This window comes from Pristiophorus japonicus, unplaced genomic scaffold (assembly GCF_044704955.1).
Source record: "Pristiophorus japonicus isolate sPriJap1 unplaced genomic scaffold, sPriJap1.hap1 HAP1_SCAFFOLD_769, whole genome shotgun sequence".
NCBI lineage: Eukaryota > Metazoa > Chordata > Chondrichthyes > Pristiophoridae > Pristiophorus > Pristiophorus japonicus.
Window position 1 is genome coordinate 68,604 of NW_027254686.1, and position 141,641 is coordinate 210,244.

General features: G+C 50.9%; 1 protein-coding gene across 8 annotated transcripts; it reads left to right on the forward strand.

The window, feature by feature from the left end:
• Positions 1-10,856: 10,856 nt before the first annotated feature.
• Positions 10,857-116,009, forward strand: LOC139256795 (RAC-beta serine/threonine-protein kinase). Of its 8 annotated transcripts, none has more exons than XM_070874298.1 (16): positions 10,857-10,995; positions 14,517-14,664; positions 52,647-52,719; positions 75,552-75,720; positions 77,870-77,998; positions 80,780-80,891; positions 83,041-83,194; positions 87,438-87,569; positions 89,687-89,752; positions 93,719-93,787; positions 96,530-96,652; positions 99,817-99,945; positions 108,085-108,299; positions 110,428-110,515; positions 112,194-112,296; positions 114,952-116,009. In XM_070874298.1, exons 4-16 carry the CDS (start codon positions 75,675-75,677, stop codon positions 115,029-115,031), a joined length of 1,446 nt encoding a protein of 481 aa, XP_070730399.1. In that variant the 5' UTR covers positions 10,857-10,995; positions 14,517-14,664; positions 52,647-52,719; positions 75,552-75,674; the 3' UTR covers positions 115,032-116,009. The 8 variants fall into 8 exon arrangements, with proteins under 8 accessions (XP_070730399.1, XP_070730400.1, XP_070730404.1 ...); XM_070874299.1 differs by having other exon boundaries at positions 52,647-52,715; XM_070874303.1 differs by lacking the exon at positions 52,647-52,719.
• Positions 116,010-141,641: the final 25,632 nt, after the last annotated feature.

Below are 141,641 nucleotides of genomic sequence, written 5' to 3' on the forward strand. Positions count from 1 at the left end.
GCAAAGAACAAAAAGGGCCATTGTACAGCAAAATTCTAAAAGGACAAAGGGTGGTAAAAAAACAAGCCTGAAGGCTTTGTGTCTTAATGCAAGGAGTATCTGCAATAAGGTGGATGAATTAACTGTGCAAATAGATGTTAACAAATATGATGTGATTGGAATTACGGAGACGTGGCTCCAGGATGATCAGGGCTGGGAACTCAACATCCAGGGGTATTCAACATTCAGGAAAGATAGAATAAAAGGAAAAGGAGGTGGGGTAGCATTGCTGGTTAAGGAGGAAATTAAGGCAATAGTTCGGAAGGACATTAGCTTGGATGATGTGGAATCTATATGGGTAGAGCTGCAGAACACCAAAGGGCAAAAAACGTTAGTGGGAGTTGTGTACAGACCTCCAAACAGTAGCAGTGATGTTGGGGAGGGCATCAAACATGAAATTAGGGGTGCGTGCAATAAAGGTGCAGCAGTTATAATGGGTGACTTTAATATGCACATAGATTGGGTTAACCAAACTGGAAGCAATACGGTGGAGGAGGATTTCCTGGAAAGCATAAGGGATGGTTTTCTAGACCAATATGTCGAGGAACCAACTAGGGGGGAGGCCATCTTAGACTGGGTGTTGTGTAATGAGAGAGGATTAATTAGCAATCTCTTCCTTGGGGAAGAGTGACCATAATATGGTGGAATTCTGCATTAGGATGGAGAATGAAACAGTTAATTCAGAGACCATGGTCCAGAACTTAAAGAAGGGTAACTTTGAAGGTATGAGGCGTGAATTGGCTAGGATAGATTGGCGAATGATACTTAAGGGGTTGACTGTGGATGGGCAATGGCAGACATTTAGAGACCGCATGGATGAACTACAACAATTGTACATTCCTGTCTGGCGTAAAAATAAAAAAGGGAAGGTGGCTCAACCGTGGCTATCAAGGGAAATCAGGGATAGTATTAAAGCCAAGGAAGTGGCATACAAATTGGCCAGAAATAGCAGCGAACCCGGGGACTGGGAGAGATTTAGAACTCAGCAAAGGAGGACAAAGAGTTTGATTAGGGCAGGGAAAATGGAGTACGAGAAGAGGCTTGCAGGGAACATTAAGACGGATTGCAAAAGTTTCTATAGATATGTAAAGAGAAAAAGGTTAGTAAAGACAAACGTAGGTGCCCTGCAGTCAGAATCAGGGCAAGTCATAACGGGGAACAAAGAAATGGCAGACCAATTGAGCAAGTACTTTGGTTCGGTATTCACTAAGGAGGACACAAACAACCTTCCGGATATAAAAGGGGGCGGAGGGTCTAGTAAGGAGGGGGAACTGAGGGAAATCCTTATTAGTCGGGAAATTGTGTTGGGGAAATTGATGGGATTGAAGGCCGATAAATCCCCAGGGCCTGATGGACTGCATCCCAGAGTACTTAAGGAGGTGGCCTTGGAAATAGTGGATGCATTGACAGTCATTTTCCAACATTCCATTGACTCTGGATCAGTTCCTATGGAGTAAAGGGTAGCCAATGTAACCCCACTTTTTAAAAAAGGAGGGAGAGAGATAACAGGGAATTATAGACTGGTCAGCCTGACATCGGTAGTGGGTAAAATGATGGAATCAATTATTAAGGATGTCATAGCAGTGCATTTGGAAAGAGGTGACATGATAGGTCCAAGTCAGCATGGATTTGTGAAAGGGAAATCATGCTTGACAAATCTTCTGGAATTTTTTGAGGATGTTTCCAGTAGAGTGGACAAGGGAGAACCAGTTGATGTGGTATATTTGAACTTTCAGAAGGCTTTCGACAAGGTCCCACACAAGAGATTAATGTGCAAAGTTAAAGCACATGGGATTGGGGGTAGTGTGCTGACATGGATTGAGAACTGGTTGTCAGACAGGAAGCAAAGAGTAGGAGTAAATGGGGACTTTTCAGAATGGCAGGCAGTGACTAGTTGGGTACCGCAAGGTTCTGTGCTGGGGCCCCAGCTGTTTACACTGTACATTAATGATTTAGATGAGGGGATTAAATGTAGTATCTCCAAATTTGCGGATGACACTAAGTTGGGTGGCAGTGTGAGCTGCGAGGAGGATGCTATGAGGCTGCAGAGCGACTTGGATAGGTTAGGTGAGTGGGCAAATGCATGGCAGATGAAGTATAATGTGGATAAATGTGAGGTTATCCACTTTGGTGGTAAAAACAGAGAGACAGACTATTATCTGAATGGTGACAGATTAGGAAAAGGGGAGGTGCAAAGAGACCTGGGTGTCATGGTACATCAGTCATTGAAGGTTGGCAGGCGGTTAAGAAAGCAAATGGCATGTTGGCCTTCATAGCGAGGGGATTTGAGTACAGGGGCAGGGAGGTGTTGCTACAATTGTACAGGGCCTTGGTGAGGCCACACCTGGAGTATTGTGTACAGTTTTGGTCGCCTAACCTGAGGAAGGACATTCTTGCTATTGAGGAAGTGCAGCGAAGGTTCACCAGACTGATTCCCGGGATTGCGGGACTGACCTATCAAGAAAGACTGGATCAACTGGGCTTGTATTCACTGGAATTCAGAAGAATGAGAGGGGACCTCATAGAAACGTTTAAAATTCTGACGGGGTTAGACAGTTTAGATGCAGGAAGAATGTTCCCAATGTTGGGGAAGTCCAGAACCAGGGGACAAAGTCTAAGGATAAGGGGTAAGCCATTTAGGACTGAGATGAGGAGGAATTTCTTCACCCAGAGAGTGGTGAACCTGTGGAATTCTCTACCACAGAAAGTTGTTGAGGCCAATTCACTAAATATATTCAAAAAGGAGTTAGATGAAGTCCTTACTACTAGGGGGATCAAGGGGTATGGTGAGAAAGCAGGAATGGGGTACTGAAGTTGCATGTTCAGCCATGAACTCATTGAATGGCGGTGCAGGCTAGAAGGGCCGAATGGCCTACTCCTGCACCTATTTTCTATGTTTCTATGTTTATTGTGAATTTTAAGCCACTAGTTGATCTAACAATACTTTATATTCATGGGGCACCTTTTAATATATTTATATTCCCTCTCGGTGATTGTGGAGGCAGTTCAGAGAAGGTTCACTAGGTTGATTCCGGGGATGAGGGGGTTGACTTATGAGGAAAGGTTGAATAGGTTGGGCCTCTACTCATTGGAATTCAGAAGAATGAGAGGTGATCTTATAGAAACGTATAAGATTATGAGGGGATTTGACAAGGTGGATGCAGAGAGGATGTTTCCACTGATGGGGGAGACTAGAACTAGGGGGCATAATCTTAGAATAAGGGGCCGCCCATTTAAAACTGAGATGAGGAGAAATTTCTTCTCTCAATGGGTTGTGAATCTGTGGAATTCGCTGCCTCAGAGAGCTGTGGAAGCTGGGACATTGAATAAATTTAAGACAGAAATAGACGATAAGCGGGTAATGGGCTTTGGGGAGCGGGCGGGGAAGTGGAGCTGAGTCCATGATCCGATCAGCCATGATCTTATTCAATGGCAGAGCATGCTCGAGGGGCCTTACGGCCTACTCCTGCTCCTATTCTTATGTTCTTATGTGATTGGGGCCCAGGAGAGGCGTGAGTTCGGGGCCCAGAAGAGGCGAGGGCCCAGGGGCAGCACGGGCCCAGCCCACACTGCGATATGTGTACGCACTCGGTCCGTGCAGCAGAGCTGGTCTCCAGTCGTCCTGGTTAACCTTTGCCACTGGACCAAGACCTAGCTCTGTCGAGCCCCGTGTGGTGGCTGGTGTGCAACGGTCACCCCACGTTAAAAAAATCCACGCACAGGGCATCTTCCACCCTTCAGGATGTAGTTCGGGATCCGGAATATTAGGTCCTTCATTGGAACACCTAGGAACTTTTTGGCGTAGAAGCAAGTCATCCTCGACTCGAGGGACTGCCTATGATTGATGAGATAAAAGCATAAAATTCCAGAGAGATATTAATAGATTAAATGACCGGGCAAAACGGTGTCAAATGGATTTCAATGTAGACAAATGTGAGGTCAACCACTTTGGACCTAAAAAGGATAAAACAGGGTACTTTCTAAATGGTAAAAATCTAAAAACAGCGGATGTCCAAAGAGACTTGGGGTCCAGGTACATAGATCATTAAAGTGTCATGAACAGGTACTGAAAATAATCCAAAAGACGCACAGAATGCTGGCCTTTATATCTGGAGGACTGTAATACAAGGGGGTAGAAGTTATGCTGCAGCTGTACAAAGCCCTGGTTAGACCCCACCTGGAGCACTGTGAGCCGTTCTGGGCCCCACACCTGAGGGAGGATATATTGACCTTGGAGGGAGTGCAGTGTGGGTTTACCAGAATGTTACCCGGACTGCAAAGGTTAAGTTATGAGGAGAGATTACATAAACTCGGGTTGTATTCTCCCAAAATTTAGATGGTTTAGGGGTGATCTGATTGAAGTTTTCAGGATATTAAGGGGAACAGATAGGGTAGATAGAGAGAGACTATTCCCGCAGGTTGGGGATTCTCGGACTCGGGGCAGAGTCTGAAAATGAGAGCCAGACCTTTCAGGAGTGAAACTGGGAAACACTTCTTCACACAAAGGGTGGTGGAAGTTTGGAACTCTCTTCCACAAACGGCAATTGATGCTCGGTCAATTGTTCATTTTAAATCGGAGATTGATAGCGTTTTGTTAGCCAAAGCTATTAAAGGATATGAGACAAAGGTGGGTATACGGAGTTAGGTCACAGATCAGCCACGATCGCATTGAAAGGCGGAACAGGCTCGAGGGGCTGAATGGCCTCCTACTGTTCCTAGTCTTTTGTTATGGAAGGGTTGCCTGGTTATGGGATGGTTACCTAGTTATGGGATGGTTGCCTGGTTGCAGGATGGTTGCCTGGATATGGGATGGTTGCCTGGTTGTGAGATGGTTGCCTGGTTTATGCGATGGTTGCCTGGTTGTGGGATGGTTGCCTGGTTTATGCGATGGTTGCCTGGTTGTGGGATGGTTACCTGGTTATGATATGGTTGCCTGGTTGTGTGATGGTTGCCTGGTTTATGGGATGGTTGCCTGGATATGGGATGGTTGCCTGGTTGTGTGACGGTTGCCTGGTTTATGGGATGGTTGCCTGGATATGGGATGGTTGCCTGGTTGTGAGATGGTTGCCTGGTTATGGGATGGTTACCTGGTTATGGGATGGTTGCCATCTTTAAAAAAGGGAACAAGTCCGACTGTGGCAACTACAGAGGAATCTCCCTGCTATCAGCCACTGGGATAGTTATCGCCAAAGTCCTCCTCAATCGTCTTCTCCCCGTGGCCGAGCAGCTCCTCCCAGAGTCGCAATGCGGATTTCATCCCCTACGGTGCACAACGGACATGATCTTTGCAGCGCGACAGCTGCAGGAAAAATGCCGGGAGCAGCACCAGCCCTTATACATGGCCTTCTTCGATCTTACAAAGGCCTTTGACACCGTCCCCCTCCGTTTCGGATGTCTCCAAAAGTTCGTCAACATCCTCTGCCTGCTCCACGACGACATGCAGGCCGTGATTCTTACCAATGGATCCATTACAGACCCAATCCACGTCTGAACTGGGGTCGCACAGGGCTGCGTCATCGCCCCAACCCTCTTCTCAATCTTCCTCGCTGCCATGCTTCACCTCACAGTCGACAAGCTCCCCGCTGGAGTGGAACTAAACTACAGAACCAGTGGGAAGCTGTTCAACTTGTGCCGTCTCCAGGCCAGGTCCAAGACCACCCCAACCTCTGTCGTCAAGCTACAGTACGCGGACAACGCCTGTGTCTGCGTACATACAGAGGCTGAACTCCAGGACATAGTCAACATATTTCCTGAGACGTATGAAAGCATGGGCCTTATGCTAAACATCCATAAGACAAAGGTCCTCCACCAGCCTGTCCTCGCCGCACAGCACTGCCCCCCCAGTCATCAAGATCCACGGCACACCCCAGACAATGTGGACCATTTCCCATACCTCAGGAGCCTTTTATCAACAAAAGCAGACATTGATGATGAGATTCAACACCGCCTCCAGTGCACCAGTGCAGTCTTCAGTCGCCTGAGAAAAAGAGTGTTTAAAGACCAGGCCCTCAAATCTGCCACCAAGCTCATGGTCTACAGGGCTGTAGTAATACCCGCCCTCCTGTATAGCCCAGAGACATGGACCGTGTAGAGTAGACACCTCAAGTCGCTGGAGAAATACCACCAATGATGCCTCAGCAAGATCCTACAAATCCCCTGGGAGGACAGACGCACCAACGTTAGCGTCCTCGACCAGGCCAACCTCCCCAGCGTCGAAGCACTGACCACACTCGACCAGCTCCGCTGGGCAGGCCACACTGTCCACATGCCAGACACGAGACTCCTAAAGCAAGCGCTCTACTCGGAACTCCTTCACGGCAAACGGGCCAGAGATGGGGAGAGGAAATGTTACAGGGACACCCTCAAAGCCTCCCTGATAAAATGCAACATCCCCACCGACACCTGGGAGTCCCTGGCCAAAGACCGCCCTAAGTGGAGGAAGTGCATCCGGGAGGGCGCTGAGCACCTCGAGTCTCATCGCCGAGAGCATGCAGAAATCAAGCGCAGGCAGCGGAAGGAGCGTGCGGCAAACCAGTCCCACCCTCCCCTTCCCTCAACCACTGTCTGTCCCACCTGTGACAGGGACTGTGGCTCTCGTATTGGTCTGTTCAGCCACCTAAGGACTCATTTTAAGAGTGGAAGCAAGTCTTCCTCGATTCCGAGGGACTGCCTATGATGATGATGATGAGGTTGCCTGGATATGGGATGGTTGCCTGGTTATAGGATGGTTGCCTGGTTACAGGATGGTTGTCTGGTTTATGGGATGGTTGCCTGGATATGGGATGGTTGCCTGGTTGTGGGATGGTTGCCTGGTTATAGGATGGTTGCCTGGTTACAGGATGGTTGTCTGGTTTATGGGATGGTTGCCTGGATATGGGATGCTTGCCTGGTTGTGGGATGGTTGCCTGGTTATGGGATGGTTGCCATCTTTAAAAAAGGGGACAAGTCCGACTGTGGCAACTACAGAGGAATCTCCCTGCTATCAGCCACTGGGATAGTTATCGTTAAAGTCCTCCTCAATCGTCTTCTCCCTGTGGCCAAGCAGCTCCTCCCGGAGTCACAGTGCGGGGCACAACGGACATGATCTTTGCAGCGTGACAGCTGCAGGAAAAATGCCGGGAGCAGCACCAGCCCTTATGGACTTCTTCAGGCCTTTGACATTGTCAACCGCGAGGGTCTATGGAACGTCCTCCTCCGTTTCAGATGCCCCCAAAAGTTCGTCGACATCCTCCGCCTGCTCCACGACGACATGCAGGCCGTGATCCTTATCAACGGATCCATTACAGACCCAATCCACGTCCGGACCGGGGTAAAACAGGGCTCCGTCATCGCTCCAACCCTCTTCTCAATCTTCCTCGCTGCCATGCTCCACCTCACAGTCGACAAGCTCCCCGCTGGAGTGGAACTAAACTACAGAACCAGTGGGAAGCTGTTCAACCTTCGCCGTCTCCAGGCCAGGTCCAAGACCACCCCAACCTCTGTCGTCGAGCTACAGTACGCGGACGACGCCTGCATCTGCGCACATACAGAGGCTGCACTCCAGGACATAGTCAACGTATTTACTGAGACATACGAAAGCATGGGCCTTACGCTAAACATCCATAAGACAAAGATCCTCTACCAGCCTGTCCTCACCACACAGCACTGCCCCCAAGTCATCAAGATCCACGGCGCGGCCCTGGACAACGTGGACCATTTCCTATACCTCGGGAGCCTTTTATCAACAAAAGCAGACATTGATGAGGAGATTCAACACCGCCTCCAATGCACCAGCGCAGCCTTTGGCCGCCTGAGGAAAAGGCTGTTCGTAGACAGGCCCTCAAATCTACCAAGCTCATGGTCTACAGGGCTGTAGTAATACCTGCCCTCCTGGCTCAGAGACATGGACCATGTACAGTAGACACTTCAAGTCGCTGGAGAAATACCGCCAACGATGCCTCCGCAAGATCCTACAAATCCCTTGGGAGGACAGACACACCAACATTAGCGTCCTCGTCCAGGCCAACATCCCCAGCATTGTAGCACTGACCACACTTGATCAACTCCGCTGGGCAGGCCAATTATCCGTATGCCAGACACGTGATTCCCAAAGCAAGCGCTCTACTCGGAACTCCTTCATGGCAAACGAGCCAAAGGTGGGCAGAGGAAACGTTACAAGGACACCCTCAAAGGCTCCCTGATAAAGTGCAACATCCCCTCCGACACCTGGGAATCCCTGGTCAAAGACTGCCCTAAGTGGAGGAAGTGCATCTGGGAGGGCGCTGAGCATCTCGAGAGCATGCAGAGACCAAGCGCAGGCAGTGGAAGGAGCGTGCAGCAAACCTAACCTACCCACTCTTTCCCTCAACGACTATTTGTCCCACCTGTGACAGAGACCGTAATTCCCGTATTGGACTGTTCAGCCATCTAAGGACTCATGTTAAGAGTGGAAGCAAATCTTCCTCGATTCCGAGGGACTGCCTATGATGATGATGTTGATGAGGTTACCTGGTTATGGGATGGTTGCCTGGTTATGGGATGGTTGCCTGGTTATAGGATCGTTGCCTGGTTACGGGATGGTTGCCTGGTTATGGGATGGTTGCCTGGTTATAGGCAACGTCCTCCTCCATTTTGGGTGCCCCCAAAAGTTTGTCAACATCCTTCGCCTGCTCCACGACGACATGCAGGCCGTGATCCTTACCAGCTGATCCGTTACAAACCAATTCCACGTCTGAACCGGGGTCACACAGGGCTGCGTCATCGCCCCAACCCTCTTCTCAATCTTCCTCGCTGCCATGCTCCACCTCACAGTCAACAAGCTCACCGCTGGAGTGGAACTAAACTATAGAACCAGTGGGAAGCTGTTCAACCTGCGCCGTCTCCAGGCCAGTTCCAAGATCACCCAAACCTCTGTCGTTGAACTGTAGTACACGTACGACGCCTGCGTCTGCGCACATTCGGAGACTGAACTTCAGGATATAGTCGATGTATTCACTGAGGCATATGAAAGCATGGGCCTTACGCTTAATATCCGAAAGACAAAGGTCCTCCACCAGCCTGTCCCCGCCGCACAGCACTGCCCTCCAGTCATCAAGATTCATGGCGCGGTCCTCGACAACGTGGACCATTTCCCATACCTCGGGAGCCTCCTATCAGCAAAGGCAGACATTGATGCGGAGATTCAACATCACCTCCAGTGCGCCAATGCAGCCTTTGGCCGCCTGAGGAAAAGAGTGTTCGAAGACCAGGCCCTCAAATCTGCCACCAAGCTCATGGTCTACAGGGCTGTAGTAATACCCACCCTCCTGTATGGATCAGAGGCATGGACCATGTACAGAAGACACCTCAAGTCACTGGAGATATATCACCAACGATGTCTCCGCAAGTTCCTGCAAATCCCCTGGGAGATAGATGCACCAACATCAGTGTCCTCACCCAGGCCAACATCCCCAGCATTAAAGCACTGACCACACTCGATCAGCTTCGGTGGGCAGGCCACTTTGTTCGCATGCCAGACACGAGACTCCCTAAACAATTGCTCTACGCGGAGCTCCTTCGTGGACAGCGGAAACGTTACAAGGACACCATCAAAGCCTCCCTGGCAAAGTGCAACATCCCCACTGATGCCTGGGAGACCCTGGCCGAAGACCGCCAGAGGTGGAGAAAGTGCATCCGGGAGGGCGCTGAGCACCTCGAGTCTCAATGCTGCGAGCGTGAAGAGATCAGGCGCAGGCAGCGGAAGGAGCGTGCGGTAAATCAGGGCCACCCCACTTCCCCTGACAAATATCTGTCCCACCTGTGACAGGGTCTGTGGCTCTCGTATCGGACTGTTCAGCCACCAAAGAACTCACTTTAAGAGTGGAAGCAAGTCTTCCTCGATTTCGAGGGGCTGCCTACGATGATGATAGGATGGTTGCGTGGTTACGGGATGGTTGCCTGGTTATGGGATGGTTGCCTGGTTATGGGATGGTTACCTGGTTTATGGGATGGTTGCCTGGTTTATGGGATGGTTGCCTGGTTTATGGGATGGTTACCTGGTTTATGGGATGGTTGCCTGGTTTATGGGATGGTTGCCTGGTTATGGGATGGTTGCCTGGTTTATGGGATGGTTACCTGGTTATGAGATGGTTACCTGGTTTATGGGATGGTAGCCTGGTTTATGGGATGGTTACCTGGTTTATGGGATGGTTGCCTGGTTTATGGGATGGTTGCCTGGTTATGGGATGGTTGCCTGGTTTATGGGATGGTTGCCTGGTTATGGGATGGTAGCCTGGTTTATGGGATGGTTGCCTGGTTTATGGGATGGTTACCTGGTTTATGGGATGGTTGCCTGGTTATGGGATGGTTGCCTGGTTTATGGGATGGTTACCTGGTTTATGGGATGGTTGCCTGGTTATGGGATGGTTGCCTGGTTTATGGGATGGTTGCCTGGTTTATGGGATGGTTACCTGGTTATGGGATGGTTGCCTGGTTTATGGGATGGTTGCCTGGTTAGCCACATTTTAAGACCTCAGCTTTCCCTGTTGCTGCTGAGTTGCTTGAGTTTCCCCGTTTTTCTATTGGCTGCTTTCTCCCGGCCGCTGATTGGATGCTGCGTCCCCGCCGTGGATTGGCTGCTGGTTTCCCCCGGCCTGCTGATGGGATGCTTTGCCGCCGCCCGCTGATTGGTTGTTTTTCCCCCCCCCACCCACCGCCTCCGCTGATTGGGCGCCGCGGATTCACGGTGGTGTCACGCGCGCTGATTGGCTGGCCGGCGGCGGCTCGCGCGCGGGTGTGAGCGGGGGGGGCGGGGGGGGTGGCTCTACCCGCCATGCCGCGCGCCGAGGCTGCCCGGATCACTTCCGGCCGTTCGCAGAGCTGCTTCCTGGAGCCGGGCCCAGCGCTCGGAGACAACCGCGGGAGGCGGAGAGAGACAAGCCGCCCCCGGGACTGAGCGGGGCCCGCGGCACCCGGCACCCACACACGGCCCGGCACCAGGTGAGGCCCGCGCGCGGGGTCTGCCAGCGCAGCCACCGGGGATCCGAGCGGCCCCCGGGCCTGCTGCAGGGACACAGGCTTCGCCCCCTCGCCCCCCGGCACATTCCACCCCCGCACTGTGGGGCAGCTCCCCCACACACCCTTATTGGCAATGGCGGTCTGCCCCCTTTTTATGGGGAGTAATATTTGCCCCCTTTTTATGGACGAAGAGAAATTTCCCCTCCTATGGGCAGTGGGATTTGCCCCCATTTTTACAGGGGATAGAGATCTACCTCCCTTATTATGGAGAGAGAAATTTGCCCCCCTTTTTATCGGGGGAGGGAGATTTGTCCCCCCTTTTTATCGGGGGAGGGAGATTTGTTCCCCTTTTTATCGGGGAGGGAGATTTGTCCCCCCTTTTATCGGGGAGGGAGATTTGTCCCCCCTTTTATCGGGGAGGGAGATTTGCCCCCCTTTTATCGGGGGAGGGAGATTTGTCCCCCTCTTTATCGGGGGAAGGAGATTTGTCCCCCTCTTTATCGGGGGGGAGATTTGTCCCCCCTTTTATCGGGGAGGGAGATTTGCCCCCCCTTTTATCGGGGGAGGGAGATTTGTCCCCCTCTTTATCGGGGGAAGGAGATTTGTCCCCCTCTTTATCGGGGGAGGGAGATTTGGCCCCCTTTTTATCGGGGGAGGGAGATTTGGCCCCCTTTTTATCGGGGGAGGGAGATTTGTCCCCTTTTTTATCGGGGGAAGGAGATTTGTCCCCCTTTTTATCGGGGGAAGGAGATTTGTCCCCCTTTTTATCGGGGGAGGGAGTTTTGGCCCCCTTTTTATCGGGGGAGGGAGTTTTGGCCCCCTTTTTATCGGGGAAGGGAGATTTGGCCCCCTTTTTATCGGGGGAGGGAGATTTGGCCCCCTTTTTATCGGGGGAGGGAGTTTTGGCCCCCTTTTTATCGGAAGGGAGATTTGGCCCCCTTTTTATCGGGGGAGGGAGATTTGGCCCCCTTTTTATCGGGGGATATTGAATTTACCTCCCTTTTATGGGGAGATAAATTTGCCCCCCATTTTATGGGGTGGTGGGAGATTTGCCCCTTTTTATGGCAGAAAGGGAGATTTACCCCCACAAACTCATTGTGTCATCCCATTTCACAATAATAATCTTGCCTGGGAAATTTGGAATAAGATTTGCCTGTGTGGGCTAGGGTTACAGCCTAAGGCTGTGTGGGGTGCATGGTGGAGAGATCGGGGGTGGGAGAGAATGAGGTGAGGGCGTCTCGGCTGAGCTGAAGGGGCTGGCGCTTTTGTAAACTCTCGAGTTATTGGAATGAGATGAGATGAATGCTCTCAGACTGGCTATGGAGCCCGCGTGAATCCGCAGTTGACCTTTCTCGGGAGTGGTTCCACTTTTACATTGATATTTCCTCCAATAAGATTGGAGGTGTGGGTGGTGGGATGATGTCCGAGTGTGAGGCAGGTTTAAAAAAAAAGAAAGACTTGCATTTATATAGCGCCTTTCACGATCGTAGGATGTCCCAAAGTGCTTTGCAACCAGTGAAATACTTTTTTTGGAGTGTAGTCACTGTTGTAAGGTAGGAAACGCGGCAGTCAATTTGCGCACAGCAAGCTCCCACACACACACACCAATGTGATGATGACCAGATAATCTGTATTAGTGGTGTTGGTTGAGAGATTGAGTCTTGGCCAGGACACCAGGGATAACTCCCACTGCTCAACATCAACCGAAGGCAGGCTTAACATCTCATCCGAAAGACGGCACCTCCGACAGTGCGGCACTCCCTCAGCACTGCACTGGGAGTGTCAGCCTGGATTTTTGTGCTCAAGTCCCGGGTGTGGGACTTGAACCCACAACTGTCTGACTCAGTGTGCTACCCACTGAGTCACGGATCACTCAAACAGTGAACAACCTAAACAGGGGGGATTAGGATTGTTATGGGTTTATAGTGCTGAAGAGCTATGGGAGACCTCGTACTAAGAGCTCTTTTGAGGTTTGCTTGGATTACCTCGACCACCGCCCGAGCTCAAAGTTCTGGCTTCAGATGGAGCTGAAACTGATGGTGTTAAATAATCACTTGTGCTGCTGGGTCCATGGCTTTGTTACCTCCAGACTTGACTATTCCAGCGCACTCTTGGTCCCACATTCTACCCGACGCAAACTTGAGGTGATCTAAAACTCGGCTGTCCGTGTCCTAACTCGTACCAAGTCCCACTCACCCATCACCCCCTGTGCTCGCTGACTGACATTGGCTCCCGGTTAAGCAATGCCTCGATTTCAAAATTCTCATCCTTGTTTTCAAATCCATGGCCCTCGCCCTTCCCTATCTCTGTAATCTCCTCCGGCCCCACAACCCCCCGAGATGTCTGCGCTCCTCTAATTCTGCCCTCCTGAGCATCCCTGATTATAATTGCTCCACCATTGGTGGCCGTGCCTTCTGTTGCCTGGGCCCCAAGCTCTCAAACTCCCTGCCTAAACCTCTCCGCCTCTCTACCTCGCTCTCTTTTAAGATGCTCCTGAAAACCTACCTCTTTGACCAAGCTTTTGGTCACCTGCCCTAATTTCTCCTTATGTGGCTCGGTGTCAATTTTGGTTGATAAAACAGCGCCGTTCGACGTTTTACTATGTCATCATCATCGTCATCATCATAGGCAGTCCCTCGGAATCGAGGAAGACTTGCTTCCACTCTAAAAATGAGTCCTTAGGTGGCTTAACAGTCCAATACGAGAACCACCCTGTCACATGTGGGACAGATAGTCTTTGAGGGAAAGAGTGGGTGGGACTGGTTTGCCGCACGCTCCTTCCGCTGCCTGCGCTTGGTTTCTGCACGCTCTTGGTGACGAGACTCAAGGTGCTCAGCGCCCTCCCGGATGCACTTCTTCCACTTGGGGCGGTCTTTGGCCAGGGACTCCCAGGTGTCGGTGGGGATGTTGCACTTTATCAGGGAGGCTTTGAGGGTGTCCGTGTAATCTTTCCTCTGCCCACCTTTGGCTCATTTGCCGTGAAGGAGTTCCGAGTAGAGCGCTTGCTTTGGGAGTCTCGTGTCTGGCATGCGGACAATGTGGCCTACCCAGCGGAGCTGGTCGAGTGTGGTCAGTGCTTCAATGCTGGGCATGTTGGCCTGGTCGAGGATGCTAATGTTGGTGCGCCTGTCCTCGCAGGGAATTTGCAGGATAATACTACATTATAGGCGCTATATAAATACAAGTTGATCAGTTCCACTCCAGTGTGACTGATGATGGGGACGACAAAGTGCAGTAGCGACACTCGCTGCTCGACTTTCTAAAGGTGGCCGCAAGTGATTCCTGTTAGAGATGCTGTCGGAGAGTTGGCTGGTGCTGAACAAACGAGACAGTCCTGCTGTGCGGAACATCACTGCACAGCCTGCTTGGACAGGAGCGGAATTTGGCGATGCGCCGGTGATATCACTTTTTCCTCATTGGTTATGAGGGATCAGCTGACCCAAGTGTGGTCGGGGCTCTGCGGAGTTGCCGCTGTAATGAGAGTCTCCTATTTTTGTTTTGAGGAACCTGGATAACGGGCCAGAAGCCCATGGTGCATGATAGCAGCACGGAGTAAAGGAGACGAGATGAATCAGGAACTGATAGCTTGGTGACGCTAAGCTGGGATTTGAAAAACCTGAAGAGTGCTGGAGCAAAGCAGGACTGAGGGAGGTAAGGAGTTTCACCGTCTTGAGAATTGGAAGAAAGCCTGAGGTAGCATCGCAGGCGGTGTGAGGGAGAAGGACTGTATTGAGGGCAGTATATTTGCAACTTGGCTGAAAACGAGAGTTAGGCAGATTCTCCTATTACCCCCTCGACTGCCCTGTTTGGCGAACCCTTTTTCAAAGCTGCACAGATGATGCAGAGTTTGTGCCTGTAGTGAACAGTTAGGAGACAGATGAAGTCGCCTTTTCGTGCTGGAGCGGACCGAATCTCTCTCATTGCACGCACAGAACGGCACAAAGTCCCCAAGGGATGAGGCGTTCCCGGTGGGTCAGTTGTTGGTTTGCGGGGGGAGGGAGGAAGGAGGGGCAAGGTCTCAGTGGGGGTGGAGATGTCCTGCCGGGGATCTTCTGGACCAGTGAGGGAAAAGTAGAGAGCATTCTCTTCCAACTGTCCACTGCACTGTTTCATTTCTGAGGTGTTGAGGTGTCATTATCCCAAACAGAAAAGAAAGGAAGACTTGCATTTATATAGCGCCTTTCATGGCCTCCAAAGGTACAGCAGATGAAGTACTTTTCGAAGTGTAGTCGCTGTTGTAATGTAGGAAACGCGGCAGCCAATTTGCGCACAGCAAGCCAATATCCCTCAATCACCATAACAAAAACATGATCTGGGTCATTATCACATTGCTGTTTGTGGGAGCTTGCTGTGCGCAAATTGGCTGCCGTGTTTCCCACAATACTGTAGTGACCGCGCTCCAAAGGTACTTCATTGGGTGTGGAGCACTTTGAGACATCCAGTGGTCGTGAAGGGGGCTATATAAATCCAAGTCTGTATTTCTATTGAGCCGGTGAGGATCACAGTGATTGTGTTTGAGCCTGTGTTTGAACGGTGTCAGCAGAGCCTGGTCTCCAGTCGTCTCGGATCCCCTTGCCACTAGGCCAAGACCTTGCTCTGCTAAGCCTGTATGGTGGCCAGTGTGCAACGGCCACCACACGTTAAAAGAACTCACGCACAGGTCTCTTCCACCCTTCAACATGAAGTTTGGGACCTGGGAAGTCAAGACCCTCATGAGCAACTCATAGTCACCTGAGAACTCACTTTTGTAGTGGAAGCAAGTCTTCCTCGATTTCGAGGGACTGCCTATGATGATGTGCGCAAATCAGCTGCCGTGTTTCCTACATTACAACAGTGACTATACTCCAAAAGTACTTCATTGGCTGTAAAGCATTTTGAGGCGTCTGGTGGTCGTGAAAGGCGCTATATAAATGCAAGTCTTTCTTTGTATTGGTGGGAGGAGGATGGTGTAGGGTGCCTTTCTGAGCCTGAGTAAGGAGGTTTGCAACATTAACGAGGGGCCATCCCCCTGCGTCTAGTCGTAAAATGTCCTAGGGCGCTTCACGGGAGTGTTTTCAGACAAAATTTAACACTGAGCCACATAGAGCGACATTAGGATAGGTGGCTAAAACCTTGGTCAAAGAGGTAGGTTTAAAGCAGTGTCTTAAAGGAGAAGAGAGAGGCGGAGAGACTTGGGGAGGGAATTCCAGAGCTTAGGGCCCAAGCAGCTGAAGGCATGGCCGCTGATGGTGGAGCGATTAAAATCAGGGATGCTCAAGAGGCCAGAATTAGAGGAGTGCAGAGATCTCGGGGGGGGGGGGGGGGTGGGGGGGGGGGGGGGGGGTGGGGGGGGGGGGGGGGTGGGGGGGGGGGGGGGGGGGGGTGGGGGGGGGGGGGGGGGTGGGGGGGGGGGGGGGGGGGGGGTGGGGGCGTTGTGGGGCTGGAGGAGGTTGCAGAGATAGGGAGGGGGTGAGGCCATGGAGGGATTTGAAAACAAGGATGAGAATTTTATAATCGAGGCGTTGCTTAACCGGGAGCCAATGTCGGTCAGCGAGCACAGGGGGTGATGGGTGAGCGGGACTTGGTGCGAGTTAGGACACTGGCAGCCGAGTTTTGGATGAACTTAAGTTTATGTCAGGTGGGGGTTTGGAGGCCGGCCAGGAGTGGGTTCGAATAGTCGTGTCCAGAGGTAACGAGCGTGGATGAAGGTTTCAGCAGAAAATGGACTGAGGCAGTGGCAGAGACCAAAGATATTATACAAATAGGAACAGGAGGAGGCCATTCATCCTCTCGAGCCTGTCTGCCATTCAGTGAGATCATGGCTGATCTGTGACCTAACTCCATATTGCTCCATATCCTTTAATACCTTTGGTTAAAAAGCTATCGATCTCAGCTTTAAAATTAACAATTGACCTAGCATTAATTGCAGTTTGCGGAAGAGAGTTCCAAACTTCTACCGCCCTTTGTGTGTAGAAGTGTTTCCTAATTTCACTCTTGAAAGGTCTGGCTCTAATTTCTAGACTTTGCCCCTAGTCCTAGACTTGCCAACCAGCGGGAATAGTTTCTCTCTCTATCTACCTCATCAGTTCCCCTTAATACTGTGGTTAACTGTGAACAGGACTATAAGTGACTTTAGGACCGACAGAAGTCAGTAGATTGGGCAGATGGATGTCAGTCAAAGTTTAATATGCAGAAATTTGAGGTGATACATAATGGGAGGAAACACACACTAAATAGTAAAACTTTAGCGGTAGAGAATCAGAGAGACTTAGGGATTCAGGTAAGAACATCTTTAAAAGTGGAAGGGCAGGCGTATGAGATCCTGGAATGAGAGGGTTGTCCCACGAGAGATTGTGGAGATTGGGCCTATACTCTCTGGAGTTTAGAAGAGTGAGAGGTGATCTAATTGAAACACATAAAATTCTTACAGGGCTTGACAGGGTAGATGCAGGGAGGATGTTTCCCCCCGGGCTGGGGAGTCTAGAACCAGGGGTCACACTCTCAGGATAAGGGGTCGGCCATTTAGGACAGAGATGAGGAGAAACTTCTTCACTCAGAGGGTGGTGAATCTTTGGAGTTCTCTGCCCCAGGGGGCTGTGGAGGCTCAGTCGTTGAGTATATTCAAGACAGATGGATAGATTTTTTTTAACTCTCGAGGGATATGGGGTTCAGGCGGGAAAGTTGAGGTCGATGATCAGCCATGATCTTATTGAATGGCGGAGCAGGCTCGATGGGCTGAATGGCCTTCTCCTGCTCCTAATTCTTAAGTTATGGTCCTAGGTTTTATAAATAGAGTGCAAAGAGGTGATGCTAAATCTATACCAAGCATTGATTAGGTCACTTGGAATATTGTCTAGTTTTGGATTCCTTGCTTTAGGAAGGCTGTTGCGATCTTGGAGAGCGCGTGTTCGAGATTCACGGAGATGAACCCAGGGGTGGGAGTTACAAGGAGAGATAAGAGAAACTGGAGCTTTTCCATTGCAATCGAGAGCGTTAAGGCAAGGTCTGATCAAGGGGTTCCAAAACATGAGAGTTTTGATGAGTTTAATCGGGAAAACTATTTTCACTGATCAGTGAGTCGATAACTAGAGGCCATTCATTTCACCAAAAGAATGAATGGAGTGTTTAGGAGAATATTTTTGTGAATGACAGAGGGTTGTTGGGGCATAAGAACATGAGAATTAGGAGCAGGAGTCAGCCATTCGGCCCCTCGAGACTGCTCCATCATTCAATAAGATCATGGCTGATCTTTGACCTCAACTCCACTTTGAGGGATTCCCGATTCCCTTAATATCTAAAAATCTATCGATCTGAGTCTTGAATATGAGTTGAGCTTCCATAGCCCTCTGGGGTAGAGAATTCCAAAGATTCACCACCTTCTGAGTGAAGAAGTTTCTCCTCATCTCAGTCCTAAATGGCCGGCCCCTTATCCTGAGACTGTGACCCCTGGTTCTAGACTCCCCAGCCCGGGGGAAACATCCTCCCTGCATCTACCCTGTCAAGCCCTGTAAGAAATTTGTATTTTTCAATGAGATCACCTCGCATTCTTCTAAACTCCAGAGAATATTGGCCTAGTCTACTCAATCTCTCCTCATAGGACAATCCCCCCATCCCAGGAATCAGTCTGGTGAACCTTTGTTGCACTCCCTCAACGGCAAGTATATCCTTCCTTAGGTAAGGAGACCAAAACTGTGCACAATACTCCAGGTGTGGTTTCACCAGGGCCCGATATAATTGCAGTAAGATGGAAAGTCCCAGCAGAAACAGTGAGGGACACAGCATCCATCATAGCTTTTGAAAAGAAAGTGGATAAGTTTTGAAAAAGAAAGACTTTAAAGGGGAATGGGACTAAGTGGCTAGCTCACTCAGAGAGCTGGCCTAGGCATGGTGGACAGTGGCCTCCTTCTGTGCCATCATTGATGGCCGTGCCTTCAGCTACCTGGGACTGAAGCTCTGAAATTTCCTCCCTAACCTTCTCCGCCTCTACCTCTTTCCTCCTTGAAGATGCTCCTTAAAGCTTACCTCTTTGACCAAGATCATCTGGCCTAATTCCTCCTTGTGCGGCTCAGTGTCAAATTTTTAATCGCATAACACTGTTGTGAAGCGCCTTGGGACGTGTTACTTTACATTAAGGGCACTACGTCAATGCAGGTTGTTGTAAAACGAGTTGATTCCATAATGACCCAGCCGGCAGTATGTATGCAATTGAAGAAAATAATTTTCTTTTTAAAATAACCTCCGGTCTTCCTGTTTGAATTTTGGCAGTTCGATTTGGGTGACGTTACCTGTCCGTTGTGGATTTGCACGGTCGGGGGCAGATTATCTGACGCTCATTTATCCGTTTTGCATCCGAGCTACGTTGGCGTCCATTTTAAATCTCGTGCTTGTGGCATTGGCTACCCTGCACGTTCAAAATGGTGGCCCAAATCCAAGTGGGCGGTGGGAGTTCTTTAAATTTGCCGTTGGAGTGTGGGGGGGCGGGGTTGCGGGGTGAGTTCGACTTGCTTTCCATACAGGCCTCTGATGTTGGAGCCAGTCCTGTCGAGATAGAATGGATGAAGTGTTTACTGCACAGAAACTGGCCATTCGTTCCTCAAGTCTGTGCCAATGTTTCTCTCCAGTTGCGGCAGCTAAGATCATAGTAACAGGAGGAGGCCTATTCCGCCATGCAATCACATCCTGGCTGATCTGTGGGCCGCCTCGATCTGTGTGAGAACGGGCCAGCCCCACACTGTGCGATATGTGCGCGCACTAGGTCCGTGCAGCAGAGCAGGTCTCCAGTCGTCCTGGTTAACCCTTGTGTCAAACCCGTGTGGCGGCTGGTGTGCAACGGTCACCCCACGTTAAAATAATCCACGCACAGGCATCTTCCACCCCCTCAACTGGAGTTCAGGACTGGAACATCGGGTCCTTCATTGAAACATCCGTGAACTCTTGTGGAAGCAAGTCATCCTCGTTCGAGGGACCGCCTGTGATGATGGCTGGTCTGTATCTTAACTCCAGTTACCAGCCTTGGTCCCATATCCCTTAATACCCTTGCCTGACACAAATCTACCCATCTCAGTTTTGACATTTTCCCCTGAGCGGCTCTAATTTTAAGGTGATGGCCCCTTGTTCTGGACTCCCCCTCCCCCTACCAGAGGAAATAGTTTCTTTCTATCTACACTATCAAATTCTTTAATCAGAAGCTTCTCGATTAGATCACCCCTTAATCATCTATATATGAGCCTGGTCTATGCCACCTGCCCTCATAATTTAAACCCTTCATTTAGCCCTGGCATCATTTTGATGAATCTGCACTGCGCCCCCTCCGAGGGCAGTCTCTCATTCCTGAAGGTATGATGCCCAGAACAGAATGCAATGCTCCAGATGTGGTCTAACCAGAGCTTTATACAGCTGTGTCAGCCGTGGCTCAGTGGGTAGCTCGATCACCTCTGAGTCAGAAGGTTGTGGGTTCAAGTCCCACCCCAGGAACATGAGCACATATAAAATCTCACCATCGGCAGTCCCTCGGAATCGAGGAAGACTTGCTTCCACTCTAAACGCGAGTTCTCAGGCGACTGAACAGTTCAATACGGGAATTACAGTCTCTGTCACAGGTGGGACAGACAGTAGTTGAAGGTAAGGGTGAGTGGGACTGGTTTTCCGCATGCTCTTTCCGCTGCCTGCGTGCTCTCGGCAACGAGATATATAAAATCTAGGCTGTCGGAGGTACTGTCATGCGGATGAGATGTGAAACAGAGGGTCCCGTCTGCTCTCTCGGGTGGACGTAAAATATCCCACGGCACTATTTTGAAGAAGAGCAGGGGGAGTTATCCCCGGTGTCCTGGGGCCAATATTTATCCCTCAATCCACATAACAAAAACAGATCATCTGGTCATGATCACATGGCTGTCTGTGGGAGCTTGCTGTGCGCAAGTTGGCTGCCGCGTTTCCCACGTTCCAACAGTGAGTGCATGGCAAAAAAAAAAAGTAATGCTGAGGTCGTGAAAGGTGCTATATAAATGCAAGTCTCTTGTATCCAGCCCCAATGCTGGCGGGTGCAGTGTGGGCCTGCTCCCGTCGTCCCTCTGTGCGGCTCTGGCTGACATTTCAGTTTCCTTACGCGGAGGAAGGAGCGGGTCCTCGCGAGTCGCGCTCACGTTTTGGCTCGAAGGCCACAGGGGGGAAGGGGCGAGGGGCGAAGGCTACTTTTTTGCATTGCCGAGGTAACCGGGCGCGCAGCTGCCAAACTCCAGGGTGCTTTGCATTTTTGCAAAGTGCCGTGTCTGCATCTGGTGCACAATAGCCGGTCCAAAAGCTCCAAGTCGATGCACTGGGCCCTTTTTTTAATAAAAAACCCCCCCTTTTTCGACTTCAGTGTAACTAATTGCACCCAGTGCCCCCTCTGAGGGGAGGATATAATTACAGTTTACAAAGGCAGTTTTCATTATCGTTGTGGACACAGGCATTTATAATGGGGAATGTTGGAAATGTGAGCAGCTCTGTTCCATTTAGGCTGCCCAGCGCTCGAGGGGTTCTGCTTGGCGGGCTTTTAAATGGAACAAAGCGCATGCGCGGTATTTTGAATGGGCCACGCAGCCCGTTAAAGGGGCCACGCGCCCCCCCCCCCCCCCCAAAAAAAATTACAGGGAATGTTCGCGAGTGGAGTGTAGGATTTATAATATGGAGAATCTAGAGAAATTGGTGCTGAGCGAGCGGTATAACTCACTACTGCCAGCTCTGTGGGACTGTAAAACTACCGCTCTCCAATCAGTACTTGTGGTCCAGCCCCATCCTAACAGTAACTGGTTTATTGAGGTGGTCGTCATCGGATTGGCTCAGTGGGTTGCACTCTTGTGTCTCTGAGTCAGGAGGCTGTGGGTTCAAGCCTGGCTCCAGTACAGAGCACACAATCCAGGCTGACACTTGGGAGAGCTGCACTGTCGAGATGTTGATCCTTCTGGTGGCTCGGCTGGATATTAAAACTCCAATCCAATCGAAGTGAAGCGTTGAGCTCTCGTATTGTCTGGCCACCGTTCCGCCAAGCACAGATCACCGCTCATTCATCTCCCTGCGGCTGTGGGATCTTGCTGTGCACACAATGGCTGCGTCATTGGTGATGTGCGTGTCAGCCGTGGTTCAGTGGGCAGCACTCGGAGAGTCAAGAGGTTGTGGGTTCAAGTCCCACTCCAGAGACTTGAGCACATAATTCTAGGCTGGCACTCCCAGTGCATTGCTGAGGGAGCGCCGCACTGCCGGAGGTGCCGTCTTTCGGATGAGACGTTAAACCGAGTCCCCGTCTGCTCTCTTTCAAGTGAACAAAAAAGATCCCATGGCACTATTTCGAAGAAGAGCAGGGGAAGTTATCCCCGGTGTCCTGGAGCCAATATTTATCCCTCAATCAACATCACTAAAACAGATTATCTGGGTAATTATCACATTGCTGTTTGAGGGAGCTTGCTGTGCGCAAATTGGCTGCCACGTTTCCCACATTCAAAGAGTACTTTATTGGCTATAAAGCGATTTGGGACGTCCAGTGGTTGTGAGAAGCGCTATATAAATGCAAGTCTTTCATTCACATACATACCAGTGATTGTACATCACTCTATATCTATTATTTGGAACAGTTAACAGAGACAAGTCAAAGGGCTGTGTACATTCAAGGCCTTGCTTTGTTCCTGTCACATGAAGACCTTTGCTGCACTGATCCCATGGACACATCAGTTAATTTCACTATTCTCACACGGATTTCTGTCGAAGGTGACCACTTTTCAGTAAGCGGTGGGTGTGTAAGGTGTGAACTTTTGTACAATACACAACTTGAACTGTGAAAAAACACCCACCAGTACAATTATAGATCAGACCCAACGTAATGTGGAAGAGTGCATTTTGAGCTCTATAATGCGAGGGTAGGGTTCTGTTGGTAAAGGCCATTATTGGTGGGATAGATTTGAGGAGATTACTTAAGGGTACGTATCCATCCATAGGTGCTCCCTCGAAATGAGGATGACTTGCTTCCACACCAAAAAAAGGGATGAGTTCACAGGTGTTTCAATGAAGGACCTAATATTCCAGATCCCGAACTACATCCTGAAGGGTGGAAGATGCCTGTGCGTGGATTTTTTTTAACGTGGGGTGGCCGTTGCACACCAGCCACCACGTGGGCTTGACAGAGCGAGGTCTTGGTCCAGTGGCAAGGATTACCCAAGACTAACTGGAGACCAGCTCTGCTGCACGGACCTAGTGCACGCACATATCGCAGTGTGGGCTGGCCCGTGCTGCCCCTGGGCCCAAACGCTGCCCCCCCTAGGCCCCGATCACATCCCTCCACAGTCTCTCAAGGCTCCTTCGCCTCGACCTCGCCGCTCCTGCTGTATCTGCGCACGCTCCAATCACTATCCTGGACCTTGATGACGTCACTCTTCTCTGCCGTCGCAGCTCGCTCTGTACCTTGTAGTGGCGTGCCTCCACGCTGCTCCTAGGCCTCGGCTCGCCGCTCCTTTTATAGCCCCGACCCGCAGTTGGTGTTCTCACTTTAATAAAAGCATTGCCGGTACTCGAACCAAGGTACCCGTATCGGGCAAAGAGTGTATCTCACAACATTGTAGGCAAGTAAGATTTTTCCTTTGAAGGTGACACTAAACTGGTTGGTGGTGTGAGCTGTGAGGAGGATGCTAAGAAGCTGCAGGGTGACTTGGATAGGTTAGGTGAGTGGGCAAACACATGGCAGATGCAGTATAATGTGGATAAATGTGAGGCTATCCACTTTGAGGGCAAAAACACAAAGAATATTATCTGAATGGTGGCAGATTAGGAAAAGGGGAGGTGCAACGAGACCTGGGGTGTCATGGTTCATCAGTCATTGAAAGTTGGCATGCAGGTACAGCAGGTGGTGAAGAAGGCAAATGATATGTTGGCCTTCATAGCTAGGGGATTTGAGTATAGGAGCAGGGAGGTCTTACTGCAGTTGTACAGGGCCTTAGTGAGGCCTCACCTGGACTATTGTGTTCAGTTTTGGTCTCCTAATCTGAGGAAGGATGTTCTTGCTATTGAGGGAGTGCAGCAAAGGTTCACCAGACTGATTCCCGGATGGCAGGACTGACATATGAGGAGAGACTGGATCAACTGGGCTTTTATACACTGGAGTTTAGAAGGATGAGAGGGGATCTCATAGAAAGATATAAGATTCTGATGGGACTGGACAGGTTAGATGCGGGAAGAATGTTCCCGATGTTGGGGAAGTCCAGAACCAGGGGACACAGTTTTAGGATAAGGGCTGAGGCCATTTAAGACTGAGATGAGGAGAACATTTTTACCTCAGTGTTGTTAACCTGTGGAATTCTCTACCGCAGAGAGTTGTTGATGCCAGTTCATTGGATATATTCAAGAGGGAGTTAGATATGGCCCTTACGGCTAAAGGGATCAAGGGATATGGAGAGAAAGCAGGAAAGGGAGACTGAGGGAATGATCAGCCATGATCTTATTGAATGGTGGTGAAGGCTCGAAGGACCGAATGGCCTACACCTATTTTCTATGTTTCTATGTTAAGAGATTTACTAGTATGATTCCAGGGATGAGGGAATACAGTTACGTGGATAGACTGGAGAAGATGGGGTTGTTCTCCTTAGAGCAAAGAAGGTTAAGAGGAGATTTGATCGAGGTGTTCAAAATCATGAGGGGTTTAGACAGAGTAAATAAAGAGAATATGTTTCTAATGGCTGAAGAGTCGATAACCTGTGGACACAGATTTAAGGTGATTGACAAAAGAACCAGAGACGACATAAGGAAAGAATTATTTTACGCAGCGAGTGGTTAAGATTTGAAATTCTCCAGAGACCTGAGCACAAAAATCTAGGCTGACACCCCAGCGCAATACCAGGCAGTGCTGCACTGTCAGAGGTGCCGCCTTACATAGAATCGTTAAACCGAAGCCCCGCCTGCGCTCTCGGGTCGACTTAAAAGATACAGTGGCACTATTTTGAAGAAGTGCAGTGGTTCACACCGGTGTCCTGGTCAGTATTTACCCCATAGCCATCACTATAACACATTATCTGGGTCATTATCTCATTGCTGTTTGTGGGAGCTGGCTCTGTGCAAATTGGCTGCTGCGTTTCCTACATTACAACAGTGACTACACTCCAAAACTATTTCATTGCCTGTAGAAACACTTTCGGACATCCTGATGTCATGAAAGGCACTATGGAAATGCAAATCTTTCTTTATTTCGCTGGCCTCTAGGATCAGTTGCCTGTCTGACATCAAGTCTTTGAGCCAGGCCTTCCTCTGGCTCAATCTCCGGAGAGATTGGAGACGCTGGGATTGTTCACCTTGGAGCAGAGAAGATTAACAGGAGACCTAATGGGGGTATTAAAAAAATGGTGAGCGGTTTTGATAGAGCAAGGAGGGAGAAAGTGGCAAGTGGGTCAGTAACCAGAGGCCATTGATTTACAATAATCTGTATAAAAACTAGAGGGGATGTCATACCTCTCGAAGATCGGCTCCAGGGTGTGCCCGATGGTAGGTGGCAGAGGCCTGGCAGCCGATTGCTGCCCGCCTGGACACGGATGGCGTGCGGCGGGTGCCTTGTGATCAAGATTGGGAGAGGAGCAACTATTCTTTTTTAAAAAAAAAAAACAAGGGGAAGATGAAACATGAACTGGTTAAGCAGGTTGGTGCTACAACTGATTGAAGTTTGATGTCTTAAGATCTCCCCACGCTGTTTCAAAGAAGATATAAAATTCTTGGAAGGTTTGCTCCTTTTTCCCAGGGAATGTGCCAGGGGACGGTTTTAACGGTTCCCGGTCTCTGCCACCACGCGTTTTCCAGCAGCCTGTTTAATAATTTGTTTTATGCCCCAAGTACAGGGCGGTAGGGTCAAGCAACACGTCGTTCCCTCTCCCCCTGCCTTCAGTCAGCAGTATCGTGCTGTGTGTAATGGAGAGCTGATTACACCCTGTAATAGGTTCACTTGGCAGGGCATCCCTGTCTCCACTTTGGTGGTTTAACCTCTCCTCTCGCAGTGAGCCTCTGCCATGCCCTGCCCCTTTTAAAGGAAGAGAACGTGTGTTTCTATAGCGCCTTGCACGACCACCGGACGTCCCAAAGCGATTTACAGACAATAAAGTACTTTCTGGAAGTGCAGTCACTGTTGTAATGTAGGAAACGCACAGCAAGCAGCAATGTGATAATGACCAGATAATCTGTTTTATGTTGATTGAGGTATAAATATTGGCCCCAGGACACCGGGGGAATAACACGCCTGCTCTTCGAAATAGTGCCGTGGGATCTTTTACGTCCACTTGAGAGAGCAGACGGATTAGTGTCTCATCCAAAAGACGGTACCTCCAGTGCGGAACTCCCTCAGCACTGCACTGAGAGTGTCAGCCTAGATTATGTGCTCAAGCCTCTGGAGTGGGCTTGAACCCACGACCTTCTGACCCCGGCGAGGGATGGGTTCTGAGACGAGGTGCACACCGATGCACAGCTGCCGCCTTCACCATCACTTTGGCAGTGCCGAGCGCTCCTCGATTTGGTCCCCAGCATATCGGCGAAGCTATGTAACCACAGCAACAGCTGTTGCCATATGTGGGCTGCAACTCTGTGTGGTGAGCGAGATTTAATGTAATAATCGATGTAATCAGCAGTAACCCTTCGCAGACAGGCTGCAGAATCCAGAACTGCTGCAACGGAGACTGCTCGGGACCAAAGGAAACGTTGCTTTTCACCATTCTCTGTCACCTATGCAAGTTGTAAAAAGGTAAATATTAGAATATTTATCAACACCATATCTCCCTATGTGGCTCAGTGGGCAGCACTCTCGCCTCTGAGTCAGAAGTTTGTGGGTTCAAGTCTCACACCAGGGACTTGAGTACATAAATCCAGGCTGACACTCCCAATGCAGTGCTGAGGGATCGCTGCACTGTCAGGTGCCGTCTTTCGGATGAGACGTTAAACCAAGGCCCCGTCGGCTCTCAGGTGAACGTAAAAGATCCCATGGCATTATTTCGAAGAAGTGCATGGGAGTTATTCCCAGTGCCCTGACCCAAATTTATCCCTCGAGGCCTCAACCAACGTTATTTAACATTTAAAAAAATGATTATCTGGTCATTGCTGTTTGTGGGAGCTTGCTGTGCGCAAATTGGCTGCCGCATTTCCTACATTACAACAGTGACTACACTTCAAAAAGTATTTCGTTGGCTTTAAAACACTTTGGACTTTCGATGGTTGTGAAAGGCGTTTATATAAATAAAGTTTTGCTTGCTTTCTTTCAATAGATTGCCCATGCGGAGGAAGTTGAGGTGGCTTGGGGTTACAGGGTGAGAGTATTAGACCAGGGCGAGCAGAGTAATTCAGTCCCTATTTTAACGTTGTGAATTCTGTTACATTTTAGAATGGAAAGTTCCTATGTATACTTGTCACATTGTAAATACACCCTCCCACCTGGGATGGCGCTGCGCTCCTGTGCCATTTTCTCAGTGTATAACCTGCTCCCCCTATGGGGACTTCCCAGTGGTGGCAAAAACTCCAACAACAACTTGCATTTGTACAGCGCCTTTAGCATAGTAAATAATCCCAAGGTGCTTCACAGGGACATTATCGAGCAAAATCTGAAACCGAGCCACATCATGAGATATTGGGGTAGATGACCAAAAGCTTGGTCAAAGAGGTAGGTTTTAAGTAGGGTCTTGAAGGAGGAGAGAGAGGCGGCAAGGTTAAAGGAGGGAATCCCAGAGGTTAGATGCAGGAAGAATGTTCCCGATGTTGGGGAGAATCCAGAACCAGGGGTCACAGTCTAAGAATAAGGGGTAAGCCATTTAGGACCGAGATGAGGAGAAACTTCTTCACTCAGAGTTATTAACCTGTGGAAATCTCTTCCACAGAGAGTTGTTAATATATTCGTTAGATATATTCAAGAGGGAGTTGGATATGGCCCTTACGGCTAAAGGGATCAAAGGGTATGGATAGAAAGCAGGAAAAGGGGTACTGAGGTGAATGATCAGCCATGATCTTATTGAATGGCGGTACAGGCTCGAAGGCCCGAATTCCCTACTCCTGCACCTATTTTCTATGTTTCTATGTTTCTATGTTTCTATGTTTCTATGTTTCTATGTTTCTATGTTTCTATGTTTCTATGTTTCTATGTTTCTATGTTTCACAGGTTAAGGGATGGAATCCCAGAGGTTAAGGCCCCAGGTAACTGAAGGCATGGCCGCCATAGACGGAGCAATTAAATTCGCTGTTGCACAAGAGGCCAGAGTTGGGGGGGGGGGCGCAGAGATCTTGGAAGACTGTGGGGCTGAAGGAGGTTACAGAGATAGGGAGGAGCGAGGAGGAATTTGAAAACTAGGATGGGAATTTTAAAATCTGTTATTAAGGACACGGTGACAGGGCACTTAGAAAATAATAACGGGATTGGGCAGAGTCAACACGATTTATGAAAGGGAAATCATGTTTGACAAATCTGGTAGAGTTTTTTGAGATTGTAACTCGTAGAATAGATATGGGGAAACCAGTGGATGTGTATTTAGATTTGTAGAAGGCATTCGATAAGATGCCACACAAGAGGTTATTAACAAAATTAGGGCTCATGGGATTGGGGGTAATATACTAGCATGGATTGAGGATTGGTTAACGGACAGAGAGCAGGAATAAACGGGTTATTTTCGGGTTGCAGGCTGTAACTAGTGGGGTACCGCAAGGATCGGTGCTTAGGCTTCAGCTATTCACAATCTATATCAATGATTTGGATGAGGGGACCAAATGTAATATATCCAGATTTGCTGATGATACAAAGCTAGGTGGGAATGTAAGTTCTGAGGAGGATGCAAAGAGGCTTCAAAGGGATATAGACAGGCCAAGTGAGTGGGCAAGAACACTGCAAATGGAAAATAATGTGGAATCTACATTGGTAGGAAAAATAGAATAGCGGAGTATTTTTTAAACGGTGAGAGATTGGAAAATGTTGGTGTTCAGAGGGACCTGGGTATCCTTGTATACCAATCACTGAAAGTTAACATGCAGGTACAGCAAGTGATTAAGAAAGAAAATGATACGTTGGCCTTTATTACAAGAGGGTTTGAGTATGAGTAAAGACGTCTTAATGCAATTATATCGGGCCCTGGTGAGACCGCACCTGGAATATTGTGCACAGTTTTGGTCTTACCTAAGGAAGGATATACTTGCCATAGAAGGGAGTGCAACGAAGGTTCACCAGACTGATTCCTGGGATGGGGGGATTGTCCAATGAGAGATTGAGTAGACTTCGTGTTGGCAGGCTGTAACTAGTGGGGGTGCTGCAAAGATCGATGCTTGGGCCCCAGCTATTCACAATCTATATCAATGATTTGGATGAGGGGACCAAATGTAATATGTCCAAGTTTTCTAGAGTTTAGAAGAATGAGAGGTGATTTCATTGAAATGTACTAAATTCTTACAGGGCTTGACAGGGTAGATGCAGGGAGGATGTTTCCTCTGGCTGGGGAGTCTAGAACCAGGGGTCACAGTCTCAGAATAAGGGGTCGGCCATTTAGGACTGAGATGAGGAGAAACTTCTTCACTCAGTAACAGGCCTCTCTGGTATCTGGGACATTGGAACCGGTTCTGGGGGAGGTGGGACCAGTACAAACCGGACGATCTCCACCTGGGCAGGACTGGAACCAATGTCCTAGGGGGAGTGTTTGCTAGTGCTGTTGGGGAGAAGTTAAACTAATAGGGCAGGGGGATGGGAACCTATGCAGGGAAATAAAAAAGAGGCAGAAGCAAAATATGGAAAGGAGAACAGTAAAAGTGGAGGGCAGAGAAACCCAAGGCAAAAAACAGAAAGGGCCACATTACAGCAAAATTCTAAAGGGGCAAAGTGTGTTTAAAAAAACAAGCCTGAAGGCTCTGCCTCAATGCGAGGAGTATTCGGAATAAGGTGGATGAATTAACTGCGCAGATAGCAGTTAATGGATACGATGTGATTGGCATCAGGGAGACATGGCTCCAGGGGGACCAAGGCTGGGAACTCAACATCCAGGGGTATTCAGCATTTAGGAAGGATAGACAGAAAGGAAAAGGAGGCGGGGTGGTATTGCTGGTTAAAGATGAAATCAATGCAATTGTAAGGAAGGACATTAGCCTGGATGATGTGGAATCGGTATGGGTGGAGCTGCGGAATACCAAAGGGTTGAAAACGCTAGTGGGTGTTGTGTATAGACCACCAAATTGTAGTAGTGAGGTTGGGGACAGCATCAAACAAGAAATAATGGATGTGTGCAATAAAGGTACAGCAGTAATCATAGGCAACTTTAATCTACACATTGATTGGGCTAACCTAACTGGTAGCAATGCGGTGGAGGAGGATTTCCCAGAGTGTATTAGGGATGGTTTTCTAGATAAATATGTCGAGGAACCAACCAGGGAGCTGGCCATCCTAGACTGGGTGATGTGTAATGAGAAGGGACTAATTAGCAATCTTGTTGTGCAAGGCCCCTTGGGGAAAAGTGACCATAATATGGTAGAATTCCTTATTAAGATGGAGAGTGACAAAGTTAATTCGGAAACTAGGATCCTGAACTTAAGGAAAGGTAACTTCGACGGTATGAGGCGTGAATTGGCTAGAATCGACTGGCAAACGATACTAAAAGGGTTGACGGCGGATAAGCAATGGCAAACATTTAAAGATCACATGGATGAACTTCAGCAAATGTACATCCCTATCTGGAGTAAAAATAAAACTGGTAAGGTGGCTCAACCGTGACTAACAAAGGAAATTGAGGATAGTGTTAAAGCCAAGGAAGAAGCATATAAATTGGCTAGAAAAAGCAACAAACCTGAGGACTGGGAGAAATTTAGAATTCAACAGAGGAGGACTAAGGGATTTAAGTAAGAGGGGGAAAATAGAGTACGAGCAGAAGCTTGCAGGGAATATAAAAACTGACTGCAAAAGCTTCTATAAATATGTGAAGAGAAAAAGATTAGTAAAGACAAACCTAGGTCCCTTGCAGTCGGATTCAGGTGAAATTATAATGGGGAACAAAGAAATGGCAGACCAATTGAACCAATACTTCAGTTCTGTCCTCACGAAGGAAGATACAAATAACCTTCCGAAGGTACTAAGGGACAGTGGGTCAAGTGAGAAGGAGGAACTGAAGGATATCCTTATTAGGCGGAAAATTGTGTTGGGGAAATTGATGGGATTGAAGGCCGATAAATCCCCGGGGCCTGATAGTCTGCATCCCAGAGTGCTCAAGGAAGTGACCCTAGAAATAGTGGATGCATTGGTGATCATTTTCCAACAGTCTATCGAGTCTGGATCAGTTCCCATGGACTAGAGGGTAGCTAATGTAACACCACTTTTTAAAAAAGGAGGGAGAGAGAAAATGGGTAATTATAGACCAGTTAGCTTGACATCGGTGGTGGGGAACGTGTTGGAATCGATCATAAAGGACGAAATAGCAGCGCATTTGGAAAGTGGTGAAAGGATTGGACCAAGTCAGCATGGATTTATAAAAGGGAAATCATGCTTGACGAATCTTCTGGAATTTTTTGAGGATGTAACTAGCAGAGTGGACAAGGGAGAACCAGTGGATGTGGTGCATTTGGACTTTCAGAAGGCTTTTGACAAGGTCCCGCACAAGAGATTGTTGTACAAAGTCAAAGCACATGGTATTGGGGGTAATATACTGACGTGGATAGAGAACTGGTTGGCAGACAGGAAGCAGAGAGTCGGGATAAACGGGTCTTTTTCAGCCATGATCTTGTTGAATGGCGGTGCAGGCTCGAAGGGCCGAATGGCCTACTCCTGCACCTATTTTCTATGTTTCAGAGGGTGGTGAATCTTTGGAATTCTCTCCCCCAAAGGGCTGTGGAGGCTCAGTCGTTGAGTGTATTCAAGACAGAGATCGATAGATTTTTGAATATTAAGGGATATGGGGATCGGGTGAGAAAGTGGAGTTGAGGCCAAGATCAGATCAGCCATGATCTCACTGAATGGTGGAGCAGGCGCGAGGGGCCAAATGGCCACCTCCTGCTTCTAATGAGGCATTGCTTAACCAGGAGCCAATGGAGGAACAAGAGGGAGCTGGGTGATCCAGTGGGAAAAATGACAGCACTTGAACTCTTGAGATTTGCCTTCCATTCCAGTCCAGGCTGGTGATGCTAAATCGGAGAAGCCCACACAGTACACAGCCATTTTGTTGCAGGATCCTTTTTTAAGGTGAATTTCTGTGTTAACAATGAGAATGGAACCCTTTCTGCTCTGGGCATGCGGTGTCCTTGCTTAAAAAGTTGCAGGTCCCATGCAGCACAGCTGCCCCCCCTCCCCCGCCACCATCACCACCTGAGTCAAGTGATGAGTATGGCCAAATCCCTAGGGTGTAAGATCGCAGCTCAAAACGACCGCTGACTTAGCACTAAATTGGCGATCTGACTGCGCGACAGGCCAGCGTGTTGGAATTGGTCTAGTGGGGTGGGGGGGGGGGGGTTCGATGGCAGGGCGGGGAAAGGGATGACGGGCCGCTCTTGTGTTTGGACTGTAGTGTATTGATGGGACAGTGTAGAGGGAGCTTTACTCTGTAGCTAACCCCGTGCTGTACCTGCCCTGGGAGTGTTTGATGGGACAGTGTAGAGGGAGCTTTACTCTGTATCTAACCCCCTGTACCTGCCCTGGGAGTGTTTGATGGGACAGTGTAGCGGGAGCTTTACTCTGTATCTAACCCGTGCTGTACCTGCCCTGGGAGTGTTTGATGGGACAGTGTAGAGGGAGCTTTACTCTGTATCTAACCCGTGCTGTACCTGCCCCGGGAGTGTTTGATGGGACAGTGTAGAGGGAGCTTTACTCTGTATCTAACCCCCTGTACCTGCCCTGGGAGTGTTTGATGGGACAGTGTAGCGGGAGCTTTACTCTGTATCTAACCTGTGCTGTACCTGCCCTGGGAGTGTTTGATGGGACAGTGTAGAGGGAGCTTTACTCTGTATCTAACCCGTGCTGTACCTGCCCCGGGAGTGTTTGATGGGACAGTGTAGAGGGAGCTTTACTCTGTATCTAACCCCCTGTACCTGCCCTGGGAGTGTTTGATGGGACAGTGTAGAGGGAGCTTTACTCTGTATCTAACCCGTGCTGTACCTGCCCTGGGAGTGTTTGATGGGACAGTGTAGAGGGAGCTTTACTCTGTATCTAACCCGTGCTGTACCTGCCCTGGGAGTGTTTGATGGGACAGTGTAGAGGGAGCTTTACTCTGTATCTAACCCGTGCTGTACCTGCCCTGGGAGTGTTTGATGGGACAGTGTAGAGGGAACTTTACTCTGTATCTAACCCGTGCTGTACCTGCCCTGGGAGTGTTTGATGGGACAGTGTAGAGGGAGCTTTACTCTGTATCTAACCCCGTGCTGTACCTGCCCTGGGAGTGTGTGATGGGACAGTGTAGAGGGAACTTTACTCTGTATCTAACCCGTGCTGTACCTGCCCTGGGAGTGTTTGATGGGACAGTGTAGAGGGAACTTTACTCTGTATCTAACCCGTGCTGTACCTGCCCTGGGAGTGTTTGATGGGACAGTGTAGAGGGAGCTTTACTCTGTATCTAACCCCCTGTACCTGCCCTGGGAGTGTTTGATGGGACAGTGTAGAGGGAGCTTTACTCTGTATCTAACCCCGTGCTGTACCTGCCCTGGGAGTGTTTGATGGGACAGTGTAGAGGGAGCTTTACTCTGTATCTAACCCCGTGCTGTAATTGCCCTGGGAGTGTTTGATGGGACAGTGTAGAGGGAGCTTTACTCTGTATCTAACCCCCTGTACCTGCCCTGGGAGTGTTTGATGGGACAATGTAGAGGGAGCTTTACTCTGTATCTAACCCCGTGCTGTACCTGCCCTGGGAGTGTTTGATGGACAGTGTAGAGGGAGCTTTACTCTGTATCTAACCCCGTGCTGTACCTGCCCTGGGAGTGTTTTTCGACAGTAGCAGCCCCTGAGCCAAAATGGAAAGTGCTTTGTTTTTCACAAACCTCCTTCTCGTTGTGAGCACAAATAAATGTCTGTACTCCTTGTCTGTAAAACATTGAATTTGATGAAAAGAGAAGTGGAATGCGAGTATTCACATTCAGAGTGGTGGCCGGCACTGCTGAATGCAGAAGTGAGTGTTGCAAATAAGAGCAGCGAAAGGAAGTATACCAGTCATAGTAAGATTCCTAAGAGTGGAGGAACAGCAAGGTCTGGGACTGCAGATAGAGACCTTGAACGCTGGCAGTGCTCATAAAAGAGGATTCCCGGTTGTCCGCCTCGTGTAATTGAATGTAAAACAACAGAAGTGACGCTGAGTTAGTGCAAGACGTTGGTTAGACCACAGTCTGGGCACCTCATTATAGGAAGGATTGGAACCAAGGGAAGAGGCCAGTAAAGGGCTGTTATGAAGAAACAATCAAAAGGGTGGTTCTCTGTGTAACAGAGACAGTGAAACTTAAGATAAGAAATAGGAGCAGGAATCGGTCATTTGGCCCCTCGAACCTGCTCCGCCATTCAATAAGATCATGACTGATCTGATCTTGGGCTCAACTCCACTTCCCTGCCCGCTCCCCATAACCCTTGACTCTATACTAATCTACTGATCTTCTGGGATGCTGCAATGGAGGAACTTTAGGGCCATAAATGGACACTCAAGTTGGGCCGAATGACCGTCCTGTGTAATTATTGTGTGATCTTATAATCCTAGGAACAGGTGGAGGCCATTCAGCCCCTTGAGCCTTTTCTGCTACTCAATGAGATCACGGCTGATCCGCGACCTAACTCCATCCACCCGCTTTGGCTCCATTTCCTCTGATACCCTCGAGCAGCAAAAATCTATCGATCTCGCTTAAAATGATGAATCGAGATTTCGAAAGGACAATTGGTGAAAGATTGTTTCTTCTGGCTGCTAAATCAGTAGTGAGGAGGCACAGGCATGGGACAAACCAAGCGTTTTGGACACGCACTGCTGCACCACAAGTTGCTGTTGAGGCAGAGGCTGTAATATTTAAAGGGGAATTAGATCAGTATTTGGAAGGGGAGAATATAAAAGGATACAGGGAATGGGGAAAGTAAATGGGATTAAAGCAAACCGCTCCCGCTCCAGTATGGGTGCGATGGGTCGAATGGCCGCCTGCTCCTGCTGTGGTTCCATGAAGTCACGCCGCAGGGTTAGAAATTCTAGTCAAGTGGAGCGAGTTTTGTGTAATTGGACCGGTCGCAGTGGATGGCTGCAGTTGCTCCTGTCTCCACAAGCGTCCCTCATGCCCGCACTGAATACTACAGTATAAGCTGCACTGGTGTGAAAATGTTTGTTTAGCTGGCAGTGGGGGACATGTATGTGTGCGTCGGGGGGGGGGTTGTGGTGCGCGGGACGGGGGGGCTGCGCATTGTGACGCAGTTGTGTGTGTGTGTGTGTGTGTGTGTGTGTATATATATATATATATAGACATCACATCATTAGCGTCCAATTTTGGCAGGCTGGAACTCGCCTCAGCAGTTACGGTAACCATGTGACGTCTTGTAAATGTCGATGGTATCTGCTGTTTGTACAGTGTTTCCTCCCCACTGTCTATTACTGGAAAGCAACTGCACTGAGTGATGTGTTTGACGAGCTATATTCACTGCAAATCCCACACATAGACACACACACAGACACACATTTCTGCACTCTGACTGTGAGGAATATCTCTGTTGGTTTTAAATCCCCAGATATTCACAAGCCACAACATTCATTATTCACAGGAGGCCTGTGGAGAAACTGAAGGACAGCAGATAAGTTTAGGGACCTTACACTTGCAGAGTGCTTTTCCCATTCTTGGGATGTCCCAGAGCACTTCGTAGCCAATGAAAGCACTCTGGAAGTGGAGTCAAAGACGGCAGTCAATTTGCACACGGCAAGATCTCTGAACCAGCAGTGAGATGAATGACTTAATACTCTTGTGTTTGTTGGTATTGGTTGAGGGATAGATGTTGGCCAGACCACGAGGAGAACTCCCCTGCTTTGAATAGCCTTTTTATGTTCACTGAGCAAGCAGGCGGGGCCTCGGTTTATTGCCTCGTCCGAAAGACGCCACCCCTGTCAGTGCAACACGGCCTCCTACGCTCACTGTCGTGTCAGCCTAACTAATGCGCTCAAGGTCTGGCGTGGGGCTTGAACCCCCCCACTCCCCCTCCCCACCGGCCATCTGACTCGGAAGGTAGAGTGCAAAACTGACATGAGCAGACCACAGAATTTTTTTGCTGTTGCAAATACTGATCTGTTTAAAGATATGGAAGATGCAAGTCAGCTTTCTAGTATTGGCATTGCCTTGGAAAGCGAGTGAAGGAAGATTACGTGCAGCCAGTCAATGTGCCGCGATGTAAATTAGTGTGCGGGGACCTAGAGCAGGGGAGGCCTGTCTGGGAGACTTCGCTGAACGTGTACACCATCCCACGCTCAGACTAAGTAGCTGCTCTTTAAATGCACGTTTAGTTCCGAGTGTCTATTGACTGCACTGTGTTGGGATGGGACTTAACGGCAGGGCTCACAGCTAACAGAGTCTACTTAAACAGCAAACAGTCTACAGAGTCTATTTAAAGAGTCTCTGCGAACTACAGCAATCAGAACTCATGACATTGCAAAGGGGATGGTGTATAAAAGCAGGGAAGTCTTGCTACAACTGTACAGGGTATTGGTGAGGCCACACCTGGAATACTGCGTGCAGTTTTGGTTTCCATATTTATGAAAGGATATGCTTGCTTTGGAGACTGTTCAGAGCAGGTTCACTAGGTTGATTCCGGGGATGAGGGGGTTGACTTATGAGGAAAGGTTGAGTAGGTTGGGCCTCTACGCGTTGCAATTCAGAAGAATGAGAGGTGATTTTATTGAAATGTATAAGATTATACATTATATTATGAGATTATACATTAAGATTATGAGGGGGCTCAACAAGGTGGATGCAGAGAGGATGTTTCCACTGATGGGGGAGACTAGAACTAGAGGGCATGATCTTAGAATAAGGGGCCGCCCATTTAAAACTGAGGAGGAATTTCTTCTGAGGATTGTAAATCTGTGGAACTTGCTGCCTCAGAGAGCTGTGGTGGCTGGGACATTGAATATATTTAAGACTGAGATAGACAGTTTCTTAACCGATAAGGGGTTATGGGGAGCGGGTAGGGAAGTGGAGCTGAGTCCATGATCGGATCAGCCATGATCTTATTGCATGGCGGAGCAGGCTTGAGGGGCTGTATGGCCTACTCCTGCTATTTCTTATGTTCTTATGACCAAAACTACAGCGACCTCCTCCCGATAAAAGCAGGGTGATTTCTCCAGAAAAATGCGGTGAGTGAAGGGTAGTTATACAGTACAAATTATGTGCGACAAATCGATCCCAATCACTTGCAGCATTGGTTGATGGGGAAAAATATCACCTAATCATTGGCATTCTTCCCGGGAATAGTCGTGTCACTCCATGCAACCCATTTAGTTACTTGCACGATTGTTAAAGTTTACTGAAAATCGTGGCCGGTGGGGGGAGGGGGGGGGGTGGGGGAAGAGAATCATAAAATGATACAATACAGAAGGAGTTTATTTGGCCCATTGTACCTGAAGGAGCTGTTCCATTAGTCCCATTTGAAGGAGCTATCCCATTAGTCCCATTTCCCTGCTCTTTTCACACAGCCCTGCAAATTTTTCCTTTTCCGGTAGTTATCCAATTCCCTTTTGAAAGAGTCTGCTTCCACCACCCTTTCAGCCAGTACATCCCAGATCATCATAACTCAGAGTTTATAAACAAAAAGAAAAATCTTCATCTTCCCCCCCTCAGCTTTTTTTGCCAATTATTTTAAACCTGTGTCCTCTGGTTACCGGTACCTGTACAGCGTAGTCACTGTTGTAATGTCGGAAACGCAGCAGGCAATGTTGCGCATGGCAAGATCCCACAAGCGGCGCTGTTAACAACCGGGGTCATCTGTTTCTGGTTTGGTGGAGGGGTAAGTGTTGGTCGATAAGTTCCCCCGCACAGCCCTGTGGGTTACGGCACAGTGAGAGGCCAGTAGACACCGGGACTTCCCAGCACGTGTCGCTGCGGCACCATGGGGATCGTGCACCCGTTTGTGCTGACTCTGGGGGAGTGCTTTCAGCGTGCTGAGGCCAACTGTTTAACCAGCTGGAGAGTACACGGAAATGGCAACACAGAACGAGGCCGTTTGGCCCATCCGCTCCGTGCTGGTCTTTATCCTTCACCCGAGCAGCAGTCCTAATCCTATGCTCTCACCGTGTTCCCATATCTCTTTATTCCCCTTTCCTCCCACCGCCTGTCCAGTGTGCTCCTACACGCTGACGTGGCCTCCGGTTCAGTAGCTAACTCAGTGCATTCCACAATCTCGCAACCCTTTGTGTATATGAAAGAAAGTCTTGCATTTATACAGCGCCTTGCATGACCACCTGACGCCCCAAAGTGCTTTACAGCCAATGAAGTACAGTTGAAGTGTAGCCATGTAGCTCATGTCAGTAAATAATGAGGTAGGACTTAGTACATAAAAAAAAAATGACACCAGCAACTAAAGCAAATGATCTGATCATTATCTCATTGCTGTTTCGTGGGAGCTTGCTGTGCGCCTATTGACTGCTGTGTTTCCGACATTACAACTGTGACTACCCTCCAAAAAGTACTTCATTGATTATAAAGCGCTTTGGGAAGTCCTGAAGTCATGAAAGGCGCTATATAAATTCAAGCCTTCCTTTCACATTGATTGCGGGGGCGGGGAGATGTAGAAGAGCAGAGGGGTTTGAGGGTACGGGTTCACAAGGCATGAACAGCAGCACCTCAAGTGGATAAGACCGACCAAAGTTAACAGAACACTGGGATTTATGGCAGGCGGCATTGAATATAAAAGTTGAAGTACTGTGTGCTGTTTTGGGCTCCACATTAAAGGAAGGATGTTGAGGCAATAGAGAGGGTGCAGCGCACATTCACGGAGATGCAGTTTGGTGTGAGGAAATCAAGAAAGACTCGAATATTGAAGCTGTTTTTGCTAGGAGGAGGGTAAGGGGTGACGTGGAACAAAAGGAAAAAGTCTTGGATTTATATAGCGCCTTTCATGAGCACCGGACATCTCAAAGCGCTTTACAAAAATGAAGTAATTTTGGCGTGCAATCACTTTTGTAATGTGGGAAACGCGGCAGCCAATTTGCACACAAGCAAGCTCCCACACACACAGCAACGTGATGGTGACCAGATAAATGTTTAAACGCATTTAAAGTTATGAAAGGATGGAGCAGAGTAGATCGGATCAGACCGTTTACAGTGAGAGGTCCAGAACAAGGGACAGAAGATACAAATCTAAGAGATTTAGGGCAGAGAGCAGGAGAAACTTTTCTCCAGAGACTTGAACACAAAATCCAGGCTGATGCTCCCAGTGCAGTGCTGAGGGAGTGCTGCACTGTCAAAGGTGCCGTCTTTCGGATGAGACGTTAAACCGAGACCCCCGTCTACATTCCAAGGGCAAAGGCACTGTTTAAAATGCCAGTTCTTGTACATGTCCATCTTCATGTCTTGGTTATAATTCTCTTCTAAACGTTGTTGCTTACGTTGTTGTGAATACTTTGGAATTCAAAATTCTGAAGGGGAAACTATATGAAGTGGTTGGGACGAAAACTATATTCGCTGGTCGGTGAACGTGCATCAATTTAAGATCGTCACCAGAAATACGAAGCGAGTGGTAGGGAGAATTATTTTTAAGTAGAGGGTTGTTGGGACGTGCACCAAATAGTGGGAGCATAGCAGAATACATAACTTTTAAAAGAGAACGGGGATCAATAATTGACAAAGATGCATTTTAAAGATGCACGGGGCAAGAGCAGCGGAATGGGATTAGGTGGCGAGCTCTCTGAGCACAGGCACGACGGGCCGAATGGCCTCCTTAAAACACTAGTTAGGTCACAGCTGGAGTACTGCGTGCAGTTCTGGTCACCACATTGCAGGAAAGATGTGATTGCACAAGAGAGGGTGCAGAGGAGATTTACGAGGATGTTGCCTGGACTGGAGAATTTTAGCTATGAGGAAAGATTGGCTAGGTTGGGGTTGTTTCCTTTGGATCAGTGGAGGCTGAGGGGAGACCGTATTGAGGTGTCTAAAATGTCCCCACCCTGGGGGGTTGCCAAGGCTAATGTAGTATAATCCGGCGAATGTTTGGTGCGGAGGTGCGGCGAGTGTTTTGTGGCGGAGGAGCGCTGAGAGATCGTGGCGAATGTTTGTGGCGGAGGAGCGGCGAGAGATCGTGGCGGAGGTGCGGCAAATGAGGGTACGGGGCCCAGAAGAGGCGAGGGCCCAGGGGGCAGCACGGGCCCAGCCCACACTGTGCGATATGTGCGCGCACTAGGTCCGTGCAGCAGAGCTGGTCTCCAGTCGTCCTGGTTAACCCTTGTCACTGGACCAAGACCTAGCTCTGTCAAGCCCGTGTGGTGGCTGGTGTGCAACGGCCACCCCACGTTAAAAATAATTCATGCACAGGCATCTTCCACCCCCTCAATTGGAGTTCAGGATCTGGAATATTGGGTCCTTCATTGAAACTCGTGGAAGCAAGTCATCCTCGTTCGAGGGACCTCCTATGATGATGTATAAAATTATGAGGGCCTGGATAGTGTGGATAGGAAGGACCTATTTCCCTTAGCAGAGGGGGTCAACAACAATGGTGCATAGATTGAAAGTAATTGGTAGGAGGTTTAGAGGGGACTTAAGGGAAAAAAAATATCACCCAGAGGGTGGTGGGGGTCTGGAACTCACTGCGTAGAGGCAGAAACCCTCACCACATTTAAAAAGTACTTGGACGTGCACTTGAAGTGCCGTAACCTGCAGGGGTGTGGACCAAGAGCTGGAAAGTAGGCCGGATAGCTCTTTGGCGGCCAGACACGATGGGCCGAATGGCGGCCTCCTCTGCTGTAACGTTCTAACTATGATTCCTGAATCTCAACTGATTGGAGAAAGGAGCCAGGTTAGGAAATCGACCTGCCAACTGCCAAGATTTGGCAGCTGATCTTTGCGCTAAGCTTGACCTAGATGGAGTTTAAAGTTGGCGCTGTTGCGTTGTCTCGTGAGTCAGCACTCTGTGCCAGTCACTTGAGGCTGTTTGCCTATTCCTTTTTCTAAATATTTGCTCTGCTTTGTCCATCGCAGCAAAAGGCTTAATTTTTTGTTTTAAAGTGAGCTATTGAATTGGTTGCTTATGACTTTCGGTGTGTTCGGTAGAGTGGCTTGCCGCCGGTGTTCTCTGTTGGCTGCGATTTGGTCTGCGCGCCCTGTCTCTTAATGCGCGTTCCCTTTAAATGTCTGCGCATGCGCGGCATTCACAATGTAAAAGCTGTTGAGCGGCCTGCGTGGGACCTTTCAGATTACTGCGCAGCCAAGTGCGTGCACCTTAGCGGGAACATTGCTGCCACCTCCGTTTTGTCACGGTTAGTTTACAGGCACTTCTGCAACGGCCACCGACCCAGCTAACCAAGGCCAAAATGGCGTCTTTTCCCGGCCGGTGTCACGGCTTAAGTGCGGTCGGAGGTCAGCAGATTGTGTCGACCTGCGATTGCATAAAATTACACGGAGCGTACAGCACCGAAACAGGCTATGCGGCCTAGCTGATCCATGCAGCCTCTTCCTGTGCCTCTTTAACCTTGTCCCACTCACCATTGGCTCATGTATCTGACCAATAATTGATGGCTGGTCACTAACATTTGTATGAAGCAAGATTGGGAATCTTTTCTCCCAAGAATCCCAAGTGAAGGATTGGGAAGCTTAACGGATGACGATTCTCAATTGATTAGGTACGGACTAAATTGGGATTATAAATTGTTACATAACATAAGAAATAGGAGCAGGAGTCAGCCATACGGCCCCTCGAGCCTGCTCCGCCATTTAATAACACCATGGCTGATCATTGACCTCAACTCCACTTTCCCGCCCGATCCCCATATCTTGATTCCCCTAGCCTCCAAAAATCTATCGATCTCAGCCTTGTATGTGCTCTGAGACTCAGCATCCACAGCCATCTGGGGTAGAGAATTCCGAAGATTCACAACCCTCTGAGTGAAGAAATTCCTCCTTGTGTGACGGCAATCTGGGATTACCAAATGAGTGACTGGATGACGGAAAGTTTAGGATTCTAAATTATAACATGGCGACCATAACTGTACGTTACTCCCAAGCGTGGTCCAATCAAGGTTTGATACAGGTTTAGCTGAACTTCTCTACTTTGCAATTCTATTCCTCTCGAAATAAACCACCGTGCTTGGTTTGCTTTTGCTATTGCCTTATTGGTCTGCACCACAACTTTTAGTGATTTGTGTATTTGTACAGGGTAGTCTAAATCCCTTTGCTGCTCTACCCCATTTAGATTCTTATTTTCCAAGTAATACAGATATTGCCAAATTGTTGTCTTCTAACACGTTAAAGGAGCTATAATCAAAGAGCAAGTTATTATTTAAATGGTCAAAGGTTGCAAGGTGCTGCAGTACAGCGGGACCTGGGGGTACTTGTGCATGAAACACAAAAGGTTAGTATGCAGGTACAGCAAGTGATCAGGAAGGCCAATGGAATCTTGACCTTTATTGCAAAGGGGCTGGAATATAAAAGCAGGGAAGTCTTGCTACAGCTATACAGGGTATTGGTGAGGCCAAACCTGGAATATTGCATGCAGTTTTGATTTCCATATTTACGAAAGGATATACTTGCTTTGGAGGCAGTTCACTCGGTTGATTCCAGAGATGAGGGGGTTGACATGAGGAAAGGTTGAGTAGGTTGGGCCTCTACTCATTGGAATTCAGAAGAATGAGAGATGATCTTATCGAAACGTATAAGATTATGAGGGAGCTTGACAAGGTGGATGCAGAGCGGATGTTTCCACTGATGGGAGGAGACTAGAACTAGAGGGCATAATCTTAGAATAAGGGGCTGCCCATTTAAAACTGAGATGAGGAGGAATCTCAGTAAATCTGTGGAATTCTCTGCCTCAGAGAGCTGTGGAAGCTGGGACATTGAATAAATTTAAGATAGAAATAGACAGTTTCTTAAATGATAAGGGGATAAGGGGATAAGGGGTTATGGGGAGCAGGCAGGGAAGTGGAGCTGAGTCCATGATCGGATCAGCTATGATCTTATTAAATGGTAGAGCAGGCTCGAGGGGCCGTATGGTCTACTCCTGCTCCTATTTCTTATGTTCTTATATAAATACAAGTTGTTGTTGTTGTAATATGTGACCTCTTTATTTTTCATACCAAAATGTTGAAATTCATTTGCCAGTTTGAATGCCCATTCGGCATGTTTATTAATGTCATCTTGTAACTTGTTGCAAGTCCTCCTCAGTGTTGACTAACTCTCCTAATTTGGTGTCGTCCGTGTATTTAGAAATCGTGTTTTTGATTCCAAAGTTTAAATCATTGATCGAAATTGTGATCAGTGGTCCCAGCGCCGATCCTTGTGGCACACCGCTTCCCATCTTCTGCCACTCTCAATAGCTACCCGTTGCCGTTTACCGAACAGAACCTTGGAAATTATGAAAAGTTTTGATAGAGTAGACACACAGAGAGAGCATTTCTACTTGTGGGGAAGAGCAAAACAAGAGGCTGTCAATATAAGGTAGTCACCAGAAGCCAAATAAGAAATTCAGAAGAAACTTCTTTACCCAGAGAGTGGTGAGAATGTGGAACTCGCTACCACAGGGAGTGGTTGAGGCGAATAGCAGGGATGTATTTAAGCAGAAGCTAGATAAGCACATGAGGGGGAAAGGAATCGAAGGATATGCTGATAGATTTAGATGAGGAAGGACGGGAGAAGGCTCGAGTGGAGCATAAACGCCGGCATGGACTCGTTGGGCCGAATGGCCTGTTTCTGTGCTGTAAATACTATGTAATTCTATAAAAAAAAGAAAGACGTGCATTTATATAGTGCCTTTCATGACCACCGTACGTCTCAAAGCGCTTTACAACCAATGAAGTACTTTTGGAACGCAGTCACTGTTGTAATGTGGGAAACACGGCAGCCAATTTGCGCACAGCAAGCTCCCACAAACAGCAATGTGATAATGACCAGATGATCTGTTTTTTTGTTATGTTGATTGAGTGATAAATATTGGTCCCAGGACACCGGGGAGAATTCCCCCACTGTTCTTCGAAACAGTGCCCTGGGATCGTTTACGTCCACCTGAGAGAGCAGACGGGGCCTCGGTTTAGCGTCTCATCCGAAAGAGAATGATGCATTATTAGAAAATGATCATCTGTGTAAATTTAGAGAATCGCAGGCCTGGTTGGAGGAACCAAAAGCTGAAGTTCCGAGGCACACGGGGAGTCTGCCTGCCACCCCTTGTGGGACTTGGTGTCCACGGGTTGGTGGTCCTACCCCAGGAGATCCAGTACACATGCCCCCAAAAACTGTCCATGGGAAGTGTCAAATTCACAGTTCTTCATACAAACATGACACATCCCAATTCTTAACGCCATGTATTCTGATTGGTTTAAAGCAGATTAGCAAATGTAGCAACCACAGGCCAAGGAACTATGCAAGTCTTACTGCATAGCCTTGCATGTAAATAGAGAACAAGGGAGTGCATGATAAGGGAGAATATGAAGATTAGGAGAGCATCTCATCTCAAACATCTAGGTAAAGCCACCTGAAACCTGATGACTTCCATTGGAGTTGGGTCCTTACTCTGCTATTCCTGCTCGCTTTAGGCATTACTTTCCCCGCTTTGTTACCTTCTTTGATTCTTCTCTGATTGTAAATGAATTTAGAACCGTATTCTGAGGTACCTGCAGCTCTGAGCTGATAAAATAGGAGCAGGAGTCGGCCATTTGGCCCCTTGAACCTCTCTGCCATTCAATAAGATCATGGCTGATCTCTTGGCCTCAACTCCCCATAACCCTTCAACCCCTCCCCCCTATCGTTCAAAAATCTGTCTACCTCCACCTTAAATATATTCAATGACCCAGCCTCCACAGCTCTCTGAGGCAGAGAATTCCACAGAATTACAACCCTCAGAGAAGACATTTCTTCTCATCTCAGTTTTAAATGGGCGATCCCTTATTCTGAAACTATGCCCCCTTGTTCTAGATTCCGCCAAAATGGGACGTCCTCTCCACCTTTTGAGTGTCGCCGTCTTGCAAACCGCTCTAGGGCGTCTTAATCTATTTGATTCGCGGAATGCAAAAAAACTGACTTTGCATGAATGTAGATGAACTAATTATTTTGCTATTATCGTTGCTGCCACATGAGAAACGGCTCCGAGGGAGACTGGGATGTGTGTGTTGCTTACTTAGGGCGTCCTGCAGCGGGGTGCTGTACCACAGACTTGACGGCACAGCTTAAACTCAGTGGGCAGCACCCTCGCCTCTGAGTCAGAAGGTTGTGGGTTCAAGTCCCACTCCAGAGACTTGAGCACATAACTCCCAGTGCAGTGCTGAGGGAGCGTCGCACTGTCAGAGGTGCTGTCTTTTGGATGAGACGTTAAACCGAGGCCCAGTCTGCTCTCTCAGTTGGACGTAAAAGATCCCATAGCCCTATTTCAAAGAAGAGCAGGGGAGTTCTCCCCGGTTCCTGGGCCAATATTTATCCTCAGCCAACATAACAAAAAAAAAACACATTATCAGGGTCATTATCACAGTGCTGTTTTTGGGAGCTTGCTGTGCGCAAATTGCCTGCCGCATTACAACAGTGGCTGCACTTCAAAAAAAAGTACTTCATTGGCTGCAAAGCGCTTCAGGACACCATGAAGCCGTGAAAGGCGCTATATAAATGCAAATCTAGGTGGCCGAGGCCCTGCTCCGAGCCGCAGTGACCCGCGGTACGATCTAAATCCCGCCGCAGAATCTGTCCGTGCTTCTCCCCGAGGCGCTGCGGAATTCTACGTGTGGCTTTGTTACCTGTTTCCCCATTTCGGGGGGGGGGGGGGGGGAAATCCAACACACACTTCTGTTTGGAAACACAACCTCTCTTCGCTCCCGCTGTTTAAACATAAATATTGTCGAGTGCCTCGGCTGGGAGCTGCCGAGGGAGGAGTTAATCGGCCTGGCATTACAGTAAATAAAACCCAATGTATGAAAAATAGAGTTTAGCAGCTTCCTTTTCCAGGTGATTATTTTTTTCTGCCGCCGTGGTGTTCTCCACTCACCGCAGCGCTGTGGTCTTCTTGAAACGGTTGCAACGTCCCCTCTGGAACAGGAATCGTCGAACGGAGGTTTGCTTGCCCGCTGGGAAAGTTGTGCGTTCGTCGTGATCTGCTCCTGTGCAAGAGGGATGTTAGCTGGCCTGCCGCTCTCCCAACAGCAGGAACAGCCAAATCCCCCCCACCATGAACGCTGCACCTGTAGCTGTCGGGGGTCCTTTCTGCCCGACACGCTGCACCCCTTGCGGCCAAACCCCCTCAGCTGGTGCGTGGGAACTCCCAGCGTGTCGGGGCTTCGGCGTGTTCCTGCAGGTACTGTGGGGCGCTTCGCGGATTCTCAGCATGCTGCCCCTGCTGCCTTTTATATCACAGGTTCGGTTCAGTTGTTCTGTCAATTTGGGATTTGAAAAACAAATTTCAGGAGTGTTTAAATTAAAAGGCGGGAAAAATAGTGCATTTATAAAGCGCCCTCCACGCTCTCTCTACATCCCAAAGAGAGACTTGCATTTATATAGCGCCTTTCATGACCACCGGACGCCTCAAAGCGCTTTACAGCCAATGAGGTACTTTTGGAGTGTTGTCACTGTTGTAATGTGGGAAACGCGGCAGCCAATTTGCGCACAGCAAGCTCCCACACACAGCAATGTGATAATGACCAGATAATCTTTATGTTGATTGAAGGATAAATATTGGCTTACTGTGCGCAAATTGGCTGCTGCGTTTGCTGCATTACAACAGTGACTACACTTCATTGGCTGTAAAGCACTTTGGGATGTTCGGATGTCGTGAAAGGCGCTATATAAATGCAAGTCTTTTCTGTCTGGATAACGACATCTCAACACCGCAGAAACTAAACAATGCAGTAGACAGTTGGAAGGGAATCTTTTTTTTTCATGATGTTGATTGTGGTATAAATATTTGTTCCAGGACACCGGGGATAACTGCCCTGCTCTTCTTTGAAATAGTGCCATGGGATCTTTTATGTCTACTTGAGAGGGCAGACGGGGCCTCGGTTTAACGTCTCATCCGGAAGACGGCACCTCCGACAGTGCAGCACTCCCTCAGCACTGCCCTGGGAGTGTCAGCCTGGATTTTTGTGCTCAAGTCTCTTGGAGTGGGACTTGAACCCACAACCTTCTGACTCAGAGGCGAGGGTGCTGCCCACTGAGCCACAGCTGACAAAGCGCTTTATAGTCAATACTTTAGCTAACCAGCCAATTTGTACGCGGCAAGATCCCACAAACAGCAATGTGATAACCAGATAATCTGTTTTTAGTGATGTTGATTGAGGGCAATGTTTCCTGTAATTTTTTAGGGGCTTGTGCGGCCCCTTTAACGGGTTGCCTGGCCCGTTTAGAATGGCGCGCGTTTTTTCTATTTAAAAGCCGGGTACGCGGGAGCCCTGGAACGCTGCGTGGCCGTGCAGCTTAAAGGGAAACATTGGTTGAGGGATTAAATATTGGCCAGGACACCGAGGGGAAACTCCCCTGCGTGAGTAGTGTTGTGGGATCCTTTACGCCCGCCTGACAGGGCAGACGGTGGCTCGATTTCATGCGAAAAGCGGCGCCTCCAACAGTGCGGCACCCCCTCCGTACTGTTAGCCGAGATTTCTGTGCTCAAGTCTGACTCCGAGGCAAAGGTGCTACTCTCTGTGCTAAGGCTGAGCCCTAAGTTGTGTGTGCGTGCTGTAAAATCTAGATAGGTAGAATTGCAGTTGCCCGGTATCCGCGCCTGGTTTTCAGTGTTGGAGTCAATGTGGATCTGCTGGGTGGTGTTCCCCTCCACTGTTCCTTCACCATGCTCTGTAAATGATATGACGTGTACTGGATGCTAACCAATCCCGTGTGACGATGTACCCAGGGAGTAGAGTTGAATCCCTAACTATTTGGACCACGGTGCACAGACGCTATCTAGTTGTGCCTCCTGCACCAATTATTAAATAATACTTTTGTTTTTCTATCGTTGATGGTGAAACAGCATAATGTCCCATGATTCCGGAAGCAGAGGGTAGGGCTGGTTGGAACCGAGGGAATTTACCTGCTGTACAGGCCGGGAAGCTGGGAGACGCAACACTAAGGCACTACAACACCACCACAGGCGGAGGGCAGAATTATATGCAGGACCAGTTTCTAAATGTGAACATCTGATTTTAGACTAAATTTGAGACAAAAATGCAATGGGAAGTAGGGTTTTTGTAGACGGGGAAGTGTGTGCAGTAAGGTTTTTAATACTGTATAAATTAGCAACATGTAGCGACTGAATACAGCCGACAGCAGTTCCTGCTCACTGGTTTTTCAACTCAAATGGGTAAAGAGAACTTTATGGAGGGGTTGACAGGGTAGATGCAGGGAGGATATTTCCTCCGGCTGGAGAGTCTAGAACCAGGGGTCACAGTCTCCGGATAAGGGGTCGGCCGTTTAAGACTGAGATGAGGAAGAATTTCTTCACTTAGAGGTGGTGAATCTTTGGAATTCTCTGCCCCAGAGATCTGTGGATGCTGAGTCGTTGAGTATATTCAAGGCTGAGATCGATAGATTTTTGAACTCGAGGGGAATCGAGGGATTTGGGGATTAGGCGGGAAAGTGGAGTTGAGGTCAAAGGTCAGCCGTGATCTTACTGAATGGCGGAGCAGGCTCGAGGGGCTGTGTGGCTGACTCCTAATTCTTATGTTCTTTCATTTGTATAGCACCTCGTGTCCTCAGGACATCCCAAAGTGTTGCACAACCGATTAAATCTGTCCTTGTTATGTGAGCAAAGGTGGCGGCCATTTTATGCACAAGTTCCCACAAATGGAAAATGCTGTGAATGCCCGGTTGATCTGTTCTTGGTATCAAGTGTTAGCCCCACAAAGGTTGTACAGGGTTCGGTTCAGCCCGAGTAGCTGGGGAAGGGAACTTGAACTGTTGGAGCTGTGGTGTTTGCTGTTTGACCCGGCAGGTGATGCTTAGGATTTCTGAGTTTGCCCCCAGTGCACTTCGAGTGAAGCCATAAATCGAAGAAAGGAAAGAGAGACTTTCATTTAATTAGCGCCTTTCACGACCACCGGCTGTCCCAAAGTGCATTACAGCCAATGAAGTATTTTTTGAAGTGCCACTGTTGTAATGTAGGAAACGCGGCAGCCAATTTGCGCCCAGCCAGTTCCCACAAACCCAGACGATCTGTTTTTAGTGGTTTTGGTTGAGCGATAAATATTGACCAGGAAACCAGGGATAACTCCCCTGCTCTTCCTCGAAATAGTGGCCGTGGGATCTGTTACATCCCCCTGAGAGGGCAGACAGGACTTCGGTTTAACGTCCCATTCAAAAGACAGCACCTCCGACAGTAGCGGCGCTCCCTCAGCACTGCACTGGGGATGTCAGCCTAGATTTTTGTGCTCGTGTCTCTGGAGTGGGACTTGAACCCACAACTCGGAGGCGGGAGCGTTGCCCACTGAGCCACAACTCGAAAGTCACTTCCACGTGCGGACAGGGGAGGGAGCAGGGTAACTTGTCGGAGGCCGCCGATTGTGAGCGGGAGGTGGGGTTTGCTCTGTCTCTGCCCAGTGGATGTGGTGAAATTTGCCCGGGCAGTTCCTTTGCCAGTGGGTGATGGGCTTTGCCCTGTGCCGAGGTGGCAAAGCGCTGCAACCCAACAGGAAATGGGAGGTGGGCAGAAATTGTGAATCAGACAGAATTACTCTGAAAGGAAGCTCGGCATTCAGATAATAGAACGTGTGGGTACAAGATTACTGAGCCCTAAGTTGTGTGTGCGTGCTGTAAAATCTAGATAGGTAGAATTGCAGTTGTCCGGTATCCGCGCCTGGTTTTCAGTGTTGGAGTCAATGTGGATCTGCTGGGTGGTGTTCCCCTCCACTGTGCCTTCACCATGCTCTGTAAATGATATGACGTGTACTGGGTGTTAACCAATCCCGTGTGACGATGTACCCAGGGAGTAGAGTTGAATCCCTAACTATTTGGACCACGGTGCACAGACGCTATCTAGTTGTGCCTCCTACACCAATTATTAAATAATACTTTTGTTTTGCTATTGTTGATAGTGAAACAGCATAATGTCCCATGATTCCGGAAGCAGAGGGTAGGGCTGGTTGGAACCGAGGGAATGCTGATGTGACCCGGTTATCAGCAGTAAAGCCCTCGGTTTGGGGTGTAGCCCAGCAGACAGCAGCCTCCGAGGAATCCTGAGCTTTCGTCCGCCCAACGACTGGTGCAGAACTTCCAGGAATTTAATTCTAGGTTTCAAGGGTTTTTTGAAATTCATTCACAGGATGTGGGCGTCGCAGGCAAGACTGGCATTTATTGCCCATCCCTAATTGCCCTTGAGTAGACATTGGTGGTGAGCCGCCTTCTTGAACTGCAGTCCGTGTGGTGAAGGTGCTCCCACAGTGCTGTCTGGGAGGGAGTTCCAGGATTTTGACCCAGCGACGCTGAAGGAACGGCCGATTATATTTTGAATGTATCTATCTGCGCTCTCAGGTGGACGTACAAGATCCCGAGGCACTATTTCGAAGAAGAGCAGGGGAGTTCTCCCCGGTGACCTGGGCCAATATTTATCCCTCAACCAACGTAACTAAAAGAGATGATCTGGTAATGATCACATTGCTGTTTGTGGGAGCTTGCTGTGCGCAAATTGGCTGCCGTGTTTCCCCCATTACAACAGTGACTACACTCCAAAAGTACTTCATTGGCTGTAAAGTGCTTTGAGACGTTTAGTGGTCATGAAAGGCGCTTTAGAAATGCACGTCTTTTTCCTTCTATTTCCAAGTCAGGATGCTGTGACTAGGAGCTGATGGCGTTCCCATGCAACTTGTAGGTGGGAGAGGTCGCGGGTGTGGGAGGTGCTGCCGAAGAAGCCTTGGCGCGTTGCTACAGTGCATCTTGTAGACGGTGGTGAAGGGAGTGAATGTTGAAGGCAGTGGATGGGCTGCCACAGTGTTTATCCGTTTCTCGCTGCTTTCTTGGACCGAAGCTATTTGCCTAACTCCCGAGGAGAATTTGTCTCACGGGATATTTCCCTAACAAAGTAGGAAGAGCAGCAGTGAGCAGGCTGGGATGGTGCAGGCTGCTGTACGGGTTGGGGACGGCAGCGGGGTCGGGGTGAGAGGGAGGAAGCTGCGTCCCCTGCCCCCTCCCCCCTCACTGTGACACAGCCACTGTGCTTCCTCTCTCCCTCGGCTTATTTTGAGCAACTGTTCTGTGTAAACAGTTCTGCGAGCCACGTGACCCCATGTGGTGTACCTTTCTGTTTTGCTTGTGGGTTATGTACCGGACTTGGTGTCGAACCGTCTGCTCTTTTAGAAGAAACCTGCATTAACATCTAACCAGCCGTATGCTATTCTATTCCTGCCCAGGATTGCGTGCGTGCATGTGTGTGTGTGTGTTTTTTTTCTGTCCTTGGTCAATTTTGCTTCCCCGAGGCTGCTCGCTCCGACTCGCGCACCGGGGCTCCTCGCCCCGATTGGCCGCTCCTCTGCGTCGCGGCAGGCGGGCTCTTCGACTGTGAGGCAGCACTGCTGACCCCAAGCCTAATAGCTGCACGGTTGTGGCCTTTTCCAGCGAGGGTCAGTGGATAACGATCAGGGCCGAGGCCCGGTGTAGCTCTGGCTGCGATTGGCTGGAACTTGGCAACGGCTTGCTCTGTGGCTCAGCTGTTTAGTGGGTAAGCTCACTGAGCCACCAGGGGAGCCGAGACTGTTCCTACTCTTGTGTAGAGCTGAGCACTCTTCTAAGAATGCACAAACGATCGCCAATGTAACCAATGACATGCAACCCACTGGCAATCTGCCTAGTTTGAAATGCGCTTGAAGGAACTGAGTGCCATAAGTATAAAGGAAGACTTGCATTTAAATAGCGCCTTTCACGACCTTAGGATGTCCCAAAGCGCTTTACATCCAATGAAGTACTTTAGAAGTGTCATCGCTGTTGTAAAATAGTAAACAGCAAGCTCCCACAAACAGCAATGTAATAATGACCAGATAATCTGTTTGTGATGTTGATTGAGGGATAAATATTAGCCCCAGGACACCGGGGATAACTCCCCTGCTCTTCTTTGAAATAGTGGCCGTGGGATCTTTTACGTCCACCCGAGAGGGCAGACGGGGCCTCGGTTTAACGTCTCATCCGAAAGAAAATTATGCATTATTATAAAATGATCACCTGTGCACTGTGGGAGTCTCATTTATCCTGAGCTTCCCCAATGGTCGGGGGCAAATCGCCCGTCGAGGTACAAAGTGAGGCAGGCCAGATGCCCCGACTTCAGTCCCTTGTCCCTGCAGAGGTTGGGTTCACTGCTCGCAACGGCTACGATCGGGGTGCTGCGGTTAATCTCCCTATCTTTGCCCCCCTCGGAGAATTGCCCGGTGAGGACATTGTTGGTTTTGCCGAGTGGTGCCCCGCCCAGTCGAATAGCCTGTCGGCATTCGCTGCTCGTACTCGCACGCGGGCTGGAAGTGTTCGGCCCCTCGCGTTCCTCGAACTGTGTATCACACCTGGAGTCCGTGACTGCGGGGGAAAATTGGGAGCCGTAGTGATTTTCTAAATTGTTTTTCCTCCTCCTCCTCCTTTAGGTTTGTCGGCATCACCCAGAACTCCCCTCAAAGGGTTGGGCGAATGGTCCTGAGCTGGGCCCCGGGGAGGTAGGTGAGCACTCCTCTCTTTATTAATCCTTCTCTCAGTGGACTTGGTCAGGACTGGCGACTGCCCCCTGTGCCAGCCTCGGGGATATGTCTACATGTATCACGGACCCCGGTTTGTACCTCTCTCTCTCTCTCTCTCTCTCTCTCTCTCTCTCTCTCTCTCTCTCTCTCTCTCTCTCTCCCCATCCACCAGCGCATCCACGTATTAATAATTCTGTCTCCAGTGTGACCGTCCCATTTTTTTTCTGTGCCCACTCACCGTTTCATGCCATGGACTTGAGTCCAGTAGGAACCGGTGAGGCTGCTCAAGCAAACCGGTGACCCGATAGGTGGCCCTTCAACCCCTGTGTCCGAGCAGCACTCAACCCTCTCTCCCCCCCCCATCCCACCGTCTCCAAGAGGGGAAAGGGCCTTTATTGGCTTATGTTGGCAGCCCACTGTGTGGCAGTCTCCTGAACTTGTGGCGATGAAGAACAGGGAGGAAAACATGCTTAACACTGCGAGCTTCATGTCTAGGAGTGGTGTGGTTGTGGGGGGGGGGGGGGGAGGGGGCATGGAGGAATTGCTGAGGTTTCCTTGGGTATGGAGCAGTAATTTTCCTGGTACAGGATTCGAGAACGAGGGGACACCGGGATGTTATGGCCCCAGAATCACGGTAAAGGAACTGACTGGAGGTTTGAAGCATAGGTTAGAGGGGGCTAATGCCCTTGTGCCTGAAACATGATTGCACTGTCTCTTATCTGGGCCTTTAAGAGTTGGTGTGAAGAAATCTAAGCAAAATCTGTTTGTGCGTCATTTGCTGTGGTGTGATTTTTTTTTTTGCTGTTTGAAGCTTGCACTGTGCTCTCTAGAGGGGAGGAGAATGTTGTATCTGACAAATGTGACCACCCAGGTCGAAAAGGGAGAAGCTTGGCTAAATCGGGAATAGTAAAGAAAGACTTGCATCTATCTCTCTTTCTTGGGCAGTCCCCCGGAGTCGAGTACGACTTTGTTCCACACTGACATAAATAAGGTGACTCATGAGTCCAATGCGGGACCCACAGTCTCTGTCACAGGTGGGGCAGACGGTGGTTGGAGGAACGGGTGGGTGGGGAGCCAGGGTTGTCGCGCGCTCCTTCCGCTGTTTGTACTTGGCTTCCAAGTGTGCTCCCAGCGAAGAGGCTCAAGGTCTTCGCCACCATCCCGGCTGCTTCTCCTCCACTTTGAGCGGTCTTCAGCCAGGGATTCACGAGGGTCGGTGGGGTTGTTACATTTTTTCCAAGGAGGCTTGAAGATGTCCTTGAAGCATTTTCTCTGGCCTCTTGGGGCTCGTGACGCAGCTCGGAGCAGAGCGTTTATTTTGGGAGTCCAGTATCGGGCATGCGGACAATGTGGCCTGTCCATCGGAGCTGACCAAGCGTGGTGCATATATCTAGCGCCCTTCGCGACCTCGGGATGTCCCAAAGTTCCATACAGCCAGTGAACTGTCATCACTGTTGTATTAGAAAACATGACAGCCAATTTGTGCACAGCAAGCCCCCAAAAACAGCAATGTGATAATGACCAGATCATCTATTTTTTTTTTAAGTGATGTTGATTGAGGGATAAATATTGGCATATTGGCCTCAGGACACCAGGGATAACCCGCCCCCCCCCCCCCACCCAGTTATTCTAAATAGTGCCGTGGGATCTTTTATGCTCACCTGAGAGGGAAGTTGAGGCCTCGGTTTAAACTTAGCCGAAAGATGGCACCTCCGACAGTGCGGCGCTCCCTCAGCACTGCACTGGGAGTGTCAGCTTAGATTTTTGGGCTCAAGTTTCTGGAGAATTGAGGGGCAGAGTGGCCATTGTGTTAGCATGTTCTCTGATTCTGCATTGCCAGCAGCTGCAGTGCGATGAACTTTCTTTAAGCTATGGTGATGTGCCTTGATTGGTACCGGGAGGCAAAGAGCTTGAGGGATTTCAGCGTGGGAGGTGGTCTGGTTTAAGCATCTTTGACAGGGCTTCTCTCCCCTTTTGCCTTCTCCCTTCCCTCCTTGTCGGGGTGCTGTGCAATGGACAGTGCCCCTCGGCACCTTTCCAGAACGGCGAGCCCCGGCACTGAGCGCGCGACAGGCACTTTGGCTGTCGGAGGCGTCGCGGCCCAGTCTGATCCCGATCCCCGGCCTCGCCCAGCGTCCACACACTCGACCCGGATTGATGATGGGGGGGGGGGGGACACACACACCGGAGATCGGCGCGGATGTGAAATGGAGAATCAGCCCCGGACTCCTTCCTGAGGAAGTTCACTCTGTGAAGAAGTGGCCACAGGAGAGTATCCGAAGCAGGTGGTGAGCTTACCGAGTTCTGAATTTCTGAAAGCTTTCCGGCACTTCCTTAGGCAACAGCAGAGAAACTTCTCACAACACCTTTCTGAATCTTTCCCGGTCAACCTCCGAAGCCGAGCTGCTTATTGAATACTTTGTGGACTTTTGTTTTGCATTCGGTCGCAAAAGGAGACGACCGTTCGGCCCATCGTATCTGTGTTGCGGTTTAACAGTGAAAATGTGTTTTATTCTCGGGATGTGAGCAAGGCAACAGTGACTTATATTTGTGTAGCGCCGTTAATGTAGAAAAGCTGTGTGCTGGTGCAAGCCCGCTGGGCTGAATGGCCTCTTCCTCAACTGTGTAAGATTCTTTAAAAAAAGGTCCCTGGGGGCTTCACAGAAGTGTACATTGATGTCGAGCCAAAGGACATAATTGGAGAGACGATTAACAGTTCAGTCAACGAAGTGTGTTTTAAGGAGGGCCCAAAATGGAGGCGAGACGGGCGGAGAGGTTTAGAGAGGGAGTTCCAGAGTGCGAAGGGCTGAAGGCACGGCTGCCTTTGATGGAGCGAAAGCTCTGGAGGATGCACAAGCTGCCGGGGCTGGGGGCGGTTAGAGACGGGGAAGGGGCCCGGCCATGGTGGGATTCCAGGGCGAGAATTTTCAATTGGGAGGCAGTGGGGAACCGGTGGCCAATGTAGATCAGCGAGCACAAGGGGTGATGGGTTGGTGGACCTTAGTGTGGCAAAGGGTACAGGCGGCAGCGTTTTAGATGATCTTATGGAGGGTGGAGGATAAGAGGCCGGCCAGGGGAGCATTGGAATAGTTGAGTGTCAAGGTGACAATGACACGGATGAGGATTGCCGCAGCAGAACGGGGGATTGTTACAGAGGTGGAAGTAGGCGGGCTTTGCGACTGAGAAGGACGTAGGGGGGTCAGAAGCTCGGCTTGGAGATGAACAGGATTTCGAGGTTGCAAAACTGTCTGGTTCGAGCCGAGACAGTGGCCAGGGAGGGGGGGGGGGCTGGAATCGCTGGCGAGGGTGAGGGGTCTGTGGCGGGGCCAGAAGGCGATTGCTTCAGTCTTGCCCATGTTTGACTGGAGGGAATTGCGGCTCGTCGAGGCTGGGCAAGCAGGCGGCGAACGCGGAGGCAGTGGAGGGACAGCGGAGGAGGTGGAGAGGTAGAGCTGGGTGTCGCCTGTGTGCGTGTGGAAGCCGAGCCCATGTCTTCAGATGATGTCGCCAAGGGGCTGCATGTCCATGAGGAATAGGAACAGCTCAATGTCAGCTGTGGCTCAGCAGTTGGGCTTGACTTTGAGTCAGAAGGTTGTGGGTTCAAGTCCCACTCCAGGGACTTGAGCACATAAATCCAGGCCGACACTCTCAGTGCAGTGCTGAGGGAGCGCCGCACTGTCTGAGGTGCCGTCTCTCGGATGAGACGTTAAACCGAGGCCCCGTCTGCCCTCTCAGGTGGACATAAAAGATCCCATGGCCACTATCTCGAAGAAGAGCAGGGGAGTTATCCCCGGTATCCCAACCAATATTTATCCCTCAATCGACATAAATAAAACAGATCGTTATCACATTGCTGTGTGTGGGAGCTTGCTGTGCGCAAATTGGCTGCCGCGTTTCCCACATTACAACAGTGACCACGCTCCAAAAGTGTTGTATTGGCTGTAAAGCGCTTGGGGACATCCGGTGGTTGTGAAAGGCGCTATACAAGTGCAACTCTTTCTCTCTCGCTCTCTCTCTTTGCTCACTCTCAAGAATAGGCCCTTGGGAGGCTGCGAAGGTAACAGTGTGCGAGCAGGAAGAGAAGCCATTGCAGGAGATGCCCTGTTTCAATTGGATAGGGAAGATTGGAACAAAATCAGAGTAATGCCACTGAGCTGGGTAACGGAGGGAGAGATGTTGGAGGAGCAGGAGGTTGACCATGCCAATGGCTGAAGACAGGTCAAGGAGGGATAGTGTACCTTGGTCTCAGTCACACAGCATGTCGCTTGTGACTCTGATTTGGACTGTTTCAGTGCTGTAATGGGATGGAAAGCTTGATTGGATTGATTGGAAGATGGGCGCGAGAGGCAAAAACACGTTCCAAGAAGTTTGGAGAGCAACATTCATTGGCCCCCAGGCATTGAGTTAACCCTGTGATGTTGGACGAGTCATGTATGGGCTCGTCTGGGTAGGGGGTGACAGCCACATTGCCACTTAAGCAGTTTTCCACATTGTCGCGTAGATGCCAGTGTTGTAGCTTGGCAAGAGGCGTGGCTAGTTCTGGAGCACAAGTCTTCAGCACGACAGCCGGGATGTTGCCGGGGCCCATAGCCTTTGCTATATTCAGTGCGCTCAGCCATTTCTTGATATCACATGGAGTGAATCGAATTGGCTGAAGACTGGCTTCTCTGTGATGGTGGAGGCCGATAAGGATCATCCACTCGGCAGTTCTGGCCGAAGATGGTTGCAGACGCTTCAGCCTTGTCCCTTGCCCTTGTATGCTGGGCTCCGCCATCATTGAGGATGGGATATTCATGCAGCCTTCTCCTCCCGTTAGTTGTTTAATTGTCCACCACCATTCACGACTGGATGTGGTAGGACTGCAGAGCTTTGATCTGATCCGTTGATTGTGGGATCGCTTCGCTCTGTCTATAGCATGCTGCTTCCGCTGCTTAGCATGCATGCAGCCCTGTGTTGCAGCTTCCCCAGGCTGGCACCTCATGTTTAGGTACGCCTGGTGCTGCTCCTGGCATGCTCTTCTACACTCCTCATTGAACCAGGGTTGCTCCCCTGGCTTGATGGTGATGGTAACAGCAACAGCTCATCTGAAAGACGGCACCCCTGACAGTGCAGCACTCCCTCAGTACTGCACTGGGAGCGTCAGCCTGGATTCTTGTGCTTAAGTCTCTTGAGTGGGACTGAAACCCACAACCTCCTGAGGTGAGGGTGCTGCCCACTGATCCACGGCTGACAGCAGAGTAGGGAAATCCCCTTAATATACAAAAAGACCTTCGGTTTTGTGACTGGGTCAAACCACAGGATGAGAGGGTGTAATGTCTCCCTCCATGTTAATTTGCCTCGTCTCGCCATCAAATCTGGTCCCGTTGATTGTTGCGTTTCCGTGACTACGTGTTGCCATGCAACTGCTGCGCGCACACGCGCTGCATCGGTGCCTTCGTCTCGAGTCCCCGCGACCAAGGAGGGCCAAGGAGGTGATATACTTGCATTGGAGGCAGTTCAGAGAAGGTTCATAAGGTTGATTCCTGAGATGAAGGGGTTGTCTTATGAGAAAAGGTTGAGCAGGTTGGGCGCCTTTACTCATTGGCGTTTAGAAGAATGAGAGGTGATTTTACTGAAACATTTAAGATTCTGAGGGGGCTTGACAGAGTAGATGCAGAGAAGATGTTTCAGAATAAGGGGTCGGCCATCTAAAACGGAAATGAGGAGGAATTTCTTCTCTGAGGATTATGAATCTTTGGAACTCTCTGAGCTGTGGAGGCTGGGTCATTGAAGATATTTAAGGTGGAGATAGATTGACAAGGCAGTGAAGGGTTATGGATCGTGGGCAGGGAAGTGTTGTTGAGGCCAAGATCAAATCAGCCATGATCTTATTGAACGACGGAGCAGGCTTGAGGGGCCAAATGGCCGACTCCTGCTCCTATTTGTTATGTTCTTATGACACTGGGAAGTACACCCCTGCTTTTCTTAGAAATAATGTCATGGGATCTTTGAAGTCCACCTTAACTTTTCATCCGAAAGACGGCACCTCCGACAGGGTAGAGGCTGAGAGGTTATTTCCCCGGGCTGGAGAGTCTAGAACCAGGGGGCACAGTCTCAGGATAAGGGGTCGGCCATTTAAGACTGAGATGAGGAGGAATTTCTTCACTCGGGAGTTGAGAGTCTTTGGAATTCTCCACCCCAAAGAATGTTGAGTGTATTCGAGATTGAGATCCGTAAGTTTTTGGACTCTAGGGGAATCGAGGGATATGGGGATCGGGCGGGAAAGTGGAGTTGAGGTCGAAGATCAGTCATGGTATTGAATGGCAGAGCAGGCTCGAGGGGCCGAATGGCTGACTCCTACTTCTAATTATGTTCCCAGCACTGGGAGCATCAGCCTGGGTTACATGCTCAAGTGTGGGTATTGAACCCATGACCTTCTGCTAGTGAATGAGGTCGCACTTTTTGCCTGGGGGTGAGGGGAGGGAGGAGGCCACTTGTACCGTCTGTTGCCTCGACTGAAATTGGCCTCGGCCCTTCCGCAGGCCTACACCTCGTAGTAGGGCCTGTGATTTCAGGCCTGGCGATGCGAAGGCCAAGCGGGGAAAGACAAGACCCCCCCCCCCCCAGGCCGGCTGCATCGATTTATCTCTCCGCTCTGAGGTAAATATTTGAAGGCTGCAGCGGCGAGCTTGCTGCCTCATATTTGCTCTCCCACACACCCCCGTGCCCGAGCCAGTGTTTGCTCTGAGCGTCGCTTGTTTGCCTGGCCAGGGCTCCGGCTCCGAGCATGTGCAGTGGCCTCCGAGGCCCTGCTGCCGAGTCGAGCAGAGCATTGCGGGGAGAGGGGGTGGGGGGAGAGAGGAAGGAGAGGGCAACGGTTGCTCGGTTGCAGGTCAGTGCGCGGCTGGTTGGCGGGGGTGGGGGCGGGGGTGGGGGGGGAAGCGTAGCTTTGCAGTGAGTCTTGTATTCCAGATGTTGCCTACAGTCGGAGTATGTAGCGCCCCTTTCCGTCGTTGTCTGATTATAATTGCTCAACCATTGGAGGCTGTGCCTTCAGCTGTCTGGGCCCCAAGCTCGAGAACTCCCTGCCGCTACCTCTCGCTACCTCTCCCCCTTTAAGACGCTCCTTAAAACCTACCTCTTTAACCAAGCACCTGCCCTAATTTCGTCTTGTGTGGGTCGGCGTCAAATGTATTTGTTTTGTCTTCAAGCAACTCCTGTGAAGCGCCTAGGGATGTTTTACTACATTAAAGGCGCTATATAAATACAAGTTTACAAGTTGTTGTAGCCATACCCTCCCCCCTCCCCTCTTTCCCCCCCCCCCCCCCCTTGCCCCCAATTCAACCACCACCGCTTACATAGCTGATCATAGAATCATAGAAATTTACAGTACGGAAGGAGGCCATTTGCTGTGGGTAACTATTTTTTGCCAGTCACTGTTCCGACGAGCCAATATGAGCAGGTTTGGCACCGTGGTGCAGTTCAGGGCTCCTTTACCGTTCCGCTGTCATTGACGCGGTCACTTTTAATTCAGTGTCTGGTAGCTGAGAGAGACCCAAGTGGGCAGCGCTGCTCACTGCGCTCCAGGGTAACCCTGTGCTGCGTAAATAAGAGGGTGAGATAGATCGGGAGGGAGAGAGAGAAAGGCAGCTCTCTGGAGTGACCTGTTGTTCGGTTTCAAAACCAGGAAGTGGAGACTGAGCTTCAACTGTCCGCGCACACAGTCAGACACAGGGGCCCAGGTTGTGGCCAAGCAGAACCTCTCCCACCCACCCAGTCATGGTCAGGCAGGAAGGGTCCCCTCATCTCCTCCCCGGCCTTAGGCATAGATGGACAGCAATCGACCCCCCCCCCACCCCCCGCCATGGGTCATACAGAAGCAGCCCCTGCCTCAGCCAGAGATATACAGGTCCTTTCCCCATCCACAGCACCCCCTCCCCCCCCCCCCCGGCACAAATGCTCCGCATTGTCTCCTCTCTGAATCCTGAAATCAGCCCTTGTTGTCCCGTATCTCCCCTCTTTCCCTCCCCCCCACACACAACAACGTCATCCGAAACAAAAATAGAGAATGCTGGAAATCTCAACGGGTCAGGCAGCCTCTGTGGGGAGAAGCAGGAGTTTACGTTTCAGGTCGATGACCCTTCGTCAGAACTGATTTCCTGCATTCATTTCCGATTCCATCGTCCGCACGACCTTTCCTTTGACTTTAGACAAGACTGCTGGCTGTCTCCGATTCAGGAAATGGATCTGTTGTTGCTGGCTGCAGTCACTGCCTCAGTCCATCCTCTCCGAAAAGCATTGTACCTTCTCAAACAGTAAACGGGAACATTATTTGAATGGGGAGAAATTACAACATGCTGCGGTGCAGAGGGACCTGGGGGTCCTTGTGCATGAATCCCAAAAAGTTAGTTTGCAGGTGCAGCAGGTAATCAGGAAGGCAAATGGAATGTTGGCCTTCATTGCGAGAGGGATGGAGTACAAAAGCAGGGAGGTCCTGCTGCAACTGTACAGGGTATTGGTGAGGCCGCACCTGGAGTACTGCATGCAGTTTTGGTCACCTTACTTAAGGAAGGATATACTAGCTTTGGAGGGGGTACAGAGACGATTCACTCGGCTGATTCCGGAGATGAGGGGGTTACCTTATGATGATAGATTGAGTAGACTGGGTCTTTACTTGTTGAAGTTCAGAAGGATGAGGGGTGATCTTATAGAAACATTTAAAATAATGAAAGGGATAGACAAGACAGAGGCAGAGAGGTTGTTTCCACTGGTCGGGGAGACTAGAACTAGGGGGCACAGCCTCAAAATACGGGGGAGCCAATTTAAAACCGAGTTGAGAAGGAATTTCTTCTCCCTGTGGGTTGTGAATCTGTGGAATTCTCTGCCCAAGGAAGCAGTTGAGGCTAGCTCATTGAATGTATTCAAATCACAGATAAATAGATTTTTAACCAATAAGGGAATTAAGGGTTACGGGGAGCGGGCGGGTAAATGGAGCTGAGTCCACGGCCAGATCAGCCATGATCTTGTTGAATGGCGGAGCAGGCTCGAGGGGCTAGATGGCCTACTCCTGTTCCTAATTCTTATGTTCTTATGTTCAAACTCGACAATGAGTGAGGCACCTCTCCTCCCTTTGGCACTGGCGGTGTCATGGAGCTGGGCGGAATCCGTGAGTAGCACCCTTGCTTTGTAGCAATTTTGTCCCGTCCCCTTCCCCCCCCTCCCCCCTCCCCCCTCCCTTATCTTCGAGGCGTAGCAGCCCCATGCCTGGAGTACAGCCCGTCAATACAAACTGAGCCCAGCCCGATCCTGCCCCCCTCCCCCTCCCCCACAACACACAGACTCGAAATGAAGCCTGTGTCACCTAGTATTGCACTGTCGGGGGTCGGGGAGGGGGAGAGGGTGGTGTGAACGACAGAGATACGCGCTGAGGACTGCCCAGCAGCTCACTGGCCGCTTCGATCAATCTGCCTCTGTTCTCAGTCTGCAGAACGAGAGCAGCACAATCCTCGTGGGTAGTGGCAGGGTGGTGCTCGCTGCTGTTCGACCCTCCCGGTCTTGCGTGAGTAATCCTGTGTCCTGTCGGGGCTACTCCGCGCCCGAGTCCCCCCCGGCAGCGGCCCGCTACCAAAGCCTGACCATACCTGCCGCTCTACCGACCTTTGGCCGTTGTTCAGTGGGTCTGAGTCAGAAGGTTGTGGGTTCAAGTCCCACTCCAGAAACTTGAGCACATAAATCTATGCTGACACTCCCATTGCAATGCTGAGGGAGCGCCGCACTGTCAGATGAGACGTTAAACCGAGGCCCCGTCTGCTCTCTCAGGTGGACGTAAAAGATCCCACGGCACTATTTCGAAGAAGAGCAGGGGAGTTATCCCCGATGTCCTGGCCAATATTTATCCCTCAATCAACATAAAAAAAACAGATGATCTGGTCATTATCACATTGCTGTTTGTGGGAGCTTGCTGTGCGCAAGATGACTGCCGCGTTTCCCGCATTGGACCATTCCAAAAGTACTTCATTGGCTGTAAAGCGCTTTGAGATGTCCGGTGGTCGTGAAAGGCGCTATATAAATCCAAGTCTTTTTAATATCAAAAACATCTGGCTGTACGCTCCTGATTTTTTATTTCTGCTCAATTCCTATTTCTGCTTGTTCTTATTTAAAGGAGTTCTTTAATACTGCCCCTCGCACCGTTTGATAGGCTTATTCCTGATAATTTGTTTGTGATAAAGATCAGCCACGATCTAATTGAATGGCGGAACAGGCTCGAGGGGCTGAATGGCCTGTTCCTGTAGGGCTACTGATTTCCCCCTTTCTGTTTCAACTGATTTCAATGTTTATGTTCGCTATCACTCACTGTCCGATCAGGGAGAGAGGGTGCATGGAGTTGGAACCCAGCACTGAGAGTGAACTGGCAGGGGCCTGGCAGACAGTGTCGTCGTCATCATCATAGGCAGTCCCTCGGAATCGAGGAAGACTTGCTTCCACTCCTGAAGTGAGTTCTTTGGTGGCTGAACAGTCCAATGCGAGAGCCACAGTCCCTGTCACAGGTGGGACAGACAGTGGTAGAAGGAAAGGGAGGGTGGGACTGGTTTGCCGCACGCTTCTTCCGCTGCCTGCGCTTGATTTCTGCACGCTCTCGGCGTTGAGACTCGGAAGTGCTCAGCGCCCTCTCAAATGCAGCAGACAGTGTAACAAGGCAGTGATTACTGAGCCCAGCAGCGTGAACTGGCCTGGAAGTGTTGCCCAGTAAGGCTAACAAACCTACCCCCGAGCACGAAGGCGGAAGCAGGTCTGGTGCTGGCTGAGCTATCCCCCCCCCTGCGCCTCTCTCCTCCTTTACGATGCTCCTTAAAACCTACCTCTTCACCGAGCTTTTGGTCACCTCCTAATATCTCGGTGTCAAATTGTGTCTGATTAGGCTCCTTGGGAAGTTTTATTCCATTAAAGGCGCTACATAAATGCAAGTGAGGGTGGTTTAACATCAGTGGGGATAGGGTCACCAGGATTTTCAGTGACTGTACATCAGCTGGGCGTGTTGATTGACTCGCATGTTTGGGATTGGGACCTAGCACCCTGATAAAGTTGTAATTTTCTTATACGTGATCGCAGTTCTCTTTTTCGAAGTCTGATTTTAAAATGGACACTGCAGTGTGTCACAAGGACCCCCAAAACACCCCCCACATTCAAATTCCATAAGAAAAACAGCAAAGTGCTGGCAGCGCTCAGCAAGTTGGGCAGGGTCTGTCAGGGAAAGAAAAATCTGATAATTTCAGGCCCTTCGCTAGAATCTGATCCCGCTCACCCATCACCCCCTGTGCTCGCTGCCTCGTGTCCTAACTCGCACCCAGTCCCACTCACCCATCACCCCCCCGTGCTCGCTGCCTCGTGTCCTAACTCGCACCCAGTCCCGCTCACCCATCACCCCCTGTGCTCGCTGCCTCGTGTCCTAACTCGCACCCAGTCCCACTCACCCATCACCCCCCATGCTCGCTGCCTCGTGTCCTAACTCGCACCCAGTCCCACTCACCCATCACCCCCCGTGCTCGCTGCCTCGTGTCCTAACTCGCACCCAGTCCCACTCGCCCATCACCCCCTGTGCTCATTGCCCCACATTGGCTTTACGGTTAAGCAATGCCTCCATTTCAAAATTCTCAGCGTTATTTACAAATCCCTCCATGGCCTCGCCCGTTAATCTCCTCCAGCCCCCCAACCTCCTCCTCCCCCGCCCCCCCCCCCCCCCCCCCCTTCCCCCGCGCTCCTCTAATTCCGCCCTCCTGAGCATCCCTGATTGCTCAACCATTGGTGGCCATGCCTTCAGCTGCCTCGGCCCCAAGCTCTGGAATTCCTCCCTAATCAAGGGATATGGGGACAGTGCAGGAATGTGGAGTTGAGGTAGAAGATCAGCCGTGATCTTATTGAATGACGGAGCAGGCTCGAAGGACCGAATGTCGACTCCTGCTCCAAGTTCTTGCGTTATGTTCTAAACCTCTCTGCCTCTCTACCTCTTTCCTTCTTTAAGACGCTCTTTGAAACCCACCTCTTTGACCAAGCTTTTGGTCATCTGCCGTAGTATATGGCTCGGTGTCAAATTTATTTGTTCTGTCTCATGACACTCCTGTGAAGCACCTTGGGACAATGTACTACGTTCAAGGTGCTATATAAATACAAGTTGTTGATCATATTGCCGACGAGCTGCTTATAAGTCAGAGCAGAGCAAATGTAAAAACTCACCCACAAATAGCGAGAATGAGCTGTAAAGTGATTGGGTGGAGCGCAGGAGGTGTTTGGCTGCCGGAGGTGCCAATAGTGGGAGACAGAAAGGAGGCAGGATGGGAGAAATTAGTGGAATAATAAGGCGAGACGCGAGACTCAGAGAATGTGCGAATGGTTCAAACTGGTTAGGCCAGTTGGAGAGCGGGAGCGTGATGACCTGAGGGAGTGGTGCAGGCCCCAGGGCTCTAATCGAAGCAGCAGGTAAGTCCGCACCACGATAGCAACCAGGACACTCCATCCCAAAACGCGCCCGCTCTGGTCCCGGCCTGCAAGACCATCGGCAGGCTGGAGCCATTAGAGGCAGCAGCGTGTGGTGGTATACCACTGCAGGAGCAGCGCGTGCTGCTGCAGGAGGGCGACGGCTGACTGCAGTGTGGACAGGTACAGCAGGAGCGGCGAGGTCAGGGCAAAGGAGCGGCAAGAGTTGGTAGAGGGACGTGATCGGGGCCCAGGAGAGGCAAGAGTTTGGGCCCGGAAGAGGCGAGGGCCCAGGGGCAGTACGGGCCAGCCCACGCTGCTAGGTCTTGGTCCAGTGGCAAGGGTTAACCAAGACGACTGGAGACCAGCTCTGCTGCACGGACCTAGTGCACACATATATGCGCATTGGGTCCGTGCAGCAGAGCTGGTCTCCAGTCATCTTGGTTGACCCTTGCTACAGGACCAAGCCCGTGTGGTGGCTGGTGTGCAACGGCCATCCCATGTTAGAAAAATCCATGCACAGGCATCTTCCACCCTTCAGGATGTAGTTCGGGACCGGGAATATTAGGTCCTTCATTGAAACGCCTGTGAACTCATCCTGATGACTGGCGTGGAAGCAAGTCATCCTCGCTTCGAGGGACTGCCTATGATGGCTTTTCCAGATCCTGCTGTACGGGAGAAAGTCATGCTGTGTTAGCCTGTTGGGCTTGTTCTCCGCTGAGCAGAAAGGGTTAAGGGGGGGATTTAATGGAGGCATTCAAAACTAGTGAGGATTGTGTTAAGGTAAATAAAGAAAGACTTGGATTTATATAGCACCTTTCATGACCACCACACGTCTCAAAGCGCTTTACAGCCAATGTAGTACCTTGAGTGTAGTCACTGTTGTAATGTGAGAACGTGTCAGCCAATTTGCACATCGCAAGCTCCCACAAACAGCAATGTGATAATGAGCAGATAATCTGTTTTTGTGATGTTGAGAAGAAGAAACAGTTGCAGGCGGGCCAGTAACCAGAGGAGACTGATTTAAGATAATTGGCAAAAGAACCAGGGGCGAGATGAGTGTTTTTTTGAACGCAGCGAGTTGCTGTGATCTGGAACGCGATGTCTGAAAGGGCAGATTCAGTAACTTTCAAAAGGTAATTGGACAAATACTTCAAGGAAAATTTTGCAGAGTGAAAGAGCAGGGGGAGTGGGACTAATTGGATAGCTCTTTGGATAGTGTCAAGCCGTGGCTCAGTGGGCAGCACTCTCGCCTCTGAGTCAGAAGGTTGTGGGTTCAAGTCCCACTCCAGGGACTGGAGCACAAAAATCTGGGCTGACACTCCCAGTGCAGTGCTGAGGGAGTGCCGCACTGTCTGAGGTGCCATCTTTCGGATGAGTCAGTTAAACTCTCTGCTCTCGGGTGGATGTAAAAGATCCCATGCATTGCCCAAACACTGGATGTCCCAAAGCGTTTACAGCCAACGAAGTACTTTTGGAGTGTAGTCACTGTTGTAATGTGGTAAACGAGGCAGCCAATTTGCACACAGCAAGCTCCCACAAACAACGACTTGGAAACGACCAGATAATTTGTTTTTGTGATGTTGATTGAGGAATAAATACTGGCCCAGGACACCGGGGAGAACTCCCCTGCTCTTCTTCGAAATAGTGGCCGTGGGATCTTTTACGTCCACCTGAGAGAGAAGACGGGGCCTCGGTTTAATGTCTCATCTGAAAGACGGCACCTCCGACAGTGCAGCACTCCCTCAGCACTGCACTGGGAGTGTCAGCCTGGATTTACGTGCTCAGCGCCCTGGAGCGGGACTGGAACCCACGACCACCTGACTCCGAGGCGAGAGTGCTGCCCACTGAGCCACGGCTGACCGAACGTTTTCGTCTGGTATGTTTGGCTTTGGTTCTCCGAGCCTGGCGGTGGGTTGTGAGTTGTGAGGTGCAGCAGAGTGCCCGCTAGAACAGAGCAATTCATCATCTTTAGCGTTAGAATGCAGGATTAGCAGGGAGCAAGGCGGAAGGAAATGGGGATTTTTTTGTTGTTGAATATAACAACAAAGAAAAGTGACCGTTTGAAAAGAAATACGACTTCTATTGCGCGATTTTGGCTATTGGGCCCTTTAATTAGTTGCCGAGGATTTATGTCGATAACATTCGGCTGCGTGAACCGTGTTTGCGCGCACCGTGTTTGCGCGCACTGTGTTTGATAGTGCCTTCCGTGCAGTGCTTTATTTAGTCAGTTTTTGCAATGTTAATGTGTTAAATCCAGGAACTGCAAAGGATGTGGTGACTTGTTAGAAAATGAAAACACATTGCATTTCCTCTTTTTGAGTGTGCAGAGGGTTCGAGATTCGAGAGCGCTCGGCGGCTGCTCCTGTTGACAGCCCAGACAGTGTGCATGTTGATTTGTGACCTTTGTGTTGACGAATAATCCAGCTATTGTCAGCCGTGGCTCAGTGGGCAGCATTCTCGCCTCTGAGTCAGAAGGTCGTGGGTTCAAATCCCATTCTAGGAACTTGAGCACATAAATCTAGGCTGACACTCCCAGTGCAGTGCTGAGGGAGCGCCGCACTGTCGGAGGTGCCGTCTTTCGGATGAGGCGTTAAACCGAGGCCCCGTCTGCTCTCTCGGGTGGGCATAAAAGACCATGCGGCACTATTTTGAAGAAGAGCAGGGGAGTTAGCCCCGGTGTCCTGGGGCCAATATTTATCCCTCAATCAACATAAAAACAGATTATCTGGGTCATTATCACATTGCTGTTTGTGGGAGCTTGCTGTGCGCAATTTGGTTGCTGCGTTTCCCACATTACAACAGTGACTACACTCCAAAAGTATTTCGTTGGCTGTAAAGCACTTTGAGACATCCAGTGGTCATGAAGACTGCTATATAAATGCAAGTCTTTCTATTGAGCTGGTGAGGATCACAGTGATTGTGTTTGAGCCTGTGTTTGAACGGTGTCAGCAGAGCCTGGTCTCCAGTCGTCTCGGACCCCCTTGCCACTAGGCCAAGACCTTGCTCTGCTAAGCCTGTATGGTGGCCAGTGTGCAACGGCCACCCCACGTTAAAAGAACTCACGCACAGGCCTCTTCCACCCTTCAACATGAAGTTTGGGACCTGGAACGTCAGGACCCTCATGAGCAACTCATAGTCACCTGAGAACTCACTTTTGGAGTGGAAGCAAGTCTTCGAGGGACTGCCTATGATGTGTGTTTGGAACTGCTCCTTGCAGTCAGGACCTTCTGTTTTTAAAGGTGATAGTTCTCTTTTTAGGTGTCAGCTATAGCTCAGTGGGTAGCACTCTCTCCTTTTGAGTCAAGGTCGTAGGCTCAAGTCCCACTCCAGAGACTCGAGCCTATAATCCAGGCTGACACACCCAGTGCCAGTACCGAGGGAGTGCTGCATTGTCGGAGGTGCAGTCTTAAACAGATGCCCTGTGGACGGAAAAGATCCCATGCCACTATTTTGAAGGGAACCAGGGGAGTTCTCCCCGCTGACCTGAGCCAAACTCTCTCCCTCAAGCAACACCTGAAAACTAGACGGGTTGGTCATTATCACATTGCAGTTTCTGGGATCTTGCTATGCACCGATTGGCTGCCGTGTTTCCTCTATGCCAACAAATGATTACACTTCAAAAAGTACTGTAGGTGAACATGCTTTGGAACCTCTTGAGATCGTGAATGGCGCTATATACCTTGTCTGGTTGTGACTCGAAGTGATCGTTAATGGTCTCTTGTGAGGAGTAGACTGGGCTCTGACTAAGTACAAATCTGGAGGACTGTGTTTCTCTGTACGTTTCATTACTGGACTGAAAGGGCAACACAAATGATCAAAGGACTGCCGATCTATTTCCAAGTCAGGATGGTGTGCGACTTGGGGGGACGTGGAGCTGATGCTGCTGCCCTTGTCCTAGGGGGTAGAGGTTGCGGGTTTTGGCCGAAGAAGCCTTGGTGAGTTGCTGCAGTGCATCCTGTAGATGGTGCACACTGCAGCCACAGTGCACCGGTGATGGACGGCGGCAGGTATTGGCCCAGACTGGGCCGGCACTGGGCCAATCCCCTTCCCTGCATCAGTTGAGCTTCTCCAACATGGCTGCCGCTTTCATGGTCATGTTTTGTTTTATTTTATTTCTGGTGCCAATCCACAAATTAATTACCAGATTCACTGAATTCAATCTCGCAACTTGCCATGATGGGATTGGAATTCATGACTTTGCCAGTCCGGCACCACAACCACCTCACGAGTTGCAATTATTTCGAGATGTACCTAGTGTCTGCTGCGGCTCAGTGGGTAGCACTCTCGCCTCCGAGTCAGAAGCTTGTGGGTTCAAGTCCCACTCCAGAGAGTTGAGCACAAAAATCTTGGCTGGTAGTCCAGGTATTCCCGACTGAGGGAGTGCTGCACTCGCTGTCTTTCGGACGAGACGTTAAACCAAGGCCCCGTCTTCCCCCTCGGGTGGACGTAAAACTATTTTGAAGAGCAAGGTATTCTGGTCAATATTTATCCCTCAACCAACATCACTTTAAAAAAAAAAAAAAAAAATTATCTGGTCTGATTGCTGTTTGTGGAGCCTCGCTGTGCGCAAATTGGCTGTTTTTCCTACGTTGCAACAGTGACAATACTTCAAAAGTGCTGCATTGGCTATGAAGCGTTTTGGTACACCGAGGTCGCGAAAGGTGCAATAGAAATTGAAATTCTCACCAATTTACTTGTCGCAGGTGCATTTGTCCATGGTGGTATTGGTAGGAGTGACCACCGCACAGTCCTTCTGGAGCTGAAGTCCCGTCTTCACACTGAGGATACCCTCCGTCGTGTTGTGTGGCACTACCCCCGTTCTGAATGGGATAGATTCAGAACAGATCTAGCAGCTCAAAACTGGGCATCCATTAGGCGCTGTGGGCCATCAGCAACAGCAGAATTGTATTCCACCACAATCTGTAACCTCATGGCCCGACATATTCCTTACTATACCTTGCCCTAACACTAACCCTGGTTCAATGAGTGTAGAAGAGAACGCCCGAAAGAGCACAAAGCGTAACTAAAATGAGTTGCCAACCTGGTGGAGCTACAACACAGGACTACATGCATGGTAAACAACATGCAGCATGCTATAGACCGAGCTAAGCGATTCCACAATCAACGGATCAGATCAAAGCTCTGCAGTCCTGCCACATCCAGTCGTGAATGGTGGACAATTAGACAACTAATGGGAGGAGGAGGCTTTGTGAACATTCCCATCCTCAGTAATGTTGGAGCCAAGCATGCCAAATGGATGATCAATCTCTGCTTGCTACTGAGTTTCCCACCACCACAGAAGCCAGTCTTCAGCCAATTTGATCACTCCACGTGATATCAAGAAATGGCTGAGCGCACTGGATACAGCAAAGGCTATGGGCCCTGACAACATCCTGGCTGTAGTGCTGAAGACTTGTGCTCCAGAACTAGCTACATCTCTAGCCAAGCTGCTCCAGTACAGCTACAACATCGGCATCTATCCGACAATGTGGAAAATTGCCCGGGTATGTCCTGTCCACAAAAAGCAGGACAAATCCAATCCGGCCAATTACCGCCCCATCAGCCTGCTCTCAACCATCAGCAAAGTGATGGGAGGTGTTGTCGACAGGACTATCAAGTGGCACTTACTCACCAATGTTTAGTTTTGAGTCCACCAGAATTACTTGGCTCCAGACCTCATTACAGCCTTGGTCCAAACATGGAGAAAAGGGCTGAATTCTAGAGGTCAGTTGAGAGTGACTGCCCTTGACATCAAGGCAGCATTTGACCGAGTGTGGCATCAAGGAGCCCTGGTAAAACGGAAGTCAATGGGCATCAGGGGGAAAACTCTTCACTGGCTGGAGTCATACCTAGCACAAAGGAAGATGGTTGTGTGGAGACCAATCATCACAGCCCCAGGACATCGCTGCAGTTCCTCAGGGCAGTGTCCTAGACCCAACCATCTTCAGCTGCTTCATCAATGGCCTCCCCTCTGTCATAAGGTCAGAAATGGGGGTGTTCGTTGATGATTGCACAGTGTTCAGTTCCATTCGCAACTCATCAGAAAATGAAGCAGTCCTTGCCCGCATGCAGCATTCAGGCCTTGGGCTGATAAGTGGCGAGAGGCAATGACTATCTACAAGAAAGGGTCTAGCCCACCTCCCCATGACATTCACAGGATTACATTGCCGAAACCTCCACCATCAACATCCTGGGGGTCACCATTGACCAGAAACTTAACTGGATTAGTCACAAACACCGTGGCTGGAGGAGCAGATCAAAGGCTGCGTATTTTGCAGCGTGTCTCACCTCCTGACTCCCGAAAGCCTTTCCACCATCTACAAGGCACAAGTCAAGAGTGTGATGGATGCTCTCCACTCGGCACACTCGAGAAACTCGACACCATCCAGGACAAAGCAGCCCACTTGATCGGCACGCTACCCACCACCTTCAACACTCATTCCCTCCACCACCGGCGCACCGTGGCTGCAGTGTCTGCCATCTGCCAAGATGCACTGCAGCATCTCCCAAACCCGCCACCTCTACCACCTACAAAATAGTTTCAAGTCAGGATGGTGTCTGACTCGGAGGAGAACATGGAGGTTGGTGGTGTTTTCATGCGCCTGCTGCCCTTGGGACTGCAAAGGTTCAAGAAGGCGGCTCACCACCACCTTTTTTGTAATATTCATTCATGGGATGTGGGCGTCGCTGGCGAGGCTGGCATTTATTGCCCATCTCTGGAGAAGGTGGTGAGCCGTCTTCCTGAAACGCTGCAGTCCGTGTGGTGAAGGTACTCCCACTGTGCGGTTAAGGACTGAGTTCCAGGATTGTGACCCAGCGACGATGAAGGAACGGCCGATATATTTCCCAGTCAGGATGGTGTGTGACTGGGAGGGGAACGTGGAGGTGGTGGTGTTCCCATGCGCCTGCTGCCCTTGTCCTTCTAGGGGGTAGAGGCCGTGGGTTTGGGAGGTGCTGCCGAAGAAGCCTTGGCGAGTTGCTGCAGTGCATCTTGTAGACGGTGCACACTGCAGCCACGGTGCGCCGGTGGTGGAGGGAGTGAGTGTTGAAGGTGGTGGGTAGCGTGCCGATCAAGCGGGCTGCTTTTGTCCTGGATGGTGTCGAGCTTCTTGTGTTGTTGGAGCTGCACTCGTCCAGGCAAGAGGAGAGTGTTCCATCGCACTCCTGACTTGTGTCTTGTAGATGGTGGAAAGGCTTTGGGGAGTCAGGATGTGAGACACTCGCCGCAGAATACCCAGCCTCTGACCCGCTCTTGTTGCCATAGTATTTATGTGGCTGGTCCAGTTAAGTTTCAAGGGCAATTAGGGCTGGGCAAAATGCCGGCCTTGCCAGCGACGCCCACATCCCGTGAATGCATTAAAGTCTGTTCCTTCTGCTCTACGGCAAAGCAGTCTAAATTGTGCCTTTTGAATTTGAGCTGGAAGCTGTGGTTGAATTCTATGCAAGAGGAACATGTCAGACTGAAAGAGTGAGTCATTGTCGAGGCAGAATGGTGGTTCCATTTTTAGCAGCATTTTAATGCACTGTGCGTGACGATTGCAACCGTACTTTTCCAATCCCAGATTTGTTTATGGGGGGATTTACATGTCGGGAGTGAGGCAAAACCGAACACTAACCTGGGCTTGGCCGGACTAAAGCAAAATTGTCCACACTCTGGGATTTGTCACTCAGTTATGGACCCAGGCAGCAGCTTATTCAGCGTGTTGGTACTAACAACAATGGCACCATTATATTTGGGCCAAAGCGCCTAAACGTTGTGGGATAATTGTAATTCATCCCCTCAAATTCCTTCCACCGTCGGTATTTTACCCCCGTGAGCATGTGTTGTGGAGAATTTCGAAGTTTAACACAAGGAAAGGCTGTTTCCTGTAGGAAGTCGGTGATTGGTCAGCAGTTCACAATGATCAGAGCAGGAGTTTAGCCGAAGCTTCTTTCTGCGCAGGGTGATGGAGCATTGTTACCCGCACTATTTCTTACTGGACTGGTCTCCATGTGCCTATTCTCCCTCCCTCCCCTCCCCTCCCCCCCCCCCCCCCCCCCCCCAAAACCCCCTCACTAATTCCTGTCACACTTTTCTCTCTCATCCCTCAAAGGCATTTGGGCAAATTCCAGAGGGACCATTGCATCTTTTAAGGGAAGACAGAAGAAAGATTTTCATTTATATTGCAGCTTTAACTACCTCGGGGGTCAGCCGTGTCTCAGTGGGCAGCACCCTCGCCTCTGAGTCAGGAGGTTGAGGGTTCAAGTCCCCACTCCAGGGACTTGAGCACAAAAATCTAGGCCGACACTCCCAGTGCAGTGCTGAGGGAGCGCCGCACTGCCGGAGGTGCTGTCTTTCGGATGAGACGTTAAACCGAGGCCCCGTCTGCTCTCTCAGGTGGATGCAAACGATCGCACGGCACAATTTCGAAGAAGAGCAGGGGAATTATCCCCAGTGTCCTGGGGCCAATATTTATCCCTCAATCAAAATAACTAAAAAAAAGATGATCTGGTCATTATCATGTTTGTGGGAGCTTGCTGTACGCATTGGCTGCCGCGTTTCCCACATTGCAACAGTGACTACACTCCAAACAGAACTTCATTGCCTGTAAAGCGCTTTGGGACGTCGTGAGGTCATGAAAGGCACTCTATAAATGCAAGTCTTTCAGGTCATTCTTTCAGGACAACACCAACTTGTATTTATATAGGGCCTTTAACGATGCTTCACAGGAGTATTATGCGATTAAAAATTTGACACCGAGCCGCATAAGTAGAAATTAGTGTCAGTGACCAAAAGCTTGGTCAAAGAGGTAGGTTTTAAGTAGCGTCTTGAAGGAGGAAAGAGAGGTAGAGAGGCCATGAAGTTCTTTTGAAGTGAAGTCACTGTTGTAATGTCGGAAACGCGGCAACCAGTTTGTTCACAGCAAGCTCCCACAAACATGATGGGCCGAATGACCTCCTCTTGGGCTGCAAACGGTGCATCAGTGGTGGGTGATCTCAATTTAAGTGGACACAGTGCTGCCATTTCGCAGGACCCCTGTTAAACCTCAGCGATTATACTGAGTGTTGTACATTGTGCTGCCCCAATCACATCACCCGACCGTTCCACCACCTTGCCCGTTCACTACAGCAATCTTCCCCCCATCCTCGCACTGGTTTTAACAGTAACTTTTTAAAATACGGCTTGTGTCGTTGCGAGTGATGGGAGGGATGGTTGTGTCGGAGTTTCAGAGCAGTCCCTGTCTCTTGTGTATCTGTTTAAGTGAACTCTCCTGAATTGCTCCAGTCAGGCTGTCCATTGTCAAGTTATTGTCTCAAAGGTCAGTGTTTGTGCACAACATTTCACAATATCCTGCAGCTCCTTCTGTCCCTTTTTAAATAACCCCCCCCCACCCAGAGCTATTTAGTCACATCTCCAAGCTCGCTGTTGGTGTCAGTCATTGCATTTAAGTTATAATGGCTGTGACACAGGATCCCCGGAACTTCAATTGGCCAACATTCGGGGAGGGGGGGGGGAAGCTGGGGAGCAGCATTGCTGAGGCAAAGGTGAAAAACAAACCACAGTAGCTCTCGGCCAGCTTGTAATGGCGAGCGTTTTATCCTGGGGTCCTTGATCGCACAGTGTATCTCTCGCTCCTTCCCTCTTCAGCTTCTTGACTGAAGGAGGTGGAAACTCCGGCAGTTTTGAGGTTCTGGGAAAGAAGGTGGTTCAGTGAGTAGCACACTCTCCTCTCGAGTCAGAAGATTTGAGTCCCACTCCAGAGACGCGAGCGCAGAAATCTAACCGACACTCCCAGTGCAGTGCTGAGGGAGTGCCACACTGGCGGATGAGACGTTAGACCGAGGCCCCGTCTGCTCTCTCGGGTGGTCGTAAAAGATCCCGTGGCACTATTTCGAAGAAGAGCGGGGGAGTTATCCCTGGGTCCTGGGCCAATATTTATTCCTCAATCAACATAACAAAAACAGTTTCTCTGGGCATTATCACATTTCTGTTTGTGGGAGCTTGCTGTGCGCAAATTGGCTGCCGTGTTTCCCACTTTACAACAGTGACTATACTTCAGAAATACTTTGTTGGCTGTAAAGTGCTTTGGGACGTCCAGTGGTGGTGAAATGCGCTCTATAAATGCAAGTATTTAATTTTTTTTAAAGAGAGTGTTATGAGTCGATTTCAACCTTTGAGACTACGACGCGCCTAAGCTTGGAGCATTTAGAGCATCATTGGACCAATCAAGAGCTGACTTAATAGATGATGATGAGAGAGAGAACTTTTCAGCATTTCTATAGCGCCTTTCACAACCTGGGGATTCCTAAATAGTGCTGCACTCGACCCAGCTGCCCGTGTGTGCGTGTTGCTAACTCTTTCCGATTTCTCCCTTGCTGCAGATTCCGTGCTGTGTTTGGGAAGAGCGACAAGTTGCTGAGGAACCCGTCATTGGGGTCAGGCAGGTGCCTCCCCTGCGTCTTTAGGTGAATCCGTGGTTTTCCTCGGAAAATATTGGCACCAATATGAATGAAGTGTCGGTTGTGAAGGAGGGATGGCTTCATAAAAGAGGTAAGTGTGAAGCCGGACTCGGTGATGCTAACGAACTAACTTTATACAGAAGCCGCGGTTTCTCCAGCGTCTCCCAAACCCGCGACCTCTACCTCCTAGAAGAACAAGGGCAGCAGGCGCATGGGAACACCACCACCTCCATGTTCCCCCCCCCCCCCCCCCCCCCCAAAAGCCACACACCATCCCGACTTGGAAAAACAACGGACATTCCTTCATCGTCATTGGGTCAAAATCCTGGAACTCCCTCCCTAACAGCACTGTGGGAGCACCTTCACCACACGGACTGCAGCGGTTCAAGAAGGCGGCTCACCACCAGCTTCTGGGGATGGGCAATAAATCGTCTTGCCAGCGATGCTCACATCCCATGAACGAATAAATTAAAAATATCCTGTGACTGGAGGAGTGGTTGTTGCACAATATTTTGACTCTGCTCAACTGATGTGGGGGGGCAGGGGGAAAGCTGCAACTAAAAAATAACCCAACTGTCGCCGAAGAACAGGGGAGTTATCCACAGTATCCTGGCCAATATTTATCCCTCAATCAACATCACTAAAAAAACAGATTATCGGGTCATTATCACCGTGCTGTTTGTGGGAGCTTGCTGTGCGCAAATTGGCTGCCGTGTTTCCCACATTACAACAATGAATACACTCCAAATGTACTTCATTGGCTGTAAATGGAGCTTGGAAAGCTGAAAATGTAACGACTCTATTTAAAAAAAGGAGGCAGACAAAAAGCAGGAAACTATAGACCAATTAGCCTAATATCTGTGGTTGGGAAAATGTTGGAGTCCATTATTAAAGAAGCAGTAGCCGGACATTTGGAAAAGCAAAATTTGATCAGGCAGAGTCAGCATGGATTTATGAAGGGGAAGTCATGTTTGACAAATTTGCTGGAATTCTTTGAGGATGTAACTGACAGAGTGGATAAAGGGGAACCAGTGGATGTGGTGTAATTTGGACTTCCAGAAGGCATTTGACAAGGTGCCACATAAAAGGTTACTGCACAAGATAAAAGTTCACGGGGTTGGGGGTAATATATTAGCATGGATAGAGGATTGGCTAACTAACAGAAAACAGAGGGTAGGGATAAATGGTTCATTCTCTGGTTGGCAATCAGTAACTAGTGGGGTACCACAGGAATCAGTGCAGGGACCCCAACTATTTACAATCTATATTAATGACTTGGAAGAAGGGACCGAGTGTAACGTAGCCAAATTTGCTGATACAAAGATGGGAGGAAAAGCAATGTGTGAGGAGGACACACAAAATCTGCAAAAGGACATAGACAGGCTAAGTGAGTGGGCAATAATTTGGCAGATGGAGTATAATGTTGGAAAGTGTGAGGTCATGCACTTTGGCAGAAAAAAATCAAAGAGCAAGTTTTATTTAAATGGAGAAAGATTGCAAAGTGCTGCAGTACAGCGGGACCTGGGGATACTTGTGCATGAAACACAAAAGGTTAGTATGCAGGTACAGCAAGTGATCAGGAAGGCCAATGGAATCTTGGTCTTTATTGCAAAGGGGATGGAGTAGAAAAGCAGGGAAGTCTTGCTACAGTTATACAGGGTATTGGTGAGGCCACACCTGGAATACTGCGTGCAGTTTTGGTTTCCATATTTACGAAAGGATATACTTGCTTTGGAGGCAGTTCAGAGAAGGTTCACTAAGTTGATTCCGGGGATGAGGGGTTGACTTATGAGGAAGGTTGAGTAGGTTGGGCCTCTACTCATTGGAGTTCAGAAGAATGAGGGGTGATCTTATTGAAATGTATAAGATTATGAGGGGCTTGACAAGGTGGATGCAGAGAGGATGTTTCCACTGATGGGGGAGACTAGAACTAGAGAGCATGATCTTAGAATAAGATGAGGAGAAATTTCTTCTCAGAGGGTTGTAAATCTGTGGAATTCGCTGCCTGAGAACTGCGGAAGCTGGGACATTGAATATATTTAAGACAGAAATAGACAGTTTCTTAAATGATAAGGGGTTACGGGGAGCGGGCGGGGAAGTGGACCCGAGTCCATGATCGGATCAGCCATGATCGCATTAAATGGCGGAGCAGGCTCGAGGGGCCAGATGGCCGACTCCTGCTCCTATTTCTTATGAATGCTGTCCTAACCTTGCTTACCCATGTTCTTTGTTGTTTTCAGGTGAATATATTAAAACATGGAGGCCAAGGTACTTCCTGCTGAAATCGGATGGTTCTTTTATTGGCTATAAAGAGAAGCCTGAGAGCCCAGATCATGGTTTACCACCGCTGAACAACTTCTCCGTAGCAGGTGAGTCTTTGGACGAGTGAGCGATTTCACTTGCACTAGTTGAAGTGTCTGTCTCCAATATACGCCAGTCCCCCTTCAAGTCGTGCACCCTCCTAACTTGGTCTTATATTGCCGTTCCTTCAGGGTCACTGGGCCCAAATCGCGGAACTCCCTCCCTAATATTGTGGGAGCATCTTCCAAACCTGCAACCTCGACTGGCCAAAGGACAAGGGCAGCAGGCGCATGGAAGCACCACCTCTCCCCAGGTCCCCCCCCCCCCCACCACCAAGTCTCACACCATCCTGACTTGCCGTTCCTTCCTTGTCGCTGGGCCCAAATCTTAGAGCTCCCTATCCAACTGTTGGGGACACCTTCACCCACACGGACTGCAGCGGTTCAAGAAGGCGGCTCACCGCCACCTTCTCGAGGGGCAATTAGGGATGGGCAATAAATGCCGGCCTTGCCAGCGACACCCACATCCCTAAACCTCTCTACCTCTCTACCTCTCTCTCCTCCTACAAGATACTCCTTAAAATCTACCTCTTTGACAAAAGATTTGGTCATCTGATGTAATTCCTTCGTGCATGGCTAGGTGTTACATTTTTGGTTGTTCTTTAACACACTTCTGAAGCGCCTTGGGACGTTTTACGACGTTAAAGGCGCTATATAAATACAAGTTATTGTTGCCTGCTGCATTGGTGCAAGTATGAAGAATGGGGGAGGTGCAGAACTGGACCCTGCCCCATCTCCAGGAGGGGGGAGGGGGGAGAGGGGAGGTGGGTGGGAACATATTGACCCCGCGATCGCGGTCTGTCGGTGGCCTGGCTGAGGAGTATGGCGCCGAGCGAACTCTGCACCTGCCTCGCGTGAAGTCCCGGGGGAAAACCTGTGGAGGTGTGCGCAATGTAGTGGTCTGCGGATCCCGGGGTGGGTGGGGGGGGCCCCCCCGTTGTGAGTAAGCGTCCCTCCAATCACGTGGGGCGGTGCTCCATCCACTTGCCAACCAGGAAACATAGCGCCGTGCATCACAACTTGTAAATTAATCAGCGTGATGCTAATTATATTTGATGAGTACTTAGCTTTAAAAAGTTCAGGGAATAATTTGGAGGAAGTAGTTATTTACTGGAACACTCTTATTTTAAAAAAAAAAAAATCAAAGCTCTCTCGTCCCTCAAATCGAACCTTTAAAGCTGCCTGGTCTGTGCTCCTTTTTAATTATTATATAATTTTCTCATTTCCCCCCTCACTCCCACCCTCCGCCTTGCGCTGCGAAAGCAGGCTCCTGCGCCTGTTTGCACCAGCCTTACCATTCTCCTGCGGAATTGATGCACAGTAGAGGGACAGTTACCCAACTTTTCCATTTCAACGAGGCCCTGAAAGTCGCAGCGGATCATCTGTCTATTTGAAACTCGGCAGATCGCAAGTTCGGGGTTTGACGCAAGCGCGTTGCGAAAATCGCGAACTTGCGATCAATTTCGAAGGCGGTATGACAGCATATCGAGTTCGCCGGCCGCTAATTCAGGGCCAATCTGGTACAGCCCTCATCAAGGGATTGCAATGAGCGGTTATAACTATCAGAAAAGACTGAACATGCTGGGGGGTCTCTTCTCCAGAGAGGAGCCGAATGGAGGTCTTCAGAGTTACAAAGGGGTTTGGTCGAGATGCTGTTCCCACTCGTGGGGGAGACCAAACACCATGAATATAAAAGTCACTAATAAAGAAGGAATTCAATGGAAACTTCTTCATCCAGAGAGTGGTGAGAATGTGGAACTCGCTACCACAGGGAGTGGTTGAGACGAATAGTATCGATGCCTTTATGGGAAGCTAGATAAACACATGGGGGAGAAAGGGGTAGAAGGATATGCTGGTGGGGTGAGATGAAGTAGGGAGGGAGGAGGCTGGTGTGGACGTAAACCCCGGCACGGCCCTGTTGGGCCGAACGGCCTGTTTCTGTGCTGTCGACTCAACAGCAACTTGTATTTATATAGCGCCTTTAACGTAGTGAAACATCCCAAGGTGCTTCACAGCAGTGTTATGAGACAAAAAAATTTGACACCGAGCCGCATTAAGGAGAAATTAGGGCAGGTAACCAAAAGCTTGGTCAGAGATTTTAAGGAGCGTCTTGAAGGAGGAAAGAGAGGTAGAGAGGCGGAGAGGTTTAGGGAGGGAGTTCCAGTGCTTGGGGCCCAGGCAACAGAAGGCACGGCCACCGATGGTTGAGCGATTATAATCAGGGATGCTCAAGGGGGCAGACATCTCGGGGGGGGGGGTTGTGGAGCTGAAGGGGATTACAGAGATAGGGAGGGGCGAGGCCATGGAATGATTTGTAAACCAGGATGGGAATTTTGAAATCGAGGCGTTGCTTAACCGGGAGCCAATGTGGGTCAGCGAGCACAGGGGGTGATGGGTGAATGGGACTTGGTGCGAGTTAGGACACGGGCTGCCGAGTTTTGGATGACCAGTTTACATAGGGATGAACATGGGAGACCAGCCAGAAGTGCGCTGGAATAGTCAAGTCTGGAGGTAACAAAGGCAGGAATGAGGGCTTCCGCAGCGGATGAGCCGAGGCAGGAGCGGAGACGGGCGATGTTACGGAGGTATAAGTAGGCGGTCTTAGTTATGCTGCGGATATGTGTTTGGAAACTCATTTGAAAACGAGGATGAGAAGTTTGAAATTGAGGCGTTGCTTAACCGGGAGCCAATTTAGGTCAGCGAGCACAGGGGGTGATGGGGTGAGCTCAGTAGAATAATGAACCTTTGTGCAGATCTGTAACTTACTGCCGTCCCTCCGCCCCCATCCAGAATGCCAGCTGATGAAGACCGAGCGACCACGGCCCAACACGTTTATCATCCGGTGCCTGCAGTGGACAACGGTAATCGAGAGGACCTTTCATGTCGACACGCCAGAAGAACGGTGAGACCGGTGCCGAAGGGGAGGGGGCGGTCGCGGTTTAATACTGCGGCGCTTTACAGGGACGCAGCTCACTGCCCGCGAGACCCTCGCCTCGGAGTCAGAAGGTCGTGGGTTCAAGTCCTACTCCAGGAACTTGAGCGCATAAATCTAGGCTGGCACTCCCAGTGCAGTGCTGAGGGAGTGCCGCACTGTCGGAGGTGCCGTCTTTGAGATGAGACGTTAAACCGAGGTCCCCGTCTGCTCTCTCAGGTGGATGTAAAAGCTCCCGTGGCGCTATTTCTAAGAAGAGCAGGGGAGAATCAACGTCACTAAAACAGATGACCTGGGTCATTATCACATTGCTGTTTGTGGGAGCTTGCTGTGCGCAAATTGGCTGCCGCGTTTCCCACATTACAACAGTGACTACATTCCAAAAGTAATTCATTGGCTGTAAAGCTTTTTGAGACGTCTGGTGGTCGTGAAAGGCGCTATATAAATCCAAGTCTTTTCTGTGTGAGTGGGGGGTGGTTTTACATGTAAACTGACCCTTTGCTGTGCAGTAACGGCTAAGCGCACTGCATGGGTGGCTGGTGGGGCAGACGAGTTGTTGCTTTACATGCTCGCCCCAGTAAATGGCACAGAAGTTATCAGCCTTTGGAGTCTTTGGACACTTTCCACACGTTGCTCCCAATGAAAGCGCATTTCAAGCAGACAGCAGCCGATTCCATCGAGCGAGTGAGGGGTGGGTGAGCTGTGATGGTGAAGCTTCACGGGGGCCACTGTCTGTCGACCAGGAAAGCAGCTTGGCTCCCAGAGCAGCAGTCAGCAGAGCTTCGTTATAAAAAAAATTAACGGGTTTTGAATTATTGAGTAGATTGGGCCTGAACTCGCTGGAGTTTAGGAGAGTTGATCTCATTGAAACGTAGAAGATTCTGAGGGGGATTGACAGGGTAGAGGCAGGGAGGATGTTTCCCCCGGATTGGAGAGTCTAGAACCAGGGGCCACAGTGTCAGAATAAGGGGTCGGCCATTTAGGACTGAGACGAGGAGAAACTTCTTCACTGAGAGTGGTGAATCTTTAGAATTCTCTGCCCCAGAGGGCTGTGGATGCTGAGTTGTTGAGTATATTCAAGGCTGAGATCGATAGATTTTTGGATTCTAGGGCAATCCAGGGATGTGGAGATGGGACGGGAAGGTGGAGTTGAGGTTGAAGATCAGCCGTGATCGTATTAAATGGCGGAGCCGGCTCGAGGGGCCGAATGGTCGACTCCTGCTCCTAATTCTTAGGTTCTTTTGAAACAATGTCCCTTTATTTTCCTCATTCGTAGTTTTGATATTCTTTCCATTTTGACGTCCTAAGCCACAGATTCAGGAGTTAATTTTCCAGTTGCTCGCTGGATGCGTGTATTGGGACCTTGTGCTCATGCACCCAAGCCTGTGCTTGGAATAACCCTAAACCGCGCAGCCAGTTACTCTATCTGGGGGAGGGGGGGTCTTATCTTTGATCACTTTCTCTTAAGGTGGAGCTAAGGTCCATGATGGAGTGTGAGTGTGTACATGAGTTCATATCTGAATCTAGTTCCTGCCAACCTTGGTGCAGAATGTCCGTGAGGCTTGGACATGGAGTGGCCACAGGAACCGGAGGAGGCCATTCAGCCCCTCAAGCCTGTTCCGCCATTTAGTTGGGTCATGGCTGCTCTGTATCTTGACTCCATCTTCCTAACAAAAGCCTAACCTCAGTTTTAGACTTTTCAATTGATCATTTGTGTGAAGATGTGCTCCCGCTCGTCCAACTGTACAGAAATTTATGGCACAGAAGGAGGCCATTCGGCCCATCGTATCAAATCTGAGAGAGAAGGAACAAACAGACGGCCAAAAAAAATCTAGAGCAATATTTCTTCGTGAGATGACCATTCAAAATGGTTACTTTGTTGGATTAAAAAGCAGAGCATGAAAGTTCCGGCTGAGTAGAATCCCACCAGAGCCATCCCTTTAATTGTTGGTGTGGAACCACCGTTCAAGGGGAAGGCGCGGCCATTTCACCTGAGCTCCTCGGTGCAGTCGGTGGTCCCATCGCAGAGGACACGGTCCGCATGACCGCTAGCGGGCAGGGGAGGTTCTGGCCGCAGTGGGTCAGCAGCCCCTTGACTGTTCGTGCCTTTGTGTTCCAGAGAGGAGTGGACGAGGGTCATCCAGACTGTGGCAAACAGCTTAAAGCACCAGGCGCCAGGAGACGATGCCATGGATGTCAAGTGTGGCTCGCCCAGTGACAGCTCGGGGATGGAAGAGATGGAGGTGTCGATTTTGAAGTCGAGGAATAAAGTGGTTAGTACGAGAGGCTCAGGGTGTCCCTTTGGGCAGAGAAATGCCCGACTGGTGTGGTTGCGTTTCCCTTCCCTCCCCCCTCCCCTTCAACCCCCCCCTCGCACCTTCCAACCCCCCTCCCCCACCTTCCAACCCCCCTCCCCCACCTTTCAACCCCCCTCCCCCACCTTCCAACCCCCCTCCCCCACCTTCCAACCCCCCTCCCCCACCTTCCAACCCCCCCTCCCCCACCTTCCAACCCCCCCTCCCCCACCTTCCAACCCCCCCTCCCCCACCTTCCAACCCCCCCTCCCCCACCTTCCAACCCCCCCTCCCCCACCTTCCAACCCCCCCTCCCCCACCTTCCAACCCCCCCTCCCCCACCTTCCAACCCCCCCTCCCCCACCTTCCAACCCCCCCTCCCCCACCTTCCAACCCCCCCTCCCCCACCTTCCAACCCCCCCTCCCCCACCTTCCAACCCCCCCTCCCCCACCTTCCAACCCCCCCTCCCCCACCTTCCAACCCGACCCCCCCACCCCCACTTCCCTTTTTTCGATCAAGTCACCAGTCAGATTTAGATTGTTCAGATCTGAATATTTGATTGGGTAGTTTTTAAGATTTGCATTTCCAATCACATGGGATTTTTGCCCACTCCTGGCGTTGGGTAAACATAGAAACATAGAAAATAGGTGCAGGAGCAGGCCATTCAGCCCTTCTAGCCTGCACCGCCATTCAATGAGTTCATGGCTGAACATGAAACTTCAGTACCCCCTTCCTGCTTTCTCGCCATACCCCTTGATCCCCCGAGTAGTAAGGACTTCATCTAACTCCCTTTTGAATATATTTAGTGAATTGGCCTCAACCACTTTCTGTGGTAGAGAATTCCACAGGTTCGCCACTCTCTGGGTGAAGAAGTTTTCTCCTCATCTCGGTCCTAAATGGCTTACCCCTTATCCTTAGACTGTGACCCCTGGTTCTGGACTTCCCCAACATTGGGAACATTCTTCCTGCATCCAACCTGTCCAAACCCGTCAGAATTTTAAACGTTTCTATGAGGTCCCCTCTCACTCTTCTGAACTCCAGTGAATACAAGTCCAGTTGATCCAGTCTTTCTTGATAGGTCAGTCCCACCATCCCGGGAATCAGTCTGGTGAATCTTCGCTGCACTCCCTCAATAGCAAGAATGTCCTTCCTCAAGTTAGGAGACCAAAACTGTACACAATACTCCAGGTGTAGCCTCACCAAGGCCCTGTACAACTGTAGCAACACCTCCCTGCCCCTGTACTCAAATCCCCTCGCTATGAAGGCCAACATGCCATTTGCTTTCTTAACCGCCTGCTGTACCTGCATGCCAACCTTCAATGACTGATGTACCATGACACCCAGGTCTCGTTGCACCTTCCCCCTTCCTAATCTGTCACCATTCAGATAATAGTCTGTCTCTCTGTTTTTACCACCAAAGTGGATAACCTCACATTTATCCACATTATACTTCCATCTGCCACGCATTTGCCCACTCACCTAACCTATCCAAGTCACTCTGTAGCCTCAGAGCATCCTCCTCGCAGCTCACACTGCCACCCAACTTAGTGTCATCCGCAAATTTGGAGATAATACATTTCATCCCCTCGTCTAAATCACTAATATACAATGTAAACAGCTGGGGCCCCAGCACAGAACCTTGCGGTACCCCACTAGTCACTGCCTGCCATTCTGAAAAGTACCCATTTACTCCTACTCTTTGCTTCCTGTCTGCCAACCAGTTCTCAATCCACGTCAGCACACTACCCCCAATCCCATGTGCTTTAACTTTGCACATTAATCTCCTGTGTGGGACCTTGTCGAAAGCCTTCTGAAAGTCCAAATATACCACATCAACTGGTTCTCCTTTGTCCACTTTACTGGAAACATCTTCAAAAAATTCCAGAAGATTTGTCAAGCATGATCTCCCTTTCACAAATCCATGCTGACTTGGACCTAACATGTCACCATTTTCCAAATGCGCTGCTATGACATCCTTAATAATTGATTCCATCATTTTACCCACTACTGAGGTCAGGCTGACCGGTCTATAATTCCCTGCTTTCTCTCTCCCTCCTTTTTTAAAAAGTGGGGTTACATTGGCTACCCTCCACTCGATAGGAACTGATCCAGAGTCAATGGAATGTTGGAAAATGACTGTCAATGCATCCGCTATTTCCAAGGCCACCTCCTTAAGTACTCTGGGATGCAGTCCATCAGGCCCTGGGGATTTATCGGCCTTCAATCCCATCAATTTCCCCAACACAATTTCCCGACTAATAAAGATTTCCCTCAGTTCCTCCTCCTTACTAGACCCTCTGACCCCTTTTATATCCGGAAGGTTGTTTGTGTCCTCCTTAGTGAATACTGAACCAAAGTACTTGTTCAATTGGTCTGCCATTTCTTTGTTCCCCGTTATGACTTCCCCTGATTCTGACTGCAGGGGACCTACGTTTGTCTTTACTAACCTTTTTCTCTTTACATACCTATAGAAACTTTTGCAATCCGCCTTAATGTTCCCTGCAAGCTTCTTCTCGTACTCCATTTTCCCTGCCCTAATCAAACCCTTTGTCCTCCTCTGCTGAGTTCTAAATTACTCCCAGTCCCCAGGTTCGCTGCTATTTCTGGCCAATTTGTATGCCACTTCCTTGGCTTTAATACTATCCCTGATTTCCCTTGATAGCCACGGTTGAGCCACCTTCCCTTTTTTATTTTTACGCTAGACAGGAATGTACAATTGTTGTAATTCATCCATGCGGTCTCTAAATGTCTGCCATTGCCCATCCACAGTCAACCCCTTAAGTATCATTCGCCAATCTATCTTAGCCAATTCACGCCTCATACCTTCAAAGTTACCCTTCTTTAAGTTCTGGACCATGGTCTCTGAATTAACTGTTTCATTCTCCATCCTAATGCAGAATTCCACCATATTATGGTCACTCTTCCCCAAGGGGCCTCGCACAATGAGATTGTTAATTAATCCTCTCTCATTACACAACACCCAGTCTAAGATGGCCTCCCCCCTAGTTGGTTCCTCGACATATTGGTCTAGAAAACCATCCCTTATGCACTCCAGGAAATCCTCCTCCACCGTATTGCTTCCAGTTTGGCTAGCCCAATCTATGTGCATATTAAAGTCACCCATTATAACTGCTGCACCTTTATTGCATGCACTCCTAATTTCCTGTTTGATGCCCTCCCCAACATCACTACTACTGTTTGGAGGTCTATACACAACTCCCACTAACGTTTTTTGCCCTTTAGTGTTCTGCAGCTCTACCCATATAGATTCCACATCATCCAAGCTAATGTCTTTCCTAACTATTGCATTAATCTCCTCTTTAACCAGCAATGCTACCCCACCTCCTTTTCCTTTTATTCTATCCTTCCTGAATGTTGAATACCCCTGGATGTTGAGTTCCCAGCCCTGATCATCCTGGAGCCACGTCTCCGTAATCCCAATCACATCATATTTGTTAACATCTATTTGCACAGTTAATTCATCCACCTTATTGCGGATACTCCTTGCATTAAGACACAAAGCCTTCAGGCTTGCTTTTTTAACACCCTTTGTCCTTTTAGAATTTTGCTGTACAGTGGCCCTTTTTGTTCTTTGCCTTGGGTTTCTCTGCCCTCCACTTTTCCTCATCTCCTTTCTGTCTTTTGCTTTTGCCTCATTTTTGTCTCCCTCTGTCTCCCTGCATAGGTTCCCATCCCCCTGCCATATTAGTTTAACTCCTCCCCAACAGCACTAGCAAACACTCCCCCTAGGACATTGGTTCTGGTCCTGGCCAGGTGCAGACCGTCCGGTTTGTACTGGTCCCACCTCCCCCAGAACCGGTTCCAATGCCCCAGGAATTTGAATCCCTCCCTGCTGCACCACTGGGTAAAGCTGGTGCCAGCGGGGATAGGAGCCGGGACGCTTGTATAAGGCCCGCTCCGTAACCTGGGCTGAATCAGGCAATGCCCGTCGGGGAAAGCGTGTCCACGTCACTTTCACTGTGTGCCAATCTGCCTGGTGGCACAGGAAGGCCCTCCCATTCTGTATTGCCTTTCAGTTTCGCAGAGGTTCCAGTGTAGCGTTTTCAGCGAGGGTACGGGAGGGGGTTCACTTTACTGTATGTAACATCATGAGTCCCCCTTCTCTCTTTCCCCCCCCCCCCCCCCCGTGTTCGATCGAATCCTCGGTCTTATTACATCGGAATAAACAAGTACTGAGTTCCTTTCCTTTTTTGATTCCAGACGATGAATGATTTTGACTATTTAAAGTTACTGGGGAAGGGCACCTTCGGCAAAGTTATCCTGGTTAAAGAGAAGGCCACGGGGCGTTATTACGCCATGAAAATTCTACGGAAAGAAGTAATTATTGCTAAAGTGAGTATTTATTTACTTTTTGAGATTTATTTGTGAGAAAAGCTTGGCTCCACGTTGCTCCGTATCAATTTTCACTTTTTCGCAGCAGCACAACCTGGGATCGTCCTAAAACTCTCCGCCCTCTTCGCCCCTTCCCTTTCCTCCTCCACCTCCCTCCCCAACTAACGTTGCCAACTCCTGCGGGACACATTCCTGGTGGTATCATCACAGGACCTGCCCGGCTCCCATCATTGGTCGCCCGGCACGTTCATCTTCGCGGAGCCTCGCCTTCCCAGACCCAATTGGATAGCGAGCGGGCTTTTCGTTACCCGATTGGATGATTCTTGATTCAGTCAAACTGCCCCCCACCCCCACCTCCAGCCCCAACCATGCCCGATATTTTTATAACTAATAAACCAAAGTCCTCAAAAGAAAATGGAAGGCAATTTTTTAATGCCCTCAGGATTATTTCGAGTGGCAGACAGACTATGTCAGGGTTCCTTCCTTCACTTGACGTCTTGCCAACTTCACAGAATTCAGCGTTTAAGATCATAGAATATACAGCTACAGAAGGAGGCGATTTGACCCATCGCGCCTGTTCCGGCTCTCTGAAAGCGTTATCCAATTAGTCCCATTCCCACTGTCCTTTCCCCATAGCCCCACAAATATTTCCCCTTCAGGTATACAATTACCTTTTGAAAGTTACCATTGAATCGGCTCCCACCGCCCTTTCAGGCACTGCGTTTCAGATCATAACTCCGTGTTTTTAAAAAATGTTTTCCTCATCTCCCCCGCTGGCTTTTTTTGCCAATTATCTTAAATCTGTGTCCTCGGTGTTCCAGGGAGGGTCGGTGCCCGTGGGACCCGCTCCCCCCGGGGAGAGTCTGTGTCCGTGGGACCCGCTCCCCCCGGGGAGAGTCTGTGTCCGTGGGACCCTTTCCCCCCGGGGAGAGTCTGTGTCCGTGGGGCCCTTTCCCCCCGGGGAGAATCTGTGTCCGTGGGACCCTTTCCCCCCGGGGAGAGTCTGTGTCCGTGGGACCCTTTTCCCCCCGGGGAGAGTCTGTGTCCATGGGACCCGCTCCCTCTGGGGAGAGTCTGTGTCCGTGGGACCCTTTCCCCCCCGGGGAGAGTCTGTGTCCGTGGGGCCCTTTCCCCCCGGGGAGAGTCCGTGTCCGTGGGGCCCTTTCCCCCCGGGGAGAGTCTGTGTCCGTGGGACCCTTTCCCCCCGGGGAGAGTCTGTGTCCGTGGGACCCGCTCCCCCCGGGGAGAGTCTGTGTCCGTGGGGCCCTTTCCCCCCGGGGAGAGTCTGTGTCCATGGGATCCACTCCCTCCGGGGAGAGTCTGTGTCCGTGGGGCCCTTTTCCCCCCGGGGAGAGTCTGTGTCCAAGGGGCCCTTTTCCCCCCGGGGAGAGTCTATGTCTGTGGGGCCCTTTTCCCCCCGGGGCGAGCCTGTGTCCGTGGGACCCGCTCCCCCCGGGGAGAGCCTGTGTCCGTGGGACCCGCTCCCCCCGGGGAGAGCCTGTGTCCGTGGGACCCGCTCCCCCCGGGGAGAGCCTGTGTCCGTGGGACCCGCTCCCCCCGGGGAGAGCCTGTGTCCGTGGGACCCGCTCCCCCCGGGGAGAGCCTGTGTCCGTGGGACCCGCTCCCCCCGGGGAGAGCCTGTGTCCGTGGGACCCGCTCCCCCCGGGGAGAGCCTGTGTCCGTGGGACCCGCTCCCCTCGGGGAGAGCCTGTGTCCGTGGGACCCGCTCCCCCCGGGGAGAGCCTGTGTCCGTGGGACCCGCTCCCCCCGGGGAGAGCCTGTGTCCGTGGGACCCGCTCCCCCCGGGGAGAGCCTGTGTCCGTGGGACCCGCTCCCCCCGGGGAGAGCCTGTGTCCGTGGGACCCGCTCCCCCCGGGGAGAGCCTGTGTCCGTGGGACCCGCTCCCCCCGGGGAGAGCCTGTGTCCGTGGGACCCGCTCCCCCCGGGGAGAGCCTGTGTCCGTGGGACCCGCTCCCCCCGGGGAGAGCCTGTGTCCGTGGGACCCGCTCCCCCCGGGGAGAGCCTGTGTCCGTGGAATTCATGCCACAATAAGTATTGATGCTTTCTGGAGAAAATCAGAACTGTACCTAAACATTAATACTTGTTTCTGGTTGCAGGATGAAGTTGCCCACACTGTTACAGAGAGCAGAGTCTTACAGAACACACGACATCCATTTTTAACAGTAAGTACTGCGACGCACTCTGGCATCGGCTTGGCTCAGTCCATGTTCTCCTGGGTACAGGTCTGTCCTGTGTTGTGTGGCTTACTGTTTACATGAAAATATATATTTGGCACAAGGCAGCGGTATTTACAGTAAAAGCAGCTCCCTTGTGATGGGATATTTTAGTTTTCCCGACTTTGTGCTGGCTGATTCAGTAAGTAGATGTTTGTTTAGTCGCTACTGGTAAAGGGAGTGCCATCTCGCTCAGAGACTTGGTTGTAGTGTGTTGTTGCTCTGCTCCAAGCGGGTCTCCCCGCCAGTCCCCCGCCAGCCTGAGCTCAATCAGACACTGGAAGGAAGAGGCCACAAGTTGGCCAGTGTTTCTGATCAGTCGAGAATCCTGTGTCGCCCGCAGTCTAAGCTGCCGGGAATAACAGCGGCTTGGGAAGGTAGTGGAGTCGTGTCAGCCGTGGCTCAGTGGGTAACATCCTCGCCTCTGAGTGAGAAGGTTGTGGGATTCGAGTCCCACTCCAGAGACTGAAGCGCATAAATCTAGGCCGACACTCCAGTGCAGCGCTGAGGGAGCGCCGCACTGTCGGAGGGGCAGTACTGAGGGAGCACCGCACTGTCGGAGGGGCAGCGCTGAGGGAGCGCCGCACTGTCGGAGGGGCCGTACTTGAGGGAGTGCCGCACTGTTGGAGGGGCAGTACTGAGGGAGCGTCACACTGTCGGAGGGGCCGTACTGAGGAAGCGCCGCACTGTCGGAGGGGCTGTACTGAGGGAGCGCCGCACTGTCGGAGGGGCCGTACTGAGGGAGCGCCGCACTGTCGGAGGGGCTGTACTGAGGAAGCGCCGCACTGTCGGAGGGGCCGTACTTGAGGGAGCGGCGCACTGTCGGAGGGGCAGTACTGAGGGAGCGGCGCACTGTCGGAGGGGCAGTACTGAGGGAGCGCCGCACTGTCGGAGGGGCCGTACTGAGGGAGCGCCACACTGTCAGAGGTGACGTCTTTTGGATGAGATGTTAAACTGAGGCCCCGTCTGCCCCTCGGGCGGATGTAAAAGATCCCGCGGCACTATTTTGAAGAAGAGCAGGGGAGTTCTCCCCGGTGTCCTGGGGCCAATATTTATCCCTCAACCAACATCGCTGAAGCAGATGATCTGGGCCATTATCAGATTACTGTTTGTGGGAGCTTGCTGTGCGCAAATTGGTTGCCGTGTTTCCTACATTACAACAGTGAGTGCACTCCAAAGGTACTTCATTGGCTGTAAAGCGCTTTGAGACGGCCGGTGGTCTTGAAATGCAGATTCTTTTAGTTTCTCTCCTCTTAGCCGTGGAGTTGTGTGCCACAGCAAGAGCCGGCGCTTTCAGGAGAGGAGGCTTGTCCCAGCCGTGCAGCTGTCGTTTTTTTCCCCCCTTTGCTGCCACAGCCTGTTCCATGCAGCACATTTCCTGGGATATACTGAGAACCCCTGACGCCGCACTGCTTTCCAGATTGCCGTACCATGTGTGAAGCTCCTCAGCGTGTTGAAATTGCGTCACAGGATCTTGCAGCTCTCCCAGGCACGGCATTGAGTTACATGTAATGTGAGGCGAGCACTGCCTCGGCCTCGCTGCTTACGCAGGAATTACTCCCACAACCGGGCCGTGTGCGGCTCAATCATATTCAGTGCTGGGGAGGCAGGTGGGAGCTGTGTGACTGATACTTAACATTACCGACAATCGTTTATTGCAAGGAGGATGGAGTATAAAAGCAGAGAAGTCCTGCTACGACCGTACAGGGTATTGGTGAGGCCCCACCTGGAGTACTGCGTACAGTTTCGGTCTCTTTATTTCAGGAAGGATATACTTGCATTAGAGGCAGTTCAGAGAAGGTTCACTCAGTTGATTCCCGAGACGAAGGGGTTGTCAAAGCTTAAGTAGGTTGGGCCGCTACTCATTGGAGTTTAGAAGAGTGAGGGGTGATCTTATTGAAACATATAAGATTCTGAGGGGGCTTGACGGGGTGGATGCAGAGAGAGGATGTTTCCCCTCGTGGGGGAATCTAGAACTAGGGGGCATCGTTTCAGAATAAGGGGCCGCCCATTTAAAATGGAAATGAGGAGGAATTTCTTCTTTCAGAGGGTCGTGAATCTGTGGAATTCTCTGCCCCAGAGAGCTGTGGTGGCTGGGTCATTAAATATATTTAAGGTGGAGATGGACAGATTTTTGAGCGATAAGGGAGTCAAGGGTTATGGGGAGTGGGCGGGGAATTGGAGCTGAGTCCCTGATCAGATCAGCCATGATCTTATTGAATGGCGGAGCAGGCTCGAGGGACCGAATGGCCGACTCCTGCTCCTATTAGGTTCTAATCGACAACACAGGAACAGGCCATTCAGTGCCGGTGTTCATACTCGAGACCCTGCTTCCACTCTAATGTCCTCTTCTCATTCGTAACCCTCTCTCCTCTTCTCCCTCATGTATGCATCAAGCTTGCTCTGAAATGCATGAATGCTATTCATGTCAACCACCCCACGTGACAGCGAGTTCCACATTCTCTGTGTAAAGCTATTCTTCCTAAATTCTCCATTTGGTCGGTTAGTAGCCACCTTATTTTTGCCTCCTTTCTCTGGACCCAACCACAATTGGAAACTGTTTCTCCACATATACCCTATCAAACCGCTTCATAATTTTAAAGACCCCTATCAGTTCACTTTGCCGGCTCAGTCTATCCTGAAAGATGCATCCCCTCAATTCTGCTAATAATGTAAATCTTTCCTGCCCTTGTCTCCGTGTTTCAGTTGCCTTTTTCTCGACCAGAGCTTTACACCCTACTCCCAAGTGAGGTCTGATCAAGGTTCTGTCTAGTTTTAACGTTCGCATGTGCTGTTGTATTCTATTCCTGTAAAAAGTGTCAGTTGTGGCTCAGTGGGTAGTATCCTTGCTGCGCTGTTTGCAAACGCTGAAATTATATATCCGACTAAACACAAGTCCAGGTCGCTTGTATATCAGAACGATCAGTGGTCTGAATACCCACCCCTGGGGGACACCACATAGAAACATAGGAAATAGGAGCAGCATTCGGCCCTTCGAGCCTGCACCCTGCCATTCAATATGATCGTGGCTGATCCTCTAGCTCCACACCATATTCCCGCTTTTTCCCCATACCTTTTGATGCCTTTTGTTTCGATAAATCTATCGATCTCCCTCTTAAATATATTCAGTGACTTGGCTTCCAGAGCCTTCTGTGGTAGAGAATTCCACAGGTTCACCACCCTCTGAGTGAAAACATTTCTCCTCATCTCGGTCCTAAATTTCCTAGCCCGTACCCTGAGTCTGTGACCCCTTGTTCTAGACTTCCCAGCCCGGGGGCAACATCCTCCCCGCATCCAGTCTATCCAACCCAGTCAGAATCTTCTACGTTTCAATGAGATCCCCTCTCATTCTTCTAAACTCTAGTGAATACAGGCCCAGTCGACCCAATCTCTCCTCAAACGACAGTCCTGCCATCCCAGGAATCAGTCTGGTGAACCTTCGCTGCACTCCCTCTTTGGCAAGTATATCCTTTCTTGGGTAAGGAGACCAAAACTGCACACACTACTCCAGGTGCGGAGTATATATAGTTCCCTCCTGTCTGGAAAAACAACCGTTCACTGCGACGCTCTCTCAGCCAATCTGGTATCCACGCAGTCACTGCCCTTTTAATCCCACGGGCTTCAACTTTGCGAACAAGTCTATTACGTGGTACTTCATTAAATGCCTTTTGAAAGTTCACATATCCAGCATCAACTGCTGCAGTGTGTGGTTATCATGGTGTAAATCCAGCAATCCTGTTTTTCTCCTATCTTCTACTTTAGCCTTGATTGCCCCATCCAGGGGGTCGGTATTCTCTGTTTGTCTTGGTCTCGCTCGCTGTGACGAGCGCGGTGTTTGAGCTGTGTTATTGGCGATGCTGGTTCCTGGGCGTGTTCTCAGTAAAACTCTGCAACGGTTCCTCTTCCCTCCCGCAGACGCTGAAGTATGCTTTCCAGACCAGTGATCGGTTATGTTTTGTCATGGAGTACGCAAATGGTGGAGAGGTAGGTGCTTGGCTTTCCCCCCCCCCCCCCCCCCCCTTTGTTTGGCCGGTGTCGGCCCCTGTCCTTGGCTGAAGCCACTGTATTGCTCCAGCATGGGCGGCAGCCGCTGATGCCTTGTCTGTTCTTCATGTTCCCTTCAAGGTTTTGCTCTCCAAGGTTGTGGGTTCGAATCCCGCTCCCGGGACCCGAGCTCATAAATCCAGGCTGACACTCCCAGTGCAGTGCTGAGGGAGTGCTGCACTGTCAGAGGGAGCCGTCTTTCGGATGAGACATTAAACCAAGGCCCCGTCTGCCCTCTTGGGTGGACCCAAAAGTATCCCACGGCACTATTTTGACGAAGAGTGCGCCTTGGTGTCCTGGGGCCAATATTTATCCCTCAATCAACATAACAAAAACAGATGACCAGATCATTATCGCTTCACTGTTTGTGGGAGCTTGCTGTGCGCAATTTGGCTATCGCGCGTCCCATGATTACAACAGTGACTACACTCCAAAAGTACTTCATTGGCTGTAAAGTGCTTTGAGATGCCTGGTGGTTGTGAAAGGCGCTGTATGAATGCAAATCTTTCTTTCCCCACACTGTGTGTGGGGACTAGCCTGCGTTTCAACCAGGGAGTCCAGACAGAATATGGGGTAGACAGCTATTCTACCAGGGAGTCCAGCCCCAGCCTCATTGCCGTCCACATTCCCTGGACGGTGATCGGGGACAGGAAGCATGGCTCGGTTCGCGCTCAAGGCGCTGAGGCCTATTGTAGAATCCCCCCCCCCACCCCCGCTGCTCCCAACTGTGTTCGACAGGGTGGCAGTTGTGACCCCGGACTAGCAGTCCAAGGGTTGTGGGTTCACATCCCACGGTGTCAAGTTGCGAAACTGTGTGGAATAAACCCGGTATTACGTGGGCTGGCACCAGAATATAATCTTCTGGATTGTTAGTGAAACCTTAGGATAGAAACCAAAAGGATAGTATACAGGTACAGCAAGTGATCAGGAAGGCCAATGGTGTCTTGGCCTTTATTGCAAAGGGAATGGAGTATAAAAGCAGGGAGGTCTTGCTACAGCTATACAGGATATTGGTGAGGCCACACCTGGAATACTGCATGCAGTTTTGGTTTCCATATTTACGAATGGATCTACTTGCATTGGAGGCAGTTCAGAGAAGGTTCACTCGGTTGATTCCGGGGATGAGGGGGTTGACTTATGAGGAAAGATTGAGTAGGTTGGGCCTCTACTCATTGGAATTCAGAAGAATGAGAGGTGATCTTATTGAAATGAAAAAGATTATGAGGGCACTTGACAAGGTGGATGCAGAGAGGATGTTTCCACTGATGGGGGGAGACGAGAACGAGAGGGCATGATCTTAGAATAAGGGGCTGCCCATTTAAAACAGATGAGGAGGAATTTCTTCCCTCAGGGTTGTAAATCTGTGGAATTCGCTGCCTCAGAGAGCTGTGGAAGCCGGGACATTGAATATATTTAAGACAGAGATAGACAGCTTCTTGAGCAACAAGGGGTTATGGGAAGCGGGCGGAGAAGTGGAGCTGAGTCCATGATCAGATCAGCCATGATATTGAATGGCTCGAGGGGCCGTATGGCCTACTCCTGCTATTTCTTATGTTCTTATGTTCTTATGATCTTACCCAGTCTGGCCTGCTCATGACTCCAGCCCCGCTCACTGTGTGGTTGACTCTGAAGGCACAGGCTGAAGAGCCTGGCAGGGGCATTCCGTTGTCATGCCAACTGTGACCAGCGCGCTCATCACAAAGGGCGATTGAACCTTTAGCCTCCGTAAATGTCCGTTTAAATTTAGTTCTGTGGCATGATTCCACCCCGCCCTTCCACAGAAAGCAGAGATCAGATAACTTGGCACTGACTGGGGCTCAAAGCTGGGGTCTCCTTGTGAGGATGAGGGGGGCGGGGGGGGGGTTTAAACTGATCAGTGACCCTTCTTGCTCTGTTGTTTTTCCAAACTCTTTTAATTTTTTTTTTTATTCACTGGATAAGGGTGTCACAGTCAAGTCCAGCATTTATTGCCCGTCCCTAATTGCCCCTGGAGAAGGTGGTGGTGAGCCGCCTTCTTGAACCGCTGCAGTCCGTGTGGTGAAGGTGCTCCCACAGTGCTGTTAGGGAGGGAGTTCCAGGATTTTGACCCAGCGACGATGAAGGAACGGCCGATATGTTTCCCAGTCGGGATGGTGTGTGACTCGGAGGGGAACGGGTGAACTGCCTTCAGTTGCTGTGCTCCTGCGTGGGGAGAGGAGGAGAGGGAGACTAAACCCCCAATTCAGCGATGATGGGTTTGCCCAAGAGCACTAAACCTAGATCCCAATCATGATATACGGAAGTCCCTCCCTTCCAGCCCCCCCACTGTTGTCCCTGCCTCCTGCTCTGCTGCCTCCAGAGGCGGGTTATGGAAGAACAGCAGGGAATAACCTTAAAATTAGAGCTCGGCCATTTGGGGTGATGTTAAGAAGCACTTCTTTGCAGAAAGGGCAGTGGGAATCTGGAGCCCCCTTCCCACAAAAAACTGTTGAGGCTGGGGGGGGGGAGGTGGCGGGGGGGGCGAGTCAATTGCAAAGTTCAGAACTGAGATTGATAAGATTTTTACTAGGCCAGGGTGTAGATGGAGTTAGGATTCAGATCAGCCAGGATCTAATTGAATGGCAGGATGGACTCGAGGGGCTGAATGGCCTCCTCCTGTCCCTGTTTGCATTCAAAGCTTACTCGCTCTTGCTTCTTCCTCAGCTTTTCTTCCACCTCTCGAGAGAGCGGGTTTTCACCGAGGATCGCGCTCGCTTCTACGGGGCTGAGATCGTGTCCGCTCTGGATTACCTCCACGACAAGAACGTCGTCTACAGAGATTTGAAGGTTGGTGTTCGGCCGCGGCTGGTTCTGATTCACCAGCAGCCAATTCTGTGCAAATAGTTGGGAGGGGGCGGAGTGGGGAAGACCGGAGGTTGTTTTTGCAATCGTAAGATGCTGAGAGGATGTTTCCCCCGGGCTGGAGAGTCTAGAACCAGGGGTCAACAGTCTCAGAATAAGGGGTTGGCCATTTAGGACCGAGATGAGGAGAAATTTCTTCACTCAGAGGGTGATGAATCTTTGGAATTCTCCACCCCAGAGGGCTGTGGAGGCTCAGTCGTTGAGTTCAAGGCCGAGATCGATAGATTTTTGGAGTCCAGAGGAATCGAGGGATATGGCGATCGGGCGGGAAAGTGGAGTTGAGGTCGAAGATCAGCCGTGATCGTACTAAATGGCGGCGCTGGCTCGATGGCCCGAATGGCCTACTGCTGCTCCTATTTCTTATGTTCTTATGTAAAGTGTCAGCTGTGGCTCAGTGGGTAGCACTCTCGCCCCTCAGTCAGAAGGTTGTTGGTTCAAGTCCGACTTCAGAGACTTGAGCACAAATATCGATGCTGACGCTCCCAGTGCAGTGCTGAGGAGCGACGGCCCCGACCTGTGGGGACCATCAGCAGGTCGGGGCCTTCAAAGGAGCGGCGTGGAGTGCACCACTTCAAGCTACAGCACGTGCTGGAGAGGGACCACTGTGAAGAGCCCGACTGGATTGAACGTCATCAAGGTCCAGGTCGCTGATTGGAGCGCGGGCAGGTGCAGCAGGAGCGGCGAGGTCGGGCCGCAGGAGCGGCCAGAGATCGCGGAGTGACGTGATCGGGGCCCAGGAGAGGCGAGGGCCCAGGGGCAGCACGGGCCCATCCCACACTGCGATATGTGCCCGCACTAGGCCTGTGCAGCAGAGCTGGTCTCCAGTCGTCCTGGTTAATCCTTGCCACTGGACCAAGACCTCGTTCTGTCAAGCCCCGTGTGGTGACTGGTGTGCAACGGCCATCCCACGTTAAAAAAATCCAGACACGGGCATCTTCCACCCTTCAGGATGTAGTTCGGGATCCAGAATATTAGGTCCTTCATTGAAACACCTGTGAGCTCATCTTTTTTGGCATGGAAGCAAGTCATCCTCGACACGAGGGACCGCCTATGATGATGATGATGATGAGTGTTGAGGGAGTGTGCTGCACTGTCTTTTCAATGAGGTGTTAAACCGAGGCCCCATCTTTAGAAACATAGAAAATAGGTGCAGGAGTAGGCCATTCGGCCCTTAATGCCTGCACCACCATTTAATAAGATCATGGCTGATCATTCACCTCAGTACCCCCTTCCTGCTTTCTCTCCATACCCCTTGATCCCTTTAGCCGTAAGGGCCATATCGAACTCTTGAATATATCCAATGAACTGGCATCAACAACTCTCTGCGGTAGAGAATTCCACAGGTCTGAGTCAAGAAGTTTCTCCTCATCTCAGTCCTGAATGGCTTACCACATATCCTTAGACTATGTCCCCTGGTTCTGGACTTCCCCAACATCGGGAAAATTCTTTCCGCATCTAACCTGTCCCGTCCCGTCAGAATTTTATGTTTCTATGAGATCTCCTCTCATCCTTCTAAACTCCAGTGAATAAAGGCCCAGTTGATCCAGTCTCTCGTATGTCAGTCCTGCCATCCTGGGAATCAGTCTGGTGAACCTTCGCTGCACTCCCTCAAAAGCAAGAACGTCCTTCCTCAGATTAGGAGACCAAAACTGAACACAATATTCCAGGTGAGGCCTCACCAAGGCCCTGTACAACTGCAGTAAGATCTCCCTGCTCCTATACTCAAATCCGCTAGCTATGAAGGCCAACATACCATTTGCCGCCTTCACCGCCTGCTGTACCTGCATGCCAATTTTCAATGACTGATTTACCATGACACCCAGGTCTCGTTGCACTTCCCCTTTTCCCAATCTGCCGCCATTCAGATAATCTGCCTTCGTGTTTTTGCCACCAAAATGGATAACCTCACATTTATCCACATTATACTGCATCTGCCATGTGTTTTCCCACTCACCTAACCTGTCCAAGTCACCCTGCAGCCTCTTAGCGTCCTCCTCACAACTCACACCGCCACCTAGCTTAGTGTCATCTGCAAACTTGGGGATGTTACATTCAATCATTTAAATCATTAATGTATATTGTAAATAGCTGGGGTCCCAGCACTGAGCCCTGCGGCACCCCACTAGTCACTGTCTGCCATTCTGAAAAGGACCCGTTTACCCCGACTCTATGATTCCTGTCGGCCAACCAGTTCTCTATCCATGTCAGTACATTACCCCCAATGCCATGTGCTTTAATTTTGCACACCAATCTCTTGTCAAAAGCCTTTTGAAAGTTCAAATGCACTACATTCACTGGTTCTCCCTTGTCCACTCTACCAGTTACATCCTCAAAAAATTCTAGAAGATTTGTCAAGCATGATTTCCCTTTCATAAATCCATGCTGACTTGGACCCATCCTGTCACTGCTTTCCAAATGCGCTGCTATTTCATCCTTAATGATTGATTCCAACATTTTCCCCACTACTGATGTCAGGCTAACCAGTCTGTAATTACCCGTTTTCTCTCTCCCTCCAGGTGGACATGGCACTATTTTGAAGAAGAGCAGGGGAGTTCTCCCCGGTGTCCTGGTCAATATTTATCCCTCAATCAGCATCACTTTAAAAAAAAAAACAGATGATCTGGTCGTCATCACATTGCTATTTGTGGGAGCTTGCTGTGCGCAAGTTGGCTGCTGCGTTTCCAACATTACAACAGTGACTACACTCCAAAAGTACTTCATTGGCTGTAAAACGCTTTGGGACGTCCGGTGGTCGTGAAAGGCGCTATAGAAATGCCAGTCTTCTAAAGAAACTGCAGTGGCTGCTTGCGTTTATATGGGATCTTTAACTTAGGAAAAGGCCTTGAAGCCCTTCACGGGCTGAAGGAAGAAAGTCAGGCACGGAGCAAGAGGAGAGATAAGGAGCTGTGACCAAAACGTTTGGTCAGAGGCAGGCCTTAAAGGAGCAGAGAGTGAGGTGGAGGGGTTTATGGAGGGAATTCCAGAGCTTGGGGCCTAGGCAGCTGAAGGCGTGGCCACCATTGGTGGAGTGCTGACGATATTAGCAGCAGCGTTGAGATCTGGGGCACCCCTTTGTTTTTATGTTTCAGCTGGAAAACCTCATGTTGGATAAAGACGGACATATCAAGATCACGGACTTCGGCCTCTGTAAAGAGGGGATCACAGACGGAGCCACCATGAAGACCTTCTGCGGAACCCCGGAGTATTTGGCACCTGAGGTGAGCGTATTTCCAACCTCGCGCTTTACCGCTAAATCTTGCGCAATGTGTAACCGAGCCAGCCACAAAATTGGAATTAAATTTTTAAAAAAGCTCACATAGGAATATAGAAAATAGGTGCAGGAGTAGGCCATTTGGCCCTTCGAGCCTGCACCGCCATTCAATGAGTTCATGGCTGAACATGCAACTTCAGTACCCCATTCCTGCTTTCTCGCCATGCCCATTGATCCCCCTAGTAGTAAGGACTACATCTAACTCCTTTTTGAATATATTTAGTGAATTGGCCTCAACAACTTTCTGTGGTAGAGAATTCCACAGGTTCACCACTCTCTGGGTGAAGAAGTTTCTCCTCATCTCGGTCCTAAATGGCTTACCCCTTATCCTTAGACTGTGACCCCTGGTTCTGGACTTCCCCAACACTGGGAACATTCTTCCTGCATCTAACCTGTCTAAACCCGTCAGAATTTTAAACGTTTCTATGAGATCCCCTCTCATTCTTCTGAACTCCAGTGAATACAAGCCCAGTTAATCTAGTCTTTCTTGATATGTCAGTCCCGCCATCCCGGGAATCAGTTCTTGTGAACCTTCGCTGCACTCCCTCAATAGCAAGAATATCCTTCCTCAAGTTAGGAGACCAAAATTGTACACAATACTCCAGGTGTGGCCTCAGCAAGGCCCTGTACAACTGTAGTAATACCTCCCTGTCCCTGTACTCAAATCCCCTCGCTATGAAGGCCAACATGCCATTTGCTTTCTTAACCGCCTGCTGTATCTGCATGCCAACCTTCAATGACTGATGTACCATGACACCCAGTTCTCGTTGCACCTCCCCTTTTCCTAATCTGTCACCATTCAGATAATAGTCTGTCTCTCTGTTTTTACCACCAAAGTGGATAACCTCACATTTATCCACATGAAACTTCATCTGCCATGCATTTGCCCACTCACCTAACCTATCCAAGTCACTCTGCAGCCTCATAGCATCCTCCTCTCATCTCACTGCCACCCAACTTAGTGTCATCCGCAAATTTGGAGATACTACATTTAATCCCCTCGTCTAAATCATTAATGTACAATGTTAACAGCTGGGGCCCCAGCACAGAACCTTGCGGTACCCCACTAGTCACTGCCTGCCATTCCGAAAAGTACCCATTTACTCCTACTCTTTGCCTCCTGTCTGCCAACCAGTTCTCAATCCATGTCAGCACACTACCCCCAATCCCATGTGCTTTAACTTTGCACATTAATCTCTTGTGTGGGACCTTTTCGAAAGCCTTCTGAAAGTCCAAATATACCACATCAACTGGTTCTCCCTTGTCCACTCTACTGGAAACATCCTCAAAAAATTCTAGAAGATTTGTCGAGCATGATTTCCCTTTTACAAATCCATGCTGACTTGGACCTATCATGTCCCCTCTTTCCAAATGTGCTGTTATGACATCCTTAATAATTGATTCCATCATTTTACCCACTACCGATGTCAGGCTGACTGGTCGATAATTCCGTTTTCTCCCTCCCTCCTTTTTTAAAAAGTGGGGTTACAATGGCTACCCTCCACTCCATGGGAACTGATCCAGAGTCAATGGAATGTTGGAAAATGACTGTCAATGCATCTGCTATTTCCAAGGCCGCCACCTTAAGTACTCTGGGATGCAGTCCATCAGGCCCTGGGGATTTATCGGCCTTCAATCCCATCAATTTCCCCAACACAATTTTCCTCCTCCTTACTAAGACCCTCTGACCCTTTTTTTCTCCGGAAGGTTGTTTGTGTCCTCCTTAGTGAATACCGAACCAAAGTACTTGTTCAGTTGGTCTGCCATTTCTTTGTTCCCCGTTATGACTTCCCCTGATTCTGACTGCAGGGGACCTATGTTTGTCTTTACTAACCTTTTTCTCTTTACATATCTATCGAAGCTTTTGCAGTCCGTCTTAATGTTCCCTGCAAGCTTCCTCTCGTACTTTCTTTTCCCTGCCCTAATCAAATCCTTTGTCCTCTTCTGCTGAGTTCTAAATTTCTTCCAGTCCCCGGGTTCGCTGCTATTTCTGGCCAATTTGTATGCCACTTCCTTGGCTTTAATACTATCCCTGATTTCCCTTGATAGCCACGGTTGAGCCACCTTCCCTTTTTTATTTTTACGCCAGACAGGAATGTACAATTGTTGTAGTTCATTCATGCGGTCTCTAAATGTCTGCCATTGCCCATCCACAGTCAACCCTTTAAGTATCATTCGCCAATCAATCCTAGCCAATTCACGCCTCATACCTTCAAAGTTACCCTTCTTTAACTTTTGGACCATGGACTCTGAATTAAATGTTTCATTCTCGATCCTAATGTAGAATTTCACCATATTATGGTCACTCTTCCCCAAGGAGCCTATCACAACGAGATTGCTAATTAATCCTCTCTCATTACACAGCACCCAGTCTAAGATGGCCTCCCCCCTAGTTGGTTCCTCGACATATTGGTCTAGAAAACCATCCCTTATGCACTCCAGGAAATCCTCCTCCACCGTATTGCTTCAGGTTTGGTTAGCCCAATCTATATGCATATTACAGTCACACATGATAACTGCTGCACCTTTATTGCATGCACCCCTAATTTCCTGTTTGATGCCCTCCCCAACATCATTACTACTGTTTGGAGGTCTGTACATAACTCCCACTAACATTTTTTGCCCTTTGGTGTTCTGCAGCTCTACCCATATAGATTCCACATCATCCAAGCTAATGTCCTTCCTAACTATTGCATTAATCTCCTCTTTAACCAGCAATGCTACCCCACCTCCTTTTCCTTTTATTCTATCTTTCCTGAATGTTGAATACCCTTGGATGTTGAGTTCCCAATCCTGATCATCCTGGAGCCACGTCTCTGTAATCCCAATCACATCATATATGTTAACATCTATTTGCACAGTTAATTCATCCACCTTATTACGGGTACTCCTTGCATTAAGACACAAAGCCTTCAAGCTTGTTTTTTTAACACTCTTTGTCCTTTTAGAATTATGATGTAGTGTGACCCTTTTTGTTTCTTGCCTTTGTTTACTCGGCCTACCACTATTGCTTTTTACCTTTCTAACATCTGTTTCTGACTCCACATTACTTTCCCCCTGTCTCGCTGCATAGGTTCCCATCCCCCTGCCATATTAGTTTAAACACTCCCGAACTGCATCAACAAATGTTACCCTCAGGACATCAGTTCCAGTCCTGCCCAAGTGCAGACCATCCCTTTTGTACAGGTCCCACTTCCCCCCAGAACTGGTTCCAATGTCCCAGGAATTTGAATCCCTCCCTCTTGCACCACTCCTCAAGCCATGTATTTATTCTAACTATCCTGCTCCCTCTACTCTGATTAGCACGTGGCACTGGTAGCAATCCAGAGATTACTACCTTTGAGGTCCTACTTTTTAATTTAATTCCTAGCTCCCTAAATTCAGCTTGTAGGACCTCTTCCCACTTCTTACCTATATCGTTGGTACCTACATGTACCATGACAACTGGCTGTTCACCCACTCTCCAGAATGCTCTGCAGCCGCTCCGAGACATCCTTGACCCTTGCACCAGGGAGGCAACATACCATCCTAGAGTCTCGGTTGCGGCCGCAGAAACTCCTATCTATTCCCCTTACAATAGAGTCCCCTATCACTATAGCTCGCCCACTCTTTTTCCCGCCCTTCTGTGCAGCAGAGCCACCCATGGTGCCATGAACCTGGCTGCTGGTGCCTTCCCCTGGTAAGTCATCTCCCCCAACAGTATCCAAGACGCTCTATCTGTTTTGGAGGGAGATGACCGCAGGGGACTCCTGCACTATCTTCCTGCTCTTGCCTTGTCTCTTGGTCACCCATTCACTATCTGTCCTAACCCTTACCTGCGGTGTGACCAACTCACTAAATGTGCTATCCACACCATTCTCTGCATCGCGCATGCTCCAGAGTGAGTTCATCTGCAGCTCCAGTGCCGTCATGCGGTCTGTCAGGAGCTGCAGCTGGACACACTTCCCGCGCACATAATAGTCAGGGACACTTCCAGTGTCCCTGACTTCCCACATAGCACAGGAGGAGCATGACATGGGTCCGAGCTCTCCTGCCATGACTTAACCCTTAAATTAATTTACTTACTAAAATTTACTTTAACACCAAACAGCTACTTAGTAGTTCGCTGCCAATTAAACCAATCTAAAAGTCAGTCTAAAAGAGAGTTATACTTACGAGTCGATCAGGCAACCACTTACCAGCTTGGCTGTGACATCACCTCTCGATTTCGCACCCCTCTATCTTTGTCTGCAGCTGGTTGGGCTGGTCTCTGGGCCTCCATCTCCTACTCTCACACTCCTTATCAGCTGCTCTAGTGTCAGCACTGGTAGGAAAAACAAGACAAAACAGCACCTGCCAACCCCCACTTGCCCTTAAAACTCACCCACTTACCAATCTCACGAATGCCACTCTTTGCTGCTGCACTCCGTGCTCTGCACGAGCTGCCTCTTTTTAAACTGTATGTAGGTCAGATGACTCACTACTGGTCAGTTGTTTACAGAACTGGTTTTAAGTAGATGCTAATTGCCTCCTACTGGAGAGTTACCTTGTTTTTCTCTGCCTAAACCTGAAAGGTTCCCAACTATTTAACTTTTCCCCTTTAAATTAAAATGATACTTAGTTAGAAGCTACTGGCAATTGCCACTGACAATTTACTCCAGCGTCCAAATGGTTTAAAGAGAATAACCCTTAAAACTCACCCACTTACCAAACTCACGAATGCCACTCTTTGCTGCTGCACTCCGTGCTCTGCACGAGCTGCCTCTTTTTAAGCGGTTCATTCTTCTCCTCGCAGGGGTTTGCTGTTCTCTAACTCGAGAATTTTAGTTATGAGGGAAGATTGGATAGGTTGGGTTTGTTTTCTTTGGAGCTGAGGGAGGATCTAATTGAAGTTTATAAAATTATGAGTAGCCTAAATAGAGTGGATAGGATGGATCTATTTCCCTTAGCAGAGGGGTCAACAACCAGGAGGCATAGATTTAAAGTAATGGGCAGAAGGTTTAGAGGGGATTTGAGGGGAAATGTCTTCACCCAGAGGGTGGTGGGGGTCTGGGGGGGAACTCACGGCCTGAAAGGGTGGTAGAGGCAGAAACCCTCACCGCATTTAAAAAGTACCTGGATGTGCACTTGGAGTGCCGTAACCTGCAGGGCTACGGACCGAGAGCGGGAAAGTGGGATTAGGCTGGGTAGCTCTTTGTCAGCCGGCGTGGACACGATGGGCGAAATGGCCTCCTTCAGTGCTGTAAATTTCTGTGACTCTTTGCTTGTTGATTTTTCTCTCCGAACCACATGCTCTTATCTGACCTTGCTGCCCCTGAGGATCTCTAGGAAATTGCGGGGGTGTGGTTAAGAGCTGGACAGTAGGAAGTGCCCTCTCCTTTCCCCTGCCACCCCCCCCCCCCCCCCCCCAAAACCTGTGTGGCTAGCTGGCCTCCTCCTAGCTCGTCAGTTCGGATTGGCCCCTTCCTCCAGGAGGCTGCTGATTGGCTCTCTGGCCGGCCGTGCCGTCTGCAGAGCATCTTCTCTCCGGAAGGTGCTGACCTCCCTTACCAAGCAGGAGATTCGTGGCTTTGGGGGGTGGTCTTATTTCTCCCCCTCCTTCCAAGCACTCCTGTACAATCGCCTACATTACAACAACGACTGCACTTCAAAAAATGCTTAATTGGCTGCAAAGAGCTTTGGCACATCCGGTGGTTGTGAAAGGTGCTTTTTAAAGGCAATCCTTCTGTTCTTCCAGCATCTAGCAGCACTACATCATGAAAGAGAATGGTCTCTGGCCTCCTCTGTTGTGCGTTTTAAATATTCTTTATCACTCGCAAGGTGTCAGCCGTGGCTCAGTGGGCAGCACACTCGCCTCTGAGTCAGAAGATTGTGGGTTCAAGTCCCACTCCAGGGACTTGAGCACAAAAATCTAGGCCGACTCTCCAGTGTAGTGCTGTGGGGGTGCTGCACTGTCGGAGGTGTTGTCTTTCGGATGAGGCATTAACCGAGGCCCCGTCTGCCCCCTCAGCTGAACATAAAAGATCCCGAGATACAATTTTAAATATTTTATCCCTCAATCAACCTCTCTGGCTATCTGGTCATTGTCATTTTGCAGTTTGTGGGAGTTTGCTGAGCACAAATTGGCTGCCACATTTTCCACATTACAACAGTGACTACACTTCAAAAAGTACTTAAGATAAGAGCATAAGAAATAGGAGCAGGAGTAGGCCATTCGGCCCCTCGAGCCTGCTCCGCCATTCAGTACGATCATGGCTGATCTGATCATGGACTCAACTCCACTTCCCTGCCCGCTCCCCATAACCCTTCACTCCCTTATCGCTCAAAAATCTGTCTGTCTCTCCGCCTTAAATATATTCAGCCTCCACAGCTCTCTGGGGCAGAGAATTCCACAGATTTGCAACCCTGAGAGAAGAAATTTTTTCTCATCTCAGTTTTAAATGGGCAGCCCCTTATTCTAAGACTATGATTCTAAGTTTCCACATGATTTGCTCCTGATTTTTAGGAGCAACTGGTGGAGAACGGAGTATCTTAGAAATTGCAATTCTCCACATTTAAGTTTTCTGCAGTTCTAGTCAGGTAGAACAGTTTCACTTTTGAACAGAATTTTTTTTTTTTCAAAAGGGGGCGTGTCCGGCCATTGACGCCTGATTTGAAAGTTTCCACAGTGAAAACGTACTCCAAACTAACTTAGAATGGAGCAAGTGAAGATTTTTGTAGGCTTGAAAAAACCTTGTCTACACATTAAAAAATCAGGCGCAGGTTACAAATTAGGCGTCGGGAACGAGGTGGGCGGGGGGGTGGGGGGGGGAAGGGAAGTCATTAAATTCTACAATAAATCCGTAGTTATACTTATACAAATATTATACAAATAAATCCAACCTGAATAAAAATTTGTAAGCAAAGAAAAGATTAAATAAACCATGTTCCTAGCTGTGTGAAAGTGCTTCAGGCAGGCCTTTCAGGCAGCGGTTTGCCATCGGGACCGACGGACGGCAGGGGGAGGGGAGGGAGGGAGGGAGAAAGCTGCAGGAAGCCTCAGAACTTGAGGCAGCGGTTTGCCGTCGGGACCGACCGACGGCAGGGGGAGAAAGCTGCAAGAAGCCTCAGTGCTGATCATGGAAGGGCAGTGTGGTTTTATTAAAAAATGTTAAAAATTGAACAGCTACAAAGAATTTGAATAGTCTCAAACAAGTGCATGTGTCCCGTTTATCACAGTCTATCTTTAATTACAGAATGCACTCCCTCACACACAGAAATATCAAGAAAATTAAAATGCAAGCCTTTGCAAGAGTTCAATAAACAAATTTTCACTTTTTCTGCAGCACTTTTTAAAATGGGCGAGTGCCAATGTTTCCTTCACACTGCGCGTGCGCGAACGCTCCAACGCGCACGCGCAGGGTTGCCGGCACCAAAAAAAACTCATTTAAATTGTACCCGCCCCCTCCTACTTACAAAATCGGCGCGAGTGGTAGGCTCCGCCCCCTGTGCTCCGCGCCAAGCAGACATCGAGCTGCAAGGCGCTCGAGAATACCGCGGTTTTTTTTCAGGCGCCGTTTACGGCGCGAAAAACGGGCGCCCAGCTCGGAGGGGTGCCTGATTTGCCGCGTGTGGAAACTTGGGGCCTATGTCCCCTAGTTTTAGTTTTCCCCTATGAGTGGAAATATCCTCTCTGCATCCACCTTATCCAGCCCCTGCGTTATCTTATAAGTTTCAGTAAGATCATCTCTCATTCTTCTGAACTCTAATGTGTGTAGGCCCAACCTACGCAAACTAATCTTCTAAATCAACCCCCTCATCTCCGGAATCAACCTCCAATGCAAGTGTACTTCATTGGCTGTAAAGCGCTTTGGGACGTCCAATGGTCATGAAAGGCGCTATATAAATGCACGTCTGTCTGACTTTTTACTGCTAACCGTGCACAGAGATAGCTGCGATGTTGAGTGTTGGTGAGACCACGCAGGCTGTTGAATACAGTCTCTGGTCCCCTTCGGCCAGTGTTTGTTAATCCACTAGGCCATGGAGGCAGGTGAAATTGTGCAGTTCTTGCAGTGCAGACTGAGCCAGCATTACGAGGTCCCTGACGGCCCCTCTTGTCTCGCCCCAGGTGTTGGAGGACAATGACTATGGCCGCGCTGTGGACTGGTGGGGCCTGGGAGTGGTGATGTACGAGATGATGTGTGGCCGGCTGCCCTTCTACAACCAGGACCACGAGAAGCTCTTTGAGCTGATCCTCATGGAAGAGATTCGGTTCCCCCGCACCTTGTCGCCCGAAGCCAAGTCCCTGCTCTCGGGGCTCTTAAAGAAAGATCCCAAACAGAGGTAAGAGTCGCCAGAGGCGCTGGGCTCATGGGGGAATGGCGTTTAAATCCCAACTCCTGAACCCTTGTGTCCCAATTCATCCCGGCCTCAGTCAAACCATCCCTGCCAAGTGACATTTATTGAAGGCATAAGCTGCTGTTAGCTCATTCTGCCCCTGCTGTCCCCACTCTGCCCCCCCTCTGCCCCCCGTCTGCTCTTCCCCCCCCCCCCTCCACTCCCCCGTCTGCTCTTCCCCCCGCCCCCCCGTCTGCTCTGCTCCCCCTCCGCCCCCCGCCCCCCCGTCTGCTCTGCCCCCCCCCGCCCCCCGTCTGCTCTGCCCCCCCCCCGCCCCCCGTCTGCTCTGCCCCCCCCCCGCCCCCCCGTCTGCTCTGCCCCCCCCGCCCCCCCGTCTGCTCTGCCCCCCCCCTCCGCCCCCCGTCTGCTCTTCTCCCCCCCCCTCCTTCTGCTATTCTCCCCCCCCCCCCGCCCCCCCGTCTGCTCTTCCCCCCCCCCCCCTCCGCCCTCCATCTGCTCTTCCCCCCCTCCGCCCCCCCCGTCTGCTCTTCTCCCCCCCCCCGCCCCGTCCTGCTCTTCTCCCCCCCCCCCGCCCTCCGTCTGCTCTTCTCCCCCCCCCCCCCGCCTTCCGTCTGCTCTTCTCCCCCCCCCCCGCCCTCCGTCTGCTCTTCTCCCCCCCCCCCCCGCCCTCCGTCTGCTCTTCTCCCCCCCCCCGCCCTCCGTCTGCTCTTCTCCCCCTCCGCCCCCCCTCCGTCTGCTCTTCTCTCCCCGCCCCCCCGTCTGCTCTTCCCCCCCTCCGCCCCCCCGTCTGCTCTTCCTCTCTCCCCCCCTCCGCCCCCCGTCTGCTCTTCCCCCCCCCTCCGCCCCCCGTCTGCTCTTCCCCCCCTCCGCCCCCCGTCTGCTCTTCCCCCCCTCCGCCCCCCCGTCTGCTCTTCCCCCCCCTCCGCCCCCCCGTCTGCTCTTCCCCCCCCTCCGCCCCCCCGTCTGCTCTGCCCCCCCCTCCGCCCCCGTCTGCTCTGACCCCCCCCCCTCCCCCCCCGTCTGCTCTGCCCCCCCCCCCGTCTGCTCTGCCGCCGCCCCCCCCGTCCGCTCTGTCGTCCCCCTCCCCCCCCCCCAGTACAACCCCCTCATGCCTCCATTCCGCAATAAGGATATTCACAGAAACAAGTCTGGGGCAACACTGCATGCAGTGCGGACAGTTAATGGGGAACTACTGCCAGCATTGTCACCATTCCGGTATTGCGCTATTCATCTATTCATTCTCTTCAATTAAAGGGGAACTCACTCACAATCGTGAGGTTAATCTTTTCATTCCATTACTATGACCTGCAGTGCTTTCCTGTTATCCTGTGCTCGATGCTGTGGACAATTGGCCATGCCGTGATGGCCTTTTCCTGCTGTGGGATTGTCGCTGTGGCCTCGCAAAACCCGGCTCTGTGATTATCCGATATCTCGTGCGGATCCCACATTTTAATCGCTCTGCCATTAGCGCCCGTGGCCTTCAGTTGCCAAAGCCCGAAGCACCAGAATTCCCTCCCCTTCCTCCTTTGAGACTCTCCTTAAACCGCTTTGACCAAGCCCGAACCCAATATCTCCTTGTTGGCTCGGTGTCGAATTTTCTCCGAATCCCTCCCGTAAGATTTGTTTGGACAAGGATTCTAAAATTGCCATGTTGGGGGTAGGGGGCTGGGGAGGACGCGTGACTGGGGGTGGCAGTGATTGGATAAGGCAGTATTTTATTAAGAAAATAAGAATTAGGAGCAGATGTGGGCCATACGGCCCCTCAAGCCTGCTCCGCCCCTCAGTTAGAAGAAACTGCACTTTCCCGCCCGATCCCCACATCCCACGACTGTCCTAGAGTCCAAAAATCTATCGATCTCAGCCTTGAATATACTCAACAACTGAGCCTCCACAGCCCTCTGGGGTAGAATCCAAAGATTCACCACCCTCTGAGTGAAGAAATTCCTCCTCATCTCAGTCCTAAATGGCCGACCCCTTATTCTGAGACTCTGTGACCCCTGGTTCTAGACTCCCCAGCCCGGGGGAAACATCCTCTCAGCATCTACCCTGTCAATATACTCGGAATCTTGTATGTTTCAAATCTTCTATTATTCCCCTCTCCTCTAACCTCCAGGTTGGGCGGTGGTCCTGAAGATGCAAAGGAGGTCATGCACCACAAATTCTTCGTTCCAGTTAACTGGCAGGATGTCGTAGAGAAGCGGGTGAGAGACCTGAAGCCTTTGACTAACCTCATTTGTCACTATGGAACAGCTGCCCCCCACCCTGTAAAACAATATAGCGGGTTGGACAAGAGCTTCTTTGGGACGGAATGGAATCTTTCCCAGTTTGTCAGACTTGTGTCTATACAGTGCCTGATCGTGTCACACTGGCATCTCGAAGCACTTCACCCTCAACAGGACTGCTTTGAATAGAATCACAGAAATGTACAGCACGGAAGGAGGCCATTTCGGCCCGTCGTATCCAGCCTAATCCCACTTTCCAGCTCTAGCTCCGTAGCCCTGTAGGTTACGGCACTTCACGTGCACATCCAAGTACTTTTTAAATGTGGTGAGGGTTTCTGCCTCTACCACCCTTTCAGGCCGTGAGTTCCGCCCCAGATCCCCACCACCCTCTGGGTGAAAAAAATTCTCAACTCCCCTCCCATCCTACCAATTACTTTAAATCTATACCCCATGGCTGTTGACCAAGGGAAATCGGTCCTTCCTATGCACTCTATCTAGGCCCCTCATCATTCCATACACCTGAAGTTCAGGCAGCTAATTTACACACCGTAAAATCTTGCAAATAGCAATGGGGGGATACAGGTGATTGCTCTCCGGGGTGCGGGCTGGTCCGGCCAAGATACTGGGGAGGACGGGTGCTGTGGGATACGGGGCGGGGGGCGTTTGCTGCGGCATGTTTTGGGGGGGCGGATTGCTGCGGGATATTTGGGGGGGGGTGGGGGTGGATTACTGTGGGATATTTGTGGGGGGGGGGGATTGCGGGATATTTGGGGGGGGAGGGATTGTGGGATATTTGGGGGGGGGAGGGATTGTGGGATATTTGGGGGGGGAGGGATTGTGGGATATTTGGGGAGGAGGGATTATGGGATATTTGGGGGGATTGTGGGATATTTGGGGGGATTGATTGCGGGATATTTGGGGGGGAGGGATTGTGGGATATTTGGGGGGATTGTGGGATATTTGGGGGGGGAGGGATTGTGGGATATTTGGGGGGATTGATTGTGGGATATTTGGGGGGGGAGGGATTGTGGGATATTTTGGGGGGGAATTGCGGGATATTTGGGGTGGGGGGATTGTGGGATATTTGGGGGGGGGAGGGATTGTGGGATATTTGGGGGGGGGAGGGATTGTGGGATATTTGGGGGGGATTGTGGGATATTTGGGGGGATTGATTGCGGGATATTTGGGGGGAGGAGGGATTGCGGAATATTTGGGGGGGGAGGGATTGCGGGATATTTGGTGGGGGGAGGAATTGCGGGATATTTTGGGGAGGAGGGATTGCGGGATATTTGGGGAGGTTGATTGCGGGATATTTTGGGGGGGGGGTTGTGGGATTTTGGGGGGTGGGGGAGGTATTGCAGGATATTTTGGGGGGGTGGGAGGGATTGCCGGATTTTGGGGGGGGGCAGGTTGCTGCGGGATATTGGGGGGGGGGGGGGTTACTGCGGGATAATTGGGAGGGGAACGGGGGGGGGGGTGGGCGGGATATTTGGGTGTGGGGCAGATGACTGCGGGCTCCGTGTGGGTGGGCGTTACCCAGGGTGGAGCTTTGCTCTGATCGCGTGCAGCTTTGAACCCAGAGGGAGTTTGGCCGGTGCAATGATTGTGCCGCCACTGGGCTAATCCCTCTGTTCTCCATTCCCCTTCTGTGCAACAGCTCGTGCCCCCCTTCAAGCCCCAGGTATCCTCGGAGACAGACACTCGATACTTTGACGACGAGTTCACAGCGGAGACAATAACAGTCACCCCCCCGGATAAATGTGAGTATTATACCCCCGCGCGGCGAGTGAGCGGGACACCGTTTGTGTCCCTTTGAGGGCCGTTCCTCGAGACTAAAGTGAAACCGGGACTGTGAATGGCCTCTTGTAGACGGTGCACACTGCAGCCACGGTGCGCCGGTGGTGGAGGGAGTGAGTGTTGAAGGTGGTGGGTAGCGTGCCGATCAAACGGGCTGCTTTGTCCTGGATGGTGTCGAGCTTCTCGAGTGTTGTTGGAGCTGCAACTCATCCAGGCAAGTGGAGAGTGTTCCATCGCACTCCTGACTGGTGCCTTGTAGATGGTGGGAAGGCTTTGGGGAGTCATATGCACATATGAAAAATGGCAGACAGTTAAAGACCATCTGGCCCGTCGCGCCTGTCCCACACAATTGCGATACCTTGTGTATCACATAGAAACATAGAAAATAGGTGCAGGAGTAGGCCATTCGGCCCTTCGAGACTGCACCACCATTCAATATGATCATGGCTGATCTTGCCACTTCAGTACCCCATTCTTGCTTTCTCTCCATACCCCTTGGTCCCTTTAGTCGTAAGGGCCACATCTAACTCCATTTTGAATATATCACGAACTGGCTTCAACAACTTTCTGTGGTAGCGAATTCCACAGGTTCACCACTCTCTGGGTGAAGAAGTTTCTCCTCATCTCGGTCCTAAATGGCTTACCCCTTATCCTTAGACTGTGACCCCTGGTTCTGAACTTCCCCCCCCCCCCCCACCCAAATTCGCGAACATCCTTCCTGTATGCAACCTGTCCAATCCTGTCAGAATGTTGCATGTTTCTATGAAATCCCCTCTCATTCTTCTAAATTCCAGTGAATATAAGCAGTGAATCACAACATATACACTGCACCCCACCCGGAACCATGTGATCTGGGAGAGGCAAAAAACAGATAAAAAAACCCCAGGCCAACTTGGGTCAAAAATCTGGGAAATTCCTCTCCGACCCATCTAGGCGATCGAAACTCATCCAGGAGATCACTCTGGCCATTAAATTCCCTGCAGTACCCACCTTCTATAAGAGATGATTTCCACCACAGCCAGAAACAAATCCAGCTTTCGCTTGAACATAAGAAAAGGAGCAGAAGTCGGCTATTCGGCCCCTCGAGCCTGCTCCGCCATTTAATAAGATCATGGCTGATCTGATCAGGGACTCAACTCCCCTTCCCTGCCCGCTCCCCAGGAGCCTTGACTCCCTTCTCATTCAAAAATCTGTCTATCTCCACCTTAAATATATTCAATGTCCCGGCTTCCACAGCTCTCTGGGGCAGAGAATTCCACAGACTTACAACCCTCTGAGAGAAGAAATTCCTCCTCATCTCAGTTTTAAATGGGCGACCCCTTATTCTGAAACTATACTCCCTAGTTCTTGATTTCCCCCACGAGGGGAAGCATCCTCTCTGCATCTACCCCGTCCAGCCCCCTCATTATCTCATATGTTTCAATAAGATCACCTCCCATTCTTCTGAACTCCAATGAGCAGAGGCTCAACCCATCTTCATAAGTCAACCCCCTCATTGAAGGAGTTCAGTGAGTGCATCCACCACATGAAACGGCAGCTTGTTCCAGAGCTCTGCTATTCTCTGGGAACAGAAACCACCTCCTGATGTTTAACCCAGATCTGGCCCTAAACAACTTAAATTTGTGTCCCCTGGTCCAACTTAATTGAAATGAACTGTCAGCTGGAACACTGTCTATTCCCTTCATTATCTTATAAACCTCAGTCAGATTCCCCCTGAGTCGACACTGCTCTAAGGTAAAGAGTCTCAACTCTTTTAACCTATCTTGATCAGCCTAATGCAGATCAGCCATGATCGTATTGAATGGCTGAGCAGGCTCGAGGGGCCAAATGGTCGACTCCTGCTCCTATTTCTTATTTTCTGACGATAACTAAGAGTCAGTAGGTGAGACACTCGCCCAGAATAGCCACAGCCTCTGACCCGCTCTTGTTGCCGCAGTATTTATGTGGGCCGGGTCGCTGAACGTTGCTCCCTCTAATGGCCCCGGCCTGCTGGTGGTCTTGCAGGCTGGGACCGCGCCGATTTGCGCCAGCAGGGGAGCGGCGCGTGCTGCTGCAGGAGGGCAACGGCGGACTGCAGCGCGGGCAGGTACAGCAGGAGCGGCGAGGTCGGGGCGAAGGAGCGGCGAGAGATCGTGGCGTGATGTGATCGGGGCCCAGGAGAGGCGTGAGTTCGGGCCCAGAGGCAGCACGGGCCCAGCCCACACTGTGCGATATGTGCGCGCACTAGGTCCGTGCAGCAGAGCTGGTCTCCAGTCGTCCTGGTTAACCCTTGCCACTGGACCGAGACCTCGCTCTGTCAAGCCCCGTGTGGTGGCTGGTGTGCAACGGTCACCCCACGTTAAAAAAATCCACGCACAGGTATCTCCCACCCTTCAGGATGTAGTTCGGGATCCGGAATATTAGGTCCTTCATTGAAACACCTGTGAACTCATTCCTTTTTGATGTGGAAGCAAGTCATCCTCACTTCGAGGAACCGTCTAGATAATGATTTTATGTGGCTGGTTCAGTTCAGTTTCTGGTCCCGGGTGACCCCCCCCCCGGAGTATTGATGATGGGGGATTCGGCGATAGTAATGCTTTTCCTCTGACGCCTTATTTCCTTCTCTCTCTCCCCTGCAGTCGACAGCTTGGACCTGATGGAGAGCGATCAGAAAGCACACTTTCCCCAGTTCTCCTACTCAGCGAGTGTGCGAGAATAAACCCTGCAACGATACCAAAAAAAAAAAAACCCCCCCGCAAAACACAAACCACCCAGGACTTTCTCCTCCTGATCCGGAGAAGGCAATTCTACATTATCCCAAAACTCCACCTTTTCCATCATCAGCCTTCAGCTGCCGGCTCGGAGATCCTGGGAACCGCAGACACCGCTGGATGGAAATTTGCTACCGGTTCACTTTCATTCTAGAAATTGTGTTTTTATATATGTACATATAAAACAGCCACAAACGCTCGCAGTGACTGTAAAAGCCACGGTTTGGGACGTCTGTGCATATTTTTTAGAAAAAAAGGAGACATCTGTATAGCGAGGGAGAGCCTCCCCACACCCGGTGCCCCCATCCACCCGTGGCCCCGCGATGTCACGGGGCGCTGACGCAGCTCGTCACGCCACCTTGCGTCACCACTCAAAAGTTTCACGTTCTTTTTTAAGATTAATTTCCATATCTCCCAAGTTTTTAATGCTCCACCTGGACGCGCACGCGCGCGCGCACACACGCTCATCGGGCGCTCTCAGACGCTCGCAGAGCACGCAGTGGGGGGGGCACACTGACACGGAGGGCACGCACGCCCGCTGACGCGCGCGCGCGCGCGCACGCATTCACAGATTCGCCCGGGCCCGTAGGCACACGTGCGCAGGCTTGCTCGGGGCAGAGACGCACCGACATCCTTGGAGATGCTCGGAGACAGCCACGGGTTGGGGGGGGGGGGGGGGGGGGGGGGCGCGGTGAAGACACGACACGCACGCTGACACGCATGGGGCACGCAGGCACGCGCGCACAGACGTACACGCACGCACGCAGGCATGCACGCGCAGGGCGCACAGGCTGACACACGTAGCTGCTCACGCACATGCACAAACAAAATAGATGGAACAAAAATGGCAGAGCTCAGACTGAATACTCGGCCAGCACTCCGTTGCTGTTGGAGAGTTGAAGGAGCACTGCTAGTGGTGGGTGGAGGGGGCGGGGTTAGGGGTAGGGAGGGATCATGGACGTTGCCATTTATCTCAGTGTGACTGGAGGACTGGTGGAGATTGTAGATTTAGTGATCAGACCCCTTGGTATTTCTGCCATTTTAATCTCTTGCTGTTGCAGCCTGCAGCCAATAGGAGGGGAAGGGGGTTGGGGGGTGGGGTGGCGGTGTGACCTGGGTCAGGCAGCCTGGGCTTATGGCTTCAGTACACCCTGTAAAGCTGCACTGCCAACACCGGCAGGTGAATGTGGTGCATTTTCCCAAACGGTTGTGAAAAGTTTATACTTGGGCGTTTTCAGACTGGTCCCGGTGTAGTCTGGAGTTGGTTGCTTCCGAATTTTTCTTTTATTCCAATAAAACCTCAGTGTTAATGTCCCTCGGGCATTGCCTGAAAGTTCTCGGGTACCTGCGAAGTTCCTTGTGCCTGTTGGCTGGTTGGGGGGGGGGGGGAAGGAGAAGAGGTGCTGTGTCCTGCAGTGCCAGGTGCGAAGGGGCCGCTGCCCCCAGCTCCCGTACCCGGGAGAGGCTGGAGAAACATCCCCCTCCCCACGGGCAGGCTGCGATCCAAAGACCCGGCGGCTTTCCCTCGCGGCCTGACTTCCGCAGTGAGTGGGGGCCCGGGAGCCCATCCCTCGGGGCCCGGGAGCCCATCCCTCGCGTGCCACACACCCGAGAGAATTGCAACACAGAAAGTAGGCCCATCGTGTCCGTGCTGATCAACAAAGAGCTACCCAGCCTAATCCCACTTTCCAGCTCTCAGTCCGTAGCCCTGTAGGTTACGGCACTTCAAGGGCACATCCAAGTACCTTTTAAATGCAGTGAGGGTTTCTGCCTCTACCACCCTTTCAGGCCGTGAGTTCCAGACCTCTGGTTGAAGAAATGTTTCCTCATCTCCCCTCTAATCCTTCCACCAATTACTTTAAATCCCAGCCCCCTGGTTATTGACCCCTCTGCTAAGGGAAATGGGTCCTTTCTATCCACTCTATCCAGGCCCCCTATAATTTTCTACACCCCTAACTGTATTGTAACTAACGAATTTCCCCTCGGGCTGAGCATTACCAGTCTCACCACAAGTTCTGCCCCCCCCACATCCCTCACGACCAGGCATTTACTTTCACTGCCCTACAGTTAGTCGACAGTAGTGTGCAACTACTGGATGTCACAGCAGTTTAAAAACCCCTTGTTAGCTGAACGTGGGTACTGTGGTCAGCCAGGGCCTTCTGCACGCGCCTCCCGGCCCTTCCCAAAAGGCCGACTGATTCCCGCGCTCGGATGCAGCCCAACAACTCATTGTATTTGTAAACTGTTCACCGAGCGAGCAACATGATGCCTCGCAGTAACCTCGCCCTGCTTTGGATTAATTCAGCCGCGCTTCTTGTAACATCACCAAAAGCAGAGCGTCTCGCACTGCCCCGGTTAGCGGGCTAAATGTTACCTTTAAGTCTGAAACTGGCCATCAGTGAAGCGAATGAGCGGATTCCCCACTCCGTGCCTCACTCCCCTTGCTGTAGCCTGTAACTACCGACCTTGCCGTCCTTTGACCCCGTTTTTGACATCTTAACTTGGCAAGTACGCTCCTAGCTTGACCTCTGACCTTCTGCCGGCCCCTCCCTCTCTGGGGCATTTCCCGGCAGGGTTGCCAATTTTAAACCCAACTCCCACCCCGACGCTCCCGGTCCGCGTCACCATGCGTGTGACTAAACCTCAGTCCCTCCCTCCCGACAGCCCGTGCAAGTCCCTCCTGAAGGAATTGGGAATGTGATCATCCAACTATTGTTCATAACGTAAGAAATAGGAGCAGGAGTCGGCCATCTGGCCCCTCGAGCCTGCTCCGCCATTCAATGAGATCACAGCTGATCTGATCTTGGGCTCAACTCCACTTCCCCGCCCGCTCCCCACAACCCTTCACTCCCTTATCGCTCAAAAATCTGTCTCTCTCCACCTTAAATATATTCAATGACCCAGCCTCCACAGCTCTCTGGGGCAGAGAATTCCACAGATTTACAACCCTCTGAGAGAAGAAATTCCTCCTCATCTCAATTCTAATCGGGCGACCCTTATTCTGAAACTATGGCCCCTAGTTCTAGATTCCCCCACGAGGGGAAACATCCTCTCTGCATCTACCCTGTCGAGTCCCCTTAAAATCTTATACATTTCAATCAGATCACCTCTCATTCTTCTAAACTCCAATGTGTACAGGCCCAACCTGCTCAACCTTTCCTCATAAGTCCCTGGAGCCCCAGGTGGAATGGCCTTCATTGGCTGTCTTATTAATGTGCAAGAGAACTCATCGCCAAACCTATTTCCCCCGCCTCATTTTCCCCCAGCCCCTTTCTCCCAGTGGCTCCAGCCCGTCTCTGAATTTTAACCGCTTCTGTGAACTAAGTTTAACCTGTTCGCCACTTTTGACTATAAATGACACCAAATCCCGACTGTGCCGATCCCAGATGTGGCAGTGACTGCGGTTTACCAATCTCGTCGGGGCTTAGCTCCATATGTTGCATATTAAAAAACGTTCCGTTCCCCCGTTCCCAGCCGCCATTTGGTTTGAACTACGACCGTTGCTTTGTGAGGGCAGATATAAATCAGCATTACTGACGCTTGCAAAGGTTGCCATGTCTTGCAGTGTAAAGTGAAACGCCCCCCCCCCGCCCCAAACCTGGCAGATCTTTTAGCCAAATGCCATTTTGTCCGAGATAAGAAGATAAGTTTGTACGTCAACGAGAGAGTCCAGCCCTTCGCCAGGGCGAGGGTGCATGTTTTACGTTGGCCCGCGTGCCAAGGAGCTCCCGTAACTCTCGCCTTCGAGGCCGGTCCCGAGGAGCGCGAAGGGCTTGCTCAGTAATTGCTGGCGGTCGGGCTCCACATCTGTTTCTGGGCCGCCTCTTGGACAATCGCTGCAGGCGCCTCGCCAGCCAGGCGCGGGCGTGTGCGTTCCCCTGCGGAATCCGCGCCAGTGGCTGACGTCGCGGTGCGGAGGGGCTGTGGGTGGGAGGTGGGTACAGAGGTCAGCTGGGGGTCCCAATTTCCCCCTTTTGAGCTGTGCCCGCTGGCGTCCCAGGTTCCTGGAACCGAGGGGGGGGGTGAAAGGGGATCCATTGTGCGTATTTTTTTGAAAAGGTTTTCCAAGCTCGGGTTGCCTTACCAGGCCTTTAAACATGCCAGGCTGCCTGGCACATACCTGCGTTACTTTGAGGCAGAGCATTGGCTGTGGGCTGTATCCTGGGTTCTTTTTGTTGGGGGGGTGGGGGTGGGGATATATAAGGATTTTAACCAGCAGCAGGTTAGTAAATGTGTGTTGGGGATGGGGAGGGGCGGGCTATTCAACATTAATTTTGTGTGTCCTGTGTTAGGTACAGAGTAATATTTATTGAAGGTACTATAGTGACATTAGTCAGTCAAGACGTCAACAGTATTAAAGCAGGTTTTTACAGAAAGGAAATTGGTACATACTAACAAGTGTGCAGAGGCAAGCGAAGAGTGACCCGTTTGTCAGTCAGAATCATTCACTTCTGTCAGTATGAAGGGGTTGCGATGGTTTCCGTCAGTGAACCCCAAGCTTACAGATGTACGTTCAGAATATGCAGAAACCTCTAAAAATCCAAGTCAAGCGCTCGAGCAATGAGGAGAGGCTCTCTCCAAAGATGGAAGGGTGCAGAAACTTTGGTGTAACGAGGGTGGGCAGGCAGGTTCAGGGGCTCGAACTCCCCCGCCGCGCCCCTCCCCCGACCTCCCAATCTTTGGCTTGTGTATGCCGTGTATTAATCACCCTCCCACTCTCGACAGCAGAGCTGGCCAAGTAGCAGCCTCCTGGTGTTGAAAGTCCCATCGCCCGTTGGGCTGTGGAACCTGGTCAGCTGGATCGGAGGGTTTCTCACCAGCTGGGGCTGCAGCCGGGTCGGCCGCGGGAGCAGTGACCAGCGCTCTCTCGGGACCGACCCGCGTCCAGGGAATCCATGGCAGACAGAGCCAGGCAAGGCCATGCTGGGAGTGGGAGCGAGTTAAGGAGACGCCTCCAATTCGGGGATCTATGCATGCAAGGCATATCCATGGCCTGGTGCTCGTGACATGCCATTTTGCTATTGGCAACTTCTGGAATGTAGCATTTCTCAGAGTCATATAACGTTGATTCGACAATGCTTTTCCATCGAGGAATATGGAATCCCAGCTCCGGGAAGCATTGGTTTTGTTTCCTTTTTTAATGCTGTTAAAATTTGCTTTTTTTTTTTGAGCATTCAGAGAAAACAAATTCAGTAGTAATTTCTAACGTAGACATTTATAGACTGAAAGCAAGTGTGATTCAGAACATTCAAATTGTGTAACAGTGGTAACCCTGGGCCACGAGGGCTCTGCCCAGCGACACTTGTAGAACTGAGACAAACCCTTCGCTGCATTTCAAAAGAAACACCAGATTGGATCACCTGCGATTCCAGCAGTCCATCTTCTGTGCCGTGGTCACCCCCAACCATCCCCTATATCATTGGTTCTTGTATAAGAACATAAGAAATAGGAGCAGGAGTCGGCCATTTGGCCCCTTGAGCCTGCTCCACCATTCAATACGATCATGGCTGATCTGTCAACTCCACTTTCCTGCCCACTCCCCATAACCCTCGACTCCCTTATCATTCAAAATCTGTCTTTCTCCACCTTAAATATATTCAATTACTCAGCCTCCACATCTCTCCAGGGTAGAGAATTCCAAAGATTCATGACCCTCTGAGAAGAAATTTCTCCTCATTTCCATTTTAAATGGGCGACCCTTTATTCTGAAACTGTACCCCCCCCTAGTTCTAGATTCCCCCACGAGGGGGAAACATCCTCTCTGCAATCTACCCTGTCAAGCCCCCTCAGAATCTTGTGTTTCAATAAGATCACCTCTCATTCTTCTAAACTCCAATGAATACAGGCCCAACCTGCTCAACCTTTCTTCGTAAGACAACCCCTTCCCCTGCTCCTTCTCTTCCCCCAGAAAATACCCACCCACACGCTGGGCGAGGTAGGTGGGCAAGTCCATGCTCTCTTTTCCCCCCCCCCCCCCCCCCCAGGACACGGACACAGACTCCACCGGACAGCACCTTGGTGATATGCTCGGATAGCGAGCTTGTGGAGAGTGGCAGAGGGCTCGCTAACAATTGCCGTTAATTTCCGTGTCTCCTGCCCCCTTTCCTTTGCCCCACCCGCGACCCCCTTCGACCCGAGCGAGGCCGGGTTGCAAGCGCCATTCAGCTCCGAGGCCGCTGCTTGGGCCTCCCAACTGAGGGGGACCTATTTATCTCCAGTGGGTTCTGGTCCACCCTGTGTAGTTTTGGCACAGCAATTGAACCCTGTGGTTGTTTTGAAATGCAGTCACTATAGATTCTGACGAGGGGTGTAATGTGTTTTTTTTGCATTGAAATATGTGCAGGGTTCTGAAATAATTCAGTGGAAGGCCTGACTTGTTGGCTTCTGGATGCTCCCCTTGTTCGCAGGTATCATGATAAGAACCTGCGATACTTTGACTATCGATTGACGAGGCCGCTGGTGTTCACAGTTCTCCCCTCGTGCCACCTTGCCCTACCCTCCAATCCCAACACCAATTGGAGGACCACTTATTTTGAAGCCTTGCTGATGAACTAGTGACTTTGTCCTTCCAAAGATGTAGGCGACAAAGTGCACAGCTGCCTATTACCTCTTCTAAAGTGTCCTTTACCCAACACATGGAGATTGGAAATGATGCGAATGGACTATGGCTTTGAGGGAGGGAGGGGGTGGGGGGGCGAGGGGGTGGAATTGGCCATATTGCCTCCCTGAGACCACTAGGATGCCTGGCGCAGCAAGTTTCATATTTGTGCTACCAATATCACTGGTTAGACTCCCTGAACACGTTAATGGCTCGAGTCTCCATCTCCCCCATTCACTGGCTATTCTCCGATGGATCCAATCAGAGTGAGCTTCATGTTGGCAGAGTGGCAAGAATGAGGCTTTTGGTGGTAACAGTGAGCCAGGCTGGTTTTTACCACACACCAGGTGCTGATTCTTACTGCCAGAGGTCTGGCCTGCTGTTCCAGTCCGTTGTCAATCACTTCCTACTGGTGCCCCTATCTACAAGCTCTGCCAGTCGCTCTTCCAGCAGCGTCTGCTGGGGGCAGTGCTCACCTGGGCACTCCCCTTGCCCCGGGGCAGTGCTCACCTGGGCACCGTCTCCTTGCCCTGGGGGCAGTGCTGACCTGGGCACTCTTGCCCCCCCCCTCTCCCTTGCCGTTCCCCACCCCACCCAGACCTGTAAGGGACCACACGCTCTGGCTGGGCAGCAATCTTGCACACACTCGCTTCCCGTAACAATCGCGCCCCCCTCCCCCCCCCCCCCCCCCCCCCCAACCGGGAGCGTAGCTTGGGAGAGGGGCTAACCACAGTGGACTAAGTTTGATGTTTTAATGCAGATTGAAATCCCTGCTGCGATATGAACCCGGTCCCTGGGCACAGTCCTGTGGGCCGTACCACGCCTGCCCTCTGCCAGTGCCGGTTATCCCAGCGCTGTATGCCTCTGACCTTGTGCTTGTTCTGGATTGGCAAAGGCTGCGGTGAGATGGACAGAATGCAATCACCAATAAACACCCCGGCACCCCCTGCAATTACCCAGCGGCCCGCTGACCAGAGTTGGCCTGTGTCAATATCTGTATTTATGCCTTGTGCTTTTCCCAGAATGCTTTGCTTTAAATGTTTGGAAGCGGCGATGTAATGCGTCAGTGACACAAGTGCCGTGATATCTCCCAACTGGAATAGGACCCGCTGAAATGCAGAGGGTTTAAACCACGTTCTGCTTCCGAGGGGTTCCGATTATAAGACAGTTTGACACTTCACCATGTGCTGACTGCTGTAGTGTCCCTGGGGTCTGTAGTGTTGAGGGGGGTTGTTGCGGAGAGAGAGGGGGGGGGGGGAATTTTCAAGGCCCTGTGCGATACCTGTTGTATTAACTGTGTGACAGGCTCACGGTTCAGATTGACGCTGCGTTTAATTTCATATCGTTCCCCCCCCCCCCCCCCCCCGGCCCGCTCCCCCGCGCCCCCATTTGGGTGCAGGGCAGTGGTTATCATTTGTACAGTGGGGTCGCAGCAGATACGGGGCAGCAAGGGTTTACAGTGTGGGCTGGGGAGGGGCAGCAGTCCGAAGTCTCCGAACTGAATCACACTGAGACTGCTCTCGCTCACACCTTCACCTTCGATAACTGGATCAGTGGGGCCTGCTGTTGGATGATGCAACGCTTCCTCTGGCAGGTTTGCTCTTTTCACCCCCCACTCCCCCCTCTCCTCCTCCTCTCTCTCTCCTCTCTCTCCTCCTCCCCTCTCTCCTCCTCCTCCTCCTCCTCCTCCTCTCTCTCTCTCCTCCTCCCCCCTCCTCTCTCCTCCCTCCCCTCTCCTCCTCTCTCTCTCCCCTCTCTCCCCCCTCCTCCTCCCCCTCTCTCCCCTCCTCCTCCTCCCTCTCTCTCCTCCTCCCCTCTCTCTCTCCTCCTCCCTCTCTCTCTCTCTCTCTCTCTCTCCCCTCCTCCCCCTCTCTCTCTCTCCCTCCTCCTCCTCTCTCTCTCTCTCTCTCTCTCTCTCTCTCTCTCTCCTCCTCCCCCCTCTCTCTCCTCCTCCCCCCTCTCTCTCCTCCTCCCCCTCTCTCTCCTCCTCCCCCTCTCTCTCCTCCTCCCCCCTCTCTCTCCCCTCCTCCTCCTCTCTCTCTCTCTCTCTCTCTCTCTCTCTCTCTCTCCTCCTCCCCCTCTCTCTCCTCCTCCCCCCTCTCTCTCCTCCTCCCCCCTCTCTCTCCTCCTCCCCCCTCTCTCTCCTCCTCCCCCCTCTCTCTCCTCCTCCCCCCTCTCTCTCCTCCTCCCCCCTCTCTCTCCTCCTCCCCCCTCTCCTCCTCCCCCCTCTCTCTCCTCCCCCCTCTCTCTCCTCCTCCCCCCTCTCTCTCCTCCTCCCCCCTCTCTCTCCTCCTCCCCCCTCTCTCTCCTCCCCCCTCTCTCTCTCCTCCGCCCTCTCTCTCTCCTCCCCCCTCTCTCTCCTCCTCCCCCCTCTCTCTCCTCCTCCCCCTCTCTCTCCTCCTCCCCCCTCTCTCTCCTCCTCCCCCCTCTCTCTCCTCCCCCCTCTCTCTCTCTCCTCCCCCCCTCTCTCTCTCCTCCCCCCCCCTCTCTCTCCTCCCCCCTCTCTCTCCTCCTCCCCCTCTCTCTCCTCCTCCCCCTCTCTCTCCTCCTCCCCCTCTCTCTCCTCCCTCCCCTCTCTCTCCTCCCTCCCCTCTCTCTCCTCCTCCCCCCTCTCTCTCCTCCTCCCCCCTCTCTCTCCTCCTCCCCCCTCTCTCTCCTCCTCCCCCCTCTCTCTCCTCCTCCCCCCTCTCTCTCCTCCTCCCCCCTCTCTCTCCTCCTCCCCCCTCTCTCTCTCCTCCTCCCCCCTCTCTCTCTCCTCCTCCCCCCTCTCTCTCTCCTCCTCCCCCCTCTCTCTCTCTCTCTCTCCCCTCCTCTCTCTCCTCCTCTCTCTCTCTCCTCCTCTTCCTCCTCCTCTCTCTCTCTCTCTCTCTCTCTCTCCGTCCCCCTCCCCCCTCTCTCTCCTGCCCCCTTCCCTCCCCTTCTTCCACACTTTCACCCCCATGAACTTTTTGGGTGCATTCTGCTCCAGGAAATGCAGTTGGAATCATGAAAATGTAATTTTGAATGATGTGGATATGTAAAGTGTTTTTCTCAATTTTTTTTTAGATTACTTTTTTTGGATGTGGCCTTGCCCACCTTCTCTCATTACTGTGTATACTCCAGTTTCCTGTTATTTTTTTGTTTTCAAATAATGAAAAAAGTGTCGATGCTGTGTCCTGATTTGTGTGAGGCTAATGTTTAACTGAATGCAACTTGTTGAGATAGCTTGTAGAGAACAATATCCTGTATTTGTTAGTGCACCTTTGCTATATTTTGAGAGGCAAGAGAAGCTGAATATATTTGCCACTAGCATAGGGCAGAAGAGGAAAAGGTCGAATCATCTTGAATTCATCAAAACCGAGTGTCATTTTAATTTTTTTTCCTTCCCCAGAAAAATTTCACTTGTTGTTTCTGTTGGAAAGAGCTGGTTCCTGAACATGTTTCTCATTAATCTGGCAGCTCTTCTTAAATTATGTTTAAGAATGTATAAAAAAAAACCTGACAACTCAATGTAAAATTTGTCTGAATGCTATGATTTTTAAATAAAAAAAGTGAATTTTAGTGAAAACTGACCCTCTCTCCACTTCCCAAATGTTCTGCTTGCTTGGAGTCTCCTCTCAACCCTCCCCACCTCTCCCCATCAGCCTCTCAAAGACATCGCTCCTGTTTTGAACCAAAGCAAAACGCCGCGGATGCCGGAATCTGAACTAAAAACAGAAAATGCCGGAAATACTCAGCGGGTCGGGCAGCGTCTGCGGAGAGAGAAACAGAGTTAACGTCTCGGGTCGATGACCCTTCGTCAGAACTGGAGAAGTGCGAGATGTCACCGGTTCTTCAGGCAGGGCAGGGGCAGGGCAAGGGGGAGGGGTAGGGGAGGGGAGAACAAACGGGGAAGGTCTGTGCCAGGGCGGAAGGCCGGAGAGATTAGAGAGACAAAGGGGATGATGGGCAAAAATGAGATGGCAATGGGACAAGTTAGGAAACAAAAGATGAGTCTAGATAGGGTGTGACTGGTGGAATAATCGCTGGCTGCTGTGGAAAAGAGTAAAGTGGGGGGCGTTAAAAATGAGGAAAGGGAATAAAATAGAGGCAGGGGTTCAGGACTGAAATTGTTGAACTCGATGTTGAGTCCAGAAGGCTGTAAAATGCCTAATCGAAATATGAGGCGCTGTTCCTTGAGCTTGTGTTGAGCTTCGTTGGAACAGTGCAGGAGGCCGAGGACGGAGAGGTCAGAGTGCGAGTGGAGCGAGGAATTAAAGTGACAGGCCGTCACTTAAAGGGCAAGCTCGTGGTGACGCTTACAGACTGAACGGAGGTGCTCTGCAAAGTGGTCATCCAATCTGCATTTGGTCTCCCCAATGTAGAGGAGATCACATTGTGAGCAGCGAATACAGTGTGCCAAATAGCAAGAAGTACAAGTAAATCGTGCTTTATTTCCAGATTTTCCAAATTCTCAAGCTGCCATGGTGGGGATTTGAATTCATGCTCTGAATCATTTAGTCAAGGCACCTGGATTACTCGTTGAGTAACGTAACCACTACCATACCCTCGAATACAAAGTACTGATTCATGCACGAATTCAATCACCCCCGGGGCTGAGTGCTTGTGTGTCAGCTGTGGTTCAGTGGGCAGCACACTCACCTCTGAGTCAGAAGGTCGTGGGTTCGAGTCCCACTCTCGGGACTTGAGCACAAAAATCCAGGCTGACACTCCCAGTGCAGTGCTGAGGGAGCGCCGCACTGTCGGAGGTGCCGTCTTTCGGATGAGACGTTAAACCGAGGCCCTGTCTGACCCCTCGTGGACGTAAAAGATCCCACGGCACTATTTCGAAGAAGAGCAGGGGGAGTTATCCCCGTTGTCCTGGGGCCAATATTTATCCCTCAATCAACACAACAAAAACAGATGATCTGGGTCATTATCACATTGCCGTTTGTGGGAGCTGGCTGCCGCGTTTCCCACATTACAACAGTGACTACACTTCAAAAGTACTTCGTTGGCTGTAAAGTGCTTTTAGATGTTCGGTGGATGTGAAAGGCGCTATATAAATACTGATGGTTTTGGCTGTCTTTCCAACAGCATGCCCTGATCACTCCTGAAATTGCGCCTTCTGTTTTAACGCAGTCCCTTACCTTATTTCACCACCTTCCAATCCCACCACTTTGTATTCATCCACAGTTCCTGCTCATTAGCCCTGCCTCCCAGTCTGACCATATTTCTCTGATCTACATCTCCCCTAGTTTTGTATCAAATTTCCCGGATTCAAATTGTTGCATTGCACTGTAAGCAGTGAATGCTCATCATAGGCAGTCCCTCGAAGCGAGGATGACTTGCTTCCATGCCGAAAAGGGATGAATTCACAGGTGTTTCAATGAAGGACCTAATATTCCGGATCCCGAACTACATCCTGAAGGGTGGAAGATGCCTGTGGGTGGATTTTTTTTAACGTGGGGTGGCCGTTGCACACCAGCCACCACACGGGGCTTGACAGAGCGAGGTCTTGGTCCAGTGGCAAGGGTTAACCAGGACGACTGGAGACCAGCTCTGCTGCACGGACCGAGTGCGCGCACATATCGCACACAGTGTGTGGGCTGGGCCCGTGCTGCCCCCTGGGCCCTCGCCTCTTCTGGGCCCCGGTCACATCCCTCTACAATCTCTCGCCGCTCCTTCGCCCCGACCTCGCCGCTCCTGCTGTACCCGTCCACGCTCCAATCACCGACCTGGATCTTGGTGACGTCACTCTTCGCTGCTGTCGCCCTCCTGCGCCAGCTCGCGCTGCACCTTGCCGTGGTACACCGCCACACTGTCGCTCACCACTCCTTTTATGGCCCTGACCTGCCGCTGATGATCTCTCGCAGGTCGGGGGTGCCACGTTGCCCAGCAGTGAGTGCTGATCCCTTGCTAACTGCCCCAATCCCGATGGAGCTCCAGGTATAATTACTCCTTTGCTTCTTCTGATTCTGACGTACTCCTAATTCGACCATGGCTGCAGGGTGTATGTACAAGATGCAAAAGCACCTCCCCAGCATGCAATGTCCACCACCGAGAAAACCTGCGTACAGTTCTGGTCGCCATATTACAAAAAGGATATAGAGGCACTGGAGAGGGTGCAGAGAAGATTTACAAGGAACAATACCAGAAATGTGAGGGTAGGATGAACAGGCTGGGTCTCTTTTCTCTTGAAAAGAAAGAAGGCTGAGGGGTGACCTAATAAAATGATGAAAGGTTTTGATGGAGTGGATACAGAGAGAATGTTTCCACTTGTGAGGAAGAGCATAACTAGAGGCCATCAATACAAGATCGTCACCAAGAAATCCAATCGGGAATTCAGGAGAAACTTCTTTACCCAGAGAGTGTTGAGAATGTGGAACTCGCTGCCACAGGGAGGGGTTGAGGCGTTTAAGGGGAGGCTGGACAAGCATATGGGGGAGAAGGGAATAGAGGGTTATGCTGATAGAGTTAGATGAGGAAAGACGGGAGGAGGCTCGAGTGGAGCATAAACGCCAGCACGGACTGGTTGGGCCGAACGGCCTGTTTCTGTGCCGTATATCCGATGTAAACAACAAGGGCCTCAGATATGTGGCCTCAACAGCCTATAACCTAGTGAAACGTCCCAAGGCTTCACAGGAGTGTTATCGGCCGTAATCTGACACCAAGCCACACAGGGAGATGTTGGGATAGGAAAGAGGTTTTAAGGAGCGTCTTGAAGGAGGAGCGAGAGATAGTGCGGTTTAGGGAAGACGTTTGAGCGTGGGGTTTAGGTGGCTGAAGGCAGGGCTGCCAGTGGGGCAAAGGAAATGGGGTGTGGGAGAGAATTGAAATGGAGGAATGCAGAGTTCGCGGAGGGTTGGGGCTGGAGGGAGTTATGGACATTGGGGGGGGGAGGTTACAGAGCTAGAGGTTTGGGGGGGCGGAGAGGAGGTTACAGAGATAGGGAGGGGGGGAGCAAGTCACAGAATAGAGAGGGGAGGGGAGGTTACAGAGATAGGGAGAGGGAGGGGAGGTTACAGAGATAGGGAGGGGGGGGAAACAGGTTACGGACATAGGGAGGGAGGAGGAGGTTACTGTTAAGCTCATAATAAAGTGATACAACTGAGTACTGTAGACAATGAGTAAGTGTAACCTTAGCTCATTTATTCAACTCCAGAGTGCAGGTACAGTGTGGGAGACCTGCTTATATACAGTGCTCCCAAGGGATGCTGCGTTCCCTTGGGACTTCAACAGGTATGCCCTCTGGTGACCGTATGATACAGGTTACCTAGGGTTACATACATAACATCACTCCCTCCTAAAGTCAATAGTACGCTTACTTACAGGGTGAGATGATCTGAGGCTTTTCGCTCCCTTGTCGATCGTCTCGGTACAAATGTGGGTGTGGGTGAGTTGGTTGGTTCTTCGCTAGGCTGCTGGGCAGCCGGTCTTGCCGGGCTGCTGGGGATGGTGAGTTCCGCTTTGTGGTCGACCGTGATGTCAGTTGCCACTTGTGTGTGTGTCGGAGGGTCAAAGTTGGTGGTGTCTTCTTCAGGTTGCTCGTGGCTGTCTGTGAATTGCAGTTTGGTTTGGTCCAAATGCTTTCTGCAAGTTAGTCCATTAGCAAGTTTGACCTGAAACACCCTACTCCCTTCTTTGGCTATGACGGTGCCAGCAAGCTATTTGGGACCATGTCCATAGTTGAGTACAAATACAGGGTCATTGACTTCAATATCGCGTGACAAGTTTGCGCGATCATGGTACACGCTTTGTTGATGCCGCCTGCCCTCGACGTGATCATGGAGATCAGGGTGGACAAGAGAGAGCCTTGTTTTGAGCGCCCTTTTCATGAGCAGCTCGGCTGGGGGAACCCCATTGAGCGAGTGGGGTCTGGTGCGGTAGTTGAGCAGGACTCGGGACAGGCGGGTCTGCAGGGAGCCTTCCGACACACGTTTCAAACGTTGCCTGGTCGTTGGAATCGGGCTTGAACGGGGCAGATGTGACGTGCTTGATCCCATTGCGGGTCATGAATTCCTTGAATTCAGCGCTGGTGAAGCACGGCCCATTGTCGCTGACAAGGACATCAGGCAGGCCGTGCGTGGTGAACATGGCTCGTAGGCTTTCGATGGTGGCAGTGGACGTGCTTACAGACATTATTACATATTCAATCCATTTTGAATAAGCATCCACAACAACCAAAAACATTTTTCCAAGAAACGGGCCCATAAAGTCATCGTGGATCCTAGACCACGGTTTGGAAGGCCATGACCACAAACTTAGCGGTGCCTCTCTGTGTGCATTGCTCACGTGAGAGCAAGTGTTGCACTGGCGCACGCATGACTCTAAATCTGAGTCGATGCCGGGCCACCACACATGGGATCTGGCTATAGCTTTAATCATTACTATGCCTGGGTGAGTACTGTGTCGGTCGCGTATGAACGTTTCCCTGCCTTTCTTAGGCAAAACCACGCGATTACCCCACAAAAGACAGTCCGCCTGTATGGACATTTCATCTTTGCGCCGCTGGAACGGCTTGATCTCTTCATGCATCTCCGCTGGAATGCTGGACCAGCTCCCATGGAGGACACAGTTTTTTACCAGGGACAGTAAAGGATCCTGGCTGGTCCAGGTCCTGACCTGACGGGCCGTAACGGGTGACTTTTCATTTTCGAATGCATCCATCACCAAGAGCAAGTCTGCAGGCTGTGCCATTTCCACCCCGGTGGTGGGCAATGGCAGCCGACTGAGAGCATCAGCGCAGTTCTCTGTGCCCGGTCTGTGGCGGATTACATAGTTGAATGCAGACAGCGTGAGCGCCCATCTTTGGATGCGGGCAGAGGCATTGGTGTTAATCCCTTTGCTCTCTGAAAATAGCGATATGTGGCTTATGGTCAGTTTCTAGCTCAAACTTGAGGCCAAACAGATACTGGTGCATTTTTTTCACCCCGTAAACGCATGCCAGAGCTTCTTTTTCAATCATGCTGTCGGCCTTTTCGGCCTTGGACAGACTCCTGGGCACATAGGTGACCAGTTGCAAAGTTCCCGATTCGTTAGCCTGTTGTAACACACACCTGACCCCGTACGACGACGCATCGCAAGCGAGCACTAAACGTTTACATGGGTTATAAAGAATAAGCAGTTTGTTGGAACGTAACAGATTTCTGGCTTTCTCAAAAGCAGCCTCTTTTCCCCCATACCCAGTCGTCTCCCTTGCGCAGTAGCACCTCTCGGGGATCTAGCAAGGTGCTTAATCCTGGTTGGAAATTCCCAAAATAATTGAGGAGTCCCAGGAACGAACGCAGCGTCGTCACGTTGTGTGGTCTCGGCGTGTCCTTGATGGCCTCCGTCTTGGCGTCGGTGGGTCTGATGCCGTCTGCCGCGATTCTTCTGCCTAAGAACTCGACCTCTGTCGCCAGGGAGGGGAGGAATAGGTTACAGAGCTAGAGTGGAGGGGGGGGGTGGCGGGGATAGGTGAGGAGGTGGTTGCAGAGATCGGGGGTGAGGTTACAGAGATGGGGTGGGGGGGGGGGGGGGGAGTGTGGTGAAACCATGGCGAGATTTGAACATGAGGATGAGAACTTTAAATTTGGGGTGTTGCTGGACCAGGATTTCAAGTCACACACTATGGACATATATCGCTCATCCACTGTCGTTTCTCAGTCAAAATCCTGGGACTCCCTCCCTAACAGCACAGTGGGAGCACCTTCACCACACCTCCTCGCTCCTGGATTCTCTCAATTGGATCTCCCAGAATATTGATGTTGGTCTCTTGTAGATCTTTAGCACAGTGTGAAATTCAGCGAGACAGTCCAACTGGGACCAGGCCCGCTGCCATAGAGACCCACATGGTGATTTGAGGGGAAGGTTTTTCACCCAGAGGGTGGTGGGGGTCTGGGGCGGAACTCACTGCCTGAAAGGGTGGTAGAGGCAGAAACCCTCACCATATTTAAAAAGTACTTGGATGTGCACCTGAAGTGCCGTAACCCACAGGGCTACGGACCGAGAGCTGGAAAGTGGGATTAGACTCTTGGTCGGTCGGCGCGGACACAATGGGACGAAATGGCCTCCTCCCGTGCTGTAAATGTTTATTCTTTGACGGGAGTGGCCACACACGCTTTGGTAGACTGCGATGCGGTTTACTGCTGATCCATGATTCAACTAGTCGACTCCTCCAAGCTCTACCAGACCTCGCTGGGTAATTACATCAACAACAACGTGTATTTATATAGCGCCTTTGACATAGTAAAACGTCCCAAGGTGCTTCGCAGCGTGGTATAAGACAAAACAGATAAATTTGACATCGAGTCACATAAGAAATTGCGGCAGATAACCAAAAGCTTGGTTAAGGAGGAAAGAGAGGCGGAGAGGTTTAGGGAGGGAGTTCCAGAGCTTGGGGCCCAGGCAACAGAAGGCACGGCCACCGATGGTGGAGCGATTATAATCAGGGATGCTCAAGAGGGCAGAATTAGAGGAGCGCAGACATCTCGGGGGGTTGTGCAGACTGAAGGGATTCAAACATTGAGTTCCGGGAAAGATGGTCACGGATTTGGGAGGTGATAACACATTCAAGGACTTTGGAGAGAAAAGGGCGGTTGGAAATGGGGCGAGAGCTCGCAAGCACAGTGGGGTCAGGGGTTGGTTTTCTTCAGGAGAGGGGCGATGACGGCAGATTTGAAGGAGAGGGGGACAGTGCCTGAGGACAGAGAACCGTTAACAAGGTCGGCTAACATGGGAGCCAGGAAAGGAAGTTGTGTGGTCAGCAGTTTGGTGGGAATAGGGTCAAGGGAGCAGGAAGTGGGGCTCATGGAGAGGTCATGAGGGGAGATCGGAGAGAAACTGGAGAAAGATGTGAGTTTTGGGCACGGGCAGGGGGGAACCTCAGAGGACATTTGGCCCGGTGGGCTAGGGGGAGGAAGGGAAGTGGCAGAGGTAGCTGATAGGATGGTCTCAATCTTTGAGACAAAGAAGTCCATGAGCTCCTCGCACTTGTTGTTGGAGCTGAGGGCGGGAGAGACAGGGGAGGGGGGTTTACTAGCACTCTCGCCTCGGAGTCAGAAGGTTGTGGGTTCAAGTCCCACTCCAGGGACTGGAGCACAAAAATCCAGGCTGACACTCCCAGGGCAGTGCTGAGGGAGTGCCGCACTGTCGGAGGTGCCGTCTTTCGGATGAGACGTTAAACCGAGGCTCCGTCTGCCCTCTCAGGTGGACATAAAAGATCCCAGGGTATCATTTCGAAGAAGAGCAGGGGGAGTTCTCCCCGGTGGCCTGGGGCCAATATTTATCCCTCAATCAACAGAACAAAAACAGATTATCTGGGTCATTATCACGTCGCTGTTTGTGGGAGCTTGCTGTGCGCAGGTTGGCTGCCGCGTTTCCCACATTACAGCAGCGACTGCGCTCCAAAAAGTACTTCATTGGCTGTAAAGCGCTTTGCGATGTCTGGTGGTCGTGAAAGGCGCTATGTAAATGCAAGGCTTTCTGTAGGCTGCGTGGGTGCTCGGCCGGGTAGCGATCCGGCATTCCCGCGCGGCAGCTCACCAGCTGCTGGCGCCAGAGACGATGCCGTGCGCAGCGGGCGCGTAGCGCGTTTAATGGGGCCACGCATGGGGAACGCTGTCGGCAACCCGAGCGGACACGCCCAGTAACACCGACCAGCACGGATAGAGCTGCTCTCCTGCGCACAGGTCGCTTACCTCAGCCTCAGCTATGACCGCGAGCCCGTGAGAAAGGACGTCAGGAAGGCGTTGAAGTCTGCGTGGTGCAGCTGGATGAGCTGTCACTGTATCAGCTCCGCTGGGCAGGGGGCCACATTGTCCGCATGCCCCCAGACGCGAGGCTCCCAAAGCAAGCGCTCGACTCGGAACTCCTTCACGGCAAGCGAGCCCCAGGTGGGCAGAGGAAACGTTACAGGGACCACCCTCAAAGCCTCCCTGATAAAGTGCAACATCCCCACCAACACCTGGGAGTCCCTGGCCAAAGACCAGTCCCGCCCTAAGTGGAGGAAGTGCATCCGGGAGGGCGCTGAGCACCTCGAGTCTCGTCGCCGAGAGCGTGCAGAAACCAAGCGCAGGCAGCGGAAGGAGCGTGCGGCAAACCTGTCCCACCCACCCTTTCCCTCAACCACTGTCTGTCCCACCTGTGACAGAGACTGTGGTTCTTGTATTGGACTGTTCAGCCACCTGAGGACTCACTTTTAGAGTGGAAGCAAGTCTTCCTCGACTCCGAGGGACTGCCTACGCTGATGCATTGTACCAGGCGACCATTTGATGTGGTTCTGACCTGAAGGGTCATCGACCTGAAATATTGGGGCTACAATGCAGCTCCCGAATGAGGCCCGTTACCGGCGGTTTGCGGTGGTCATACGGCGAGTCGAGCGGCCGCCAATTTCTGGCCGAATGGCCGCCGCGAGCGAAATTCAGCAGCGGGGTTTTCTGGCGGACTGCACTTCCGCCACGCCGCTGCTGAGCGATCGTGAGTGCGTCATCAGTGCGCGCACCGCCGGGACCCCCCCTCCACCTGCCTCGCAATGCCCGCCGAGCGGTGCCCCACGACAGCGTTCTCTGTCGCTGCGCCCTTCATTCCCGTCCGTCAGCCCTGGCGGTGTGGCGGCCATTAACGGCGAGGGCGCACTGCTGCGGTCGCCATTTAATTTTTTTTTTTTGCCGGTCGGACTATCGTGCCCACCCCTCCCCCCGGGTTGGGCCGGGCCGCCAACAGGGTACCAGGCCGCTGGCCCGGCCGAAACCCCTCCCTGGTGGCCCGGTGGACCGATCCTCAATAATCGCCGATTCTCTCCCCTTTCACGGAGACGCGATGCGCGGCGACGCAGAGGCGCACTGACGTCACCACCGCTCCGCTGCTGAGTGAGAGCGGCGGAGAATCCGCCCCTCGCCAGGGCTGACCGTCCCCTTTATTTACTGACGTCCAGTCCGCTCCAAAAAAAAAGGCAAAGAGCTGAATTTCGGTAAAGAGGCGGCCTCCAACGAGACGGCGGTGAACGAGACTTTGAAGAAGGTCGGTGCCCCAGGTTTCCGGCAGGGGGCTGAATTTTAGCCCCCCGTTATCTCCGTGTGATTCTCTCTCTCCGCAGACGTTGCCTGACCCGCCGAGCGTTTTCTGTTTTCGCTTTGGGACCACTAGGTGTCCCCAGAGTTCCACAATTGATCGCGGGACAAGCCGACACCAGGGGGCAGTGCCGGCACAGTATTGCCGGCGCCTCGGTGATGAGAGAAGGGGTTTGCGAGAAGGCAGAGGGGAGCTGTCAATCGCAAACTGTGCGCAGGGACACAGGAACACGCGACCCTTCCCCGTCTGTGCAACTCTGGTTGGGCCAATTCCTGGATGATGGTCAAATAGCCTCCCATTCACATCGGCAATATTTTTACAACTCAAAATGGAAATAAAAAACATACCGTTTTTTTAAGGCCCCTGTGATTTTTCTCCTGGGAGCAGTTCCGTAACATCGCCCGTCTCCGCCCCTTGCCTCAGCTCATCCGCTGCAGAATCCCTCATCCCTGCCTTTCTTACCTCCAGACTTGACTGTTCCAACGCACTCCTGGCTGGCCTCCCACATTCTACCCTACGTAAACTAGAGGTGATCCAAAACTCGGCTGCCCCCGTGTCCTAACTCGCACCGAGTCCCGCTCACCCATCACCCCCTGTGCTCGCTGCCCCGTGTCCTAACTCGCACCGAGTCCCACTCACCCATCACCCCGTGCTCACTGCCCCCTGTCCTAACTCGCACCGAGTCCCACTCACCCATCACCCCCTGTGCTCGCTGACCCCGTGTCCTAACTCGCACCGAGTCCCGCTCACCCATCGCCCCCTGTGCTCGCTGCCCCGTGTCCTAACTCGCACCGAGTCCCGCTCATCCATCACCCCCTGTGCTCGCTGCCCCCTGTCCTAACTTGCGCCGAGTCCCGCTCACCCATCACCCCCTGTGCTCACTGCCCCCTGTCCTAACTCGCACCGAGTCCCACTCACCCATCACCCCCTGTGCTCGCTGCCCCGTGTCCTAACTCGCACCGAGTCCCACTCACCCATCACCCCCTGTGCTCGCTGCCCCGTGTCCTAATTCGCATCAAGTCCCGCTCACCCATCACCCCCTGTGCTCGCTGCCCCGTGTCCTAACTCGCATCAAGTCCCGCTCACCCATCACCCCCTGTGCTCGCTGACCTGTGTCCTAACTCGCATCAAGTCCCGCTCACCCATCACCCACTGTGCTCACTGCCCCGTGTCCTAACTCGCATCAAGTCCCGCTCACCCATCACCCACTGTGCTCACTGCCCCGTGTCCTAACTCGCATCAAGTCCCGCTCACCCATCACCCCCTGTGCTCGCTGACCTGCATTGGCTCCTGGTTAAGCAACACCTCGATTTCAAAATTCTCATCCTTATTTTCAAATCCCTCCATGACCCTCGCCCCCTCCCTATCTCTGTAATCTCCTCCAGCCCCACAACCCCCCGAGATGTCTGCCCTCCTCTAATTCTGGCCTCTTGACCATCCCTGATTATAATCGCTCCACCATCGGTGGCCGTGCCTTCTGTTGCCTGGGCCCCAAGCTCTGGAACTCCCTCCCTAAACCTCTCCGCCTCTCTACCTCTCTCTCCTCCTTCAGGACGCTCCTTAAAACCGACCTCTTTGACCCAGCTTTTGGTCACCTGCGTTAATTTCTTCTTGTGTGGCTCGGTGTCAAATTTATCTGTTTTGTCTCATAACACTGCTGTGAAGCACCTTGGGACGTTTCACTATGTTAAAGGCGCTATATCAATACAATTTGTTGTTGTTGATGATTAATCGTCAATCCTTGGAGACTCCAGGCCAGACCTGGAGGGTTGACAAGCCCCAGCCTGCTCTGCTTGAGACATTCAGTGGCAGTTCTACACCTGTCCTGAAGTGTACCCTGACCTCCACACAACCGGCTCTCCCAGAAGGTGGCCTCTTCCTGCCCACTGTTTCCTTCTCCATTTCACACACTCATCACCTCACTGTCCAGAGCTGGGACCTCCCAAGCCTCTCCCTCTCCCTCTCTCTCGCACACTCTCTCTCTCTCTCTCTCTCTCTCACACTCTCTCTCGCTCTCTCACTCTCTCTCACTCTCTCACACACTCTCACTCTCTCACACTCTCTCATACTCTCTCTCTCTCCCCCTCTCTCACTCTCTCTCTCACTCTCTCTCACTCACTCTCTCTCTCACACACTCTCTCTCTCTCTCACTCTCACACTCTCTCTCACACACTCTCTCTTTCTCTCTAACTTTCTCTCTAACACGCTCTCTCTCACACTCTCTCTCTCGCACACTCTCTCTCACACATACTCTCTCTCTCACACTCTCTCACATTCTCTCTCTCACACTCTCTCTCGCTCACACTCTCTCCCTCATACACTCTCTCTCTCACACTCTCTCCCTCATACACTCTCTCTCACACACTCTCTCTCACATACACTCTCTCACTGTCTCTCTCAATCTCTCTCTCTCACACTCTCTCTCTCGCACACTCTCTCTCACACATACTCTCTCTCTCACACTCTCTCACACTCTCTCACATTCTCTCTCTCACACTCTCTCTCTCTCACACTCTCTCCCTCATACACTCTCTCTCTCACACTCTCTCCCTCATACACTCTCTCTCACACACTCTCTCTCACATACACTCTCTCACTGTCTCTCTCAATCTCTTTCTCTCACACTCTCTCTCACGCACACTCTCTCTCACACACTCGCTCTCTCACACTCTCTCTCACACACACACTCACACACTCTCTCTCACACACTCTCTCTCTCACACACTCTCTCACACTCTCTCTCTCTCACACACTCTCTCTCTCCCACTCTCTCACACACTCTCTCTCACACACACACTCACACACTCTCTCTCTCTCACACACTCTCTCACACTCTCTCTCTCTCACTCTCTCTCGCACACATCTCACACACACTCTCTCACTCTCACTCACACACACTCTCTCTCACACACTCTCACACTCTCTCTCACACTCACTCTCTTACACACACACTCACACACTCTCTCTCTCACACACTCTCTCTCTCACACACTCTCTCTCTCACACTCTCTCTCACACACACACTCACACACTCTCTCTCACACACTCTCTCTCTCACACACTCTCTCACACTCTCTCTCTCTCACACACTCTCTCTCTCCCACTCTCTCACACACTCTCTCTCACACACACACTCACACACTCTCTCTCTCACACACTCTCTCACACTCTCTCTCTCACACTCTCTTTCTCACACTCTCACAGACACATTCACACACTCTCTCTCACACACACACTCACACACTCTCTCTCTCTCACACACTCTCTCACACTCTCTCACACACTCTCTCTCTCACACTCTCTCACACACTCTCTCTCTCACACTCTCTCACACACACTCTTTCACAGACACACTCACACACTCCTCTCTCACACACTCTCTCACACACACTCCACAAACTCTCTCTCTCTCACACACACTCTCACTCTCTCTCTCTCACACCCTCTCTCTCACACTCTCTCACACACTCTCTCTCACACACACACTCACGAGAACTCTCTCTCTCTCACACACTCTCTCACACTCTCTCACACACTCACTCCCTCACACTCTCTCACACACTCTTTCACAGACACACTCACACACTCTCTCTCTCACACACTCTCTCACACACACACTCACAAACTCTCTCTCCTCTCACACACACTCTCACTCTCTCTCTCTCACACCTCTCTCTCACACACTCTCTCTCTCACGCACACTCTCTCATACACGACTCTCTCACTCTCTCTCGCACACACTCTCACACATACTCTCTCACTCTCTCTCACACACACTCTCTCACACACTCTCTCACTCACACACTCACAAACTCTCTCTCTCTCACACACACTCTCACTCTCTCTCTCACACACTCTCTCTCACACACTCTCACACACACTCTCTCACTCTCTCTCACACTTACTCTCTTACACATACACTCACACACTCTCTCTCTCACACACTCTCTCTCTCACACACTCTCTCACACTCTCTCTCACACACTCTCACACACTCTCTCTCTCACACACTCTCTCTCACACACACACTCACACACTCTCTCTCACACACTCTCTCACACTCTCTCTCTCTCACACACTCTCTCTCTCCCACTCTCTCACACACTCTCTCTCACACACACACTCACACACTCTCTCTCTCTCACACACTCTCTCACACTCTCTCTCTCACACTCTCTTTCTCACATTCTCTTTCTCACACTCTCACAGACACATTCACACACTCTCTCTCTCACACACTCTCTCTCTCTCTCACTCTCTCTCTCTCACACCCTCTCCCTCTCACACACTCTCTCTCTCACACACACTCACACACTCACTCTCTCTCTCTCACACCCTCTCTCTCCACACACTCTCTCTCTCACACACTCTCCCTCACACACACTCTCGTACTCTCTCTTGCACACACTCTCTCTCACACACTCTCTCTCTCACACTCTCTCTCTCACTCTCTCTCACACTTATTCTCTTACACACACACTCACACACTCCTTTCTCACACACTCTCTCTCACACACACACTCACACACTCTCTCTCACACACTCTCTCTCTCTCTCAAACTCTCTCACACACTCTCTCTCACACACACACTCACACACTCTCTCTCTCACACCACTTTCTCACACTCTCTCACACTGTCTCTCTCACACACTCTCTCTCTCACACTCTCTCACATTCTCTCTCACACACTCACACACTCTCTCTCTCTCTCTCTCACACACTCTCTCATACTCTCTCTCTCCCCCTCTCTCACTCTCTCTCTCACTCTCTCTCTCCCACACACTCTCTCTCTCTCACTCTCACACTCTCTCTCACACACTCTCCCTTTCTCTCTAACACGCTCTCTCTCACACTCTCTCTCACATACACTCTCTCACTGCCTCTCTCAATCTCTCTCTCTCACACTCTCTCTCACGCACACTCTCTCTCACAAACTCTCTCACACTCTCTCTCTCTCACATGCTCTCTCACCCTCTCTCACATACTCTCTCTCACACACTCGCTCTCACACACTCGCTCTCTCACACTCTCTCTCTCACACACTCTCTCTCTCACACTCTTTCACAGACACACTCACACACTCTCTCTCTCCACACACTCTCTCACACACACACTCACAAACTCTCTCTCTCTCACACACTCTCTCACACTCTCTCTCTCACACACTCTCTCTCACACACTTTCACAGACACACTCACACACTCTCTCTCTCACACACTCTCTCACACACACACTCACAAACTCTCTCTCTCTCACACACTCTCACTCTCTCTCTCTCACACCCTCTCTCTCACACTCTCTCACACACTCTCTCTCACACACACTCACACACTCTCTCTCTCTCACACACTCTCTCACACTCTCTCACACACTCTCTCCCTCACACTCTCTCACACACTCTTTCACAGACACACTCACACACTCTCTCTCTCACACACTCTCTCACACACACACTCACAAACTCTCTCTCTCTCACACACACTCTCACTCTCTCTCTCTCACACCCTCTCTCTCACACACTCTCTCTCTCACGCACACTCTCTCATACACACTCTCTCACTCTCTCTCGCACACACTCTCACACATACTCTCTCACTCTCTCTCACACACACTCTCTCACACACTCTCTCACACACACACTCACAAACTCTCTCTCTCTCACACACACTCTCACTCTCTCTCTCACACACTCTCTCTCACACACTCTCTCACACTCTCTCTCACACACTCTCACACACTCTCTCTCTCACACACTCTCTCTCACACACTCTCTCTCTCACACTCTCTCTCACACACTCTCTCACACTCTCTCTCTCTCACACACTCTCTCTCTCCCACTCTCTCACACACTCTCTCTCACACACACACTCACAAACTCTCTCTCTCTCACACACTCTCTCACACTCTCTCTCTCACACACTCTCTCTCACACACTTTCACAGACACACTCACACACTCTCTCTCTCACACACTCTCTCACACACACACTCACAAACTCTCTCTCTCTCACACGCTCTCACTCTCTCTCTCACACCCTCTCTCTCACACACTCTCTCTCACACACTCTCTCTCTCACGCACACTCTCTCATACACACTCTCTCATACACACTCTCGCACACACTCTCTCACACACTCTCACACACACTCTCTCTCACACCCTCTCTCACACACACTCTCTCTCACACACTCTCACACACACTCTCTCACTCTCTCTCACACTCACTCTCTTACACACACACTCACACACTCTCTCTCTCACACACACTCTCTCTCACACTCTCTCACACACTCTCTCTCTCACACACACTCACACACTCTGTCTCTCACACACTCTCTCACACTCTCTCACACTCTCTCTCTCACACAATCTCTCTCTCACACTCTCTCACGCACTCTCTCTCACACACACACTCACACACTCTCTCTCTCACACACTCTCTCACACTCTCTCTCTCACACACTCTCTCTCTCACATTCTCTCACACACACTCACACACACACTCACACACTCTCTCTCTCACACACTCTCTCCCTCTCACACACTCTCTCTCACACACTCTCTCACTCACTCACACTCTCTCTCTCACAACCTCTCCCTCTCACACACTCTCTCTCACACATTCTCTCTCACACACTCTCTCTCACACACACACTCACACACTCTCTCTCTCTCTCTCACACACTCTCTCATACTCTCTCTCTCCCCCTCTCTCACTCTCTCTCTCACTCTCTCTCTCACACACTCTCTCTCACACTCTCTCTCTCTCACACTCTCTCCCTCACACTCTCTCCCTCACACTCTCTCTCTCGCACACTCTCTCTCACACATACTCTCTCTCTCACACTCTCTCTCACATTCTCTCTCTCACACTCTCTCTCTCTCACACACTCTCTCACACTCTCTCTCTCACACACTCTCTCTCACACACTCTTTCAAAGACACACTC

What these genes read in the sequence shown, in the direction of transcription:
- LOC139256795 (XM_070874298.1), top strand. Translation starts at nt 75,675, where the DNA reads ATGAATGAAGTGTCGGTTGTGAAGGAGGGATGGCTTCATAAAAGAG. An exon ending in GTCGACACGCCAGAAGAACG is followed by an intron (nt 80,892 to 83,040) that starts GTGAGACCGGTG and finishes TTTGTGTTCCAG; the next exon opens with AGAGGAGTGGACGAGGGTCA. An exon ending in AAGAAGTAATTATTGCTAAA is followed by an intron (nt 87,570 to 89,686) that starts GTGAGTATTTAT and finishes TTCTGGTTGCAG; the next exon opens with GATGAAGTTGCCCACACTGT.